At 42.5% G+C, this 137,236-nt stretch overlaps 2 protein-coding genes, 1 long non-coding RNA gene and 1 other non-coding gene across 4 annotated transcripts; 2 read left to right on the forward strand and 2 right to left on the reverse strand.

Annotated features, from left to right (window-relative positions):
• Positions 1-6,156: 6,156 nt before the first annotated feature.
• Positions 6,157-6,284, reverse strand: LOC116482805 (small nucleolar RNA SNORA11). Its single transcript, XR_004252068.1, has one exon. It is a non-coding gene; the product is annotated as a small nucleolar RNA SNORA11 (small nucleolar RNA).
• Positions 6,285-51,717: 45,433 nt separating this feature from the next.
• SLC28A2 (solute carrier family 28 member 2) lies at positions 51,718-74,358 on the forward strand. The gene is made up of 18 exons (XM_032174662.2): positions 51,718-51,745; positions 52,667-52,763; positions 52,900-52,988; positions 61,490-61,581; positions 62,533-62,716; positions 63,346-63,487; positions 64,116-64,229; positions 64,546-64,623; positions 65,060-65,140; positions 65,557-65,637; positions 66,926-67,051; positions 67,137-67,267; positions 67,681-67,849; positions 68,056-68,253; positions 68,913-68,994; positions 71,045-71,143; positions 71,422-71,533; positions 74,194-74,358. The coding sequence occupies exons 2-18, from the start codon at positions 52,683-52,685 to the stop codon at positions 74,309-74,311; spliced, it is 1,977 nt and encodes a 658-aa protein (XP_032030553.1). The 5' UTR covers positions 51,718-51,745; positions 52,667-52,682; the 3' UTR covers positions 74,312-74,358.
• Positions 74,359-77,266: 2,908 nt separating this feature from the next.
• Positions 77,267-113,053, forward strand: LOC131381158 (uncharacterized). Its single transcript, XR_009209660.1, has 3 exons — positions 77,267-77,485; positions 93,998-94,083; positions 111,743-113,053. It is a non-coding gene; the product is annotated as an uncharacterized LOC131381158 (long non-coding RNA).
• A 4,031-nt stretch (positions 113,054-117,084) lies between these two features.
• Positions 117,085-121,606, reverse strand: LOC116481603 (non-histone chromosomal protein HMG-17). The gene is made up of 2 exons (XM_032753421.2): positions 121,594-121,606; positions 117,085-118,066 (listed from the first exon to the last, which is right to left on the reverse strand). The coding sequence occupies exons 1-2, from the start codon at positions 121,604-121,606 to the stop codon at positions 117,696-117,698; spliced, it is 384 nt and encodes a 127-aa protein (XP_032609312.2). The 3' UTR covers positions 117,085-117,695.
• Positions 121,607-137,236: the final 15,630 nt, after the last annotated feature.

Genomic DNA, 137,236 nt, shown 5'->3' on the forward strand with positions numbered 1-137,236 from the left:
CCCCGTCTCTACTAAAAATACAAAAAAATTAGTCAGGTGTGGCACCTGTGTCCAGCTGCTCCAGAGACTGAGGCAGTAGAATGGTGTGAACCTGGGAGGCGGAACTTGCAGTGAGCTGAGATCGTGCCACTGCGCTCCAGCCTGGCGACAGAGTGAGACTCCGTCTCCAAAAAAAAAAAAACAAAAATTAGCCAGGTGTAGTGGCGCGCACCTGTAATCCCAGCTACTAGGGAAGCTGAGGCAGGAGAATCGCTTGAACCCAGGGGGTGGAGGTTGCAGTGAGCCGAGATTGCACCATTGCACTCCAGCCTGGGCAACAGAGAGAGACTCTGTCTCAAAAATAAAAAAATTTCAAAAAGTCAAACTATTTCTGTGTCATGACTACTCTGGTTCACTGGCCTCGTCCTGAGTCTAGATAAATTATTTTTAACCACATAATCCAAGCTGCAAATAACTTCTTTTTTCTCTAATTCTCTTTGGCCAAATGCTCCAAGAAAACTCACAGTAATTCACAAGTTCATATGTTCACAAATTCTTTGATACTCCTCCCTTTAAGAAGTAGAGCTTAGCCAGGCTTGATGACACAAGCCTATAGTCCAGCCACTTGGGAGGCTGAAGTGGGAGGATCACCTGAGCCCAGGAGTTTGAAGCCACAGTGCACTATGATCGTGCCTGTGAATAGCAACTGCACTCCAGCCTGGACAACATAGCTAGACCCCATCTCTAAAAAAATTTTTTTTAAAAAGAAGTAGAGGCCGTGCATGGTGGCTCACACCTGTAATCCCAGCACTTTGGGAGGCCGAGGCAGGCAGGTCACCAGAGGTCAGGAGTTCAAGACAAGCCTGGCCACCATGGTGAAACTCTGTCCCCACTAAAAATACAAAAATTAGCTGGGCGTGGTGGTGAGCACCTGTAATCCTAGCTACTCCGGAGGCTGAGGCAGAATTGCTTGAACCCAGGAGGCAGAGGTTGCAGTGAGCTGAGATCACGCCATTGCTCTCCAGCCTGGGTGACAAAAGCGAGACTCCAGTCTCAAAATAAAAAAGAAGTAGAGCTTAATTTCTCTTCCTGAAGTGAAGGTGGGCTGAATGAGTTATTCTTTGAATGAATAGAATAATTTGGAAGTTATGGTGTGTCACATCTGACAGGTCTGACAGGAGGTTATAAATGGCATTGTAGATTCTTCTTTGTTCTCTCTTGGATCACTAGCTCTGAAGGAAGCCAGCTGCAAGGTCACAAGGAGACTCAAGTGACCTCATGGGATTGAGATCCACGTGGTGAGAAACTGAGCACTCCTGCCAATGGTCATCAAGGAAATGGGATATTTGGCCAATAGTTATGTGAGCAAACCATCTTTGAAGCAGATCGTCTGGCCTCAGATCAAACCTTCAGGTGACTGTGGCCTTAGCCAACATCTTGACAACGACCTCACGGGAGACCCTGAACAAGAATCACTCAGCTAAGTCACTTCCAAATTCCTGGGTTAAGACATTGTGAGATAATCATGGCCAGGCTTGGTAGCTCATGCCTGTAATCCCAGCACTTTGGGAGGCCCAGGTGGGCGGATCACTTGAGATCAGGAGTTCGAGACCAGCCTGACCAACATGGTGAAACCCCGTCTCTACTAAAAATACAAAAAAAATTAGCCAGGTGTCATGGCGTATGCCTGTAATCCCAGCTACTCGGGAGGCTGAGGCAGGAGAATCGCTTGAACCCAGGAAGTGGAGGTTGCAGTGAGCCAAGATCACGCCACTGTACTCCAGCTTGGGTAACAGAGCAAGACTCCATTTTGAAAAAAAAAAAAAAAAGAATTGTGAGATAATCAGCTGGGCGCGGTGGCTCACGACTGTAATCCCAGCACTTTGGGAGGCTGAGGCAAGGTGGGTGGATCACTTCAGGTCAGGAGTTCAAGACCAGCCTGGCCAACATGGTGAAACCCTGTCTCTACAAAAATACAAAAAAATTTAGCTGGGTGTTGTGGCCCATGCCTGTAGTCCCAGCTACTCAGGAGGCTGAGGCAGGAGAATTGCTTGAAACTGGGAAGTGGAGGTTGCAGTGAGCTGAGATCGCACCACTGCACTCCAGCCTGGGTGACAAAGCAAAACTCTATCTAAAAAAAAAAAAAATTGTGAGATAATCAATGTCTGTTTTTTAAAGCTGCTAAGTTTTCAGGTAATTTGTTACACTGTGATAAGTAACTAACACAGATTTTGTTACCTAGAAGTGAGGGCACTTCCATAACAAAACCCTAAAATGTGAAAGTGCCTTTGGAATCGGGCAGCCTTGGAGGAAAGTGTTAGTGAAAAGTCTGAATACCTTGAAGAAGCCTCAGAGCCCTTGAGGAGATTGTAAGTGAGAGCATAAAGGAGGAAAGTGAGGAAAATCTTGCTGTCAATTGGAGGAAAGGGGTCATTATTATACAGCAGCAAAAAGTTTAGCAACACTGTCACCTGGGGTAATGTAGAAAGTAAAAATGTACCAAATGAACCACATGATCTAGCAAAAAGATTTCCAGGCAACCTGTTGAAAGCATCTCCTGGTTTCTTCTTATTGTTCATAGTAAAATGCAAGAGGAGAGAGATAAGCCAAGAACTATTAAACATGAAGGACACGAAGGAACCGGAATTTGAGGGTTTTGAAAATTTTCAGCCTCTCTAACTGGCTAAATGTAAGAGATAGATTAGGTTTCGGGGGTTTTGTTTTTGTTTTTTTTTAGAGACAGGGTGTCGCTCTGAGGTCCAGGCTGGAGCGTAGTGGAATGATCATAGCTCACTGTACCCTCAAACTCCTGGGCTGAAGCAATCCCCCTGCCTTGGCTTCCTGAAGCTCTGAGGTTATAGACATGAGCCACCATGCCTGGCCAAGAAGTGAATTCTGAGCAAAGATCAAATCTAGGGCACTACTGGGAAAACACAGTCTAAAGACAAAGTAAAATTCTTTGTCATAATGATCCAAGGTAGAGCCTCAGAGTATCATTCAGTAAGACAAAAGGCCCTTTAAAGAGTTTAAGGGGGCCGGGCGCGGTGGCTCACGCTTGTAATCCCAGCACTTTGGGAGGCCGAGGCGGGCGGATCACGAGGTCAGGAGATCGAGACCACGGTGAAACCCCGTCTCTACTAAAAAATACAAAAAATTAGCCGGGCGTGGTTGCGGGCGTCTGTAGTCCCAGCTACTCGGAGAGGCTGAGGCAGGAGAATGGCTTGAACCCGGGAGGCGGAGCTTGCAGTGAGCCGAGATTGAGCCACTGCACTCCAGCCTGGGCGACAGAGCGAGACTCCGTCTCAAAAAAAAAAAAAAAAAAAAGAGTTTAAGGGTAAGCTTTATAGATACTCTCCATTAAACAGTGGGGCTTTTCAAAAGCTTAAGAGCATTGCACCTCAGCAGAAACCCAATATTGAGAAGGGCTTATTGCAAAAAGGTTTATGGCTGCGATCTCAGACTTACGGAATGAACCACAATAAGATTCACAGAAGACCCACAACATTTAAGAATCATATTGGCAGAAACAGCTTGGAATGAAAGCGACAAAGATAGTACATGAATGAAGAGACTTTTGAATTCCCAAAATTTCACCTGCTGTAATCAGACTGAGAAATAAGTTTTTTTAGCTTTGAAAAAATACACTGCTGTTCAATTGTTCAAGCACTCTTTGTTGAAAAGATTATTCATTCCCCATTTTATTTCACGACTTATATCTCATGGAAAAGGAAGGATGACTTAGCAGAACCAAGAGCTCCAAGGTAGGGGCCAAGAGTCATGGGAATGAGTAGGAATGAATTCTAATAAAAGAATCTCCAAACTTTGCCTAGCTGGGTCTCACAACCACTATGGACCAGTCCTATTTTTCCCCTTTTTGCACAGGACTGTTTACAGTGTTTATCGTATGCCCGTCCCACCATTGTGTGGTGTGTGGGTGTGTATGTTGGGGAAGATAATTTATCTCCAGTTCACAGGTGTTCAGATTGAGAGCTGCTGTCTTTAAGGACATACACCTGAAAAGCATTGTCTGCACCTGGACCTGATTTATATGCTGTGTCTCTGGATCTTGAACTGATACTAAAATAAGAAGAGACTTTTGGGGCCCTTAGGAAAGGGGTGAATATATTTTGTGTAGGGAATCGCAAATAAGTGATTTGTGGCCAGATGGTGGTTTAAAAATATATCCACAAATTCCTTGATACACTTCCAAGTATCTTCTTCAAGATGTAGACCTTAATTTCTCCCCATTAGAGAGAAATTTGGATTTAGTGACCTTTCTAACAAATAGAATATGGCAGATGTGACAGTGTGTCACTTTCCAAGTGAGGTCATACAAGGCATTGCACCTTTCTTCTTGCTGTCTCTGTTGGGTCACTAAAGCCAGATGCCATGATGTGAGGACACTCAAGCAGCCCTGTGGAGAGAGCTGAGGCTTCTTGGCAACAAATATCTGAGTTTGATAACTTTCATTTAAGCCTATGACTTTTTTTTTTTTTTTTTTTTTGAGACGGAGTTTCACTCTTGTTGCTCAGGCTGGAGTGCAATGGCGTGATCTCGGCTCACTGCAATCTCCACCTCCCAGGTTCAAGCGATTCTCCTGCTTCAGCCTCCCAAGTAGCTGGGATTACAGGCATGTGCCACCACGCCTAGCTAATTTTGTATTTTTAGTAGAGAAGGCGTTTCTCCATGTTGGTCAGGCTGATCTCGAACTCTCGACCTCAGGTGATCCACCCGCCTCGGCCTCCCAAAGTGCTGGGATTACAGGCGTGAGCCACCATGCCCAAACCTCCTATGGTCCATTTTGAGTTAATTTTTGTATATTCTGTAAGTTAAGAGGTAAGTTTTTTTCTTTTAGCTTTTAAAAAATACACTGCTATTCAATTGTTCAAGCACTCTTTGTTGAAAAGATTATTCATTCTCCATTTTATTGTCTTGGGACCTTTGTCAAATATCAATTGATGGCTGGGTGCGGTGGCTCACACCTGTAATCTCAGCACTTTGGGAGGCCGAGGCAAAAAGAGGCCGAGGTGAAAAGAGGCCGACGTGAAAGGATCGTTTGAGCTCTGGAGTTTGAGACCAGCCTGGGCAACATGGTGAAACCCTGTCTGTACCAAAAATACAAAAAATTAGCAGGGCATGGTGGTGGGTACCTGCGTCCCAGCTACTCGGGAGGCTGAGGTGGGAGGATCGCTTGAGCTGGGGAGGTGGAGTTTGCAGTGAGCCGAGATCACCCCACTGTACTCTGGCCTGGGTGACAGAGTGAGACTCCATCTTAAAAAAATAAAAATAAAAAATAAAAAAAATCAATTGACTATGTATGTGTGAGTCTATTTCTGGACTCTCTTTTTGTTCCATTGATCTAAATGTTTATTTTTATGCCAAAACAACATTGTCTTAGTTTCTGTAGATTTATATTGGTAATCAAATTAGGTAGTAATATCTCTCCAACTTTATTTTTTATTTAAAAAATTATTTGGCCTTTTAAAAAATCTCCACATACCTTTTAGAATCAGCTTGTCAATTTTTACGAGAAAACTTGCTGAGATTTTGATTGGAATGGCATTGCATGACTAAACCAACGTGTGGAGGAATTGACATGCAACAATACTGAGTCTGGCAATCCATGCAAATGGCACATCTTTCTATTTACTTGGATCTTCTTTAATTTGACATCTTTTTCCAAATTTATCCCTAAGTGTTCAATATTTTTATGCTACTATAAATGGCGTTTTTAGATAATTTCCAGATATCTTTCTGTTCTTGATTTCTAAATTAATTCTGTTGCTATTAGAGAACATTGTATAATCTCAATCTTTTATCCAGACTTGTTTTATGACTCGGAATACAGGTTATCTTGGTAAATGTTCTGAGGGGACTTGAAAAACATATGTATTCTGCTGTTGTTGGATGAAATGTCTATAAATGTCAATTAGGTCAAGATGTTTTACAGTGTTATTCAAGTTTTCTAAATCCTTACTGATTTTCTTTCTACCTGATCTATCGATGATTGAGACGTCGAAAAATCTAATTGTGGTGGTTTTGTCTATCTCTCAACTTTGTCAGTTTTTGCTTCCATGTATTTTGGAGCTCTGATGTTAGATGTATACAATTTAAAACTGTCGCATTGTCTAATGAATTGACGTTATTATTATTATTTTATTATTATTCTTTCCCTTCACATGTAGAGTTTGTTCATAGGAAGCCTACAAGTTCTGGTACCTCTCGTCACAATGATCCCAGGTTCCTGTTGGGTGTGTTGTAAACAGAGGAGCCATTCCTCAGGCCCCCTGCTCTGAGCACATCCCTGACCTCTTTACTATTAAGAAATTATCGCGGCCAGGCGCGGTGGCTCACGCCTGTAATCCCAGCACTTCGGGAGGCCGAGGCGGGCGGATCATGATGTCAGAAGATCGAGACCATCCTGGCCAACATGGTGAAACCCCCGTCTCTACTACTACAAAAAAAAAATTACCTGGGTGTGGTGGCGAGCGCCTGTAGTCCCAGCTACTTGCGAGGCTGAGGCAGGAGAATCGCTTGAACCTGGGAGGTGGAGGCAGAGGTTGCAGTGAGCCGCGATCGCGCCACTGCACTCCAGCCTGGTGACAGGGCAAGACACCGTCTCAAAAAAGAAAAAAGAAATTATCGAGTTGTGTTTGCGGCCGCCGTCGCCGCTGCGCCGCCGTCGCTCTCCAACGCCAGCGCCGCCTGTCCCGCCTCTCCCTCGCCGAGCTCCAGTCGAAGGAGAAGGGAGTAAGTAAGGAAGTCTCTATACCTTGGCTCGTACAAAGCCAACTGCCCGCAAACGGGACGGTGGTAAAGCACCAGGAAGCAACTGGCTACAAAAGCCGCTCGCAAGACTGCGCCCTCTACTGGAGGGGTGAAGAAACCTCATCGTTATAGGCCTGGTACTGTGGCACTCCGTGAAATTAGGTGTTACCAGAAGTCCACTGAACTAATTCGCAAACTCCCCTTCCCGCGTCTGGTGAGAGAAACTGCTCAGGACTTTAAAACAGATCTGTGCTTCCAGAGCTATCGGTGCTTTGCAGGAGGCAAGTGAGGCCTACCTTGTTGGCATTTTTGAAAACACCAACCTGTGTGCTATCCATGCCAAGCATGTAACAATTATGCCAAAAGATATACAGCTAGCACTCCGCACACGTGGAGAAGGTGCTTAAGAATCCACTATGATGGGAAACATTTCATTCTCAAAACAAAAAAAATCTTCTCTCGTTATTGGTAGTTCTGAACGTTAGATTTTTTTTCCCCCATGGGGTCAAAAGGTACCTAAGTATATGATTACAAGTGCAAAAATAGGGGACAGAAATCAGGTATTGGCAGTTTCTCCATTTTCGTTTGTGTGTGAATTTTTAATATAAATGCAGGGAGGTAAAGCATTAATGCAAGTTAAAATGTTTCAGTGAATAAGTTTCAGTGGTTCAACTTTATAATAATTATAAATAAAACTGTTAAATTTTTCTGGATAATGCCAGCATTTGGATTTTTTTTAAACAAGTAAATTTCTTACTGACAGCAACTAAATAGTGTTGGTAGCATTTTTATCATATAGTAGATTCTATCCATTCTTATCGTATAGTAGATTCTATCCATTCACTATTCTTTTCTGAGTTGTCCTACATGCAAGCACATGTGTTTAATGTTGTCTGTCTTCTGTGCTGTTCCTGTAAGTTTGCTATTAAAATACATTAAACTATAAAAGAAATTATCATTTTTATCCCTGGAAATATTTCTTGCTCTGAAATCTACTTTGTTTGATAGTCTTTTTTTCTTTTTTTGCAGGGTGGGGAGCGAAGTCTCACTCTTGTCCCCCAGGCTGGAGTGCAATGGCACGATCTTGGCTGACTGCAACCTCCGCCTCCCAGGTTCAAGCGATTCTCCTGCCTCAGCCACCTGAGTAGCTGGGATTACAGGCACACACCACCACACCTGGCTAATTTTTGTATTTTTAGTAGAGATGGGGTTTCACCATGTTGGCCAGGTTGGTCTAGAACTCCTGACCTCAGGTGATCGACCTGTCTCAGCCTCCCAAAGTGCTGGGATTACAGGCGTGAGCCACTGCACCCGGACTTTTTTTAAGACAAGGTCTCGCTCTGTCACCCAAGCTGGAGTGCAATGATGTGATCTTGGCTTATTATAGCCTTGACTTCCTGGGCTCAAGCGATCCTCCCACCTCAGCCTCCCAAGTAGCTGGGACTACAGGCACATCCTAATTTTTGTATTTTTTGTAAAGACGAGGTCTCGCTATGTTGCCCAGGCTGGTCTTGAACTCCTGAGCTCAAGCAATCCACCTGCCTCAGCCTCCCGAAGTGCTGGGATTACCAGTGTGGGCCACTGTGCCTGGCCTGTTTGATATTTTTATAGCCATTCCAGCTTTCTTTTGATTAGTGTTTTTATGGCATGTCTTTTTCCGTCCTTTTTCTTTAATTTATCTGTATCTTTTTTTTTTTTTTTTTTTTTTTTTTTTTTGCGACAGGGTCTCGGTGTGTCACCCAGGCTGGAGTGAAGTGGCTCCATCATGGTTCACTGCAGCCTCAACCTCCTGGGCTCAAGTGATCCTCCCATCTCAGCCTCCTGAATGGCTGGGACTACAAGTAGGCACAACCATGCCCAGCTAATTTTTGTAGTTTTTGTGGAGAAGGGGTCCCAGTGTGTTGCCCAGGATCGTCTTGACCTCCTGGGCTCAAGTGATCTGCCTGCCTTGGCCTCTCAAAGTGCTGAGATTACAGGCATGAGCCACCACACCCGGCCTTGCCTTTGTTTTTGAAAAATATTTTTCCTGTAAACAGAATTCCAGGCTGTGTATGGTGGCTCATGTCTGTAATCCCAGCACTTTGGGAGGCCGAGGTGGGTGGATCACCTGAGGTCAGGAGTTTGAGACCTACCTGGCCAACATGGCAAAACCCTGTCTCTACTAAAAATACAAAAATTAGCTGGGCATGATGACACGTGGCTGTAATTCCAGCTACTCGAGAGGCTGAGGCAGGAGAATCACTTAAACTTGGGAGGTGGGGGTTGCAGTGAGCTGAGCTCGTACCACTGCACTCTAGCCTGGGTGACAAGGCAAAACTCTGTCACACACACACACACACACACACACACACACACACACACTAGAATTCTAGGTTGATAGGTTTTCCTTTCAATACTTTAAAAGATGTTGCTCTGCTGTCTTCTGCTTGCATTGTTTCTGATGAGAAGTCTGCTGTAGTTATCTTTTTTCCTCTGGCTGTTTTGAACATTTTCTTTTTAATCCCTTATTTCCTGCAATTTGATTGATTGTTCTTCTGTGTGTTTTCATTATGTTTATTCTGCTTGAGGTTAGCTGAGTTTTGTTTGTTCTGGCTTTGTCACCCAGTCTGGAGTGCAGTGGTGTCACTGCAGCCTCAACCTCCTGGGCTAATGTGATCCTCCTGCCTCAGCCCCCTAAGCCCCCGGTAGCTGGGACTACAGGTGCTTGATACCACACCTAGCTAATTTTTGTATATATATAAATTTTGTGTATATATATATATAAATTTTGTGTATATATATATATAAATTTTGTGTGTGTATATATATGTGTATATATATATGTGTGTGTATATATATATCTTTTTTGTAGAAATGGGGTTTTGCTATGTTGCCCAGGCTATAATTTTTTTTAATCATTCAAGGTCTATTTTATCTTTATAATGAAATTAAGTCTATATAGACCAAAGAAAGAAAACAAGGGATGAAATGATAACAATAATTTACGGCTGGGCGCGATGGCTCACGCTTGTAATCCCAGCACTTTGGGAGGCCAAGGCGGGCGGATCACGACGTCAGGAGATTGAGACCACGGTGAAACCCCATCTCCACTAAAAATACAAAAAAATCAGCCGGGCGTGGTGGTGGGCGCCTGTAGTCCCAGCTACTCGGAGAGGCTGAGGCAGGAGAATGGCGTGAACCCGGGAGGCAGAGCTTGCAGTGAGCCGAGATTGCGCCACTGCACTCCAGCCTGGGCGACAGAGCGAGACTCAGTCTCAAAAAAAAATAAATAAATAAATAATTTACATTTTGAGGTGTTTACTATTTGCCAAGCCTGGTGTTGGGGATTTTACATTCATTACTTCCATTCATGGGCAACAACTGAGTACTCAGCATTGGGCCAAGAGCTTTACATCTATCACAAGCACTTATCAGATAGGCATTATATTAAAGATCAGAAAACAGGCCCAGGGAAGCTAAACGCAAAGCAGATCTTGCTAAAGAAAGATCATATATCTCCTCTGTGACTTTCTTTGTGTGTGGGGGGGAAATTGTATACTGTTATTTGTTAAAGTAATTTTTTTTTTTGAGATGAAGTGATCTTGGCTCACTGCAACCTCAGCCTCCCAGGCTTAAGCGATTCTCCTGCTTCAGCCTCCAGAAGTAGCTGGGACTACAGGCTTGCACCACCATGCCCAGCTAATTTTTATATTTTTAGTAGAGACGGAGTTTTGCCATGTTGGCCAGGGTAGTCTTGAACTCCTGACCTCAGGTGATCCACCTGCCTCGGCCTCCCAAAGTGCTGGGATTACAGGCATAAGCCACCATGCCCGGCTGTCCTGCAGGTTAAGATTTGTTTTTATTTTTATTTTTTTATTTTTTATGTTTTAAAATATTTTTTCTTTTCAGAAATAAAAGAAAAGGTCTCACTGTGTTGTCCAGGCTCATCTCAAATTCCTGGGCTCAAGTGATCCACCCACCTTGGCCTCCCAAAGTGCTGGGATTATAGGCATGAGCCGCTGTGCCTGGCTGGTTGTTGAGGTTTGATTCATTTTCCTTTTTCTCTCTATGCTGTATTTTGGATAGTTTATATTGCTGTATCTTCAAGTTCACGGTTAATCCCACCCAGTCTAATTTTTTTATATTGGATATTATATTTTTAATCTCTAGAAGTTCCATTTATATCTTTTTATATTGTGTTTCTCTCCTTATTATGTTTATGTTTTCTTTTACATTTTTTTTTTTCTTTTTGACACAAGGGCTCACTCTGTCACCCAGGCTGGGAGTAATGGTGTGTTCAGGGCTCACTACAGCCTCAACCTCCTGGGCTCAAGTGATCCTCCCCACTCAATCTCCCAAGTAGCTGGAACTACAGGCACATGTCACTGTGCCCAGCTAATTTAAAAATTTTTGGTAGAAATGGAGTCTCATTATGTTGCCCAGGCTAGTCTCAAACTCCTGGGCTCAAGCAATCTTCCCGCCTTGATCTCCCAAAGTGCTGAGATTACAGGCATGAGCCACCGTGTCTGGCCGCCTTTTACCTTCTTAAGAATATTTATAATATTTATGTTAGCTGTCTTAAAGTTCTTGTCTGCTAATTCCATCTTCCCATAGTTTTGAGATTTATACTGATTGATTTTCCTTATACTGATTGATTTTCCTTTTGATTATGGGTTATATTTTTCTACTTCTTTACATATTTGGTAATTATTTTCTTGTATGCCAGACTCCATGAGTTTTACATCATTGGGTGTTGATATTGTGGTATTTCTTTAGAGTGTTGGCATTATTTGGCATGTGGTTAAAATTACTTGGTGTTGCTGGGCGTGTGGCTCACGCCTGTAATCTCAGCATTTTGGGAGGCTGAGGCAGGTGGATCACGAGGTCAGAAGTTCGAGACCAGCCTGGCCAAAATGGTGAAACCCCGTCTCTACTAAAAATACAAAAATTAGCGTGGCATGGTGGTGCACACCTGTAATCTCAGCCACTGGGGAGACTGAGGCAGGAGACTTGCTTGAACCCGGAGGCAGAGGTTGCAGTGAGCCAAGACATGCCACTGCACTCCAACCTGGGCGACAGAGTGAGACTCTGGTTCAAAAAAAAAAATTACTTGGGGTTAGTTTTAAACTTTCAGGGCTTACTAACTAAAGCATGATCCTTCTGGCTAGTAGTAACACAAACTACTCAAAGCTCTGTGTGAGCTCCAGAAATTGTTTAGTTTACTACATTCTGGTAGTCCTTTACCTGGCTTCATGGTGTTTCACTGGATGCATACATAAGTTACTTCTCAGCCAAAGATTCAAAAAGATTCCTCCGCAGATTTCTGGTGTTCTCTGTCTTTGTAAACTGGCCAATCCCAGGGCTCACCTCATTTGTTCTCTTTCTCTCAGAGATCATAGTTATATGTTGCCTGTTGTCCAATGTCTGAAAGCCATTGTTTTATATATTTTATCCAGTTTTCTAATATTCCAGAAAGAGAATTATTATAAGTTAATTTTTCACAGGTGAAAACATAAGTCTATTGACAGATTTTTCATGACTTTTTCAATTTAATTAACAGTAATAGGATTTGGGGGACTTTCAATTCCTTCTTGAGCCAGATGTAGTAAGATATTTTCCTAGAAATTGGTCTTTTTCTTCAAGTTTTTAAATGCTGTTGATATAATTATCTTATTAACTTTTAAACCTCTGTCTTATTTATAGCTGTGCCCCTAGTTTCGTTTGTATCTGCTGAAGTGTATATATCTGTCCACTGCTACCGGGGGGAAAATAATAATACTCTGTCTCTCTTCCATTCTCCAAATCCCATAGAAGTACCTCTCATTTATGGCATCTAGCGTGGAAAATGGTTAGCAAAAGATACTAAGAAATGCTCTTAGTATCTAACTCTTGGGGGATCACAGAAGAGAGATCCTGCATTGCTAGTGGATAGTCTGGTGCAGTTCACTGCTTCAGGTGCTCAGCATCCATACATAGCCTTTTACCCACATTTATTTTCAAACAATGAGAATGACAGCATAATGCTTTCACCTCAGTTCTGTGACTATCTCTCATGCAAATGAAGATGCCCTCAGTATCTTCCTTGGAAGGCGAGACCCAAAGTCCTACCAGTCATTTGTCTTCTGTTTACGATGGTCCTTCTTTTTCCTTCTCAGTCACAATCTTCCTTTGATATCCTGTCACCGAAAAACTAAATTATGAGGTTAGCTACCATCAACTCACCCTAAATGAAAGAGTAGAGGACAGAGAAGGAGAAGAAAGTCTATATATGAGTTGTACATATATAAAACAAACCAAGGGAAAAATATGTTTAGCTACTAAATTTTTTTTTTTTTGAGATGGACTCCTGCTCTTGTCACCCAGACTGGAGTGCAATGGCACAATCTCAGCTCAGCTCACTGCAACCTCTGCCTCCCGGGTTCAAGCAATTCTCCTGCCTCAGCCTCCCGAGTAGCTGGGATTACAGGCGCCTGCCACCGTGCACGGCTGATTTTTGTATTTTTAGTAGAGACAGGGTTTTGCCATGTTGGCCAGGGTGGTCTCAAACTCCTGACCTCGTGATCTGCCTGCTTTGGGCTCCCAAAGTGCTGGGATTACAGGCATGAGCCACTATGCCTGGCCAAAATCTCATTTCTTAATTGGTGATGAGGCGGTAGTTGGTGTTAATAATTTCCTTCTTCCCCTATCCATTTCACATTCCCTATTCCCTCAGTCAGCCCTTCAACTACTCATTGTTCTTTATCATATAGCATGACTTACACCTTCACTCTTAAGTTTGTGAACTATTAATAGTTCTGATTGAGCTGTGTTGCTATAGTCTTCCTTTACTTTTTGATATAGGACATTAAAGTATTAAGAGGCATCATATCCAGAATGAGTCAAGTCCACTGAGGAACTGCTGCCTCCTTCCTCCATTAGGGGGCCGTGTAATCAACCTGCCATCAGGTGACTGTCTGGTGCTGCTGAGAAAGGGTGCCATACTAGGGACTCATCGTTGACCTTTGCTATTGGTAGACTCAGCAATCACCAGTGGGAGCAGCCAGATTAGCCTTGGTGAGAAATCCTTATGGCAGAGCCTGTGCATAACTCCTAACCCTGCTACATGGCCATGTTATTTATGAGTCCATTGAGCAAGCCCTGGGGTAGCTGGGGAAATAGGCTGAAAGGCATTCAACCTCCTGCCAGTGCTTCCCATTGGCTAAACCCAAGCAGAAGCGAGAGGGCAAGGCAGCCTAGTGACACAGTCCACACAGGTCAGAGCAAGATGTCTCCCTTGCTCCCACACAAGGGAGAAGGGATCTGGAGAAAGAAACAAAAGTTACACAGTGTACTCTCTGTTGTGGTGCCTCAAGTAAGATTTCTGCTCACCAGACCTATACTTTTTTTCAATTAGGACTTCGTAGGCGCTCATTGTTTCAATTCTGGGGAGACCATGAGCAATTAGCCAATGACAAGGATGCCTGCAGCTCAAACCATTGATTACCATACAGGCCTTGTGTCCCATTTCCATAACCATAACCATACTGTCTGGCATTTATTTGCTGCCAGTGGCAGAGGCTAAATGCATATAAATGAGATCCCATTATTCCCACTGAGATCAAGGAGCCTGGATGAATGTCTGGCATCTATAGTGTGTGCTCAATAAATACTTGTTTATTGCATAAACACTTTGTGAGGTAGACATTATTATCTGCTTTCTGTGTATTTTGTTAGAGTCAATTGGCTAACCTTTCTGGCTATTTTTTTTTATCAGTTTCCCTCTTCCAGATCTCAGCATGATTCCCTAAAGCTTAATACCACAGTCAAATCTATTACTTCCAAGCTCAGAAAGCTTAGTTGTTGGATGGGCTAAACATCAACTCATGGAAACAGCAGCATCTGCAATGTTCTTCATTGCCTTCATTTCAGAAGTTGCGTTCTTAACAGCAAGGAGTGTGAATGCTTTTTACATCTTTGACAAGATCAGAACTCAGAGCATGTGAAATGGAGGAAGGGAAACACAAGACTGAGGGAGTCCAGAGGTTTGGGTTCTAGCCTGGTTCTATCTTTTGTGCATTGTGTTAGTTTCCTAGGGTGGCTGTAACAAATTACCATAAACACGTAGCTTAAAACAAAAGAAATTTGTTCTCTCATCGTTCTGGAAGCTAGAAGTCGGATATCAAGATGTTGGTAGAGTCACACTCCCTCCAAAGTTTCCCTCCTTTTTGCCTCTTTCAGCTTCTGGCGGCTCTAGGCATTCCTTGCCTTGCAGCTTACCTAATTCCATCTGTACTTCCATCTTCACATCACTTTTTCTCTTCTGTGTCTCTGTGTGTTCAATATCCCTCTGCCTTTCTCTTACAAGGACACCTGCCATTGGATGTAGTTTGCCCTAAATCTAGGATAATCTTATCATGAAACCCTTAGCTTAATTATATCTACTAAGACCTTTTTTCCAAATAAGATGATGTTTAAGGTTCCAGGGATTCGAACTTGGACATCTCTTTTAGGGGGCCATTATTCAACCCACTACAGGCACATCAAATCACATCCTTCTCTGGGCCTCAGTTTCCCCATCTGTAAATTAAAGGGGTTGGATTGGATGAATCTCTAAACATTTTTTAGTTCTGTTAATCTTTACTTCATGTAATCAAGGTTATATAAATAATGTCACCCTAAACAATGTGGTTACAGGAGACAACCAACAATTGACCACTGAAAAATTCTTCACAGCATAGCACCACAACATAGGCAAGAGGTCCTACTTTTGTGTTGTGTTTGTAAACCTGGCCCCAGCCTTGGCTCTATGCTCAAGAAGGTGAAATTGGCTCTAACTATTAAGCTTCTCATTTCTGCTTCAACAGCTCACAACCACATGCCCAAAAAGAAGGAGGGATTTCTGACTCTTTAACAGAGGCTTCTGCAACCTCTGTCCTTGCACATATCGCCAGTGTCATCTTCTATTACCTTTAGCTTGCTGCCCTGTGGCTCAGAAAGCCACAAGGCAGATTTCGTGACTCTTAGAGAATAAAAAAATGTATTGAAGTACTTTATTTAAATATAAACCACCGTCATAAGTTATTCAGATATATATGAATAGCTATTTTTGGCAGAGGAAACCCCAGCAATCTTCAATGGGCTCTAGAGAAAAAGCCGTGGAGACTACGCTGAGTGATTTGGGGGCCTGCCTTCCTGGAAATCACCAAGGTAATAAAGGTGGAGCCACTAGACAATAGAGCCATCTTGTAATTCTACAGAACAGATGGTGACCCTAAAACATTTCCAAAGGTTCAACATTTTAATGAGGCAGAAGGTTAAGATTGGATAATACACTGAACGCAAATCTGATAACACTTCATGAGAATTTCCAAGAAAGACCCTTTTGTTTCCAGTGGTCTCTTTCTAGCCCCCTCTCCTAAGCAGTTGGTTATATACCACTTTGGAAAGGGCAGCAATCTTTGTGATTAACATCCAGCACTGTGGCTACCCCAAGGCATGACACTGATATAGTTACAGCTGTCAGTCAACAGAGTCCTCCAGCCTCTTTTGTCTGCTCACTCCCCTCTGCCCCCACCCTCTTCTGCCCAACCATTTCTAATAGGGCACCCTCCTGTGACCACTTCTTTCTGCACCTCTCCCCACCCTGGCCCCAGCTCACACGTACATAACTAATCAGGTGTCATATCCCTGGGGCCTTGCTCCTTAAATTCCAAGATAACCAGTTAATAATTTAAGGTTTTATCTTAACTACTTTACAATTGTTTATTAACCTTTGCCAAGGCTTGTGCTGTACCAGCATCAAGTACTTCATTGTCGTTTTCTGTTTTCTGGAAGATACAAAAAGAAAAAACCGTCAAGTCAGCCATTCTGGTTTGTTGATCTCAGCTTCACAGTCTATGGGTAGAGGTCAACTCTGGTCCCTAAACTTTCCTACCCAGGGTTTGTGAATCTTCTTTCCCCTCATTAAATATAATCTCTTTATCTAAATCTCCTCAGAAGGAGCCAGCTAACCTGTTAATTTGTAGAAGGGTGTTAAAAACTATTATCCTTCCACCCCAAAATAACATGATCATTTTAATGGAGCTCCCTCAAGCTAACCTCCTTTATGATGAGACCCTGAGACCAAGACAGGTCACAAAAGAAGATTTTCTGCTACTACCAGGGCCCCATGGTGTACCTGGATCTTCCAAGTATTCTTGTCACACAGAATCTGTCTTCTCTGTGATATAATATCCAAATCATGGCAAAGGAGCAATGGCACATGGGAGAAAGCAGTGTTGTGTCCATTTGTGTAGAATAAAAGATATATAACAGGAAGAAAGGTGGTGTGAGCACGAGTGGGCCTAGGGTGTGTCCATTCAGTTGAACCCTCCAAATATAAACGTTGAGGCATTAGAGAGTAGGCAGATGACTTAGTCGACTTGGGCTGCTGTAAAAAGATACCACAGACCCGGTGAGTTAAATAACAGACGTGTTTTCTCACAGTTCTGGAGGCTGGAAGTCCAAGATAAAGGGGCCAGCCAATTCAGTTTCTGGTGAGGGCTCTCATCTTGGCTTGCAGACTATCACCTTCTCCCTGTGTCCTCAAAGGACAGAGGGTGCTAAAGTGAGCAAGCTCTCTGGGGTTTCTTCTTATAAGGAGACTAATCCTATCTGATTAGGGTTCTATCCTATGACCTCATGTAACATTAATTACCTTCTTATTCCAAATAAAGTCACATTGGGGGTTAGGACTTCAACATATGAATTTTTTGGGAGAAAGGGACACATATCAGTTCACAGCAGCAGGGAAAGCTTAATCTAGACGTCTTGCTCTGTGGCCCAGAAAGGTGAGTCATGCCTTCCAATTGGTAGAGCCAGTAATCTACTGTTCTGGGACCTGGGTTGGAGGTTTATAAATGAGGCTTATAAATCACTGCTAGGGGCCGGGCGTGGTGGCTCATGCCTGTAATCCCAGCACTTTGGGAGGCCGAGGAAGGCTGATCATGAGGTCAGGTGTTTGAGACCAGCCCGACCAACATGGTGAAACCCTGTCTCTACTAAAAATACAAAAATCAGCCGGGTGTGGTGGTGGGCACCTGTAATCCCAGCTACTCAAGAGGCTGAGGCAGGAGAATCGCTTGAACCCGGGAGGTGGAGGTTGCAGTGAGCCGAGATTGCACCACTGCACTCCAGCCTGGGCGACAGAGCAAGACTCCATCTCAAAAAAAAAAAAAAAAAAATCACTGGTAGGAGCAGGGAAGGAGCCCCTGGGAACATGGCACAGTGTTTAGTGTTAGCTTCACACATTCTGTAGCCTAGGGCCTACGCGGGTGTCGATGAAAAGAGTGAAACTCTGTAAAATATTTGAAGATATTTATTCTGAGCCAAAAATGAGTGACCATGGCCCATGACACAGCCCTCAGGAGGTCCTGAGAACATGTGCTCAAGGTGGTCAGGTATAGGTTGGTTTTATATATTTTAGGAAGGCATGAGACATCAGTCAAATACATTTCTGAATACAATGGTTTGGTTCAGAAAGGCAGGACAACTCAATGGGGGTGGCTTCCAGGCTATAGGTAAATTTAAACATTTTCTGGTTGATAATTGGTTGAGTTTATCTGAAGATCTGGGATCAATGGAAAGGATTGTTCAGGTTAAGATAAAGAATTGTGGAGACCAAATTTCATTGTGCAGAAGAATACGTCAGATAGCAGACTTCAGAGAGAGAGAGAGAGAGAGAGAGAGAGTACCTTGTAAAATGTTTCTTATCAGACATAAAAGGGCACCTGGCTCTTAGCTAATTATCTCCTGGATCTGGAAAGAAAGGAAGAAAAACAAAGGGGAAAGGGATCTCCATAGGATGTGTATTTTTCCCACAAGAGACTTTGTAGGGCAATTTCAAGGTATGGCAAGGAAATACATTTTGGGGTTAAATATCTTTTCCTTGTTTCATAATGTTATGCCAGAGTCAGGCTGAAAAGTAAGTCACAATATATAGGGTCAAATAAAACCCATCTGATGAGATTATATGGTTTGTAGGGCATGATTCCCTAGACCCCTTAGGTAGGAATTTGGGCAAGATAAAAAAATCAGGGCTTAATCCTCACAGGCCTGATTTTTTTTTTTTTTTTTGAGGCAGAGTCTCACTGTGTTCCCCAGGCTGGAGTGCAGTGGCACAGTCACAACTCACTGCAGCCTCAAACTCCCAGGCTCAAGTGATCCTCTCACCTCAGCTTCCAAGTAGCTGGGACCACAGATGTGCGCCGCCATGCCCGATTTTTAAAATTTTTGGTAGAGACAGGGTCTCCCTATGTTGCCCAAGCTGGTCTTGAACTCCTGGGCTCAAGCAATCCTCCCGCCTTTGCCTCCCAAAGTGCTGAGATTATAGGTATGAGCCACCATGCCAGGCCAGGCCTGAAATCTTTCAGCGCCTGAAGACCCTTTGCTCAGAAGTTCTAACTCACTGTGGCCCACTGGCCCACAGCCTGGGCCAACAGTGGGTGCCGTTTTAGAGTCCTGGGGATGACTTGCTGGCCTCCAAAATTTATTTATTTTACACATTTTTAGGAGTCAGGAAACAATCCTGAACAAGATGCTTTATTTCCCTTCACTTGCTCACTGATTCTTAAAAGTTCTTTAATACAGGGGTCCCCAAACCGCAGGCCATGGACCAGTACTGGTTAGGAACTGGCCACACAGCAGGTGGTGAGGGGCAGGTGAGTGAGTGAAGCTACATCCTTCTTGCTTGCTTTACCGCCTGAGCTAAGCCTCTGGTCAGATCAGCAGCAGCATTAGATTTTCACAGGAGTGTGAACCCTATTGTGAACTGCACATGACAGGGATCCAGATCGCAAGCTCCTTATGAGAATCTAATGCCTGATGATCTGTCACTGTCTCCCATCACCCCTAGATGGGATTGTTTAGTTGCAGGAAAACAAGCTTAGGGCTCCCAGTGATTCTACATTATGGTGAATTGTATAATTATTTCATTATATATGACAATGTGATAATAGAAATAAAGTGCACAATAAATATAATGTGCTTGAATCACCCCAAAACCATGCAAAAAAATTGTCTTCCACAAAACCAATCTCTGGTGCCAAAAAGGTTGGGGACTGCTGCTTTTAACAGAGTACAGGACCCACATGGGCTACTTTCTGGTTTTTTTTTGTTGTTGTTGTTGTTGTTGTTCATTTTTGTTTGTTTGTTTTTTAAATGGAGGAGTCTTGCTCTGTTGCCCAGGCTGGAGTGCCGTGGCACAATCTCTGCTCACTGCAACCTCCACCTCCCAGGTTCAAGCAATTCTCCTGTCTCAGCCTCTTGAGTAGCTGGGACTACAGGTGCACACCACTACGCCCGGCTAATTTTTGTATTTTTAGTAGAGATGGGATTTCACCATGTTGGCCAGGCTGGTCTCGAACTCCTGACCTCAGGCGATCCGCCTGCCTTGGCCTCCCAAAGTACTGGTATTACAGGTGTGAGCCACCATGTCTGGCCCCATGTGGGCTACTTTCTGACTTTAGTTTACAGGGAGGCAGCTGATTCAATTCTTATTTTTTTATTTTTTGGTGCTCCAGGTGAGGCTTGAATTAGGTTTCTTAAGGATAGGTTTTGATCAGGCTGGAGAGAGGAAAACTGGAGGACAGAGCCAAGGGAAAAGAGGTGGGGCTTTGGCTCTGAAGACGCTCTCTGCTGCCTTCCTATTCATCTGTGCTGTTCTCCCTCAGGACGGAGCCTGCCTCTATCATGGCCCCTCCTCCCCATGCCCCCATTTCACCAGGTTGGGCCCCTCCTCCTCCCCATGCCCCCATTTCACCAGGTTGGGCCCCATTCCCTCGTTCACTCTGGACAGTGATTTCTTGTGGAAAGGTTTGGGTTGAAACTGCTTGCTGAGGTGGAGGGGAAAAGAGTGAAGCAAGGAGGTGACTGTACCATTGCATTCCATCTCGCAGGCCGCCTTCCAGTTTTTAATGCCACAGTCAGCAGACCCGCCACTTGGAAAGGTTCTTGAGAACTCAGCCCGTGGACTGAATCCTGGGCGGATTCGGTAACTTCAAAGCTGGCGCCAGCCTGGCGGCCCTTCCCTGCTATTAGAGTTATCTTAATTTATTTCAGGAGAACTTCGAATTACAATACACTTGTCTTCATTGCAGCACTGTTAATGGAAGACATTTTCAGGAACTGGAGCAGCCTCTTGAGATGTGACTTTGGGGACTTTGGGGACTGACTCAGTCCCGCAGTTGCAATGCCTCTGCCAGTGTCTTCTGGGGTTTTAGGAGGGCCTGGGGCAAGTCTAGAACCTACCTACTTTATTGTGACCCTAATTGAGAAAATACCTAACTGTCTGGATTCACATCTAAGATTTCTACTCAACAGCAGTTGGGCAAGTTGCTTTACCTCTCTACGGCCCCATTTTTGTAAATAGGGTTTTTAAAAAGCCGTAACTACTTCACAGAGGTTTGAGAGGACTCAGTGAGATAATTCATGGAAGGCCCTTGGCTCAGAGATTGGCACTTAGTAAACTCTCAATAAAGGTTAACTGATATTAATAAAAACTGAGGCCAGGCATGGTAGCTCATGCCTGTAATCTCAGCACTTTGGGAGATCGAGGCGAGGAGGATCACTTCTGGCCAGGAGTTCGAGACCAGCCTGGTCAACATAGTGAGACCTTGTCTCTATTTGTTTATTTATTAACATTTTTTTTTTTGAGATGGGGTCTCACTCTGTCACCTAGGCTGGAGTGCAGTGGCATGATCTCAGCTCACTGCAACCTCTGCCTCCTGAGTTCAAACAATTCTCCCACTTCGGTCTCTCGAGTAGCTGGAACTACAAGTGTGCACCACCATGGCTAATGTTTGTATTTTTAGTAGGGGTGGGGTTTCGCCATGTTGGCCAGGCTGGTCTCGAGCTCCTGAGCTCAAGTGACCCTCCTGCCTCAGCCACCCAAGTGCGGGGATTACAGGTGTGAGCCACCACTCCCAGCTGACCCCATCTCTGTTAAAAGAAAAAAAAATTACCTGGGCATAGTGGTATGCACCTGTATTCCTAGCTACTCAGGAGGCTGAGGTGGGAGGATCGCTTGAGCCCAGGAGTTTGAGGCTGCAGTGAGCTATGATTGCACCACTGCACTCCAGCCTGGGTGACAGAGCAAGACCTTGTCTCAAAAAATAGTAATAATAATTGAGTTTTCTGATATTAGAGCATAGAGCGTATTAGAGCACAGTTTCTATGAGCATTTTCTCTCTCCCCTGTAAACCTTTGTCAAATTCCACTGACCCTATTCAGTGCTCTGACACAGAGCTTGACACCATCTCACTGATGCATCAGCATTCTTGACTGGGCTCCATGGTGCCATGTTCCTGTGCTGGCCTCTCAGGCAGGTAGCATCCAGCTGGCCATGCACATATTTACAAAAATATTACTCCTCAGAGTACTATTTGTTTTTATTAATTTAATTTTATTTTAGATTCAGGGGGTACCTGTGCATGTTTGTTACATGGGTGTATTGCATACTAGTGGTGACTGGGCTTCTAGCATACCTATTGCCCAAATAGCGAACATAGTACCCAATAGGTAATTTTTCAACCCTCTTTCCCCTTCAGCCCTCCCCTCCAGAGTGCTATTCTTTGTCTAGTATTTCTTTCTTATCTCCAGCAGTGTTCCTAAAAGATGATAATAATAATAGTAGTAATAATATCTAACACTTATTAAGAGCTCCTACGTGCTGCAGACCTTTTTGAAGATAAGGGATACTGAAGTAGGGTGTGGTGGCTCACACCTATAATCCCAGCACTTTGGGAGGTGGAAGTAAGAGGATTACTTGAGGCCAAGAGTTTGAAACCAGTCTGGGCAACATAGTGAAATTCCCATCTCTACAAAAAATTTAAAAAATTAGCAAAGTGTGGCAGTGCGTGCCTGACTCCCAGCTACTCAGGAGGCTGAGGCAGGAGAATCGGTTGAGCCCAGGAGTTCAAGCCTGCAGTAAACTATGATCATGCCCCTGCACTCCAGTCTGGGCAACAGAGTGAGACCCTGTCTATAAAATAAATAAGTTAATTAATTAATTAAATATAGGTAAGAGATATTTAGAAGATCAATTAAAAAAAGATAATACCTTAAATGGAGAAAATGTATTTATCATTTAATTTGGCTATATAATTATTAATGAATAAATTAATAATTTTTTTGTTGGGAGGCTGAGGCAGGCGGATCACAAGGTCAGGAGATCGAGACCATCTTGGCTAACACAGTGAAACCCTGTCTCTACTAAAAATACTAAAAATACAAAAAATTAGCCGGGCGCGGTGGCAGGTGCCTGTAGTCCCCTCTACTCTGGAGGCTGAGGCAGGAGAATGGCATGAATCCGGGAGGCGGAGCTTGCAGTGAGCCGAGATAGCGCCACTGCAGTCCGGCCTGGGCGAGAGAGCCAGACTCCATCTCAAAAATAAATAAATAAATAAAATAATTTTTTTGGTTTGAACTGTAGTTATTTGGCAAAAAGGCTTACTTACCTACTTATAGTCAGTAAATTTGCCTCCAACGACCCCTATTAACTTATTATGTAATATATAACTTATTGTATGCAATATACATATAATGTATTATATGCAATAGACCTGAACAGCAATTTTCCTTGGAAAATGGGCTATATCATCCTGTGAGTTTTGTTAATCACAAAGAGATCTCCTTTTGACAAAAAATTCAAACTTGGGACTTTTCATTTGGGAAAAGGGGCTCCTTCTAATTTCTCTTTATAAGACAATCAATGTCACAGACATCATGTTCATTTCCCTTGAGGAAAAAACAGCTCTTGACAAGAAGAAATATGGTATCAGCAAAGAACCTGCTGCTCCAAATTTGTTAAAAACCAGACTAAATATTCTGTTTCAATTTCTAAATCAAATACATAGGATACACAGGAATCTATAAATTCATGAGTCAAGTATCCTTGAGCCTTGTCTCAAGTAAATTTTGTGTTTTTTGTGAAGTATACATATATTTCACTTGCTTAGAAACAAAGTTGAGTTTCTAAGAGATCTTTCCTTTTTTTAACTTTTATTTTATTTTTTTTTAGACAAGGTACAACTCTGTCACCCAAGGTGGAGTGCAGCGATGTGATCTCAGCTCACTGCAACCTCCGCTTCCTGGGTTCAAGCGATTCTCATGCCTCAGTCTCCTGAGTAACTGGGATTACAGGTGGGCGCCACTATGCCTGGTTCATTTTTAAAAAATTTTTATTTTTAGTAGAGATGGGGTTTCACCATGTTGGCCAGGCTGGTCTTGAACTCCTGACCTCAAATGATCCACCCGCCTAGGCCTCCCAAAATGCTGGGATTATAGGGGTGAGCCACCCTGCCCAGCCTTCCTTTTTTTAAATTTTATTTTAAGGTCAGGAGAACATGTGCAGGTTTGTTACATTAGTTATTTTTCGTGATCCTCTCCCTCCTCCCACCCTCCTACAGGCCCCAGTGTGTGTTGTTCTCCTCTATGTATCCATGTGTTTTCATCAGTTAGCTCCCATTTATAAGTGAGAACATGTGGTATTTAGTTTTCTGTTTCTGCCTTAGTTTGTTAAGGATAATGAATGGTCTCCAGCTCCATCCATGTCCCTGCAAAGGACATAATCTCATTCTTTTATTTATGACTGCATAGTATTCCATGGTGTATATGTACCACCTGATCTTTATCCAATCTGTCATTGATTCCATGTCTTTGCTATTGTGAGTAGTGCTGCAATGAACATACACATGCATGTGTCTTTTTTGTGTGTGTGTGAAACAGAGTTTTGCTCTGTCGCCCAGGCTGGAGTGCAGTGGCGTGGTCTTGGCTCACTGCAACCTCCATCCCCTGGGTTCAAGCAATTCTCCTGCCTCAGCCTCCCTAGTAGCTGGGATTTACAGGGGTGCACCATCATGCCCCGTTAATTTTTGTATTTTTAGTAGAGACAGAGTTTTGCTATGTTGGCCAGGCTGATCTCGACCTCCTGACCTCAAGTAATCCACCTGCCTCAGCCTCTCAAAATGCTGGGATTACAGGCGTGAGCCACCATGCCCTCGTGCATGTGTTTTTATTATAGAATGATTCATATTCCTTTGGTTACACACCCAGTAATGGGATTGCTGGTTCGAATGGTATTTTTGTCTTCAGATCTTGGAGGAATTGCCACACTGTCTTCCACAATGTTTGCACTAATTTACACTCCCACCAACAGTGTATAAGCATTCCTTTTTCTCCACAGACTCACCAGCTTCTGCTATTTTTTGACCTTTTAATAATAGCCATTCTGACTGGGGTAATATGGTAAAAAGATCTTTTATTAATGGTCAAATTTGCACAGATTAAAGTAAAATAAAAACTGTGTTGTAGTTGCGAATTAAGTACTGAATATTTGCATCCCGCCAAAATACATATTTTGGAGCCCTAACCCCCAGTGTGATGGTATTTGGAGATGGGGGCCTTTCGGGGGTAATTAGGTTTAGATGAGGTCACCAGGGTGAGGTGTTAATGATGGGATTCTATGACCTTACCACATGGCTGGGCACCATGGCTCACATCTGTAATCCCAGCACTTTGGGAGGCTGAGGCAAGAGGATCAAGGCCAGGAGTTTGAGAACAGCCTGGCCAACATAGTGAGACTCCATTTCTATAAAAAAATAAAAAACGAAGAGAGATACCAGAAAGCTTACTCTTCCTCTCCACCATATGAGGACACAGAGGAAGCACTGTCTAAAACCCAAAGAGAGCCCTTACCAGAACCTAACCATGGTGGCAGCCTGATCTTGGATTTCCAGCCTCCAGAACTGTGAGAAAAAATGTTTTGTTGTTTAAACCATTCAGTCTATGGTCTTTTGTTATGGCAGCTAATATACCAATAAACTTTCCAAACCATGTTTCTCTTTTGTTGGATGTTTTCACATTCAATTAGTGTTCATGCTGAAACTCTATGACCTGGCTGCCCATTTGTTTCTGGCCTCTAGGACCTGAGAACAGATTTGACTTCACCAGTCTGGACCTCTGTTCTCATGCCTTAAATATGGCCTCGGGCAGGGGTGTCTAATTTTTTGGCTTCCCTGGGCCGCATTACAAGAAGAATTGTCTTAGGCCATGTATAAAACACACTAACACTAATGACAGCTGATGAGCTAAAAAAAAAAAAAAAATCACAAAAAAATCTCTTAATGTTTTAAGAAAATTTAGGAATTTGTGTTGGGCCACATTCAAAGCCGTCCTGGGCTGCAGGTGGCCTGTGGACACAGGTTGGATAAGCTTTGCCTAGGGGTTCCTGTCTGGCTCCCTCAGCCCAAACTCAACCCCAGCCAGCCCCTGGTCCCACCCTGATGAGCTTACCTCTGGCCTCCAGGTAAAGGATCAGAAGATGAGATTGCATCAGGAACCTAGAAGTTACAAAGAAACAGGGAACACGGCATGGTAGGATAAACATTGAATCTAAATTTAGGAAAAGAAAAAGAGGGGAGAGCCACAGGAAGGAGGAGAGACAAGAGAGAAAGAATATTTATTTATTTATTTATTTATTTATTTATTTATTTATTTATTTATTTATTTTTCCGAGACACACTCCCAGGCTGGAGTGCTGTGGTGTGATCTCGGCTCACTGCAACCTCTGCCTCCCAGGTTGAAGTGATTCTTCTGCCTCAGCCTCCCAAGTAGGGGTGATTACAGGCACCCACCACCATGCCCGGATAATTTTTGTATTTTTAGTAGACACGGGGTTTCACCATGTTGGCTAGGCTGGTCTCGAACTCCTGACCTTGTGATCCACCCACCTCGACCTCCCAAAGTGCTGGGATTACAGGCTTGAGCCACCATGCCCTGCCAGAAAGAACTTTTATTAAACATGCACCAGGCAGTGTGTCAAAGGCTTTCATTTAATTATTTCATTTAATGAATGACTTAATTTCATTTAGTTCCACAGCTCTGTGAAAATGCCATTGTCATTTTCCTTTTAAATGTTAAATAGTTTGTCCAAAGGTTTTGCCCTAGGTGGTAAATGTGAGATTCCTTGGGGTAAAACAAACACCTCCGTGGGGCTACAGAAGACGTGGACATGGCAAGCTAGATTTCACCTTGATGATGAAGAACTTGTGTATCCAGGTTCTTTCCACTGCCCCAGGCTGCTGTGGCTCATCGTTAGCTCTGCAGCCTGGGGAACACGACTTCACCACCCTGAGGCTGCATTTCTATATCTTGAAAATGAGGGAATTGCTAGATATTGTGGCTCATGTCTGTAATCTCAGCACTTTTGGAGGCTGAGGTGGGAGGATTGCTTGAGCCCAGGAGTTTGAGACCAGCCTGGGCAGCAAAGTGGGATCCTGCCTCTACGAAAGCGATAAAAAGTCTGTCAAGTGTGGTGGCACATGCCTGTAGTCCCAGCTACACAGAGGCTGATATGGGAGAATCCCTTGAGCCAGAGAGGTTGAGGTTGCAGTGAGCTGAGATTGTGCCACTGTACTCCAGCCGGGGCAACAAAATGAGACCTTGTCTCAAAAAAAAAAAAAAAGAAAAGAAAAGAAGAAAGAAGGCTGGGCGTGGTGGCTCACACCTGTAATCCTAGCACTTTGGGAGGCCAAGGCGGGCGGATCACGAGGTCAAGAGATGGAGACCATCCTGGCCAACATGGTGAAACCCCGTCTCTACTAAAAATACAAAAATTAGCTGGGTGTGGTGGCACACGCCTGTAGTCCCAGCTACTCGGGAGGCTGAGGCAGGAGAATCACTTGAACTCGGGAGGCGGAGGTTGCAGTGAGCTGAGATTGTGCCACTGCACTCTAGCCTTGCGACAGAGTGAGACTTTGTCAAAAAAAAAGGAAAATGGAGGAACACAAAAATATTTGCCACACTACTTCAGAAGGCTAGTGTGAAGATCTGCTGTGTCAGTGTAAAGGAATGAAATGCATGGGAGGCAAAAAAAACCCATACAGATTCACTTCAACATCTGGTCATACTTTCCATTCCAGCGAGGTTGCCGTACAGCTTGGGGAACATAACATAAATCAAGTGATAAGAATACATATGTGACTGAGGTATTAGCCATCTGGATGTGACCAAAGTCCTCTGGCCTTCTGGGGGTACCTCATCCTTCAATATTTAAATAAAATCATTTTGAACTCACATATTCTGTATGAGAAAAATCACCATCACTCCCAGTATTTCTGAGAATTCTTTATCTTTTCAGTAAATAACCTTTACACACTTTTGGTGTGCTAGGTCCCAGGGTCTCTGCTGTCATGGAGCTTCATAGCCAAAGAACCAATCAAGGTAATTTGCTAAACACAATTCTCGATGAGGAATTCTACTGTCACTTTTTTTTTTTTTTTTGAGACGGAGTTTGGCTCTTGTTGCCCAGGCTGGAGTGCAATGGCTCAATCTTGACTCACTGCAACCTCTGCCTCCCAGGTTCAAGTGATTCTCCTGCCTCAGCCTCCCAAGTAGCTGGGATTACAGGTGTGTGCCGCCACACCCAGCTAATTTTGTGTTTTTAGTAGAGACCACATTTCGCCATGTTGGCTAGGCTGGTCTCGAACTCCTGACCTCAGGGGATCCACCCGCCTTGGCCTCCCAAAGTGCTGGGATTACAGGCATGAGCCACTGCGCCTGGCCCTCTACTGTCACCTTTATACACACTTCCCCCACCCCAGGCTACTTTAAAAGACAGCAGTATGACAAACAGTAATCTTAGAGAGGAATACAGAAGATGCCATATCATTGACACATGAATAGCTCAAGCAATAAAAGAGGACAGTGAGTTCACAGGGGGGTTGAACTGGAGTCCAGAGGCTTTCAGGAAAAGGAAGGTCCTGAGTTGAATTTTAAAGGATGGGTGGTACAGAAACAGGAATAGAGGGGGAAGGCACAGGAGGCTGGGGGAGGAGTAGTAAAGAGTCATGATTAACAGCAAGGACTTTGGACACAAACCCAGCTCTGTCACTTGCTCACTTGGTGATTTTAGCAAATCACTTCATTTCTCTAAGCCTGACTTTCCTTATCTGGAAAACAGACAGTAATGGTACCTACCTTAAAAGTTTGTGGTCAGAGTTAAATGAGAAAATGCATGTAAAAGTGCCTGAAATAGAAGAGAACAATCTAGCTTAAGGGAAAATAAGAAGTGAAGGATCTATATTAGGATCGTTACACTTTAATTAGTAATATATACATATATATATATTTCTTTGAGACAGGGTCTCGCTCCATCACCCAAGCTGGAGTGCAGTGGCAGGATTTCGGCTTACTGCAACCTCTGCCCCCGGGCTTAAGCAATCCTCCTACCTCAGCCTCCTGAGTAGCTGGGACTACAGACATGCACCAACACACCCAGCTATTTTTTTGTATTTTTAGTAGAGATAGGGTCTTACCATGTTGCTCAGGCTGGTCTCGAACTCCTGAGCTCAAGTGATCTGCCCGCCTCAGCCTCCCAAGGTGCTGGGATTACAGGCATGAGCCACCATGCCCAGCCATTAGCTAATTATTAAAATAATACTTTTGGATCACCTGATACAAGCTACTTTTCCCCTGTACTTTTGTTCTAGTTTAACGTTTCCACCAATATTGTAGGCAGATATGATGATCATAAATAAAATCATTTTGAATGCACGTCTTCTGTATAATGAGAAAAATCATTCTCACTCCTAATATTTCTGAGAATTTTTTTTTTTTTTTGAGACGGAGTTGCTGCTCTTGTTGCCCAGGCTGGGGTGCAATGGTGCCATCTCAGCTCACGGCAACTTCTGCCTCCCAGGTTCAAGTGATTTTCCTGTCTCGGCCTCCTGAGTACCTGCGATTACAGGCACCTGCCACCACACCCAGCTAATTTTTGTATTTTTAATAGAGATGGGGTTTCACCACGTTGGCCAGGCTGGTCTTGAACTCCTGACCTCAAGTGATCCACCCACCTCGGCCTCCCAAAGTTCTAGGATTACAGGCCTGAGCCACTGCGCCCAGCCGCTCTAGAATTCTTTATCTTTTCCACTTACCATCTTGCCTTCTTATACCTTGCAGGGCCCTCCCTGACAAGCTGTGCCACAGGGACCTCTGGGAGGAAAGACCGCCTCCAGAACACCTGTGAGGCCACCTCAGTCCTTGCTGAGCTAAACTGGTGACCCAGACAGCACTATGGGCAGAGAGCACTGGTCATGTGCTCAGTTCTAGAGCTTCAGTATCAACAACAAACTCCTACAATTGTAGCCTTACCAGTCTGTGGAGCTGAATCTTCATTCTCTATTTGCTGAACTTCCTGGGAGGCTTCTGCGAAAGGCAGATGACAACTCCTTTTGCAGAAGTGAAAATTGAGGCTCAAGGGAGCTAAATACTTCCCCAAAGTCTCTAGGTCCCTTTGCCCACAGAACCTCTGACTCCAAGTTTTTCCACTCCTTCTGTAAAAGTAAAACAAAACAAAACAAAAAACTCCAAGAGGGATTAAACCCTGAAATGCTTAATAACAAATAGTTTGGTGGTGGGTTACTTCCTTATAACTTGTTTTCCAAACGAGGGTAGACCATCACCAATGGGATAGAATGAGAGTGTCTAGAGGGAGGATCAGGAGTGGGAGACCAACACCAGCTTTCTTAGACTTTGTCCACTTCACATTTAGCCGTGGAAAATAATTAGCCAACTATAAATCAATAAAGGATACTAGATGCCAGACTTTTCTAATCAGAACCCAACCCAAAAGTCTCCGAGGAAGTTCAGCAAATAGAGAATGAAGAGTCAGCTCCACAGACTGTTAAGGCTATAATTGTAGGAGGTCATTGTTGATACTGAAGCTCTAGAACTGAGGACATGACCAGTGCTCTCTGCCCTTAGTGCTGTCTTGGTCACCAGTTCAGCTCAGCGAGGACTGAGGTGGCCTCACAGGTGTTCTGGAGGTGGTCTTTCCTCCCAGAGATCCCTGTGGCACAGCTTGTCAGGGAGGGTTCTGCAAGGTATAAGAGAGATGGTAAGTAGAAAGAGATGAAGGAAGGCCAGGTGCGGTGGCTCACACCTGTAATCCCAGCACTTTGGGAGGCCAAGGCAGGTGGATTACCTGAGGTCAGGAGTTTGAGACCAGCCTGGCCAACATGATGAAACCTCGTCTCTACTAAAAATACAAAAATTAGCTGGGCATGGTGGCAGGCGCCTGCAATGCCAGCTACTTGGGAGACTAAGGCAGGAGAATCACTTGAACCTGGGAGGTGGAGGTTGCAGTGAGTCGAGATCGCACCATCGCACTCCAGCCTGGGCAACAAGAGCAAAACTCAGTCTCAAAAAAAAAAAAGAAAAGAAAAGAAAGAGAAGAAGTAGAGTGAGGGAGAGACAGAGAGGAGAGAGGGAAGGAAGGAGGTGGAGAAAAGGAGAATCAGATAGAGAAAGAAATTAGTAGCAGGATACAAAAGCAAAGGACAGGGCTGATGTGGTAGCATGCCCCTGTAATCCCAGCGAATCAGGAGGCTAAAGTGGGAGGATATGGGGGATGGCTTGAGCTTGGGAGTTGAAGGCTGCAGTGAGCTATGGTTCTACCGCTGCACTCCAGCCTGAGCAACAGAACAAGATCCTATCTCCAATAAATAAATAAATAAATAAATAACAATAAAAAAGTAAACAGAGGGCAGGAAAGAAAATAGAATCCCCAATACCAGGACAGAGCACTTGTAGCTCCTTAGGATTTGCCATATTCTCTCTCATTTTGCTTTCTGTGGCTAGATAAATTATATTTAGTTGATCTTTCAGTGAGGTGTCTAGAAATGCTTTGCTGAAAAAGCAGGCTCTCTAGCACCTGATGGTGGAATTGGCCAAGACCAGTGCTGCAGTGTTGCGGGCTATTTATAACTTCCCTCCTCTGTTTCCAGACCCTTCATTCAGTGTCATCTGTCGGAAAGGAGCCTGCTATGGGAGACAAAGCTAGAGAGAAAAATATCTTACTTTTCTTTTTTTTTTTTTTTTTTGAGACGGAGTCTCGCTCTTTCACCCACGCCAGACTGCAGTGGCGCGCTCTGGGCTCACTGCAAGCTCCGCCTCCCGGGTTCACGCCATTCTCCTGCCTCAGCCTCTCCGAGTAGCTGGGACTACAGGCGCCCACCACCACGCCCGGCTAATTTTTTGTATTTTTAGTAGAGGCGGGGTTTCACCGTGGTCTCGATCTCCTGACCTCGTGATCCGCCTGCCTTGGCCTCCCAAAGTGCTGGGATTACAAGCGTGAGCCACCGCGCCCGGCCAATATCTTACTTTTCACAGGCAAATGTCAAAAAGCACAGAATTCCATGAGAAATGAGAAGCATTTCAAAAAAATAAACTGTAATTGGAAATATGACATTAATATAAAAATAAATAATAGGGTCCCTTGGAAAACACTTGTTATCACCATCCCTTTAAACCTACTGTTTTAACTGCCCCCAGTAATTCAGATGGCCTGGTATTCAAGGCCACCTCTATCCAAAATTGTGAAGTTGAAGAAATGTCTTTTTTTTTTTTTTTTTTGACAGGGTCTCGCTCTGTTGCCCAGGCTGGAGCCTAATGGCACAATCAGAGCTCACTGCAGCCTTGACCTCCCGGGCTCAAACAATCCTTCCACCTCAGCCTCTGTAGTAGCTGGGACCACAGGTGTGTGCCACTATGCCCAGCTAATTTTTCCTTTTTTGTAGAGACAGGGTCTCACTATGTTGCCCAGCCTACACAGTTGAATCTTGAACTCCTGGACTCAAGTGATCCTCTTGCCTTGGCCTCCCAAAGTGCTAGAAGGATTACAGGTATGACCCACTGCAGGGGGCAGAAATGTGTCTGAAAATGCTTCCTGTCACATGCTACTCCATGCTTCTTTCTTTCCTTCACAAGCTCCTCCCTGAAGGAACCTCCTCTCTGGTGAGAGGGCACAAAGGCTCAATACCTAGCTAACACAAGAACAGAGAATGAAAGGGTTAGTAGGAAACAGAAGTGTAGGGAATGCTTTACTCAGCCTGGAGGTGAAGGAAGGGGATTTGGGCAGAGGTGACCTCTGAGATGGCCTCTGAGAAGATAATAGTAGTTTGAGTTTAGGACAAATTGACTCTGAGATATCAGTGGATCCTCCAGGCAGAAATAACCTTCAGGTTTTTGCAGACAGGAGTGTGCGTGAGAGGTTAGGATTGGAGAGAGGGACTGGGTGTCTTCTCCATGAAGTGGGAAGTGTGTGATGGGCTGTCATCATCACTGAAGCCTGAGTGCATGACAAGCAGAGCAGAGGGTCCCCATTATGACATGCCCCCCAGGCAGTTCCTGCAGCTTCATGCAGCCAATGCAGTTGGGGTTAGTGGGGAGATCCTAAGGTCCGTTGTGCTATAAGAATCTAAATGATTTGAAGAGGTAACCTTCTCCACACCTCTAGATAACAGCTATTTTTTTACCCTGGCTGGCTCCAAGGCCAGATGGAACCGAACAAGGAAGGGGCAGGTGGACCTCCAAGCAATCATTCTTTGATTTCTTCAATCATCCTCTTGGAAGCAGGAAAATTTCCAAGTCTATTCTCTTCCTTAGCTGATAACAAAATAATTCATCCTCTTAACAGTAGCTCAATGAAAAGAAACTTGGAATTTTCAATTCGTTGGTTCTCTCCCTTTCCTCTAAATATAATTCCTCCATTTTAAATAAATTTTCTGGATTTTCTCCAAAGGTCACTAAATGACAGTATAGCAGTGCATTAACGTGGGCTGACCTAAACTTAGAGATAAAGAAGGGGTCACCCATGTGGGACAATCTCAGGGGTACTAGGAAGGTCCTGATGTTCAAAGCTATCTATCTAGCTCCTTTCCTTAGGTTACAGCATTATTCCTTCTGTTTTATTATTTATTATCCAACAAGTATTTATTAATAGTTGCTATGCCTGCTTTGAAGGAGCCTAGAAAGGACTGTACACTTGAGCTGTTGGCGATGAGTTTTTTAATTGGTTGGTTTGTTGTTTGTAGAAACTTTTTTTTTTTTTTAGACACGAAGTCTCACTTTGTTGTTGTTGTTGTTGTTTGTTTTTTGAGATGGAGTCTTGCTCTGTCACCCAGGCTGGAGTGCAGTAGTGTGATCTCGGCTAACTGCGATCTCTGCCTCCCAGGTTCAAGCAATCCTCCTGCCTCAGCCTCCTCAGTAGCTGGGATTACAAGCACCCGCCACCATGCCTGGCTAATTTTTGTATTTTTAGTAGAAACGGGGGTTTCACCATATTGGTCAGGCTGGTCTCTGTTGGGGAAACCAGCCCCACACCACTCAGTGGGTAGCCCGAGTCTGGCAGAGACAAAGGAGTCAGAAAGAGACAGAATAAGCATTTAAAAGGCGGGTCCAGGGAACCGGAGCATCGGAGGCTTGCTCACGGCCCAGAGCTCTTGGGCTTCACCCAATTTATTGGTTTACAAGCCCTTTGTTCTTAGGGTAGATGGGAGGGGGAGGAAGGGATGAGGAAAAGGATTAATTAGTGAAGGAGAACTCATGAGTCATTCGATAAGATGTATAGCAGTGGTGGTTTCTGTGAATTTCCTTGAACAAAGGTGTGTGTCTAAACTACTTAAGATCTTGAACTTACCAGGACTGAAACAGGTGGTAGCAGGTTTCAGGAGGAGCCAAGATGTTTGATTATACTCCACTGCTTCACGGGAGTGTTACCTCCCTGAGCAACCTGTGGAATGCCGCTGAGCGGTTATACTCTCAGGGCATAAAGATGTGAAGGCAATAAGGAGACTTTTCTCCTCAGAGGCCACCCATGGCTTCCCATGGGAGTCACACACAGGGGAGACCAACTCAACTGGCACCCCACAAACTCTCTTTCCCACATGTCCCCCTTTTTGTCTTTATTAATTTTTTTTTTATTAATAACCACTACTGCTATCATGGCTCATTCACGGTCTCTGGCTTCTCTCCCAAGGTGCTGTCCACATCTGTAGACTAAAAACAAACAGCATAAACAGACACAAACCAAAATAAAATCTGCAATTGTTGATCCACCTATGGTTTTAATCCACTTTAAAGGATTGGTATTAGAAAGGCCATCAGCAGCTCCAGCAAGAATATCAGCTCCAGGCAACATGGTGAGCTGAGCCTGAGATGACTCAAAAACTTGTTTTTTCAGTTTAATTTAATATTGTCTTCTTTTCCTTGTGGGTGCCATCTAATCATCTCCCAATGGTGTTCAGTGGCATTATAAGAGCTAGGAGTAATATAAAAATCAGAAGTATTCCAATCATGTTGCATATGAATTCTATGCTCCAAGCTTATAATCTGATCTCCCATCCAAATTGCTGTTTGATGGAGATCATTAATTTGATTTGCCAGTTTTTGATCTACTTGGCTTTGGGAATTCCAAAGCTTAGAAGAATTTTCCTGCCAACTATCCACAAAGCCCACAGTTTGAATAGAAAAGTACAAAGCAACACCAGCAGGAGCAGCAGTAGCTGTGACAGCTATAAGGCCCACGATCACAGCTATTGAAGTAAGTATGAATCTCTTTGATTTATTAAGTATTCCTTTTAGTACTTCAGTGATAATACGTATGGAGGGAGAGGCCTCCCAAGGTCTATTGAGGGAAACAGGTATCCAAACTCCTTCTTGGGCCCTAACCAGTAAAACACTATTATCTTTATTAAAGGTAGAATTAATGCAGGTACAAAGATGACAGTTGAGGCATGATATGATTTAAGAGTCAGGTAGGATATTAATTTTTCCCACTGCCAACATAAAACGAGGTCTAACACAACTCTGCAATGGGACCGACTGATTAGAGGTCATGGCTACAACAAATCGAAGTTTTTTACTATGGGTCTCTGTTTTATATTCTCCTTTCCAAATCCAAATTGGGGTTTGAGCCATCATTAATTTCTACAATTCTAGATGTTCTGGACTTATAATTGGATCAATCATTTTTGGGCTTGGAGGAGCCATACCGTTTTCCTTCCACTTAATAGGGTAATTTGTTTCAATTATTCTATATAATTTTGGTGCATTATCTGGGTAGTCGTTTGCAAAAGGAGTCTCTCTACAACCTTCATGCTGTCCAGTACAATTTACTGCAAAGTGTCCCCTAGGGGCCCAATCAATGATGATTCCATAGGAATTATTCTGCAGTACAGCAGCGCTGTTTGCAATACAATCTTCCCAGGTTAGCACCTTTAGCTTTCCAGACCATTTAGTGGCCTGCCTAGGGCAGGGCTTCTTATTAGGTTTAAATTTATTAATCTGGTGATGTGTCAAAACATAGCCATGCTCAAGGTATTTAATAGCGTCCAAAGATTGAAATGTTCTTCCACTGATTGCATGAATAGAGGCTTTTGATCCATTATGTGCAGGCACATAAACCATCCAAATTTGTTTATCATAATTTAAACATCCTGCTGCCGGCCCCAGGCAGATGGGAGGAAAGCGATAACCAATGGAAATGTTCATTAACTTTCCTTCCTCCTCTGGATGAGTAGGACCTCAGTTATCTGTTGGTCCATGCATCCAGACACTTCATTAATATAAATCTCCACCAAGGGGTCTAACCATGTAACAGGCCTAATCAGTGGGGGAATGGAATGTAGGCCCAATAAATGTAATTTTGATCTGCCTCAGCTACGGGGAGACTCACCGCCATGGAGATTACTGCCATCATAGCTACCATTATGTTACTGGTGGTCAGCAGCTTGTTCTGAGACCTCAGGTTCTCGTCTGCAATGTGAGCTAGTCTCTTCATCTGCTCCCAGGTTGGTGGAGTTGCTTGGCGAGTTTTACTGGTTTCCATCTGCTCAACAGAGATGTTCATCTGAGACATCTGATGAACTAGGGGTGCAGGGACGTTCCGAGGTCTTTTCCTCTTCCTTGGATTCTGGCTCATGGCACAGCTTAAGATGTCTTGTGGGTACCCAGACAGGAAGCTGATTCTCTCCTGGTGACATACAAGCAAACCCTCGATCCCATGTAATGATTTTGCCCTTTTCCCAAGTTTGGTTCTGACGTCCTTCCACTACACGTTTTCCTTCATGAAGATTTATTTTTGCCCTGTCAAATGCTGCTCTGCTGCCGTTGTAACCTGATCTCTAGACAAATTCAAAAAAATTTAAAGTGATAAGAGCCAATCACAGCTGCATATGCGGAGTAGAGTATTCTCTGGTTCCCCCCTCTGTCTTTTGTTTTTGTAATTGAGGTTTTAAGGTTCGATTAGCCTGTTCAACAATGTCTTGGCCTTCAGAATTATAGGGTATTCCAGTACTGTGCTCAATGTGCCATTGTTGAAGAAATGCTTGTGAAGATTTACTACAGTAGCCTGGGCCACTGTCTGCTTTAATCTTTTGTGGGATGTCCATGGCAGTGAAACAAGAAAGTAAATGTCTTTTAATATGAGCAGCTGCCTCACCTGTTTGGCAAGCTTCCCATACAAAATGAGAAAAGGTATCTATAGTAACATGGACGTATGAAAGTTTCCTGAATGAAGGGACATGGGTTATGTCCATTTGCCACAACGTATTGGGGGTTAATCCCCATGGGTTAACACCAGTCCCTTCATGTGGCAGTTGTAGTACCTGGCACTGAGGGCAATGTTGCACAATGTCCTTTGCCTGTCTCCAAGTAATCTGATATTTTTGTTTAAGTCCTGCTGCATTAACACGTGTTAGGGAGTGAAAATCTTGGGCATTAGTAAGCACAGTGGAAACTAGCAAATCAGCTTGATAGTTAGCCCTTACAAGTGGCCCTGGAAGATTAAAGTGTCCTCGAATGTGCGTAATACAGAAAGGAAAACAGCAATCATGCACTGCCTTTTGTAAAGAAGAAAACAGCTGATAGAGTTGTTCATCCACAAGATATTTAATGAGCACAGTTTCTATGTATTGAGTGGCTTGAACAACATAAGCTGAATCAGAGACAATATTTACAGGTTGCTTAAAGTCTTCTAACACAGCTATAACTGCCTGTAATTCAGTCCTCTTTGCTGATTGAAAGTCAGTTTGAATAATTCTGTTTTTAGGTCCAACATAAGCTGCTTTTCCATTGCTAGAGCCATCTGTAAAAACAGTCACTGCTCCTTTCAATGGAGCACTACGGGTACTTTTTGGAAGGACCCATGTTGTTAGCTTTAAAAACTGACAAACTTTGTTTTTTGGATAATGATTGTCAAAACTTCAATGAAGCCAGCTAAATTTATTTGCCAGTTGACTGAATTAACAAAGGCTTGCCAAATCTGATTTTTATTCATTGAAACTACATAATCTTATCTGGATCTGAGCCACAAAGTTTAACAACTCTAAGGCGAGCTTGCCCAATCAAGATTGCAATCTGGTCCAAGTATACTGTGAGTGTTCTAACAGTATTGTGAGGCAGAAAAGAACATTCAACTAAGTCCTCACTCTGAACTATAACCCCTGTAGGAGAATGGAGAGTAGGGAACACAATGAACTGTAAAGGTAAACTTGAGTCTATTCTATTAACCCGGGCCTGTTGTATTTTTTCTTCAATCATTTGTAATTCTTTGGCAGCCTCAGGAGTCAGTTCTTGTTTACTATTGAGAGCAGGGTCTCCTCTTAAAATAGAGAACAGATTAGACATAGCATAGGTAGGGATTCCCAAAGTAGGTCGAATCCAATTGATATCCCCTAATAATTTTTGAAAATCATTTAAAGTCTTCAGAGAGTCTTTTCGAATTTGAACCTTTTGGGGTTTAATTGCCCTTTCCTGAACCTGCATTCCCAAATATTGGAAAGGAGTGACCATTTGAATTTTATCTGGTGCTATGAACAATCCAGCATTGGCTACCACCTCCTGTAAATATGAATAACACTGGATAAGTTGGTCTTGATTTTTAGCTGCACACAATATGTCATCCATATAATGAATGATATGCAAATCAGGAAACTTCCCCACAAAAGTTTGACAAATAGTAGGACTATTCAACATACCCTGCAGCAGGACTTTCCAGTGATATCTGGCTGCTGGTTCCTTGTTGTTTGTTCATAGCAGGAATAGTAAAAGCAAATTTCTTAAAATTAGACTCTGCTAGAGGAATATTAAAAAAGCAATACTTCAAATCTATAATTATTAATGGCCAGTCTCTAGGAATCATGCTGAAGGATAGAAGCCCTGGCTGCAGGGCCCCCATTGGCTAGATGACTGCACTGACCACTTGTAAGTCGGTTAGCATGTGGCATCTGCTGGATTTTTTTCTTTATAACAAAACTGGTGAATTCCATGGAGAAAATGTGGGCTCAATGTTTCCTTTGTTTAATTGCTCTTTGACTAATTCCTGTAAGGCCCCCAATTCTTCCTGAGAAAGCAGCCACTGCTCGACCCAAACAGGATTTTGGGTCTTCCATTTTAAGGGAATATGATTTGGAGGCTCAACAGTGACTGCCCCTAAAAATGGTAACCTAATCCTGTTCAGTCATTTTTTACAGTAACCTGTATGGGTTCAATAATGCCCATCTCCTGTTTTCCTAGGCCTTTTCCAGGAACATAGCCCATGTTTGACATTATTTTTTGACTAGCTTGACCATACTGGGGAGAAGGGGTTGAAATTTCTTTGCCCCATTTGTGAAGCAGATCTCTCCCCTATAAGTTAACAGGAATGGATGTAATTAGAGGTTGTATTGTGCCTTCCTGTTCTTCTGGACCAAGACATAGTAAGATAAAAGTACTCTGGAAAACTTCTGAAGCAGTTCTGACCCCAACAAGACTCACTGGGGCCTTTTGTTTTTTGGCCATTAATAAAGAGCTATGATCGACACATCTGCTCCTGTGTCGACCAGACCCTCAAATTGTTTTCCTTGAATAGTGACCATACAAATAGGACTATTGTCAGAGACTTGATTTACCCAATAGGCAGCCTTGCCTGCTGAATTTGTGCTTCCAAATCCTCTTGTTCTTTTTTCTGAGCTTTCTCCTAACTTAATATATGGTAAAAGCAACGGTTGAGCTATTCTGTCACCTGGATTAGCACTCCAGGGAACAGTGGAGGGGATAACAATTTGAATTTCTCCCTGGCAATCAGAGTCCACTACTCCAGTATGTACTTGAATTCCCTTTAAGCTGGAGCTTCCCAGTATAAGTCCCACTGTGCCATTTGGCGATGGGCCATAAACTCCTGTTGAGACCTTCCTAGGAGGCTCCCCAGGAAGGAGGGATACAGCTTCAGTACAGCATAAATCTACTGCCCTGCTTTTAGCTGTGGAGGGGGACAATTGCTGTACATTTGTACAGGGATAGACTGGGCCAGGAACACTCTGTTTGGAGTCAGGGATTTCCCATCCTGAATTGGGAATGCCCCATTTTGAATCGGGGCCCGGGGCTGGCCCCTCTTGTCTGTTTCCTGGCAAGGGCTGTCCTCTGTTATCAAACTTTGAATGACATTGATTAGCCCAGTTTTCCTTTTTTACATCTAGGACAGGTACCTGGTTCCCTGCTTTTTCCTCCTGAGTTTTGCCTTTTTTGGCTCTTTGTACATTCTCTTTTTGTATGTCCTATCTGTCCACAATTATAGCAAGATCCAGGGAACACTCATGTGTTTTTTGTTACCCTTAGTCCAGCCATTGCCTGAGCAAGGAGGATGGCCTTATATAAGTGCTCCCTAATGCCATTGCAGGCTTTAATGTATTCACTTAAAGTTTTTTCCTCATTTAGATCTGCCTTTCCCTTAATAGGTCTAATTGTTGCCTGACATTCTGTATTAGCATTTTCATAAGCAAGCAGTTGAACTTTCCTGGCATGAGAATCCAAAACAGCCTTTGAGCTGTGTCTTGCAAACAGGTGATAAAATCTGGATAAGTCTCCCTTGGACCCTGTTGAACTGAGTTAAAAGAAGGATAAGTAGTACCAGGGTCATGAATTTTTTCCCAGGCTCTTAGGCATATACTTTTGAGCTGATCAACAGCCTCATCACCCATTACCATCTGTTGATTTATAGTACCTCATGCCTGTCCGATTCCAAGCAATTGATCAGATGTGATATTAACGGGAGGTTGAGCTTGAGCATTTCTGCATGCCTGATTTGTTGCTTCATCTGTCCACCGGGCTTTAAATTGGAGAAATTGAGAGGGGGACAGGGTGGATTGGGCTAATGACTCCCAATCCATAGGTATTACACACCTGTTATAAGCCACAGATTGTAACAAGGAATGAACATAAGGAGAATTTGGTCCATATTGTCCTAATGCTTGCTTTAAGTCTTTTAATATTTTAAAAGGAAATGGCTCCTAGGATGCTTGAGCATGTTCTCTGGGCTCCTTAGCTGGCGAAATAATTACCGGAAACTGCCAAGCATCCAAATCCCCGATTTCTTGTGCCTGGCGAATGGATGCCTGCATTGTCCCTGTGCCATAATTTGTATTTGGGCTGGCTTGCAGCATTCCTCTACTATAATTAACAGGTGGACAAGCCTGGATCATTCCCTCACTATAATTGGCTGTTGGGCCAGCCTGAAGCTTCCCTTTGCCATAGTTAATGGTGAGGCATCCAACAATGGGAGCGGCAAGCCACGTCTCAGGCTCTCATTTCAAAAATTCGTAAGGCTGAGGCAGGAGTGGCCATTCCGGACCTTCCCCTAAAGGCGCAGTAGGTGGCACTATTTCTGCAGTAGGTGGAACTGTTTCTTTCGTAAGTTTTTGGAGGTTAGCATATATAGCTTCCCGTTTCTCCTCCTTTTTAAAACTACACTGTGATGGTTCACTTTGCTGATCATCAGACTCCTGATTATTAAACTTTTCTATGTCATCCTGAAACTCCTCCTCCTCCTCCTCAGTGTGGAAGGGCTCTAGTGCTGTTTTAATTGCTGACCACACAGACCAAGCGAAGAAAGGAATATAGTGGCCCTCTTGTTGTGCTCGTTTTAAGTCTGATCCAACCTTGTCCCAATCTTTTACATTCATGGTTCCATATTCCAGGAACCAAGGAGAAAACTTTTCTACGAGATGGAATAAAGATGTGAGATTTTGGGTACTCACAATTACCTCCCACCGCAGCACAATAACTGCCGCACCAGGCTTAAGTAATTAACAAACTAACCTTCAGCCTGACCCATATTTTCCTGAGGTTACCCTGGAATTCTCCAAGTGCCCTACTTACCCATAGAGCCTGAAGTAAAAACGTACTCAGGCATCCTTCATCAGTCGTCCCCCACTTTCCACACTCTGGCGTTTCTTCACTGGATTATTTGTAGAGATTATGGGGAGCCCCACATTGGGTGCCAGATGTTGGGGAAACCAGCCCCACACCACCCAGCAGGTACCCCAAGTCTGGAGGAAACAAAGGAGTTATAAAGAGACAGAATAAGCATTTAAAAGGTGGGTCCAGGGGACTGGAGCATCGGAGGCTTGCTCACAGACCAGAGCTTTCGGGCTCTGCCCCAATTTATTGGTTTACAAGCTCTTTGTTCTTAGGGCAGATGGGAAGGGGAAGAAAGGATGAGGAAAAGGATTAATCAGTGAAGGAGAACTCATGAGTCATTCAATAAGATGTATAGCAGTGGCGGTTTCCTTAAGATCTTTAACTTATTGGGACTGAAATGGGTTGAAGCGGGTTTCAGGAGGAGCCAAGATGTTTGATTATACTCCACTGCTTCAAGGGAGTGTTATCTCCCTGAGCAACCTGTGGAATGCCACTGAGCAGTTATGCTCTTGGGACATAAAGACATGAAGGCAATAAGGAGACTTTTCTCCTCAGAGGCCTCCCATGGCTTCCAGTGGGTGTCTCACACAGGGGAGACCAACTCAACTGGCACCCCAGAAACTCTCTTTCTCACAGGTCTCAAACTCTTGACCTAAGGTGATCCACCTTCCTTGGCCTCCCAAAGTGTTGGGATTACAGGCGTGAGCCACCGCGCCCAGCTAAAACAGGTATTTTAATACATCCCTTAAACATTAAATTATGTTAAAGAAGGTAGAGGAAGTAATGAGCTTGATGCAGAGATAAATGAAAGACATAAAAAGAGATTTGAAATAGAACTCTGGGCCGGGCGTGGTGGCTCACACCTACAATTCTAGCACTTTGAGAGGCTGAGGTGCGTGGATTGTCTCAGCTCAGGAGTCCGAGTCCAGCCTGGGCAACAGAGTGAAACCCCATCTCTAAAAATACAAAAAATTAGCTGGTCGTGGCAGTGTGTGCCTGTAATCCTAGCTACTTGGGAGGCTGAGACAAGAGAATCACTTGAATCCGCGGGCAAAGGTTGCAGTGAGCCGAGATCATGCCATTACACTCTAGCCTGGCCAATAGAGTGAGACTCCACCTCAAAAAGAAAGAAAGAAAGGAAAGAAAGAAAGAAAGAAGGAAAGAAAGAAAGAAAGAAAGAAAGAAAGAAAGAAAGAAAGAAAGAAAGGAAGAGAGAGAAAGAGAGAGAGAGAGAAAGAAAGAAAGAAAGAAATAGAACCTCTGAATATGAAAAATACAACATCTGAAATGAAAAGTACACTGGATAGGATTAATAGCAGCTTAGACACTGTAGAAGAAAAGATTAGTGAACTTGAAGACATAGCAATAGAAACTATCAAACTGAAAGATACAGAGACAAAAAGACTGGAAGAAAAAGAGAGAACACCATATTAGAGATTCATGAAATATCATTAAGTGGCCTGGTGTACGTTTAATTTGAGTCCCAGAAAGAAGAGATAAAAGGGGAAGATAGAACTCCTAGGGTCAAGCAATCCTCCCACCTCAGCCTCCCAAGTAGCTGAGAATATAGATGTGCACCATGACACTAGGATTTGACTTGTTTTTAAGTTCACTGATTCTCTTCTTAGTTAAACTGAGTCTATTAATGAGCCTGTCAGAGCCATTCTTCATATCTGTTACCATGTTTTTTTATTTTTAGCACTTTCATTTGGTCCTTTCTTATAGTTTTCTTCTCTCCTGAGAGTCTTTTTTTTTTTTTTTTTTTTGAGATGGAGTCTCACTGTGTTGCCCAGGCTGGAGTGCAGTGGCACAATCCCAACTCACTGCAACCTCCACCTCCCAGGTTCAAGTGATTTTCCTGCCTCAGCCTCTTGAGTAGCTGAGGCTATAGGTACATGCCACCATGCCTGGCTAATTTTTGTGTAGTTTTAGTAGAGGTGAGCTTTCACCATGTTGGCCAGGCTGATCTCAAACTCCTGACCTCTAGTGATCTGCCTGCCTCAGCCTCCTAAAGTATTGGGATTACAGGCATGAGCCATGTCACCCAGTCAGTTCTCATCTCTTTATGCACGTTTTCCTCCTTTTCCACTAGAGCCTTTAACATGTTAATTTTAATTATTTTAAATTCTCCATATAATAAGTGGATTATTTTAAAGGTCTTCATCCTCACTGTCTTCATATCAAATAGGCTGAGGAGGAGAAGGAAGGGGAGGGGTTGGTCTTGCTATCTGAGGAGCGGCAGAGGCAGAAGAAAAACTGCATGTAAGCAGACCCACACAATTCAAATCTGTGCTGTTTAAGGGTCAACTGTAGTTGGAAGCTATGATGATGGTTTTAGTGTATACTTTTAGTAGAATCATGTAGTTAATTTTGTATAATTAACTGCATTTGTGAGTCTTTAAACTTAAAAATGATAAGGAAAACTATCTCCTTAGTTTTAAAGTTGCTTTAACAGGCGGGGCAAGGTGGCTTACACCTGCAATCCCAGCACTTTGGGAGGCCAAGGTGGGTGTTCAGGAGTTCAAGACCAGCCTTGAGGTCAGGAGTTCAAGAGCAGCCTGGCCAACATGGCGAAACCCCATCTCTACTAAAAATACAAAAATTAGCTGGGTGTGGTGGTGGGTGCCTATAATCCCAGCTACTGGGAGGCTGAGGCAGGAGAATCGCTTGAACCTGGGAGGCAGAGGTTGCAGTGAGCCAAGGCTGCACCACTGCATTCCAGCCTGGATGAGAGAGTGAGATGCCATCTCAAAATAAATAAATAAAAATAAATAAATAAAGTTGCTTTAACAGTTTATAAAATAAAAAACACCTACTTTTTCAGTTAAAAATAAATAATCATAACGTATGGATTATATCTGATTCTGGTAGGTCACTGCATTATCTCTTGATAGTGTGGTTTTTTGTTTGTTTGTTTTTCCTTTTTTGTCATAAGTATTTTGGTTGTAGGCCAGACATCTTGTGTAGAACAGTACAGACTGGGATAAATTGCTTTTATGCCTGAAAATGGGCATGTGCTTTTGTGTTAGTCCATTCTTGCATTGCTATGGAGAAATATGAGAGTGGGTAATTTATAAAGAGAAGAGGTTTAATTGGCTCATGGTTCCAAAGCTTGTACAGGAAGCATGATGTTAGCCATCTGCTCAGCTTCTAAGGAGGCCTCAGGAAACTTACAATCATGGCAGAAGGCAAAGGGGAAGCAGGCTCATCTTACATGGCCAGAGCAGGAGAAAGAGAGAGAGGGGGAGGTGCCGCACACCAGATCGCATGAGAATTCACTCACATACAGTACCAAGGGAAGATGGTGCTAAACCATTCATGAGAACTCTGTCCTCACGAGCCAATCACCCCCAACCAGGCCCCACCTCTAGCTTTGAGGATTATATATATATTTTTTGAGACAGAGTTTCACTCTGTCACCCAGGCTGGAGTTCAGTGGCTCAATCTTGGCTTACTGCAACCTCTGCCTCCTGGGTTCAAGCAATTCTCCTGCCTCAGCCACCATGCCCAGCTAATTTTTGTATTTTTAGTAGAGACGGGTTTTGCTATGTTGGCCAGACTGGTCTCGAACTCCTGACCTCAAGTGATCCTCCCGCCTCAGCCTCCCAAAGTGTTGGGATTACAGGTGTGAGCCACTGAGCCTGGCCTGGGGATAACATTTCCACGTGAGATTTGGGTGGGGACACAGATCGAAATCATATCTTTTTTTTTTTTTTTTTTTTTTAGACAGGGTCTTGCTCTGTCACCCAGTCTGGAGTGCAGTGGTACAATCCTGGCTCACTGCAGCCTGGAATTCCTGGGCTCAAAGGATCTTCCTGCTTCAACCCCCTGAGTAGCTAGTACTACAGGCATATGGCACCATGCCTGGCAAATGTTAGCCTTTTTTTTTTTTTTTTTTTTTTTTGTAGAAACAGGGTCTCACTATATTGCCCAGGTTGGTCTCAAACTCCTGCCCTCGAGTGATACTCCTGCCTCAGTTTCCCAAAGCACTAAGATCACAGGTTTGAGCTACCATGCTCAGCTAGGCGTGTGCTTTCTTTAGCTAAATCCTTAGTGTTTGGGATTGAGTCGATCTAGTGAAAAGTTGAGCTGGATTTGTTGAATTGAGTTGGTGGCTTGTATGAAGATTTTTCTCAATAACTGCTTGAGCTTCAGCTTTAAGTCTTTTCTTTGCACCTATGCCTTAGAGAAGGCCCTCTCCACACATTCCCCCGCCTGCTTTACAGAAGTAAATGCCTGTTACTTTCCACTCAACTCTTGCTATCCTGGTGTGGAGAAGGAGAGTGCCCTCTGTTTTACAGGCTCATCCTCAATCTTACACAGGTATTATGTCCCTGGGTCTTGAAGGTGGGGCATTATCAGCAATCTTCCCTCCATCAGCAATAGGAAATCTCTAATGGCCTTGGTCCAGGACAGTTTTCTGCCTCTCTCTCAGAGGTAGAAATTTTTTTTTCTGGTCACTTCTCTCAGCAATGAGTCTTCACCTGTGGCCCAAGGGTGGCAAGTTTTTTCCCCTCTCCCAGTGATTCAAGGCAGTTTTGCAGGGGAGATAGATGAGAACAATCCAGATAGAGCTTTGTGTCTTTCCTGCAGTGATAGCTGCTCACCTTTCCCAGGCCTGCACCATGAGGGGAACTTTCCCAAGTCTCCTATTTTGCCCATGGTCTTTCTTCTTCTTTTCTTTTTTTTTTTCAACTTGCATTGTCTCTGACCCAAGTCAGTAGCAACCTTTATTACTTATAACGATTTTTAAACATTTCCATTGTATTTATAACACAAATTTCAGGCAACACACTCCTATGAATGTGATGGTTTTAATGGTTAATACCTATCCAAGTAAAAAAATTATGCTTTAATGTGGAAAGAATTTTAGCCTGGGCAACAAACATAGTGAGACCCCATCTCTGCTAAAAAAAAAAAAAAAAAATTAAAAAATTAGCCAGGCATGGTGGCACACACCTGTAGTCTCACCTACTTGGGAGGCTGAGGTGGGAGGATTGCTTGAGCCCAGAAGATCGAGGCTGCAGTGAGCCAAGATTGTGCACTGTACTCCAGCCTGGGCAACAGAGTGAGACCCTGTCTCAAAAAAAAAAAAAAAAAAAAGAATAAGGTAGAGGGATTTGAGAAGTGTGTATTTCTGTATTCTGGCTTTTTTTTTTTTTAATTTTTGAGACAGGGTCTCACTCTGTCACCCAGGCTGGAGTGCAGTGGCAGTTTTGGCTCACTGGAACCTCCACCTCCCGGGTTCAAGTGATTCTCCTGCCTCAGCCTCCTGAGTAGCTGGGATTACAAGCATGCACCACTGTGCCCAGCTAATTTTGTATTTTTAGTAGAGACAAGGTTTTCCCATGTTGGCCAGGCTGGTCTTTAACCCCTGACCTCAGGTGATCCGCCTGCCTCGGCCTCCCAAAGTGCTGGGATTATAGGCATGAGCCACTGCGCCTGGCCCGTCTTTTGTTGTTGTTTTTAATTCTTTTTTTTTTTTTTTGGAGACAGAGTCTCGCTCTGTTGCCCAGGCTGCAGTGCAGTGGCATGATCTCAACTCACTGCAACTTCTGCCTCCCGGGTTCAAGTGATCCTCCCACCCCAGCCTCCCAAGTAGTTGGGACTACAGGTGTGCATCACCACAGCTGGCTAATTTTTTTGTATTTTTAGTAGAGGTGGGGTTTCACCATGTTGGCCAGGCTGGTCTTGAACTCCTGACCTCAGGTGATCCACCCACCTTGGCCTCTCAAACTTCTGGGAGTACAGGCATGAGCCACCACACCCAGCTCGTGGGTCTTTTCTTTTTATTATTCTCCCAAAAAGTGCAGCCATTTTGGCTGTCCCAAATATTATTTGTCTGCATTCTGATTTGAAAAATAAAATGTCCTCAAAATAGGAGCTAGGATGAATGTGGAGCTGGAGCACAAATCCTTTTTTTTTTGTTGTTGTTGTTTTGACAGGGTCTCCCTCTGTTGCCAAGGCTGGAGTGCAGTGGCATGATCACAACTCACTGCAGCCTTGAACTCCTGGGCTCAAGTGAGCCTCCTGCCTCAGCCTCCTGAGTAGCTGGGACTACAGGCATGCACCACCACCCCCAGTCATGTTTCCCAGGCTGGTCTCAAATTCCTGGACTCAAGAGATCCTTGTGCCTCGGCCTCCCAAAATGCTGGGGTTACAGGCCTGAGCCAACCCTACCAGAGCTCAACTCTCTTGGGCTTCTCTCAAGGATTGTAGACTTCTCAAGTCCTGCTGCTATTGGTTGCTGTGCAATGCCTTCAAACTGTTATTTTGTATATTTTGTCCAGTCTTTTTAGTTGTTTTCAACAGGAGGGTGAGTTAAATGCCAGCTACTCTATTAAGACCAAAATTTTAAGTCCCTATACTCTCCCTAGTTCTGCCTGCTTCTACCAGTAATTGAAGGAGATATAAAAGCAGGAAGGATAAAACCATCTATTACTTACATCGTATTTATTTCCCAGATGGCTTTTGGCAGGCCACCTCGTTTTCCAGGAGTAACCTCTAGGCTTTAGGAGAGTTACAACCTTTAGGACAGTTATAAGTTTCAACTTCCACAGAAATGACCAGAGCTAGCCTCTCATCCTGGCTCTCCCCTAACTAACTGTATGACTTTAGGCAAATTCCTCATCTTCTTTGAGTCTTTTTTTTTTTCTTTTGATCTAAAATAGGATTAGTAGCTGACTTGCTTACCTTACAGGAATATTACAAGCATAGTGAAAGTATAGAAAAATCTTTTGAAAGACTATAAAATGCTGTAGAAACAGAGGATCTCTTATTTATGTTTAATCCTGCAGCCCAGAAATAGCTTAGAACTGGGAGTAAGGGACTCAGGATATAGAATTGGCTTAGTCACTAACTAGCTTTTGACTCTGGGTAAATCACTTTATTCTTCCTGATCTGTAATATGAGAAAGTTTATCCATCAAACTATATGTGATAAGGCAAAAAACAAACAATGGGGCCCAAGTCAGTTAATCAAGGGGAGGTACCTGCTAGGTTAAATCTCTTCCTCTTGGCAGCTGGGTTATGCCAATATTTGTGTTTAAAAGAAATGTGGATCCCTCGGGAAAGTGAGAGGAGTACTATGGCCTGCGCTTAGAAGATGAAGACATGGGTTTTTACATCTTCTATAAGGAAAGAAAAAGGGAAGAGAGAGGGTGAGAGAAGACAGAGGTGTGATCGCTGGCATCATTTCACCTGAACAGAATACTAGGATCTGTGCCTATCATTATGCTTGGACTTAGCCCTGGAAGTGGCAATTATTTAAGGTAAAAACTGTTGGGGCGTGGTGGCTGGAGCCTGTATCCCAACACTTTGGGAGGCCAAGGTGGGAAGATTGCTTGAGGCCAGGAGTTCGAAACCAGCCTGGGCAACATAGTGAGAATCCTGGGTCTACTGAATAAAAATTTAAAAATTAGCTGGACGTGGTGGCACACACCTATAGTCCTAGCTCCTCAGGAGGCTGAGGCGGAAGGATCACTTGAGCCCAGGAGGTTAAGGCTGCAGTAAGCTATGATCTCACCACTGAACTCCGGCCTGGATGACAAAGCAAGACTCTGTCTTTAAAATAAATACATACATATGTACATAAATAAGGTAAAAATAAGAAAAGATATAAGATATATATCCTTTTGTAATCTTACGTATTTTTGTATACATTCTATCTTATACATATATCTTATATATATAAGATTTACATGTATATATGTATTTAAAAATATACAAAAAGATAAAGATATATGTATAAGATAGAATGAGCAAGAGACACTTCACAGTCATATTGACATATAGGACAATAGCTTGAAAATATCTATAAACAGGTTTACTTTCAACACTGGTGTCTTATTTTCCTGAATTAATATAAGATCTTACAACAGTGCTCCACAATTGCAAAGTCATGTAATATTTTTCCAAGTTCTTTCTTCTGTATTAAATTACTTAATTTTCATGATAATCTTATGAGATAGGATTAGGCAGGGTGGGAAAGACTGAAGAGGCCCAGAGAGGTAAAGTGAGTTGCTTTCGATCCAGAATACAACACACATCTACTCTGTGAGGGATTCTGTGTACGTGTGTGCACACATACACACGCAGAACTGGGGAAATAGAAATGTGTCCTTACTTTAGTGACTGGAATCCGCATCTACATACCAAATAATCTAAGCCAGCATCTGTGGTGGTGATGTTGTTTTCACATATTTTACAAATATTTATTGATTGCCTAATAATATTGTGGCGGGCCTTGAGCCTGGGGATACAGTGAAGAACAAGATAGAGAACCTGGCCAGCAGCAGTGGCTCACACCCATAATCCCAGTACTTTGGGAGGCCAAGGCAGGAGGATGGCTTGAGCCCAGGAGTTTGAGACCAGACTGGGCAACATATTGAGACCTCTATCCCCACAGAAAATTTAAAAAAGACTTAGCCAGGTGTGGTGGTACACACCTGTGGTCCCAGCTACTCCAGAGGCTGAGATGGGAGGATCACCTGAGCCCAGAAGTTAGAGGCTGCAATGAGCCATGACAGTGCCATTGCACTCTAGTCTGGGTGACAGAGCAAGACCTTGTCTAAGGAAAAAAAAAAAAAAAAGACAGAGAGCTTGTGCTTGAGGAGATCACCGTCTAATAGGAGATGGTATGTGCTCTACAGGGTTCAGCAACAACATGGTGCAATCAGAGTGCAGGGAGGGGTCCTAAGTCTTATCCAGAGGGGGTCATAGAAAGCTTTCTTTCTTCCTCTCTTTCCAGGCCAGGATAAGTGTTACCGGCTCTGCAAAGCCTTTCTCTCCCCCTCTCTCTCTCTTTTTTTTTTTTTTGAGATGGAATCTCGCTCACCCAGGCTGGAGTGCAGTGGCATGATCATGGCTCACTGCAACCTCTGCCTCCTGGGTTCAAATGATTCTCCTGCCTCAGCCTCCTGAGTAGCTGAGATTACAAGCCCGCACCACCATGCCCGGATAATTTTTGTATTTTTAGTAGAGATGGAGTTTCGCCATGTTGGCCAGGGTGGTCTCGAACTCCTGACCTCAAGTTATCCGCCCGCCTTGGCCTCCCAGTGTGCTGGGATTACAAGCGTGATCCACCGCACTCGGCCTGCAAAGCCTTTCTTGACACATCTGTCTTTCCTCACTGATCTGTTCGTTTTTTGATGGCAGAGACCTTGTCTCACTCATTTTTGTGTCTTCACATGGAAAACGGTGGCTGGCTAATAGTGGTTACTCAATAAATATTTGTTGAATGGATTAATAAAATAATTCCTAGCGGTCATTTGGCATCCAATCATGTACAGTCGTGCTGTCTATTGTTTTCTAGGGCATGTCTTTCCAGCACAAAATGATAGTAAATTTTCTGGGTGCAGAGACGGCTCTTACTGTATTTTACAGGCTACCCAGTGCCTAGTCCAGTGGTGGATAATGCTTACAGGGATGTACCTGTTAGGTGTTCTTGCAGAATTCTTTTGTTTTGTTTTGTTTTGTTTTCTGACAGGGTCTCACTCTGTCGCCCACGCTGGAGTGCAGTGGCGCAGTCACAGCTCACTGCAACCTCTATCTCCAGAGGCTCAAGGGATCCTTCCACCTCTGCCTCCTGAGTAACTGGGACCACAGTCGTGTGCCACCGCGCCCAGCTAATTTTTGTATTTGTTGTAGAGATGGGGTTTCGCCATGTTGCCCTGGCTGGTCTCAAACTCCTGGGCTCAAGCGATCCGCCCGTCTCGGCCTCCCGAAGTGCTGGGATTACGGGCGGGCGCCACCTCTGCAGAAGTCTTAGGCCTGCAAAACAGTCTTAAAAACATATAATATTTAACTTGAGAGGTGCAGTCCTCCTCTACAGTGAGGGCAGGCTCAGCGAAGGAGGGCCCAAGACATAAAACTAACCAATGGCAGGAAAGCCCCCATGCCCCACCCAAGCTGCCCCTCCTCCCTCGCAGCTGAGCTTTTCTTTCAGTCCTTCACTGAGGAGCCAGAGGGTATCAGTTCCACAAGCTGGGGTAAGCAAAGGTGTTTGGGGAGGGCAGGTGCCTAATTTACAAATTTTTAAAGAGATCATATTTAAACTAAATGCAGGTAGTTTTGTGCCTAGTCAGGAAGGCCCTAATTTACACAATATAAGTTGGTTATGTGTGTTTAATGAAATTATACTTCAAATGCTTGAAGAGATCACATTTTTAAAAGCAATTCCATGGGGAAGGGAATTTTCTGCAAAGTAAAGAAATATCTCAGGATGAACTTATATTCTAATTGTGAATGTCCATGTATTAAATTTGCTTATTTTGAGGCCCAAATGTTTGCTTATTTTCTTTAAAAACTTTACTTGAGATCATTAACATTCATACTAATTATTTTAAATGTAAGTTTTGTTAACTTCACTGATGAGGCGTTCTCTCTGGGGCATAAAAAACAATTCTTATGCTACATTATAGTCAGGAATTTGAAGACCTGTTAATTGTTGTCTGTTCAGCAATACTTTAGGGTCTGGGTCTTCCCAACTGCCTTCCTCCCTGTTTCCTTCTTACTCAGCAAGCTCAGTGGGGCCTCCCCAGGGCTAAAAGGAGTAGTTACCCTATGACTCTTCCTTTGAGGGTCCAAGTAGGAACTTTTACAGCCCAGATCCTGGGGCCCTGGGCGGCCCACTGATTCATTTCAATTCCACTGCCTTTCATTTCTTTTCTCCTATCTTACTGCCCCTTCTTTGGCTATTCACAAGAGGAAATAGGATTTTATTTTTCATTATTTATTATATAAAAATTACACATCCAATCTTCTCAATTCTCAGTTCTTAAAGAAATCAACTAAGCCTTCAAAGACTTTTAGTTTTGCGTTTTCCATGGGTAACTGGTCCTAAAAATTCTCCCCATTCCCACGGACAGAATAACCAATCTTTCAGGCTTGGCCCTGAATTTGTTTTTCAGTTGAGGAGAACAGGAGATGGAGAAAGCAAGTGGAAGACAGTCCATTGCTCTGTCAACAGTGGAGACTGGCACAGAGAACCCGGGGCTGGAGCTCACGGTAATTCACCAGTTTAGTTTCTCTCTGCAGAGCTGTGGGCTGCTGCATGGTCTCCTGTAGGGTATTTGGCTGCTCTCAATCCCCATCATCCCTGGCAGGGCTCCGTGACTGATCCCAACGCTCCCTGTGCTTGTAGGAAAAAGAAGTAGAGCCTGAGGGAAGCAAGAGGACTGACGCACAAGGACACAGCCTGGGGGATGGACTGGGCCCTTCCCCTCACCAGAGGTACTGGTGTTTTGGAATCTTGTTCAGTTAGGAAAGGACCTAGGGTGGGCTGCCCCTTCAGACAGCTTGTGGTCTTATCACAACCGCTCCACCTTACCATGTGTACATATATGTATGTATCTTACATAATTAATTAACTTAAACATGTGCCATAAACAACAGGAGTTCAGCAGTATCACTGTTGGTTGGACTGAAAATAAAAATAATAACAATGATAATAATAATGGCTAACAGATTTTGAGTGTATACTTACTATTTTGCAGATTGCTTTATGTTATACATTTATTTTCATAACAATAGGTAGGTATTCATTTTAATCCCTTTAGAAATTAATTTACCATATCACTATAAAAAAAATAGCTCTTCTGGAATACTCAGATTTGGGAATGGTGGAGAGGAAGGGAAACCTGGGGGAGAAAACACAGAAGGACTTATTATAAGGATAATAAAGAAAGTAAAAAAGGTCTTAGAAGTCAAAAGAGAAGAGTCTCAAGAATGAAGAAGGTACAGTCCACAGTGCTATGTGTACAGGGGTCTAGGAAGGAGGAGTGAGAAAAATCTTTGAATTTGTTCATGGATCTGGTCCCAGAAATAATGTCAAAGAAAATTGTTTGAGTAAAATGGATCATATGGAAGGAAGCAATGTTCCATGGTCTGGAAGAGAGTGGGTATTTATAAAAAAGTGCAGAAGTCATACACTAAAAGCTGAGAAGAGGATATTAGATAGCTTCTAAAGGGAATATGGTCATGAGCCACATAACAATATTTCAGTCAATGATGAACCGCATTATACAATGGTGTATAATCATGTATATCAACAGTGTATATCATTACACAATGGTGGTCCCATAAAATTATAATACTGTATTTTTACTGTACCTTTTCTATGTTTAGATATGTTTAGATACACAAATACTTACCATTGTGCTATAGTTGCCTACAGTATTAAGTACAGAAACATGCTGAACAGATTTGCAGCCTAAGAATAATAGGATCCACCATGTAGCCTGGATGTGTCGTAAGCTATACCATCGAGGTTTGCATAAGTACACTCTAAAATGTTCGCATAATTATGAAATTGACTAATGGTGAATTTATCAGAATGTATCCCTGTTGTTAAGTAACACATGACTATATATGGAGATGATTCAGAGCAGCTTCCAAACAAAAGGTTATTTTTATTTGTTTTCTTCTCTTTATTTTTCAAAGTTACCTCAGTGACTTCTTAAAATTTTTAATTGTTTTATTCACAATTTGCTTCTCTCTAAAAATTTTTATATTATCATGTTTTATATATACTGAATTGACAGTAAACTCTTTGTAAGTTTTTCATGCTTACATGATATTTCATATTTTACGTAGCAGTGTGGTCGTTAATCATGTGAGTCACACTGCTTCGGTCTATATTTGAACAGTGGTATGCTACTAAATGTTTAAGAATTGACTCTCCACCAGGCTAGTGGCTCATGCCTGTAATCCCAGCACTTCGTGAGGCTGAGGTGAGAGGATCACTTGAGCCCAGGAATTCAAGACCAGCCTGAGCAACATAGTGAGACCCGCCTCTACAAAAATTTTAAAAAATTAGCAGGGCGTGGTGGTGCATGCCTGTAGTCCCAGCTACTCCAGGAGGCCGAGGTGGGAGGATCACTTGAGCCCAGGAGGTTAAGGCTGCAGTGAGCCATGATCGTGCCACTGTACTCCAGCCTAGGGGACAGAGTGAGACCCTGTCTTGAAAAAAAAAAAAAAAGAAGAAGAAAGAACCGGCTCTCCAGGTGTAGTTTTGCAATGAATGTTGGTTAATATTTTTGCTCACCTTAATGATGAGTAAGATCAGGGGTTGGCAAACTTTTCCTGTAAAAGACAAGGTAGTAAATATTATTGGTTTTGTGGTTGATGTGGTCTCTGTTGCAATTATTAAACTCTACCATTTTCATAGGAAAGCAGCCATAGGTGATACTAAACAAATGAGCATGGCTGTGTTTTGATAAAACTTAATTTTTAAAAAGAAGGTGAGATGAACTTGGCCCACAGACCACAGCTTGCTAATCTTTAGTCTAGATGAAATAATAAATTAAGACCTTATTTATAGTATTTGCCTATAATGTAAAAACTCTCAACATGGCTGATTTCAAGTAACCAACGGGTTACTTGAACAAGGAGTTGGGAAGAGATGTATCAGAGCACATCATTATATAAAATTTCTACCATACACATACAGCAGACATGAATAACTTCGTGAGCTCACATAACAGAAAAATGTAGCAAAATAATTAGAAAATGATGAGTTTTTAGTATTTATTATCTTTGTCTTTAATGTAATTTAATTATACGTTTATATAGTTTTAATTTTTAGTAATGGCTTGCACAATTCCTGAAAATGTTAACAATCACTTCTCTCAAGCCAGCGCAGGCCAGCTTCCCCTGCACCACTGACTCTAGCAGTTACCAGATTTTGGGCAAGTTATTTACCCTCTCTAAGCCTCAGTTTTCACCCTATAAAACAAGAATAATATTAGTACTTAGCTGAAAGGATCTTGGTTTTTTTTTTTTTTTTTTTGCCAGACTGTTGCTGGCACCTTAAACTGCTCTGATACATAACATGTCCAGTTCCCTTCAAGTCTCATCGACTTTATATTTTCTCATATAAACCACGTTAACTAGTTACATAGATATAAAATCATGCCTTAAAGTTCTAACTTGCATTTATTTTTATTTTTTGAGAAATGAGGTCTTACTTCGTTACCCAGGCTGGTCTTGAATTCCTGGGCCCAAACAATCCTCACATCTCAGCCTCCCAAAGTGCTGAGATTACAGGTGTGAACCATGTGCCTGACCTTAACTTGCATTTCTTTAAATTCTTGTAAAGCTACACATTCTCCTCCATTTGCCTTACTTTCCATATTTCTATGTGTGATTTTCTTTTCTTTTGGAAGCGGAGTCTCACTCTGTCATCCAGGCTGGAGTGCAGTGGTGTGATCACTGCAACCTCCACCTCCCGGGTTCAAGAGATTCTCCTGTCTCAGCCTCCCGAGTAGCTGGGATTACACGTGCTACCACACCCAGCTAAAATTTTTTTTGTATTTTTAGTAGAGATGGTGTTTCACCATGTTGGCCAGGCTGGTCTTGAACTCTTGACCTCAGGTGATCTCCCCACCTTGGCCTCCCAAAGTGCTGGGATTATAGGTGTGAACCACTGTGGCCGGCCTACTTTTCTTTATCAACTAAGGTAAGTTCTGGATTTTGAACCTCATTTCTTTTCTCCTGACCAAGTCTAATAGAAGCACACAGATTTCTTGTTTCCAGTTCTCCCCACCTCCTGCCAATCTATCCTATATAGCTTCCACCAAAACTACCTAAAGTATGTTTGAACTCCCTTATATCACAACCCCCTGTAGCTCCCCAGTTGCTCCTGAACAAAGCCAAACTCCACAGCCTAGTATTCAATTCTCCCCAAAACCTCTTCCCCACAACCAGGATCTGTATCCAACTTGACTTTCCAAAATTAACTCTTGCAATTCCCTTTCTAATACCACCCTATGCTCTAGTGAAAGTCAACTATCAACCGTCCCTTATATGTAATCCCCAATTTCCTGCCTCCATGTCATGCATGTCATTACATCATTGCTTCTGAGTGTACTGTCTTCATTTTATGTCTTTGTGCCCAAATACAACACATATTTTAAGGCTCAACTCAAGAGCAATGATGTCCATGAAACTTTCCCTGATGCTGCCTCTCCTCACCTCAACCTCACTGGCCCCAGTCCTAAGAGGTCCCTTCTTTCTCCAAACTTCCATAACATTCTATCTGACCCTCTCTTATAACACTTTAAGCTTTTGACATTTCGTTATAGACTTACATGTACATTATATCCCCTATACTGGACTGTAAATACATTGAGGGCAAGATCAATGTCTATTTCATCCTTTTGTCTCCTATAACACTGGGAACAATGCTTTACCCATAGTTTATACTTAAAATTCCAAAACATTCAAAATTCAATAAATACATGTCAATAAGTTATGTATATAATCTAGATAATAGACTTTGTAATTTCTTCATGTGTACATTTTTCAATTCTGTTTTGTTTCTGTATTGATTTTTAAGTATTTGTTTCTTTTTCTTCTTGTTCTTTTGTTTAATTAACTCTGATGATCTGGGATTCTTTGTAGGTAGCAATCTGGCATGCAGCTTTAAGTTGATGCTTTTCCATACTGATACCCACTTTTCCAGCAATAGTTATTAAATTGTGAGTTCTTTCTCTATTCTGATGTTGCTTCGACTTTATTAAGTTAATGTGATGATTTGGATTTATTTTTAAATCTTTTGTTTCATTGACACAGTTCTGAGTACTTAACACAATATCATTGTTTACAATGTACATTAAAACTTGATGGCTCATGTATTTGCATTAGTTTTTCCTTTAAAAAATATTCCTTGGGGCTGGGCATGGTGGCTCATGCCTGTAATCCCAGCATTTTGGGAGGCCAAGGCAGGTGGATCACTTGAGGTCAGGAGTTTGAGACCAGCCTGGACAACATGGTGAAACCCAGTCTCTACTAAAAATACAAAAATCATGGTGGTGGGCACCTGTTCTCCCAGCTACTCGGGAGGCTGAGGCAGGAGAATTTCTTGAACCTGGGAGGCGGAGGTTGCAATGAGCCAAGATCATGTCATTGCACTCCAGCCTGGGCAACAGTGAGACTCCGTCTCAAAAATATATATACTATATATATTTTTTTGTCAAATTTTCTTTTATTATTATTATTAATTTATTTTTTTGGGACTGCATGCCATAGTTTAAATGGTACAGTTTTTTTTTTTTGCCTTTTTAGTGTAATGTTTAATAAAGCATAGCATGCATACAGAAAAATAAACATAAGCCTTAATGAATTTTCACAAAGTGAATACACCCATATGACCATCGCCCAGATGAAGAACCAAAACATTATCAGTACCCAAGAACCATTTTATGTTTCCTTTCAGTCAGCGTCCCTAAGGGTAATCATTATCCTGACTTTTAGCATCATAGATTAATTTTGCCTGTGTTTAGACTTTATATGGGAAGTCTAATTTATACTTTAAATGAAAATATACCATATATATATACTCTTGTGTTTGGCTTCTTTTGCTTTACATTGTGTTTTGGAGATTCTTCCATATTATTGCATATATTGTACTTTGTACATTTTTAATTGCTGTATAGTATTTCATTGTAAGAATCTACCACAGTTTATCTGCTCATTTTACTGTGGGTCTGAATTTTAGTAGTTTCTATGCTTTTGCTATTATAGTGCAGCTGTGAACATTTTTGTGCATGTCTTTTAGTAAAGATAAATACACCTTTCTATTGGGTATATACTTTGGAGTGGAATTGCCATGCTATAGGGTATGTGTAGGTTTATGTAGCTTTAACAGATGCTAAACATATTTTTACCAAATTTCACTCCCCTGGCAGTGTTATGAGAGTGTGTCTTTTTTCATTGTCTCCATTGTATGTGTGTAGTATTATCACATTGTAGCTTTGCTTTGTATTTCCCTAATGGCTAAGGAACTTGTGCACTTTTTCAGCTTTTTCTGGCCACTGAATATTCTCTTTTGTGAAGTGCCTGTTCAGGTCTTTAATTGGCAATGTTTTTCTTTCTTAGTGTATAGAAATAGTAGTACATTTTATAAATGATGAAATACAAACGAGTACATTTTAAGTACTTGCCATTAAAAAAATTGGTATGTAAGGTAATGCATGTGTTAATTAGCTTGATGTAGCCATTCCACAATGTATATATATTTTAAGGCATCATGTTGTATACCATAAACATATACAATTTTTGTCAATTTTATTTTATTTTAATTTTTTTTTAGAGATGGGGTCTCACAATATTGCCCATGCTGATCTTGAACTACTGGGCTCAAGTGATCCTCCCTCCTTGACCTCCCAAAGTGCTAGGATTACAGGTGTGAGCCACTGCACCCAGCCAATTGTTGTCAATTTTAAAAAGAAGTACAAAATTAATACCCTGAATGATGTTGCTACCACTGTAAATGATATTCTTTCATACTTTCTAGCTATCTGTCACAATATAGGCAAATCATTTTTGTGAGTTTATCTATCTACCTATTCTTTTATTCAGCAAACACTTATTGAACATCTATTATGGGCCGGGCACTTGTTAGCGACCTAAAGCAATAATAGTATGTGCTAGGTACTAACTTAGGCACCAAGAATACAAAGATAAAAACGGCAATGCACCTTTCCTTGATATGCTCACAACCTAAGAAAGGTAAACAGAAAAGTGACAATATCATGCTATATGGTAAGTGCTATATGGTGAGTTGTGGTAAGGAGGTGATGGAAGAAATCTTTTCTAGGCATGCAATTTATATCTACTCTTGGACTAGTCCATGCCCGCCTCTTATTTTGCAGGAGTCTTACTCAACTGGCATTTGACTGTATATAATTTTAAACTAGCTTTATCTAGTACATCGGTTTAGGTCCCAACAGGAAATAGATGGCATACTTAAATTAAGATAATTATAGGAGAATTTATTTACAAAGAGACCATTACAAAGATATGTATGAGCTATGGTAACACCATAAGAAAGGATAATTCAAGAAGCAAAAGTCTTGAAGCAGTGAGCAGTTACTATTCATAGGCCTGAAGGAATAAGTTGTAAGAGCACCTGGCAGGAAAGTCAGATAAAAAGACCTCCTTAACACACTGACCTGTCTTTTCATACACTCTGATCTTCTGTGGAGGTCCCAGTAGCAGAACCTAACCTGATAAGCCAGAGGACATGGGAGTACATTGAAGTAGTTTACATGAGTTAAATTTCCAGGGCACAGAGTGGGGTGGAGAGTGGTGCTGGAGGAGCACACCAAAGATATCTGGCACACATGGGAAGGCCAGGATTGAAATTAAATTCATTCCTTGATATACTTTGCAAATAATGTTCCAAAGATAATGATGTCCTCAGGTATGCTGCCCCTTTTACTCACTACTTTCTCTATTAAGCATGGAAAAATGAGGAAGGATCACTTGAGCCCAGGAGTTTGAGACCAGCCTGGGGAACTAGCAAGACCTCATCTCTACAAAAATTTAAAAAAGAAAATTAGCTGGGCATGGTGGTGCACACCTGTAGTCCCAGCTACTCGGGAGGGTGAGGCAGGAGGATCAGTTGAGCCTGGGAGTTCAAGGTTGCAGTGAGCCATGATCACGCCATGCCACTGCACTCTAGCCTAGGCAAGAGAGTGAGACCTTGTCTCTTAAAGAGAAGCAAAGCAAAGCAGAGTTCTTGAAATCCTAAAGAATTATCTTGAGTTGACCCAGTCAGATGGTGACAAGCATTGTTTTCTCCTTTCTCAGCTTACCTGTATCTCATAGTATACACTCTGCTCAGCTAACACAGGGTTGGGCTCCCTGCAGAAGGGGCAGGAGGGGATGGGGGCAGGAATGAAAAGGAAGACTAGGAACTGGGAGTGTGTTAGATGGGAGGGGCAGCCATGGAACTCCATGGGCCAAAGGCCCAGGGCATTAGGAGTTAATGGCTGGTCTTAACCCTGGCTAAGCTGCCCTGCCTCAGCATGACTGCCAGACTGGGACCTTCTTGCTGGGATCACCTTCTTTGGAGCTTCCAAGATTTTGGAAATTAGAGCTTTTGGCTCAGATGGCTGCAGCATGCTGAGCATACTTAGGAGTGGCAAAGACAGGCAACCCTGGAATCTAGGGAAGACGTGGCATAGAATGATGGTTAAGAGCTCAGATGCTGAAGCCAGAGTGTATATTCTGTGTTTGCTCCTTACAGCCTCTATGACTTTGGGAAAGTTATTTAACTTCTCTGTTTTTCAGTTCCCACATCTGTAAAATGGGAATGCTAATAGTAACAGCTCCAGGGGTCTTAAGAGGAGTCAATGAGTTAGTATTTGCTAAGTTCTTAGAAAGAGCTCAGCATAGAGAAAGCGCTACATACATGTTTGTTAAATCAAACTTGAATATCCCTACTTGCTGGGCCTCTTCTCTCAGGCCTGCCCATCCAGAGCAATTCTTGAGGTTGGTAAGATTTTCCTTCCTGTCTGCCAATGCACATTTGGCTGACTGTTCAAGGCCATAGGTTTGTTTGGTTTTTAGGGAGGGATGGCAAAATTGCCTCTAAGAAGAATAGGCCCTCTTGTGAATATGGAAGCTTAGCAATCCCGTCCTTTCAGGATGGGAAAGGAAAGTAGTAGACCCCTGACATGAGCAGTACCCACTTCTATGGCAGGAGACTACCAAGGATATTGCTAGTTCAGGCTGAGTAGGGTATTCTGACCTGCTGCCCACCAGCAAGGTTTGATTTGCCCTTTTTGGCATTGCAGGACACTACCTAACTTCCTCCTGGCTGAAGAATATTCTTCATTGACTAAGAGCTAAGTCTGCCTTGTGTTAGGTAAACTGAATTCTGAGAGTTGAATTAATAGAAATGGGATGGAGTAATTCTTGTATCTTAACTTTTGGGTTCTTATTAGGAGGAGTCAGTGGCCTTTCGGCAAAGCAAGAAGTTTCTGCAAAACACACGCCGGCTTGTTCAAGAAGATCCTGTTGGGCCTGTTGTGTTTGGGTGAGATATTGAGAATTCATGAAAGTGAGAAACACAGTTATTTTAGAAATTTGCCTTGTGTCAAGGTAATTACCAGGTGGAAGGCATTTTTATTCAAAACTGATCTAAAAAGCTATTTGATGTATCAATCTTAACTACTTGTAGGTGAACCATAATGTATTGAATTGCACTTGTAGGAAAAAGTGAAATCTGAGAATAAACTATTTTTCAAAAGTGTACTATTTGATGGATTTAAAATATTTCAGAGAATGGGGGCCTATCCTTTTTTTAGTGGCTTGATTTGGTGGAGTGCATGATTCTTACAGCCTTTATGACAGAAGCCTGTATTATACCTTACTTATTTGCTGGTTTACTAGTAAGATCAATGATATAAAATATTCTTAAAAGACAGCAGAGCTCTGTTTAAAACATACTATCAGTGGTATATGGGGCTTTGATGTCAAAATAAGAGGCAGCTGCGATGGTGGGAGCAAAAATCGTATTTTGGGATGAGTAAGAGAGCCATGGGATGAGGTCCACATGGCTGCACTTCCTAGTGGTAGCTTTGTTTACATGGTTTGTTCCAGAGGCAAGGTTAAAGTGACTGGGGTAATAAAGTTTCAAGGGGAGATGACTGACATTTAAAGAGTCTAATGGTGAACACTGATCAAATCTACTCCAAGGGACAGAGAGAGGATATTAGATAAAATAGAAGGGAATGAGATTTCATTAGGGACCAGTGAAAATACGCAGTCTTTGCATTAAGTCAGACTGCCCTTGGGAATCCTCAAGAAGAGGACAGTTAGACATCTATCCTGGCCTCAAGAAGTGCAGCGTCTGACAGTAGAGCTGGGTGGCAAGGTCTCTGGAGGGTTTTTCTTGCTGTAAGTCCCAGGCATTCATGACTGGAGTTTCATTTGCCCATTGGAAGCACTGCGTTGCTGATCGTTAGTCTGCTTCTTCTCTTTTTAGCCTATGCTGCCTATTTCCTGGCAGCTTGCATCTTGAATTTCCAGAGGGCACTGGCCTTGTTTGTCATCACCGGCTTGGTGATCTTTGTCCTGGTTCACTCATTTCTGAAAAAGCTCCTGGGCAAAAAATTAACAAGATGTCTGAAGCCCTTTGAAAACTCCCGCCTGAGGCTTTGGATGAAATGGTAAGATAAGAATCTCAATACCTGGCCTCACAGCTTATCCCAGTCCACCTCCTTTTTTCTCTTTTGATAGTTCCTGAGCAGTCTCTCAGACCCACACATATGCTTTTCAGAACCAAAGCACAGAGAAAAATAACAACAGGTCCCTGAGCACAGGACCTCAGTCCAGATTCTTGTACCCTTGGGTCTCAACATTGCTGGGGGGCAGGAGGAGTTTAGTTTCAGAGAAGAGTTTTAGTCTGATTGTCATCAAGGCCAGTGTCAGAAATGAGAAAAATCATACTCCTCTTCAGTGAAGTAATCAGAACACAGAGCCTTGCAGCTGCATTAAGCGATCAAATTGATTTGGTGGTCATTGGTGTCTCCCTTAGTTCCCTGATACTTTTTATGCTTTTTCCTCTCTGGTCTCCTAGACTTCCTGCACCCACTGGTGCCTTTTAAAATTCCTTAAAGAGGAAAACTTACAGTTGTGTATATTCTGAACTGGAGTCTACAGCAGCCACAGCTCTAAATGGCACATGCATGGTCTTTGATCACAGGCCAGGAGTAAGAGAATAACTTTCAGACTCTCTATAAGTTATTTGTTTTTCATTCACTGGGTTGATGACATGGTCTTGGCATTCCTTCTTCAGGGTGTTTGCAGGAGTCTCCTTGGTTGGCCTTATACTGTGGTTGGCTTTAGACACAGCCCAAAGGCCAGAGCAGCTGATCCCCTTTGCAGGAATCTGCATGTTCATCCTCATCCTCTTTGCCTGCTCCAAACACCACAGTGCAGTGAGTTTTGGGTATTTGAGTTGGGTATAGCAACACATGGCCAAGGGCCAAGTGCTAATCATTAAGCATATGCATCAAGTATTAATTACAAGGGCATAGAACTAAGTTTGTAACAACCCCTAGAATTTGCCTCTTTGATAATTTTGTTTCTAAGTTTAAAAAATTCTCAGAGGCCCTAGACCACTTATTTTCAAACTATAGATTGTGATCCATTAATGAATCTTGATACCAATTTTGTGAATCTAGACAAGTGTTAAAGAAAGAACAAAAGAAAAAAAATAAGGAAGGAACGAAAAATAGAATGCAGTAGAAAATCAGTTCGCATTGCAGATAGTACTGTTAAAATATTGATTTATAAAACTTTTATTTGTATGTATGCATGCATATATGTGTGTATAAGTGTCATCTAACCTCTAGACACATTTTTTAAAAACCTTATGAACATATGTGGCTTTTTATATATTACTGCCCTGTTTCTCCCTACCATTGCCCCTGTTCCCTATGCCATCAGACCCTAGACTTACTGTTAATATTCTAGGTTGGTTCCACCCAGAGTACATGTTTAAAACTCCAACCAGGTAATGGACTAGCAGAACTCACATTGGAATAATTTTCTTATTGATCCTAGGTGTCCTGGAGGACAGTGTTTTGGGGCCTAGGTCTTCAGTTCGTCTTTGGGATCTTGGTCATCAGAACTGATCTTGGATATAGTGCATTTCAGTGGCTGGGACAGCAGGTCCAGGTATGAGAAATTAAATGCGAGGGCTTTTCTCTTTTAGAACCCTAGAGAAAGGAAATTTGAGGGGAGCATGAGAAGATTAGGCTGTATCTTGTTAATGATGTGGTGGAAGATCTGGTTGGGAAAGGAGAGAGTGTACTAGGATACAGCTAAGAATATGAATAAAGAGCTCATGGGGACATAGCCTGCCCCTGGGCTGTCAAAGGGAGGCCAACCTCAGTAGCAACAGTAAGTCCTCAGGACACATGGGGCTGGTCTCGTCTTCATGTGTGTCCTTTTGGGTTTCATTCTTATTCTCTTTTTCTTTTTTTCCCTTCAGATTTTCCTGAACTACACTGTGGCCGGCTCCAGTTTTGTCTTTGGGGATACACTGGTCAAGGATGTCTTCGCTTTTCAGGTGATACCTATTTTATGGGCAGGAATGATGGTCTATGGAGGGGTAGAGGAATAAAGCAGAGGATGAAAGTGTGTGTCCAAGAGATCAGCTCCCCTGTATACCAATTTGACCCTAAGAAGAGGGTTTAACCCCATCAGTAAAGGAAATGGCATCTATCTCCTTCCCTTTGGTCATTGCCATCATAAAATTAGATGAAATGAGAATTGGGGGAAAAGGGTCAGAAAACAGCTTGTGGTTTAGTACTGGTGGGACAATGGATTTAATACATTTTAAATGTATCCCTAAACTAGTTTGTGTAGGTACTGAATACCTACACTGTATGAGATACCCTTGGAATGCTAAGAGCTTAACTTAGAAGCCTAAAACACAGTCCATTTACAGCCTACACAGAGTATGCAATGTAACATCTCACCGCCTGCTACCATTCTCATTACAGTCCTTACCAATCATCATTTTCTTTGGATGTGTGATGTCCATTCTCTACTACCTGGGCCTTGTGCAATGGGTAGTTCAGAAGGTGAGTTGCTCTCTTACACCAGTCAGGAGACAGGCCTTCATGTTGTCATCGTCAGCTTTGGAAAAATGCCCGTAGCTAGGGTCTAGAGTGTTAGAAACAATGGGAAAAGGCAGGCCCTCTCAAGCATGCCTGATAGCAAACTGTCACTCCAGACCCTAGGTAGGCTGAGGGCAGAGCAGAGAGAAGATGAGCTGGACTGCCTTTGATACTGAGTTTTAATGTACTTGTTCTAAAGGCAACGAGTCCTGAGTTCTGGTCAAGGCTCTGTTTGTAAGTTGGTTTTTGGCCCTGGGCTTGCTGCTCTACTTCTCTAGGCCTCAATTTCGTTATCAGTAAAGTGGAGGAGGAGGAGTTTTGCCAGACATTCTCCAAGATTCCTGCTAACATTAGTGGTTTAGGTTTCTGTATTCTCCTAGGTCGCCTGGTTTTTACAAATCACTATGGGCACCACCGCTACAGAGACCCTGGCTGTGGCAGGAAACATCTTTGTGGGTATGGTAAGCACCTTGAGGCCTTTTGGTCTTCTTCCCTCTGAGGAACTGAGAATTTGGCACAAAACAAGAGTATGCTTTCCTTCTGAAAAGTCAAATAAATGAAGACTGTGGGGCAGCCAATCTCGGATGAGAGATAACTCAGCAGCTCAAAGAAGACTCTGCTCATTGCGTTCACCCTTTGCACCTAATAATACTTCCCTGGTAATACTTAATCTGGAGGGATAGCCTTCACCACTTCTAACAAACACTTCCTATATAGGAATGTAGGGAATGTCCTGGTCCAATTTGTATCCCCTTTCGGAGGCTATGAAGGGTGTTTGATCCTCATTCTGGTTTCTCCCTGTGACTCCCTGCAGTACTTGCTTTCCAGGGTCTCTAAGGAGGAAATCACTTGTCTTGTTCATGGCTAATGCCCAGGCTCTTCCCCATAATTCTTGCTTGGTACATTCATCTGTATGGAGTAGGTGCTCCATATGTGCTACTGACTGATCAGCTCAATGTTGGGGACAATGACTTTTCACATTCGCAGGGAGTTAGTACTGACGTCTTTCTCTCCCAAGGCTCTAGGCTGCTTCTGAAATGTTCTCAGAGTACTTCTGGATACTTTACCATAGCACTCCACATTTTGCTGAAATTATCCATAATCAGCCTAGTTTCCTATGTGAGACTATAAGCTTCTAAGAGTAAGGACTTTGCCTTATTTAATGTCCTTAGCATCTAGTATAGTGCTAGGCACATAGTTGGCACTTGTTAAATAATAGATACCATTATCTTAGGTCAGTGCTGGATATGGCTTACATAGATGGCCCTTCATAATTTCATAACATTTTCACAAACATTATTTCTTTTGATCCATAAACAGGGGGTTTGGATCATCTATTTGTATTTCATTTAATGAGTACTGTTTAAGCATCTAATATGTTCTCATTAAGTGCACTGCATTCCATAAGCTCAGTAAGTGTGTGGTTTTAGACATTGAGAATATACAAACAAAATATACCATTTCCCTTCTCTAACATTTTAACATGTCAATAGATGAAACAAGCATGTATAGAAACAGGTGAGAACTATGCCAGCCAGGACATGATTGGGTGCCAGAGGAAGTAAGGCAGAAGCTGGATGGGCCTGACAGCCAGGCTCCGTGCTCACTTAGTGAAGCTGTGGCTCACTGAACAGTGCTCACACTGGACGGATGTGTGTCTAGTGGGTCCAGCCCCTGGGGCTGGGGTGGGCACTCTGGCGTGGGGAGTTGCACCTTCTTGGAATCTGACTGTTTTCTCCGTGTTTGTAGACAGAGGCACCTCTGCTCATCCGTCCCTACCTTGGGGACATGACACTCTCTGAAATCCATGCGGTGATGACTGGAGGGTTTGCCACCATTTCTGGCACTGTGCTGGGAGCCTTCATATCCTTTGGGGTAGGCATAGTCTGCTTGATCACTCCTGGGTGAGCTCGAGTTGGGTTTGATAGAAACACTGATGCCTAAGTCTGGCACCTCACAGGTTGATGCATCATCCCTGATTTCCGCCTCTGTGATGGCCGCCCCTTGTGCTCTCGCCTTATCAAAGCTAGCATATCCGGAAGTGGAGGAGTCCAAGTTCGAGAGTGAGGAGGGGGTAAAGCTGCCCCGTGGGTGAGTCCAAGGAAGCATATACTTTGGGAGATGGTGAGCTGTAGTTAAGAGTGGCACTGTGGTGGCAGAGATTTCAAGTCTCCCTGAGGGGGAATAATGTGATTCCATATTCCTTCTTGCCTATCTCTGCTGCTTGCTAATCATGCTGGTTTTCTTCATTTAACCCTCCCACCTGGTACTAGCTTCTGCATGCCAGTACCCTCTGTCCTTGCCATCCATGCAATTACATGACAATTATATCTGATATTGCTTCAGAGTAATTTCCACTAACAGGGTCACTGAGGAACCCCTGTCACCTTCTACATTGGCCTTGCACCCTCCTCCCGCATGATAGGGACAGTGGGATTTCTTTTCTCTGAGGGGCTGAGACTGCTGTAGACACCCTACTCTTGCCCTCTGCCCAATAACCACAGGAAGGAGAGGAATGTCCTGGAAGCTGCCAGCAACGGAGCCACAGATGCCATAAGCCTTGCTACTAATGTAGCAGCCAACCTGATTGCCTTTTTGGCTGTGTTGGCCTTCATCAATGCTGCCCTCTCCTGGCTGGGGGAATTGGTGGACATACACGGGCTCACCTTCCAGGTAAAGGGTTACGTTTGTTGGGCTGTCCCTCTGGGATGTGGTTAGGTAGCCCTTCAACCATGCATATCCTTCTGACCCACAGTAAGCCAAGAGAGAGCATGAATAGAAGGGTGGAGGAAATTGGGCCAAGGCTCCAGAGAAGGTCCTTGGCACCTGACCTTTGTTATTAGTCCTTACTTTTCCTGCGATATCTCTCTTTCACTCAGGTCATCTGCTCCTATCTCCTAAGGCCCATGGTTTTCATGATGGGTGTAGAGTGGACAGATTGTCCAATGGTGGCTGAGATGGTGGGAATCAAGTTCTTCATAAATGAGTTTGTGGCTTATCAGCAACTGTCTCAATACAAGAACAAACGTCTCTCTGGAGTGGAGGAGTGGATTGAGGGAGAGAAACAGTGGATTTCTGTAAGTGACAATCCAAAAAGCATAAACACCATGAGGTCTCAGCCATGGTTATCTGAGGGTAGACAGAAAGTGCCAAACAGGTTTGTTGCAGACCTGCACATGCCTTTCTGGGGTCGCAGGCCTAACTACAAAGCAAGCAGAACAGCATACCTAGCAGCCTCATCTGCAGCGCCTGAGCTATTACGTGTCTGCATGCTATTTTCCCCCTCCCACCCCCACCACTGCCCCAACTCTGACCCAACTTCTCTCTATAATGTAATTGCTGGGTCTTTACAGCTGGGGCAGTCCAGGGCAGACACTATCTTCCAATGGTCTAAGGTCCTCTTCTCCATTTGTAAGTTTAAATTGCTCCAAATTAATATCCTTTTTCTTTCCCTTTGCCTCTCTCCTCCTCCTTCACAATCCTTCTCATTCCCAGGCCTTCTCCTTATTCATAGCCTTCAACAAGAAAAGCGTTGGGCAATGAGGCCCATGGTGGTTTCCATGTCATTATCCCTATAGTAACTCAGGGAACAGTTGTTTTCTGAGCATCCTTTCATGTTCCTTGGGAAACCATGGAAAAGATTGGGGGCCGTCAGTACTCTGGAACTTCTATTGTGATTATAAGACCGCACGCATGGGACTGAATTTATTTGCTTATTTATTTTTGTTTTCCCTAGGTGAGAGCTGAAATCATTACAACATTTTCACTCTGTGGATTTGCCAATCTTAGTTCCATAGGAATCACACTTGGAGGCTTGAGTGAGTTCATCCATTTTCCCAGCTCCCCAGTAAGACAGCCAGATCCCAGCTTCTGTAGTGGGCAGTCCTGGTGCTTCAGTACAAGCTGGGATCAGATAGAGAAGCCACTGTGAAATGGGCCCATTTCTTAGGCTGCAGTTAACTTGGACCTAAGGCAGTCATGCCCACCTGGGTATGCATAGAGCCCTTTATAATCTCAATTTCAGTTACTTTTTTTCCTTTGGATTGGAGGCCCCAAAAACTAATTTTATTTTAATTTTCTCTATGAGGGAGAAAATATGATATTATTTCAATTTTGCCATTAAATTGGAGTAGTGCATGTATAAATAAAGATATTTATTTATTTAATTAATTTTTTTTTTTGAAACAGAGTCTCACTCTGTTGCGCAGGCTGGAGTGCAGTGGTGTGATCTCAGCTCACTTAAACCTCCACCTCCTGGGTTTAAGCGATTCTCATGCCTCAGCCTCCCGAGCTGGGACTACGAGTGTGTGCCACTATGCCCATTAATTTTTTTTTTGTTTTTTTGTATTTTTAGAAGAGACGGGGTTTCACCATGTTGGCCAAGCTGGTCTTGAATTCCTGGCCTCAAGTGATCTGCTGCCTTGGCCTCTCAAAATGTTGGGATAACAGGCGTAAGCCACCGTGCCTGGTCTTGTATTTTATTCAGTAGTGAAGACACTTTTTGAAATTAGGCTGCTCACTAGTCGTCCTCATGGAAACACAAAGAATTAAAACAAATAAAAGCAGCAGGCACATAAGGCAGATAGACAGTAAGAGAGAGTGGTGTAAAGTGTTGGATTTAAATCTGCAAGTACCAAATGTTAAAGGAGTGGGTCTTTGAAGCAGACACAGATATATTCAGACTGTTGGAGATACTGCTGCATGGGGATGATGGTTGGAGGAATAACATGAGGAAAGTGGAATTGTCCTTGAGTGCAGGGGCACAGGGATGACTAGCAGATCCCAAGTTTGGAAGATCCAACTTAGAAATGGATCTTAGGCCTTTGGAAGGCCAAGGCAGGAAGATTGCTTGCTATAGGAGTTTGAGAGCAGCCTGGGGCAACATGGTGATATTCTGTCTCTACGAAGAATTTGAAAGTTAGCTGGGCATATTTGCACATATACCTGTAGTCCTAGCTACTCGGGAGGCTGAGGTGGGAGGATTGCTTGAACTCAGATCGAGGCTCCAGTAAGCTGTGATTTGCACCACTGCACTCCGGCATGGGTGACACACGGAGGTCCTGTAGAAAGAAAAAAAGAGAAGGAAGGAAGGAAAGGAAGGAAGGAAGGAAGGAAGGAAGGAAGGAAGGAAGGAAGGAAGGAAGGAAGGAAGGAAGGAAGGAAGGAAGGAAGGAAGGAAGGAAGGAAGGAAGGAATCTTAGAAGGAGTAGATTATAATAAGAAATATAGCTCAGTGTGTCCCTTTTTATAGGCAATTATATTCTGGGGTAGAGTCATTTAATTCATGTATTTGGTAGCCAATTTAATTGAAAGGTGAAATAATTCCCTTTCAGTTTACCTTTTCCCCTTCTGTTAAACACCTGACTGTATTGTGCTAGTCTTGATGCCTGATTACTGTCTGATTATGAGATTGCCCTCTAGTAGTGGGATATGCATTGTGTGGCTAAGTCTTAGGCCACACAATGAATATTGCTTTCCTTAGCCCTGTCTCAAAATAGTCCATCTAATTCTGGTCCAGGCTTAAGAGTGCATATCTCAAGCAGTGAACACCAGGCATTTGTACCTGTCTGGAGAAACTCAGAGCCTTGCTTGATCCAGATACTTCTTGGGTATGTTCACAGAACCATTAAAGTGAGGGTCAGACACTCAATCCTTGATCTGAGGAAAGTCTAAGTTAGTGATCCCTCAGGACTAATGTATACACACACTTCTTAGGGCAACACTGACCAGTCTCAGGTGGATGATAATAAGGACGCTCTTCATCGGCTGTGTTTTGTTTCTCTGCGTTCTTCTAAGTGGGGGCTCATGGGATATACCTGATTGCCTTGGTGGGGAAAAGGTGAAGTTATTTTATTTTATTGTCTGCAGCATCAATAGTACCTCACCGGAAGAGTGACTTGTCCAAGGTTGTGGTCAGGGCCCTCTTCACAGGGGCCTGTGTATCCCTTATCAGTGCCTGTATGGCAGGTAGGTGCCTCAGTTCTGATGGAGATACTGCTGCATGAGGGTGATGGTTGGAGGAATAATATGAGGAAGGTAGAACGTCCTTGAGTACAGGGGCAATAGAGATTACTTCCCTAGATCATGACAGGATGTCTTTCAGAATATTGATTTACCCATCCATTCCACAGATACATGGCAAAGGCACCTAATCAACAGTGTCCACAATTTGTGCCAAAAGAATAAAGAGCCTTGAGAAGCATGTGTCAGATCATCCCCTTAGTACCTCTGTCTCCTTTATCCAGGAATCCTCTATGTCCCCAGGGGGGCTGAAGCTGACTGTGTCTCCTTCCTAAACACAAGTTTCACCAATAGAACCTATGAGACCTACATGTGCTGCAGAGGGCTCTTTCAGAGGTGAGCACCAGGACCCCATTCCCTTCTCTCACACACGGCCCTCAGGTCTCCAGGGTAATGCTGTTGAGGTTGAATAGAGTGTATGAGAAGGGCTGTGAGTATTAGTAATGGCCTAGATCAGTGTTCTTTTCTCTTATTGGGTGCATCTTCATTATTAGCTTAGTATGCTCCAGCGACAGGGTCTACCTGTGTTAGTGGGCTACTGTGAAGTAGAGCAGCAAGGGAAGAAGAAAAATGGTTTCCCTGATAAGAAATTACTCTACTGGCTGGGCACGGTGGCTCACACCCACAATCCCACACTTTGGGAGGCCGAAGCGGGAGGATGGCTTGAGCCCAGGAGTTCGAGACAAGCCTGGGCAACATAGAGAGACCCTGTCTCTATTTTATATTAATTTAAAAAAAGAAATTACTCTACTTATTGTGACTGGAATACAGGTAGGTTATAGGTAGACTTAGCAATGGCTATAAGTGGCTAAAATATTATAGGCTTCTTCAGACAGAAATGAAGAAAACTGAGAGATGATAAAGTTGAATTTATAAAATCATGATGAGTTCAGGTAGTGTAAAAATGAACTTGTTTACCAAAATCTAGAATATGAAAAGAAGAGGATATGTCATTAAGCTAAAAGAACTAGTTTTGGAACACACAAAAGGAAAGATTTGAGGAACTAGAATGTTTGGTGCCTTAAAATCAAAAGGTGTGTGTGTATTGGTGGTGATATATGCGTGAGTGAAGGGAGTTGTGGGAAAAAAGGCTGAGAGATCATAAGAAGCCTTGTATGAAATACTAAAGAATTTAGGTTTTGACCTGCTGAATTCTGAACACTGGCATGATCAACTATGCTGTTTTAAAATATCATTTCGGTAGCCAATTGGATGGCAAGGAGACTAACAAACACCCTGCTGTAATAGTTCTAGTGAGAGATGGTAAGAATTGACACTAAGTGGTTGTGAGGTTGGAGATACACTAGATCCAGTAGAATCAATGGGATTGATCATTGGCTAGATAGGAGGAAGAGGTGGGGTGAAGAAGAGGAAGGAGTCTCAAATGACTCTTTCCTGGCATGAGCAAGTGGGTCTAAGGAGTGCCATTCATTCACAGAAGAGGAGGACTAGTTTCAGGAATGGGAGTAAAAGGGAGAGATTATGGCTTAATTCAGTTTTTGTTTTTTATATTTATTGATTTATTGTATTGAGATGGGGTCTCACTATGTTGCTCAGGCTGGTCTTGAACTCCTGGACTCAAGGGATCCTCCCATCTTGGCTTCCCAAAATGCTGGAATTACAGGCCTCAGCCACCATGCCCAGCCTTAATTCAGTTTTTGATGTGTTAACTTGGAGGTAGTTGCAGGACCACCCTGTGAAGGTACTCAAAAGCCACCTCAGGTCTGGGCTTCAAGAGAGAAATCAGAGCTGGAGATAGATTTAAAAGTTATGGGCTAGACACAGTGGCTCACATCTGTAATCCCAGCACTTTGGGAGGCCAAGGCAGGAAGATCGCTTGAGCTCGGAGTTCAAGACCAGCCTGGGCAACATGGCGAAACCCCATCTCTACTTGAACAAAACAAAACAAAACAAAACAAAAACTAGCCAGGCATGGTGGTGTGTGCCTGTAGTCCCAGCTACCTGGGGAGGCTGAGGTGGCAGGATCACTTCAGCCCCGGAATTAGAGACTGCAGTAAGCCGTGATCCATACCACTGGAGTCCAGTCTGGGTGACAGGGTGAGACCCTGTCTCAAACAAACAAACAAACAAACAAACAAACAAACAAAGATTTGGAAGTTATTAAGTGGTCTGTCCACTATATAGGTAGATATTCAGGTGCTGGCTGCTTAACAGGTTACTGGGCCAAGTTAATGAATGTTGCCCTTCCTGTGTTTGGAGGTTATCATCAGAGAAGGCAACTAACATATTTTTAAAAAAATTCTTTTGATGCACTATTAAAGATGAGGTATGAGCTGGATTCATCATTGCTCTGGCATCGTTTTGATTTTTTTTTTTTTTTTTTTTTTGAGACACAGGCTCGCTCTGTTGCCCCGGCTGGAGTGCGGTGGCACAATCTTGGCCCAGGCTCAAGCAATCCTCTCACCTCAGCCTCCTGAGTAGCTGGGACCACAGGCCAGGCATGTGTCACCACGCCTGGTTAATTTTTACTTTTTGTAGACACGGGAGTTCATCATGTTGCCTGATTCTTATGTTCTTGTGGCATTTTGGTGGATTTTCTAAAGCCACATACTAAAGATCATTAGCATCTAGAATATGAAAGACAACGTTTTTGTCCAATAAATTTATACTAATTAAGTGTAAGCTGTTTTCAAGAGGAAGGTGGCCTTGGAATACCACCTTACTTTTCAGAATCAATTCAATACTAAATCATTATAAGCCATACATTTTGACTCACGGATATCTGGAAATTTCCAAATGGACTACGGTTAGGAGTTGGACAAAGGAGCAGACGCACATAGTTTATGGTTTCTTGCTAGTATTATCTTGGGAATGAATGAGAAAAGAAATATAATTGGGTTCTATTTGGTCATGGCTGATGGATCAATTTACAGGTTTTTGTTTTTGTTTTCAGCTGCTTAGTATAACTTATTGATATGTTTTGTTGCTTTATTCCTGTCTGACCCCTTATGTACCTCCCTGGTTTTTCATTGCAGTACTTCTCTGAATGGCACCAACCCTCCTTCTTTTTCTGGTCCCTGGGAAGACAAGGAGTTCAGTGCTATGGCCCTTACTAACTGCTGTGGATTCTACAACAATACCATCTGTGCCTAAGGCTGCTTGATCTATTTCCATAACAGTTTTGATCTTAAGAACTTTGTGATTGCAAAGGTGTTTATGTACTCAGGGTGCCCACAACTCACTCACCAAGATCTTTAACAGTAAATAACAGTAAATGTAAAAGATTCATTTTGGGCCGGGCTCGGTGGCTTATGGCTGTAATCCCAGCACTTTGGGAGGCTGAGGCGGGCGGATCACAAGGTCAGGAGATTGAGACCATCCTGGCTAACACGGTGAAACCCCGTCTCTACTAAAAATACAAAAAATTAGCCGGGCTTGGTGTCGGGCGACTGTAGTCCCAGCTAATCGCGAGGCTGAGGCAGGAGAATGGCGTGAATCCGGGAGGCGGAGCTTGCAGCCAGCCAAGATCGCGCCACTGCACTCCAGCCTGAGTGACAGAGCGAGACTCCCTCTCAGAAAAAAAAAAAAAAAAAAAAAAGATTCATTTTGGTTCGCTGTATCCCAATAATGAAAAATAGCTTTTGTTTTTCCGTTATTTGGCTGAACCAAAAAATAACATTCCTCATGGGCCCTGCCCGAACTTTTATTTGAAAAAATAAGTATTACTATGTCAAAAGAGTCTTACAAATCATGCTTCTAGTTGCCATCTTAAAAATTATGTGATGCATTGTGCTAGAAATGTGATTTAGTATGTAATTGGCCTGGGACGGGGGAGAAGCTATATTTATTGGCGTTGTGGATGAAATGGATTTATATTACTGATGTTACCTTTGAAAGGTATATGAATTTTTTTTTTTTTTTTTTTTTTTTTTTTTTTTTTTGAGACGGAGTCTTTCTCTGTCCCCCAGGCTGGAGTGCAGTGGCGCGATCTCGGCTCACCGCAACCTCCACCTCCTGGGTTCACGCCATTCTCCTGCCTCAGCCTCCCGAGTAGCTGGGACTACAGGCGCCCGCCAACACGCCCGGCTAATTTTTTGTGTTTTTAGTAGAGACGGGGTTTCACCGTGTTAGCCAGGATGGTCTCGATCTCCTGACCTCGTGATCCGCCCGCCTCAGCCTCCCAAAGTGCTGGGATTACAGGCTTGAGCCACCGCGCCCGGCTGGTATATGAATATTTAATGATAAGATTTTTCTGGTTGTCAAACATTTGTAAATCTGCAAACTTCTTAACAACATCACACAGTAAACAAAAAATACTTCCTGTATACTAAGGAAGACTTCTAAGAAATATCCATTTCTTAAAGGCCATTACTTTGTTGTAGTATTCTGCTTTAGTGCTAGCCACATTTGCTCCAAGTTTATGGGGAAGCCTTTAAAACAGTAATTTTCAGTGGGAAGGGGGCCAATTTTGCTTTTCAGAGGACATCTGACAGTGTCTCCAGACATTATTGGTGATTAAAGTGGGAGGATGCTACTGACATCTAGTGAGTAGAGGCCAATATTGCTACTAAAATTCCTATAACCAAAGGTCAGCTCTCCCACAACGAAGAATTACCTGGTCCCAAACGTCAATTGTGCTGAGACTCAGAAACTCTGATTCAAAATAGTTTAGATATTTATTATATCTAATATTATTTATTATATTAATATTATAGCCTTAAGGAAGGGTTTCAAAAGGATACAGGAGTTCCTCAAAAAGTTAAACACAGAATTACCATAGAGCCCCACAATTCCACTCCTACGTATATATTCAAAAGAATCGAAACTAAGTTCTCAAACAAGTACATGTACATGCATGTTCACAGTAGCACTATTCACAATAGCCAAAAATTGGAAACAGTCTAAATGTCCATCAATGGATAAATTGTGTTACGTACACACAATGGAATTTTATTCACCCATTAAAAAAAGAAGTACTGATTTATGCTACGTAGAGGAACCCCGAAAACATGCTAAGCGAAAGAAGCTAGACACAAAAGTCTTATTATTGTATGATTCCATTTAGATGAAATATTCAGAATATATAAATCCACAGAGACAGAAGGGAGATTGGTGGTTGCCAGGGCCTGGGGAAGGAGGGATTAGAGAGTGACTCCTTAACGAGTTTGGGGTTTTCCTTTGGGGTGATGGGAATGTTTTTGAACTAGATAGAGGTGGTGGTTGTGGGACTCTGCGGAGTGCAGGGGCAGTATAGGGCATCGCATGGTGAGGGGGCTCAGTGTGCTAGCTCAGGTCTCCTCTTCTTATAAAGCCACCAGTCCCTCTCCGTGATAACCCATTAACTCATGAATGGATTGGTCCATTCGGGACGGCAGAGCCCTCATGACCCAATCACCTCTTCAAGATCCCATTCTCAATATTGCCACAATGGGGATTAGATTTCAACACGAGTTTCCGAGGCGGCATTCAAACTACAGCAGGGAACAAAACAGTGATTGCTCGCTCCAAGTCTAATGTAAGGTTAGCTATTACTATTAGCTGTTACTAATAGCTATTACTATACTTACTATAATACCATAGTAATAGTATTACAGATTATAGTAGTAATAATACCATTACTACTATTTAGGAACCTGAGTTCATGGCTATCGATTTGTTGAGTAATGTATGAAATTCAGTTCACACAAGGAAGCATGAGAGAAGGGGGCTCTTTATCTCCCTCCAGGGCGGGGGCCAACTTTTTAATTCGGTTTTTAATTCTCAGGTTCCTAAAGTAAACCTGGCCTAAACTCTCCCTCTTAGAGGGCTTCGCTGTAAATGCGGGAAGCACGCCAATCTCAATACCAGTGTCTGCAGAACACTGTCAAATGCGGGAGGGAACAGGAAAAACAAGAACTCACTGTATCCTCGGTAAACACGACCGGGCAAGAGGCGCTCCCAGGCGAGGGCGGAAATGATGTAAGCGGGTGTGGACCGCCCTGGTTGGGTGGAAGGGCCAGTCAATCCTGGGAGGCCCAAAACGGGGACCAATCGCTCTTGGGCTCCGCCCTAGAGGCGGGGAAAACACGCCCACCACGCGTTCTGCGCGGTGCCACGGCGCACGCGCATTCCTCCCACAGCTAGTCTACCCGGGTCCTGATCCGGGACCCTGAGAGGAAGAGCTGTAGGAGCGGGAGAGTCCTGAGAGAAAAAGACGCAATATCGTGGAAAGGCGCTGTGTTGGGGGAGAAGTAGTGTGGAAAGGAGACCGCGGGGATGAGGAGAGGAGAGAGGCAGGCTGCATCACCGAATGGGCAGTCTGTCTTACAGTACACTGTTTGTCTTAAGGTACACCGTAAAGCCTCTCTTGTGCCTGTTGTTTAGAGCCTGCCCTTTTTGCTTAATGTGTATGGACATCTTTCTAGGCCAGTACTTATAGAGCTACCTCATTCATTTTATTTATTTATTTGTTTGTTTGTTTGAAACAGAGTCTGGCTCTGTTGCCTAGGCTGGAGTGCAGTAGCGCGATCTGGGTTCACTGCAGCCTCCACATCCCAGGCTCAAGCAATCCCCCTGCCTTAGCCTCCCGAGTTGCTGGGACCACAGGCATGTGCTAATTTTTTTATGTTTTGTAGAGACAGGGTCTCGCTATGAACGTTTGTGTCTCCTGAAATTCATATGTTGAAATTCTACTCCCCCAGGGAGATATTAGGAGGTGGAACAAGAGGGTGAAGCTCTTATGGGAGGGATTAGGTTATTAGGGTGAAACCCTCATGAGTGGAATTAGTGCTCTTATTAAAAAGGCCTGAGAGAGGTCCCTTGCCCCTTCTGCCATGTGAGGTTACAGTGAGATGATGGCTGTGAGATGATGATGAGGAACTGGCCCTCATCAAACACCAGATTTTCTAGTGCCTTGATCTTGGACTTCCTATATCCACAACTGTGAGAAATGAATTTCTTTTGTTTAAAAGACGCCTAGTCAAAGGTATTTTATCACAGTAGCCTGTGCAGACTAAGACAAATAGTTTCTCCATATCTCTACCATAAATTTCTTATATTTCTTTTTAGTGGCACCTGGCTCCATGTCCTGTGTATGTCTGACTCCTGGAGGCCAGAGGTAGGCTCAGAAGGGTGGGGTTAGGGGATGGGTTAGGTCCAGCTGGTAGTTGATGAGGGTGGCCTGAGGGATCCAGACAGGAAGCTTCATGCCATGTTTCTGGTATAAGGCCAACGATCAGAACTGATGGAGCCAAATCTGTTCTCAGGTAATGAGAGTGAGGTAAATCCAGGAACGGGGGGAACTAGGTAATCAAATCGTTTTGTTTTTGTTTTTGAGATGGGGTCTCACTCTGTCACCCAGGCTGGAGTGCAGTGATGCCATCTCAGCTCACTGCAAACTCCACCTTCCAGGCTCAAGTGATCCTCCCACCTCAGCTTCCTGAGTAGCTGGGACCACAGGTGCATGCCACCATGCCTGGCTAATTTTTGTATTTTTGGTAGAGATGGAATTTCGCCATGTTGCCCAGGCTGGTCTTGAACTCCTCAGCTCAAGCAATCCATCTGCCTTGGCCTTCCAAGGCCACCGCGCCTGGCCAGGTCATCAAATAGTTTCAACACAGTTGCCAGACACTCATGATAAATATCTGTCATCAACAGGAAAGCATAGTTTAGGAAATTGATTCAGAATTACATAAATAAGATGTTAACCGCTTATATTTTCATTAGACTGATTAACTTTGATCAGTTTCTATTTTTAAAAACTCAGCTCTTGCTTCCAGACAAGCAAATGGTGTATTTCTTTAAAGCCCCAAATTTACTTTGTCACTGTCTGAAGGTTCATGCCTCTCACATTCATCAGTAGACTTCCCTTGACTATAAAAATCCTTTCCATAAATTCGAAGCAGGAATCAAAACATAATATTGAAGCAGTTTAACAAATATAGAGTGGAAACTTTTTTTGCTGAAATCATATTTCCATTTGTCAAGAGCTGTTGTTCCCGGAAGGGAGGTAAACATTACAACTGTGGCATTGAGTGCCTCATTAAGAAAAATGGGAGGAGAGAGCCCTGTTTTCCATGGCGACAAGACTCAGATTTGAATTATTCATTAAATGAAGAATATTTCTTTATGATTAACCAAACTCAGAGGACAGTGTCACGGATTTCTCACAGAAAAGATATTCTTCAGACACTTGACAGTTGAGGGCTCTTGTATTCATGGTTTCGGAAGCAAATGTATGACTCTGTGAATAGGCAAACTGTCTTTGAACTATGTGACTATAATTTATAGAACAAAAACCAGTATCAGTTTATTTCCTTGGTAGATTTCAGAGACAAGCTAAATATTTAAAAGAATGTTTTAGGGTGGCTAGAGAATGGAAGACATTATCACTAGTCATATTTTTATAAAAGCAAAACACTCCGTTGCATAACTCTTTGCTGCCTAGATGGTGGTTGCCATTCTTGTGGACTAACTGCAAAGCCATTTGCTGCCTGGCTGCCCCGTGCTACTGCAGACCACAACTCACGGCACTGTTGAGCCGCTTAGATTTGGCTGACTGTGTCAGCGTGTGTGACTGAGCACATGGCGCTTAACAAAGGCTTAGAAGGGGTGGGGAACATGCTCCTACCAGCCATATCGTGTAAGAATCACGCACAAAAAAATTCACTCAATTACTGTTCATAATAATAGCTAACATTTAGTTAGTGAGTGCCTACTAACTGCCAGGCATTGGATATTACTTGACCAAATTCTCACAAAAACTCTATGAGGTATCTCACAGTCATAAAGCCACAGCCACAGCCCCTGGTGCTAACATGCCCCCATACACCAAGGGGCCCCCATGTGGTACTGACTCAGGAGGAAAGACTGAAGCACATTGGCCAAAATGGGCTGCAGAGGCTCTGTCTTCCTGAGAAGCTGGCTGGAGGAGTGGGTACTACCACCCAGAAGTGTGAGAGACTTCATGTCTAGGGTAGGGTAAACCTTGACCACTGAGAGACAGGAGGCAAAAAGAAGCCAGCATTGTTCACCCTTCCTCCCGTGAGAGGCAGTGGCTTCATATGTACTCCGTGGAGATGCCTTGGAAGGCCAGGCAAACATCTCTGTTTGCAGTGAGGCTATGGCCATCTTGGTAGCACATCTCTTTGTTTTTACATCTTCCCTACCTCACTTCTTTTTTCTCATCATACTTTCCTCCCTGCAATTTCACCAATCAATAAAGCATCCATCACAAAATGTGCATACTTTTGCTTTAAGCTCCTCTTGAGACTGTAGGCTCAAAAATGCTAGTACCAGGAGTAGTTTTTAAAAGCAGACCCTTAAAAGTGGGATTTTAGAGACTAGCCCACCTATCTAAAGGCAATCAGAACTGTTTCCCCAGTGGTAAACAGGATAGTATAACCCTGCCATGCAGGGGCATGCGTGACAATTACTAAAGCTTTCACCTCCAGTTGACTGGGATGAGGTGCAGATAGAAGATAAGGAATTAGGATATTATGTGGCTGCTGTATTTGATCAGTATGGGAGCAATAATAATGGCACAGAGTGGGGAATAGACTGGCTGCTCTTGAGAGCATTGGAAGTCTTGGAAAAAGAAAATGATAGTTCAAAGCAGCATATTGCCAATTAAGTAACAATATGAAAGCCAGAGGAGTTCTACGGCAGCCATGAAGGAGACTCATCTCTTGCAGCAGTAGGTTAGACACTGTTGAAAACAATGAGAACACTTGGACACAGGTTGGGGAACATCACACACCGGGGCCTGTAGTGGGGTTGGGGGAGAGGGGAGGGATAGCATTAGGAGATATACCTAATATAAATGATGAGTTAATGGGTGCAGCACACCAACATGGCATGTGTATGCATATGTAACAAACCTGCACATTGTGCACATGTACCCTAGAACTTAAAGTATAATTTAAAAAAATTTAAAAAAATTAGGTTCAGGGCTGGGTGCAGTGGCTCACACCTGTAATCCCAGCACTTTGGGAGGCCGAGGTGGGTGGATCACCTGAGGTCAGGAGTTTAAGAGCAACCTGGCCAACATGGCAAAACCCTGTCTCTACTAAAAATACAAAACTAGCTGACCCATGGTGGTGCACACCTGTAATCCCAGCTGTTCGGGAGGCTGAGGCAGGAGAATCACCTGAACCGGGAGGCAGAGGTTGCAGTGAGCCGAGATCGTGCCATTGCACCCCAGCCTGGGCTACAAGAGGGAAACTCTGACTAAAAAAAAAATAAATAAAAAGAAAAAAGAAAAGAAATTAGGTTCAGGATCCAGAATGGCAAAGCTGCTAAAGGTATTGAATACATAGCTTCAACAGCTTTCCCATGTGAAGGTATTTTCCAGAAAGGAAAAATGTGGGGCGTTAAGACCTGAATAAGAAATATGTGAGCAGATGAGCCTCAAAATCTTGAGCTCCTAATTGTCCCTAAATCTTCCTGGCCAGCAGAAGCGGTCCCTTTTCTCTCTTATTTATTTATTTATAATGCTGTCAGCAAAACCCTTTTCTCTTGACTAAGGAAAACAGCCTCCCCTTGCCCATCTGAAATAGGTCATTGCAGAATAACTTTCGTTCTCCCCAAGATAAGCCTCCATTCTCTGCCTTTTTTGCCTCCAGTCTGGTAATCTGTGCCAGAGCTCAGCACAGCCTGAGCAGGGAAGTACAGGTCCTGCTCCAGAAGGCGTTAGCCTGCATTCCAAAGGAGCTGTAGGACCTGGAGAATATGTAAGAACTGAGGACTAAACTCTAATGTTTTTATCTGCCCAAATTCCTACCTAAGGGGTCTAGGGAGTCATGTCCTACAAACCATAAATTCTCATCAGATGGGTTTTATTTGACCCTATATATCGTGACTTACTTTTCAATCACTCTGGCATAACATTGAGACAAGGAAGAAATATTTATCCCCAAAATATATTTCCTTATTATACCTTGAAATTGCCCTACAAAGTCTCTTGTGGGAAAAATACGTATCTTGTAGAGAATCCCCTTCCCCCTTTGTTTTCCTTCCTTTCTTTCCAGATCCAGGAGATAATCAACTAAGAGCCAGACACCCTTTTAGGTCTAATAAGAAACATTTTATAACCTGCTCTCTCTCTGAAGTCTGCTATCTGCACAATAAAACTTGGTCTCTCCATAATCCTCTTTCTTAACCTGAACATTCCTTTCCATTGATCCCAGGTCTTCAGATAAAGTCAACCAATTGTCAACCAGAAAATGTTTAAATCTACCTATACCCTGAAGCCCCTGGTTTGAGTTGTCCCACCTTTCTGAACCAAACCAATGTATTTTATTTTATTTTCCTTCTTTCTTTCTATATATATATATTTTTTTTTTTTTTGAGATGGAGTTTTGCTCTGTCACCTAGGCTGGAGTGCAGTAGCATGATCACGGCTCACTGCAACCTCTGCCTCCTGGGTTCAAGCGATTCTCCTGCCTCAGCCTCCCGAGTAGCTGGGATTACAGGTGCACGCCACCAAGCGTGGCTAATTTTTGTATATTTAGTAGAGATGGGGTTTTGCCATGTTGGTCAGGCTGGTCTCGAACTCCTGACCTCAGGTGTTCTGCCTGCCTCAGCCTCCCATAGTGCTGGGATTACAGGCATGAGCCACCATGCCAGGTCCAATATATTTCTTAAATGTATTTGATTGATGTATCATGCCCCCCTAAAACTATATAAAACCAAGCTGTACCCCACCTTGGGTATGTGTTCTTAGGACCTCCTGAGGGCTGTGTCACAGGCCATGATAACTCATATTTGGCTCAGAATAAATCTCTTAAAATATTTTACAGAGTTTGACTCTTTGTCAACAGAATCAGGGTAATGCAGGTAGGAGTAGATCTTGAAAATGTAAGACTGGGGAGAGAGAGAAAGTGAGTGCATAAAATAAGGTTTTATAAGAGAGAATTCATTACATGAGGGCATACACTCATGAGTGGTTATCCAGTGTTTTGGCAAGAGCACTTGAGGCCACTATAAATAGTTTGTTGTGCTGTTTCCTTGAAGCTTGGACACACCAGAAATAATCTTGGCATTGTACTGGAGAAGGGATCAAAAGTCATAGGAAAGTGAGAACATTGGAATATATTTACTATGTATTAAGACCTGCTAACCCGCCACCTGTCTATATGCTCCAAGAGCCCAGGGAACTTCCTTATACTAAGGAATAAGAAATACATTGGTGAAAGGAGCCCTGTCAAGGCCAAGAGTGGGGGATACTGCCATGGAACATGGATCTCTAGTATCAAAAGGGATGATGGAATTCCAGAATACCAGAAGCCAAATAATAACAACTAACAGAGCAAAGGTAAATACAATTACCATAATGGGCAGCAATGCCAGTATGACAATCAAGGTGCCTTGACCCATAAATATTTTTGGCAACAATTAGTAGATTTGAGTATTCCTAGGGTTGAGACAGATGGGCAGCCATGTAGGATATTACTTAATTTATAAAATAAATGCACGAATTGGTAAGCAGAAGGCTGACATCAGCCATCACAATGGAACATTGGTTTCCCTCAGCTAGTTTCCAAATCTAAGTCAGTTTACAAACCCAGAGCCCATTGATTGAAGGGAAGGCTGAGTCCCCTTGAGAAGGAAACTCCAAAACTACCATAAGGATATACATTAATATTTTTAGAATCCCTCTCTAAAAGGACAAGTGACATTTTCCAAAGACAACTACACTGGGTAAAGGAGAATACCTAGATGTTCCGAGAGCTGGTATTGGGGACCTGAAATGTTATCATGCCCTGTAGTTAGATTGGTGGTTTCCTGAGTCCAGGTGATGAATAGACCCCCTGGCTCAAGATTATATCACAATGTATCCAGAGGTTTTGCAAACTGGCCTTAAGTTTATGTCCCTGGTTTCTGAAAGTATAATTGAGACAGATATACTTAGAATCTGGAAAATTGTCACTTTGGTTTTCTGACCTGTGAAATAAACTTCTTTATGGTAGGAAAGGCCAAATAGAAGCCCCCAAGCCACCTCCTGCCTCTGGTTAAGATACTAAATCAGAAGTATTACCATATCCCAAGAGGAAGTGCAGGGATTAGCACCAACATCAAAGACTTAAAGTGGGCTCATGGCTGTAATCCTAGCACTTTGGGAGGCCAAGGTGGGAGGAGTGCTTGAGCCCAGGGGTTCGAGACCAACGTGGACAACATAGGGAGACCTCATCTCTACAAAAATTAAAAAATTAATCAGGCGTGATGGCACGCACCTGTGGTCCCAGCTACTTGGGAGGCTGAGGTGGAAGGATCACTTGAGCCCAGGAGGTTGAGGCTGCAGCAAGCCGTGATTATGCCACTGAACCCCAGCCTGGACAACAGAATGAGACCCTGTCAAAAAAAAAAAAAAAAAAAAAAGACATAAAAGTGTCCAGTGTTCGTCTTCCAGTCACATTCCCATTCAGTTAAGATAGACAGTGCAGCGGAAGTGTGCTGGGCACAGATTCCCATTCAATTCAATTATTTTTAAAAGCACAGATAAATAATGGAAGATGGTAACAGACTACCATAAACTTAACTGAGTCATTGCCTCAGTTGCAGTTCCTATAATATCTTTATTAGAGCACATCAACACACCTTCTGGTATTTGATATGTGGCTGTTGATTTGATAAATGCTTTATTTTCAATCATGGGTTGGCTAACTTTTCCTATAAAAGGCAAGACAGTAAATATTTTAGGCTTTGCATGCCATCTGATCTCTGTTGCACCTACTCAATTTAGCTTGATTTTGTGTCAAAGCAGCAATAATACAACATGTAAATGAATGAGCATGGCTGTGTTCCAGTAAAATTTTATTTACAGAAACAGTTGGAGTGTCATATTTGGCCTGGAGGTTGTAGTTTGCCAGTCCCTGTTAGAGAGCCCCATCAATTGGGAGAAGCAAAAGCATTACTTGACAAGAAGAGCAGTACACTTGACTGTCTTGCCTACGGCCTATGTTAACTCTCCTGATCTCTGTCAAAGTACAGTTGATGGGGATTTTGATCGTCTTGGTAGCTCACAGCACAATATGGTAGTTTCATCATTCTGATTACATTATGCTAATTGGATCTGAGAAGCAAGATGTATCAAGCACTTTACATGCTTCTGACACATTTGCTTCTGAGGTTGTGGTTGTGTTTTCTTCTCTGCTTTTTTTTTTTTTTTGAGACATAGTCTCGCTCTGTTGCCCAGGCTGGAGTGCAGTGCTGCATTCTCAGCTCACTGCAACTTCCACCTCCTGAGTTAAAACGATTCTCCTGCGTCAGCCTCTTGAGTAGCTGGGATTACAGGCGCATGTCACAATGCCTGGCTAATTTTTGTATTTTTAGTAGAGATGGGTTTCACCATGTTGGCCAGGCTGGTCTCAAACTCCTGATCTCAAGTGATCCACCTGCCTCGGCCTCCCAAAGCGCTGAGATTACAGGTGTGAGCCACTGTGCCCAGCCTCTTCTCTGCTTTCAATTGCTAAAAATGACAATTTTGTACTGACAGGGATAGGAATTGGAAGTTACAACTTTTATAGCCAATTACTGCTTTAGCTTTAAGTCTCAGCCAAAATTCCTTAGAAAACAAGGCCTGCAGCAAATGCTTATGTGCTAATGCTTTATGAGGAGTACCATGCCAGAGAAGCAAGGGAAAATAGAAGTATGGCAAGGAAGCAGGGAAAACAAAAAGTGTCAGATCCCGTGTACACACACTTACCAGTCCTCATTTCATCTGGCATCTCTGCAGCATGACCCTTCCTGCAACCCCTTCCTTCTTGAAATGTATGTCTGTTTCCTTTACACACACTTTCTTACCTGTCACCTCTCTGGCTGCCTGTTTTCTGCTTGCTTCATTAGCTCATTTTTCTCCACTTGCTCCTTACATGCTGAGTATTTACAGGGATTTTGTCCATGGCCTTTTCTCACGGTAGAGAAACCCCATCTCTACTAAAAATACAAAACTTAGCTGGTCTTGATTCACAAAGAAACTCAGAAGGCTTACATTGTTCTCTTAAGCTCCTGACCCATAGTTCCAATAGTTTACTAAACATTTCCACCTGCATGTTCCAGTGATATTTCAAACTAAGTGTGTCCATAATCAAATTCAAATAAACATACACTGAGCACTAGCCTATGCTGTCAGCTCTAAGTTATGTTGGAGGAATACAAAGACAAATAACTTCACACTTCCTCCCCAGAGATGTTCCTCCTTCTGCATGCCCTGTGTTTTTTGTTTCTTTGTTTTCAGAGACAGGTCTCCTTCTGTCACCAGGCTGGAGTGCAGTGGAAAGACTGAAGATCACTGTAGCCTCAAACTCAAGCAATTCTCCTGATGCTGCTTCCCACCACGCTGGCCAATTTTTTCTTTATCATATGTAGAGACGGGGTCCTACTACATTGCCTAGGATTGGCCTTACACAATCTTTCCACCTTGGCCTCCCAGTGTGGGTGTGGGCCACTGTCCCAGCATACCCTATGTTTTGTAAATATTATCAGCATTCCCAGTGACCCTGGAAAAGTACTTTTGATCATCCCACCTCTCTTTTTCCCCTGGAATCCTATTGATTCTTTCTCTTAACATCTATTCCCTCCGCCTCCTCTCCTCATCCTTTTGCCTCTGGATCATCACAGGTGCTTCCTAATTGGCCTTCAGTCCATGTCTCACACCACGGCCACCAGCTTGACCCTTCTAAGAACAAATCTGGTTATCTCAATGCCTTGCTTAAAACTCTTCAATGACATCCCATTGCCTATAGGATAATTCTAATCTCTTAGGCTTGACAGATAAGGTTCTTTATGACGTGGCATCTGTAGATCTTTCCAGGACTTCCTTTTACCATCCCTATATTCTCCCTGCTTTCTAAAAACATTGTGTTATGCTACTGTGTTCAAAATGCTAGGCTGTTTCCTTTGCCAGAGATGCTCTGAAGCTCTCTGCCATTCTTCTCTCACATGTCTTCTTAGCAAACTTTTCCTCCTTTTCAGCTCCCTCGTCTCAGCTCGCAGGAGTCACAGCTCCAGCCACAACTTCTCTGGAGTTCTGGTTCTAGTTCTTTACTTGGAGACAGTGTGGAATAGTGGAAAGAAGCCCTGACTTTAATCTGGTGGCATGGGACTTAAAATCCTAACTCTGCCACCAGTCTGGTGGCCTTACTTTTCTCCATTAGAAAACTGTGCTGATGGCCTGGTGTGGTGGCTCACACCTGTAATCCCAGCACTCTGGGAGGCCGAGGTGGGTGGATGACGAGGTCAAGAGATGCAGACCATCCCGGCCAATATGGTGAAACCCCATCTCTACTAAAAATACAAAAATTAGCGGGGTGTGGTGGTGCGCACCTGTAGTCCCAGCTACTCGGGAGGCTGAGGCAGGAGAATCACTTGAACCTGGTAGGTGGAGGTTGCAGTGAGCCGAGATCATGCCACTGCACTTCAGCCTGGCAATAGAGCAAGACTCCATCTCAAAAAAAAAGAAAAGAAAAGGAAAGAAAACTGGTGGTAACACTTTCCTGGCAGGGAGGCTGTGAGGATGAGTAGCATCCTATGGTGAAGCACCTGGTAGAAGGTGCTGTAGAAAAAGTAACTTTTTTTTTTCTGTTGTGAAACTCACTTAGACTTGTGAGCATCATCTCAAAGTCAATTTTTCTTTCTTCCCAAAGCAATTTCTCCTCTAGACATGTCTCTTTCCATCAGTAGCTCTGTCATTCTTTCAGCCATCCCTGCTGAAAACCTGCCATATTGGATTCTTTTTTAACCAGCTAGATCCTTTCCTTTTTCTTTCCTTTTGCCACCCTCTAATCTTTTTTTTTTTTTTTTTTTTTTTTGAGACGGGCTTTCTCTCTTGTTGCCCAGGCTGGCGTGCAATGCTGCTATCTCGGCTCACTGCAATCTCCACCTCCTGGGTTCAAGCAATTCTCCTGCCTCAGCCTCCTGAGTAGCTGGAACAACAGGCATGCATCACCCTGCCTGGGTAATTTTTGCATTTTTAGTAGAGATGGGGTTTCACCATGTTAGCCAGGCTGGTCTTGAACTCCTGACTTCAGGTGATCCACCCCCCTCAGCCTCCCAAAGTGCTGGGATTACAGATGTGAGCCACCATGCCTGGCCCACCACTCTAGTCTTATTTTTCAGAATGTGTGTGTGTGTGTGTGTGTGTATGTGTGATGGAGTTTCGCTCTTGTTGCCCAGGCTGGAGTGCAATGGCACTATCTCGGCTCACCGCAATCCCTTCCTCGCAGGTTCAAGCAATTCTCCTGCCTCAGCCTCCCAAGTAGTTGGGATTACAGGCATGCACCACCACACCCAGCTAACTTTTTGTATTTTTAGTAGAGACGGGGTTTCTCCATGTTGGTCGAGCTGGTCTCAAACTCCCAACCTCAGGTGATCCGCCCGCCTCGGCCTCCCAAAGTGCTGGGATTACAGGTGTGAGCCACTGTGCCCAGCCTTTTCAGAATTTTATACTGGACAATTGCCAGTGTCTTCTGGCTAGTCTGAAACACCATTTTATTAATGTCACTCCCTGGTGCCAAAATCCTCAATGAGTCCTTATTAACCATGGAATAAAGTCTAAATTCCTTAGCATATGTTAAAAACCTCCACAATCCACAACCTAAGTAGCCAGATTTAGCAAATAAAAATACAGAATTTCCAGTTAATTTTGAATTTTAGATAAAGAAATACATAGTTTTTAGTATGTTACATGCAATATTTGGGACATACTTAAACTAATACATTATTTGCTGTTTATCTGAAATTCAAATTTAACTGGGCATCCTGTATTTCATCTGGCAAACCCATTTGACATTAACCTCTCTCTCTGGTCCTATAACTCAATACTCTCCATGGACCTCAGCTACTCTTGGTCTATCCTGAGGTCTCATGTTTCTTGTTGCATGTATTTTTGCTGCGGATGCCCAAGGAGAAAAAGCACAGCCTTTGGGAACAGAAAGATCTGAGTTTGAACCTCAGCTCTCTAGCTTACTAACCCTATGACTTGGGCAAGTAATTTAACTCTTCTAATCTCAGTTTTCTCTTCTGTAAAATGTGAACCCTGACATAAGAGACATAAGAGAAAGTGGTTGTGAGGATCAGATGAGCTATTCAAAACCCAGGACTTGAGGTCTAGTGTATATATTCAACATGTGAGTTCACTGTCATCATCGCTAGCATTTTTGAAAAGCAGACCTATGTCACCTCTTTCAGTCCTTGGTGATACAGTTGACCGTGATTTGCCAAGAAGCAATGTGGTCTGGGTTAAATTTAGAAGTCCTGAAGGCTGGAATGGAGGTCATCTCTCCTGGGTGTGCTAGCCTTACCAGGTCAAGCTTTCTGGCAGCAGGAGTGAAACAAGCTGTGCAGCAGGGAGGATCCAGGAACAAGGAGCCAAGGGGGTCTCCCAACACTGGGAGCCATCCTGCCTCCACTGGCCAAGGTTCCTCTACCCTACAAAACCTTTTCTTTTTACCTAACTCCTCTCAAGCCATAGCCCCTCACTCTCTTTGTTTGCTTAAGGCCAAATGTCTTTAGAAAGTGGTTACACCCTTGCTGTTTCCATTTCTACATGTGAAGCTCAGTTTACGCCCCAGTAACTCTTTGAAACCGTGCTTTCAACCCTCTTTAGTCACCTCCTGGTTTTCCGATTCAGTGTATTCTTTACTGATGTAGTTGGAAATGCTGACTGCCCATCTTCATATGTAGACCTTATGGCATTGTCCTCTTCTGGTTCTCCTCCTACTTCTCCGACTGCTCCTTTTAAGTGTCTTCTGGCTGCCCCTTCCATATGACTCTCCTGAGCAGGATGGTCGTAGAGTATGGAAGCCTAGCTCCTCTTGCCCAAAAGTCCATTGAAATAATGAATAAAATACACATATAGAGGAAAATAATTTATTGCTACAGGAAACCAAGGTTGAAATCATATATAAACTAGAAATCTGGGGGGCATTTCTTCAAGCAGTAATGATGGGCCAGGATTGAAAAGAGCCAGTGAGGGCTGTGTACCACCCTCTTTCTTGAGCAAGGACAATTTATCTAGAAAGTAAGTGGCAAAACTCCCTGGCCGACCCCACTGCCACTCTAACCACAGAGAGGCAAAGACAGTGTTACTCTGGCAGAGAGGAGGGTGAGGTGTGTTGAGGGGCCTGCTGAGAGGCCCACCACCAGAAGTACCTTCTGATCTTTGTCTTATACTATTGTACTATTATAAGACACTGCTAGCTTGCAGACTAAGGTATGCTATAATTTGAAACAGGCATTAAGCTGATAGCCGAGTGCTGTGTGTATGTGTGTAGAGGCCCGGGAGTTCTTCTGCAGAGAATCAGTGTGGTATACAGACAAAACTCCCTGCTGCAGCTGTACTCAGCACTCAGAGCTCCTGGCTGGTGGCCTCAGCACTCATTACCTCTAGCTTCCCTCCTCTTCCCTTCCCTCCCCAAGCCATTCCTCATCCACCCTTGCTGAGGCAGGGAGGCAGGAAGGGCTGAGCTGCACAGGGGTGATTTGGAAGCTTGAGGTTTGGATGTAGTTTGTCCCATCCAAAACTCACGTTGAAATTTGATTCCTAATTTGGCAGTGTTGGGAGATGGGGCTTTGTGAGAGGTGTCTGGGTCATGCGGGCTGATCCCTCATAAATAGATTAACGCCTTCTCTCCAGAGTGAGTTCTCTCTCCAGGGACTGGATTAGTTACTGCGAGAGTAGATTGTTTGGTCTCTGCACAAGCCCTCTTCCCACTCTGCTTTCTATCATCAGTTAAAGCAAGCTGCCTGATCTTGGACTTTCTAGTCACCAGAATGTGAGCCAAATAAACTTATTTTCTTTGTAAATTGCCCAGTCTTTGGTATTCTGTTAGGGCAGCAGAAAACAAAGTCCCAGCTATACCCAAGGACAGAGAACGCAGAACACTAAAGTGGAGAGGAAGGAGCCGTGCAGAAGCACACTGCTGTTGCCCACTGGTGCCTGAGAACACAGAGATGGCATACATAGGTGTTGGACAGAGGATGCCACCAACAGGGCAACGAGACTGTTTACATTGAGCAAATAAGAAAATTGATTGAACAAATAATTCAATATATTTAAGGTATTAGAGATTTCTCACCATCAGAGAAGGTGAAATACAGAAAGAAGCTAAGTTTGAAGGAGCCCTGAGATGTTGGATTGGAATTAGAAGTATTGGTATACATTCATGGAAAAGTACATGGAGAACTGCAGAACTCTAGGCACATAATGACTCCACCCAAACTCTGGCACTGAGTGACTGACTGTTGCAGGGGGCAGAGGAGGGTAAAAAAGGCTGGTCCCCTTGCCTCAAGTGGGAGACAGCCCTGCTGTGTGGTTAATACTTCAGATCCCTCACCTGTGGATCAGGCCATGATGGACTTTACCTGAGATCACACATCCTGGCTAGGCTCTTTCCCTTTCCCTGTTCATCTTCTCTCCTTCCCTTATAGGTTCTTCGAGGAATTCAGTGCCTTGATAGATCATGTGTACCCCACACCTGCTTTCAAATTCTGTTTTTAGGGAACCCAACCTAAGAACATCAGTAGTAACCATTTATTCAAGTGGCTGATAACTGGAACCAAGTGGAGTCAGTATGGCTGACCACTAATTAGGAGTAAAAAGGGAGGGCAGCGCGGGGAGCAAGGGATTTGGAATGTTCTCTAATTTGCCTTGGGTCTAAGCGGGTACTATTCATTCACTGAAAACTGAAGGAGTAGTTCTGGGATGGAGTGAGGGAGGAGACAAGTTAATTCCATTTTGGACATGTTGAGTTGGAGATGCCTGTGGGACACCAGGGCAGCCAGGCAGGCAGACATGAAGAAGGCAGTTGGAGTTTAGAGTTTGGGATAGGAAATCTGAGCTGGAGATCTAGATTTGGGAATTAAAAGCAAATAAATGGCAGTTACAATAGGGGTATTATGTTCATAATCATGGCTCCATACGGGAAGAGTTGCAGGGTGCTGTGTTGAATTTTTAGGTTAACATGAAGGAAGGCAATCTAGTTCTCCAATCTAGTCCCTTTGGCTCATTGATAGAATTCTTTAGCTGGATAATCTTTGACCTAACCTTAAAAAAAAAAATTCTCATGTTCCTGTTGCAGCTCCGTGTCATCATTAGGATCAAATATAATAAGAATAATATGAAAATAATTAACTTTTGTTCACAATGTGTTGTAGTCACAATAATGATGTATATTATTATTATGCCAAAATGAACAAAGCACTCTTACTCACTTCCTCTTCCAGAGCCAGAATTAACTGTTTGCCTAAGGCCCCATAATGAAGACTGTTAGCATGTAGAATCTGAAAGAACTCTTTTTACCCAATTAATTAATTTTGGACATTAAGCCCGGGTCTCTGTCCTCTTTTCCTCAAGAGCAATGAGTCTCACAAGATCTGGTGATTTAAAAATAAGGAAAAAACAAAAGTAATGAGACCTGAGGATAGCTAACTCAATTTTTAAGATGAAAGCCCATGAAATAAATAAAACTGCAAAGCATAAACTTGATTTTGACAAAGCCTGGGGAGTGATTCCCCGACAGGGAGTGATTCCCCGACAGGGGTAGAATTGAAGGAAGTGGTTTTTACTGCACACTTTACAGAGCTTCTTATTGGTGTAATCTGGGGTATGGAAGGGAAAATAAATTTTTGTTCATGAAGTCATTGCTGAAGGCTTTCCCTAGCTGCTCAGCTTACTAATACAGTCTCATTGCTTTGTATCAGTCTGAACCACCATGCATTACGTTCTCTTTTCACTGTAGCACTTCTCTAGAGGGCACCATCTTTTGCCAGTCCCTAGGTGGAAAAGACTTTGGAGTTTAAGCAGACCACCATGCGTAAGACTGGTCCATTTCCTCAGCATTCCTCATTCAGGCTACCTTTTTGTTGGCAGAGCTGGTGACTTCCCGTTCTACAATCAATTCACCAAGATCTCTAATAGAAAATGTTAATGTTTGGTTTTGGTTCACTGTATCCTAATAATGAAAACTTCCTCAACAATATTTAAAATTGTCTGTGGATCCTACCTGAATTAGGTTTGAAATAATAAAAATTACCATATCAAATAAAATCTTAACATTTTAATTCCTCATGGTCATTCTATAAATTGTATGACGTAATGTGGTATAGCAAAGAATAGCACTTGTGGGGAAAAACTCTATTTCTAGACATTTTGAGGGTGAGCTGAAATTCATGTAACTACAGAATCATTTGAAAGAAGTGTATAAACTTAATGGGCAGTCCCCCCACTCCCACATTTACACAGCTGTTACATATCTCTTTAACTATTAATATAGAAACAAAAATACTTTCTATTTACAAACTTCTGGGGTATGCTGCTCTTTAAAATTCTTCACTATGGTTTAGTATTAAAGAGTCATGTCTTTTTCCTTGTTTATTTTTTATTTTTTCGAGATGGAGTTTTGCTCTTGTTACTCAGGCACGATCTTGGCTCACCACAGCCTCCGCCTCCCAGGTTCAAGCGATTCTCCTGCTTCAGCCTCCCGAGTAGCTGGGATTACAGGCATGTGCCACCATGCCTGGCTAATTTTGTATTTTTACTAGCGATGGTGTTTCTCCTTGTTGGTCAGGCTGGTCTTGAACTCCCGACCTCAGGTGATCCACCCGCCTTGGCCTCCCAAAGTGCTGGGATTACAGGCGTGAGCCACCATGCCTGGCCATCTTTTTCCATTTTAATAAGAGATCATTTAATAATTTTCCTATTAATATTTTAGCAAGTAAGTTTTAAAGAATGATTTCAAAAGAATACTCACATCCTGTATGTTTACTCAGTGAACCCACCTGTCTGAGTCTGTTTTGCATTACTGTAAAGGAATACCTGAGGTAATTTATAAGAAGAGGTTTATTTGGTCCACTGTTCTGCAGGCTGTACAAGAAGCATGGTACCAGCATCTACTTCTGGTCAGGACCTCAGGAGGCTTCCAACCATGCTGGAGGTGAAAGGGGAGCAGGTGAGTCACATGGTGAGGGAGGGAACAAGAGAGGGGACAGGAGTGCCGTGCTCTTTTAAATAATCAGCTCTCCTGTGAGCTAATAGAGAACTCACTCATTACAGTGAGGATGACACCAAGTCCCTCATGAGGAATCCACCTTCCTGACTCAAATGTCTCCCACCAGGCCCCACGTCTAACACTGGAGATCAATTTCAATATGAGATTTGGAGAGAACAAATATCCAAACTATATCACCACTTCATCATTCAACCCACCAAGCTCAGAGAACACAGCACCAAAACAAAAAAAAACCTTTGATCCCCTTCCTCATCCTTCTCCCCCATCTCCCATGTCTTTGAAACTTGACTCAAAGAAAGAGGGAAGCCTCAGTAATTTGCTTCTTGATTTATAGCCATGTTCATACTAGGCTTCCAGAGACAGTGGTTGTAGTGGGTTTGGAGCATGCTCACTGGAGCCAGACTGATATGGTTTGGATCTGTTCCCCACCCAAATCTCATCTTGAATTGTATTCCCATAATTCCCACATGTCATGGGAGGGACCCAGTGGGAGATAAGTGGAGTCATGGGGGCAGTTTCTCCCATACTGTTCTCATGGTAGTGAATAAGTCTCATGAGATCTGATGGTTTTATCAGGGGTTTCTGCTTTTGTATCTTCCTCATTTTCTCTTGCCACCACCATGTAAGAAGTGCCTTTCGCCTCCCACAATGATTCTGAGGCCTTGCCAACCTTGTGGAAATGTAAGTCCAATTAAACCTCTTTTTCTTCCCAGTCTTGGGTATGTCTTTATCAGCAGCATGAAAATGGACTAATACAGTAAATTGGTACCAGTTGAGTGGGGTGTTGCTGAAAAGATACCTGAAAATGTGGAAGCAACTTTGGAACGGGGTAACAGGCAGAGGTTGGAACAGTTTGGAGGGCTGAAAGAAGACAGGAAAATGTGAGAAAGTTTGGAACGTCCTAGAGATGTGTTGAATGACTTTGACAAAAATGCTGGTAGTGATATGAACAATAAGGTCCAGGCTAAGGTGGTCTCAGATAGAGATGAGGAACTTGTTGGGAACTGGAGCAAATGTGACTTTTGTTATGTTTTAGCAAAGGGACTGGCGGCATTTTGCCCCTGCCCTAGGGATTTGTGGAACTTTGAACTTGAGAGAGATGATTTAGGGCATCTGGCGGAAGAAATTTCTAAGCAGCAAAGCATTCAAGAGGTGACTTGGGTGCTGTTAAAGGCATTCAGTTTTAAAAGGGAAGCAGAGCATAAAAGTTCAGAAAATGTGCAGCCTGACAGTGCGATAGAAAAGAATCCTAGCTGGGCGCAGCAACTCATGCCTGTAATCCCAGCACTTTGGGAGGCTGAGGTGGGCAGATCCCTTGAGGTCAGGAATTCTAGACTACCCTGGCCAACATGGTGAAACCCCATCTCTACTAAAAATACAAAAATTAGCCAGGCATGGTGGCTCACACCTGTAATCCCAGCTACTCGGGAGGCTGAGGCAAGAGAATCACTTGAACCCAGGAGATGGAGGTGGCAGTAAGCCAAGATTACACCATTGCACTCCAGCATGGGCAACAGAGTGAGACTCCATCAGAAAAAAAAAAGAAAGAAAATCTCATTTTCTGAGGAGGAATTCAAGCAGGTATTTGTAAATTCAAGCAGATATTTGCATAAGTAACAAGGAGCCAAATGTTAATCCCCAAGATGATGGAGAAAATGTCTCCAGAGCATGTCAGAGACCTTTGCAGCAGGCTCTCCCATCAAAGACCCAGAGGTCTAGGAAGAAAAAATGGTTTTGTGGGCAGGGCCCAGGGTCCCTGTGCTGTGTGCAGTCTAGGGACTTGGTGCCCTGCATCCCAGCTGCTCCAGCCATGGCTGAAAAGGGCCAACATGGAGCTCAGGCCATGGCTTCAGAGGGTGCAAGCCCCAAGCCTTGGCAGCTTCCATGTGGTGTTGAGCCTGCAGGTGCACAGAAGTGAAGAATTGGGGTTTGGGAACCTCTGACTAGATTTCAGAAGATGTATGGAAATGACTGGATGCCCAGGCAGAAGTTTGCTGCAGGGGCAGGGCCCTCATGGAGAACCTCTGCTAGGGCAGCCAGAAGGGAAATGTGGGGTTGAAGCCCCCACAGAGTCCCTACTGGGTCACCACCTAGTGGAGCTGTGAGAAGAGGTCCACCATCCTCCAGACCCCAGAATAGTAGATCCACTGACAGCTTGCACTGTGCTCCTGGAAAAACCACAGACACTCAATGCTGGCCCATGAAATCAGCCAGGAGGGAGGCTATACCCTGCAAAGTCACAGGGATGGAGCTGTCCAAAACCATGGGAACCCACCTCTTACATCAGCGTGACCTGGATGTGAGACCTGGAGTCAAAGGAGATCATTTTGGAGCTTTATTTTTAATTAATTAATTAATTAATTAATTTGTTCATTTATTTATTTTTTGAGACAGAGTTTCACTCTTGTTGCCCAGGCTGTAGTACAATGGCGTGATCTCAGCTCACTGCAACCTCCGCCTCCTAGGTTCAAGCAATTCTCCTGCCTCAGCCTCCTGAGTAGGCACCCACCACCATGTCTGGCTAATTTTTGAATTTTTAGTAGAGATAGGGTTTCACCATGTTGGCCAGGCTGGTCTTGAACTCCTGACCTCAGGTGATCCACCCGCCTCGGCCTTCCAAAGTGCTGAAATTATAGGCCTGAACCACTGTTCCTGGCTATTTTGGAGCTTTAAAATTTGACTGCCCTGCTGGATTTCCAACTTGCATGAGCCCTGTAACTCCTTTGTTTTGGCCAATTTATCCCATTTGGAATGGCTGTATTTACCCAATACCTGTACCCCCGTTGTATCTAGGAAGTAACTAGCTTGCTTTTGATTTACAAACTCATAGGCAGAAGGGACTTGCCTTGTTTCAGATGAGACTTTGGACTGTGGACTTTTGGGTTAGTGCTGAAATCCGTTAAGACCTTGGGGGACTGTTGGGAAGGCATGATTGGTTTTGAAAAGTGAGGACACAAGATTTGGAGGGGCCAGGGGCAGAATGATATGGTTTTGCTCTGTGTTCTCACACAAATGTCAACTTGAACTGTGCTCCCATAATTCTCATATACTTATGGGAGGGACCCAGTGGGAGATCATTGGAATCATGGGGGCAGTTTTCTCCATACTGTTCTCATGGTAGTGAATAAGTCTTATGAGATCTAATGATTTTATCAGGGGTTTCTGCTTTTGCATCTTTCTCATCTTCTCTTGCTGCTGCCATGTAAGAAGTGCCTTTCACCTCCCACCATGATTCTGAGGCCTCCCCAGCCATGTGGAACTTTAAGTCCACTTAAACCTCTTTTTCTTCCCAGTCTTGGGTAAGTCTTTATAAGCAGCATGAAAATGGACTAATACACAGACTACCTGGATTCTAACCCTAACTGCTATTTAATAGCCGTTATCAATAGCTGATATTAGGCAAGATACTTAGCCTCTCTGTAACTCAGTTTTCTCATCTGTAAAACGGGGATAATATGTACCCACCCCACAGGGTCATTATAAAAAATCAGTCTATAATAGTGGCTGTCACACAGTTAGTTTGGAGTGTTAGCCACTGCCATTATTACCATGGAGCTCAGTCTTTGGCTACAAATCAATTTGTTGGGCTTCTTTAAAAGTTTGGCCCACACACATGAACAAAGAGGAAATTTGGAGAGGAAGGGCTGAATTTCTAATTCTGCCTCAGTCTTCTATTTATTTAATTTTTAATTTTTTTTCTTTTTTGAGACAGGGTCTTGCTCTGTAGCCAAGGCTGGAGTACAGTGGAATGATCTCAGCTCACTGCAGCCTCAACCTCCTGGGCTCAAGCAACCTCCTGTCTCAGTCTCCTGAGTAGCTGAGATTACATGCCTGTGCCACCATGCCTGGTTAATTTTTTATATTTGTAGAGATAGATCTCGCTCTGTCACCCAAGCTGGAGTGGAGTGGCATGATCATTGCTCACTGCAGCCTCAACCTCCTGGGCTCAAATGATCCTCCCACCTTGGCCTCCTGAGTAGCTGGGATAGACTACAGGCATGCACCACGACCTCCAGCTAATTGTTTGAAAATATGTTTTAGACATGGGGACTGACTATGTTGCCCAGGCTGGCTTCCAACTCCTGGACTCAAGTTATCCTCCCCCCTCAGCCTCCCAAAGTGCTGCGATTACAGATGTGAACCACCATGTCCAGCTCAGTCTCCTATTTAAAGCAAATCTGGGAGCAGCTCTCCTCAACGGGAAACAGAATGATCAGAAAAGTGAAAGTAACATGTGTTGAGACCTTAGCAAGTACCAGATGCCATGCATATCTTACATACAGTCTTCAAAAACCTAAGCTTTACATACTGTTATTATCTACTTCTTGCAAATGAGGAAACAAGCGAAGAGTGATGAAGTTGCTAATAAATGGTGGAGTTGGCATTTGATCCCAGGAGCTCTGGCTTTAAAACCCACCTGTTTAACCAAGAGTGGCAGGGATTTTTTTTTTTTTTAATTAAACACACCACAGTTCCTATTTCTTAAGTCTAAGGCTCTTTATATTTTTTGGAAATTCAAATATCTATACTCCTTATGAATGGCACGTAAATCTACTTCCCCACCTTAAGCTCATCCCCTCTGGCTGGTCCAATAGAGTACTTTAGTTTCAAGAAAAATTTATATTTTGAGCTTCCCTGCTAAACTAGGAGTTAAAGAATGCTGACCTTAAAGCCCTGGCTGTAGCAGTAGATTTTGCCATGACTGTTGTGGAATAGGCTATTAGGCAGGGATGGGAAGAATTTGGGATGTAAAGCTGGAAATTACTGGGATATCAATTGCTGGCACTTCTGGGTTTTATATGTTGTATTCCCTACTACTCAAGGCCCCCAAGCTTTAGTCTATCTTAGGCATTCACTGTCTTCCTTCCCATCTCTTACTATAATGTCTTATCTGTAGGTCCTGATCCTTAGGATGATTTTTCTCTTTTAGTCTATGCTGTATCCATTTCAAGCCAGGATATCACTTAACTTTCTAGGTTCTCAGGAAAGCAGGGTTCTTCCCTATCTCTATTTTGCCTAGGTTTCCTGCCCTTTAGCATGGCAGTGAAATTTTTAAAATAACAGTTACGTGTTTCATCTATTCAGCCGGCATTCCCAGAGTACTGCTCACAGAAAATTTTTTGATTTGCTTTTTTTGTGATTGTGTATACTCTATCTTTTTTACTTGTTAGTGTCCATATCCATTTTTATTTTCAGGGTGAAATTATCAGTGTTATACACGCTTGTTTTGTTTTGGCTTTGTATTTGAATTTGCTTCACTCCATTTTTCTCCACTTTTAAGGCTTTAAAAACATAGGTCCGTCGGCATCTTCTTCACTCTTTTTTTTTTTTTTAATTGACATGACATCCATAGCATAACATTAATCATTTTATTTTTTGAGGCAAGGTCTCTCTCTGTTACTCAGGCTGGAGTGTAGTGGGGCCATAGCTCATTATAGCCTCAACCTCCCAGGCTCAAGCAATCCTCCTGCCTCAGCCCTAGAGTAGCTGGCACCACAGTTGTGTGCCACTATGTGCTAACTTTTGTATTTTCTGTAGAGACAGGGTTTCGCCACATTGCCCAGGCTGGTCTTGGACTCCTGATCTCAAGGGATCCTCCTACCTTGGCTTCCCAAAGTGCTGGGATTGTAGATGTGAGCCACCGCACCTGGCCATATTAATCATTTTAAAGTATACAATTCAGTGCCGTTTAGAACATTCACAATGTGTACCACCTCTATATAGTTTCAAAACATTTTCATTAGCCCAAAAGAAAACCCTTTACCCATTAAGCAGTCACTCCTCATTCTACCCTCTTTTAGCCCCTGGAACAACCAATCTGCTTTCTATCCGTAATGATTTTTCTATTCTGAATATTACATATAAATGAAACCCATATATGACCTTCGTGTCTGATTTATTCTACTTAGCATAATGTTTTCAAGGTACCTCCATGTTGTAGCATGTATCAGTCCTTTGTTCCTTTTTTATGGCTGAATAATATTCTATTATATGCATATGTCACATTTTATTTATTCATTCATTCTTTTATGGACATGTGGTTTGTTTCCATCTTTTGGCTATTGTGAATAGTCTTGCTGTGAACATCCATGTACATGTATTTGTTTAAGTATCTGTTGTCAATTCTTTGCAGTATGTACCTTGAAGTACAATTGCTGGGTCATAGGGTAATTCCATGTTTTATTTTTTGAGAAACCACCAAATGGTTTTTAACCATGGTTGCACCATTTTATATTCCATCAGCAATGTACAAGAGTTCCAATTTCTCTAACTCCTTAGCAATACTTACTGTTTTCTGGGGTTTTTGTTGTTGTTGTTGTTGTTGTTTGGTTTTGGTTTTTTAATTATAGCAATCCTAGTGGGTTTGAAGTGGTATCTCATTGTGGTTTTGATTTACATTTCCCTAATGACTAATGATGTTGAGCATCTTTTTATGTGGCTGTTGCCCACTGGTATATCTTCTTTGAAGAAATATCTGCTTAAGCACTCTGCCCATTTTTAAACTGAGTTGCTTGTCTTTTTTGTTGAGCTGTAAGAGTTTTTAAAAGTACATTTTTGATACCAGGCACTTAGCAGATATATGAGTTGCAAATGTCCCATTCTTTAGGTTGTCTTTTCACTTTCTTGGTAATGTCCTGACGTAAAAGTTTCAAATTTAGACACAGTCCATTTTACCTGTGTTTTTCTCTTATTGCTTGTGCTTTTGGTGCCATATCTAAGAATTCATTGCCAAATCCAAACTGATAAAAATTTACCTTGATCCTTTTTTCTAAGAGTTTAGCAGTTTTTGTTTCTACATTTAGGTTTTTTTTTTGAGACAGAGTCTCACTCTGGCTCTGTTGCCCAGGATAGAGCATGATGGCATGATCTCAGCTCACTGCAACCTCTCTGCCTCCTGAGTTCAAGCCATTCTCCTGCCTCAGCCTCCCAAGTAGCTGGGATTACAGGCATTTACCAGCACGCCGGCTAATTTTTGTATTTTTAGTAGAGACAGTGTTTCAGCATGTTGGCCAGACTGGTCTTGAACTCCTGACCTCAGGTGATCCACCTGCCTCAGCCTCCCAAAGTGCTGGATTTACAGGTGTGAGCCACTACATCCGGTCTTTTTTTTTTTTTTTTAATCCATTTTGAGTTACTTTTTGTATATGGTGTGAGGTAGGGGTCCAAAAAGTGTCATTCTTTTGGATGTGGATATCCAGTTTTCCCAGAACCATTTGTTGAAAAGATTACTTCTTCCCCATCAAATGGTCTTGTCACCCTTGTTGAAAATCAATTGTCCATAGATGTATGGGTTTACTTCTGGACTCTCAATTCTATTCCATTGATGTTTATCTCTGTCCTTATGCCAATACCACACACTCTTTTGATTACTGTAGCTATGTAGTAAGTTTTGCAATTGGAAACTATGAGTCTTCCAACTGTGTTATTTTTTTGATATTATTTTAGATAATCAGGGCCCCTTGCAATTCCCTATGAATTTGACAGGATCAACTTTTCCATTTCTGCAAAAAAAAAGGCATTGGAATTTTTATAGGAATTGCATTGAATATGTAGATCACTTTGGGTAGCATTGCTGTCTTAACAATATTAAATATTCCAATTTCCAATAGATGAATATGAGATATCTTTTCATTTATTGATGTCTTCTTAACTTTCTTCCAGCAATGTATTGTAGTTTTCAGTGCACAAGGCTTTCACCTCCTTGGTTAAATTTATTCCTAGATATTTTATTCTTTTGGATGCTATTATAAATGAGACTGTTTTCCTAAGTTCCTTTTTGAATCATTCTTGCATGTCCACTATTAATTTGTACTGAAATCTTCTAAGCTTTTCATTAACTTGTCACTTTGTAATTGTTCTCAAGTCATAAATTACCCAACAATATTGAAAATATTTATTATTTAAGAATATCACCAACTTCTGAGCACAATTCTTTTTTCTCTTTCTTATTACATCTAGTACAGTGTACTCTTTACTTATAATATAGGTATTCAGTAAATTTATTAATTTACCAATTTTTATTCATTATTTATTTTTATGTATTTTTAAATTTTAGAGTCAGGGTCTTGCTCTGTCGCCTAGGCGAGAGGGCAGCAGCACAGTCATAGCTCATTGCAGACTCAAACTCCTGGGCTCAAGCAAGCCTTCCCCCTCAACTTCCCAAGTAGCTAGGACTACAGGCATGCACCACCATGTCCAGTGAATTTTTAAGTTTTTTGTGGAGATGGAGTCTCTATATGTCACCCAGGCTGGTCTTGAACTCTGGGCCTCAAGTGATCCTCTGCCTCAGCCTCCCAAAGCTCTGGGATTACAGGTGTGAGCTACCACGCCCAGCCCTTGATTCATTACTTTAAAAAATGCAAAATCATGTCCTGTAAGTATCTATCCATGCTTTCTTTCTATTCCTATTAGCATTGCCTTAGTCAGGCACATGCAGTTTCTCCCTATGGGATTTTCAGGTTTTTTAAAATATTGTCTCTTCTTCCTTCCTAAATCTTGATGGTAATTTGTTTTTGCAGTCTGGATCAAGATCAAAATTGCTGCTGGCTACCTCAACTTCTCTTTGGTTCATCCATGCTGCTCTTAAGGGAGAAAGAGAGAAAGGGTTCAGGTTCAGTTATTAAAATACCTCTTCCATGAAGCTTCCCCTAGACTGATTATTGAAAAGCTAAAGCTAATTACCTCTATTTTTCCATCTCATTTGCATGAAATCGTAATCTCTCCAGCTTTGTATCTAATTATGTACTCACTCTTGCCTTAATTAAAATGTATTTAAAATCACAGAATTAGAAGTTGGAGGCGAACTTAGGAATATAATGCAGACTCCTGGTTAAATGTGGTCGAATGAGCACATTCACTTGTCGCTGATGCCTAGCCAAAGCCTTCTTAAATGTCAATATATTCAAAATGCATAAACCAACAAGGACAAAGAAACTGGGTAAGAAGATGACAGTGACTACACTTCAAGAGTTGTAAAGCCCATGGAAAGGTGGAAACTGACCTAGCAGAGTGATAACCCATTAAACTATTAATGAAAGACTCAGAGCAAGCCAATTCCCAGAACTCCAGAAAAGCTTGGGTATTAGAGGTGCTAGATATCTCTGAAAGGGGAAAAGTGACTGAAAAAAAAGCCATAGTTGAGGGCAGGGATACTTTACAGAAAATGGGACTTAAACGAAAGCCAATATTAGACAGTGACAACCTAGCTCCCTTCTCCAACTCAGCTCTGAGAATTCTGCAACCAGCTTACCCTCTTCAACCCACAGGAAACTGGAAAATTCCTCTTTGGGAAAATGTTCCACCCCAAGAGCAGGGAAAACATTCCAAGCTTAATAAGATCATTCTACACTGATCAACCCAACCTCCTACTCTGCCTCACCTCTGGTATTGGTCTCACTGTTCCTTTTTTTAGTTTAATTTATTGTGGTAAAAACACTGAACATGAAATCTACCCTGTTAACACATTGTTAGGTGTACGACATGTTTTTCTTGCCTATAGGCACATTGTCATGCTGCAGATCTCTAGAGCTTATTCATCTTGTTTAACTGATACTTTATGCCTATGATTAGTCACTGTCTTATAAAGGATCACCTTCAGACAATAAAGGAATTTCTCCAGCATGAAGGACAGAATGAACAAAATGGAACTCAGAGGAAATCAAAGCAATGGAGTTGGCAGGAAAATGTGTTTAAAAAATACCTACTGTCTGTTCTTGTTGCTAGGAAAAGATATCATATCTCCACTCTCCCCAAAGAAAGGAGGCTTTAAAAAGGAGCATTGAGAAGAAAAGAGACCCTTGTAAGTGGAAAATGCTATAGTAGAAAAAAAAATTCAACAGAAAGGAAGGAAAATAAGACAAGGAAAATAAAGTGGTTTCTGAGGACTGAAACCATAGTTTACTGTTTAAATTTACAAGACATTACTCTTTCAGTCTCTTCACAAATAAAACTTTATTATAAAAGGGACCTCTTTCATGAGGCAATAAAAGAAGCAAATAACCTTGTTTATTCTGGGATTTATTTCCCCCAGAACCTGTTAAAATAAACATCAAACTGTCCGATTTACCAATAGAGATCATCTAGTGACAGTTTACTCCCCAAGAATCGTTTTTTTCTTTTTCTTTCTCTCTCTCTCTCTTTTTCTTTTTTTTTTTTTTTTTTTGAGACAGGGTCTCGTTCTATTGCCCAGGCTGGAGTGCAGTGGCATGATCATAGTTCACTGCAGCCTCCAACTCCTTGACTCAAGTGATCCTCCCTCCTTAGTCTCCTGAGTAGCTGGGACTACAGGCATGCATCACCACACTCAGCTAATTTTTTTATTTTTTGGTAGAGTCAAGGGTCTCACTATGTAATCTACGCTGGTCTCAAACTCCTGGGCTCAAGTGATCCCCCCTCAGCAGCCTCTCAAAGTGCTGGGATTACAGGCATGAGCCACTAAGACTGGCACCAACACTCTTTGAATCTGTCACCTCAAAATCCTTGCTGTGTCCACCAACTCTAAACTATTATCCTTATCCAATTCTGATCAAGCCCTAGCATTGGAAGGCCTGCCTTAAACCAGACTTCAAAACTTCATAAATGTCAACTTTTCCCTGCCCCTTCTGAGAGGCTACTAAGACTCTGTCAAGTTAGTGTTCTTCCTTACTGCCATAGGAATAAAGTTGTCTTTGTTTAATCAATGGGCTGTTTTAGTGATATTTTGGTGGAGCCAAAATTATTACCTTTCAAAAATTAGTACAAAAAGACATAATGGGAGATAGAAGAAAAAAGAAAAGCAAGTTAAAAGATCAGAGATCTAACATCTGAATAATATAATAGAAATTTCAACAAGAGAAAGAAAAAATACTTGGAAGAAAAATACTAAAAGAAATAATTTGAGAAAATTTCCCAGAACTGAAGGCCATAAATTTCTAGAATACAGGGCATGATGAAGTCAAAGGAGACCCACACCAAAGTTAAAATCATTGTGCAATTTCAGAAATGTTGAGACATTATAGAAAGCCGAGGAAAAGTGCTTGGTTGCCTGCAGATTAATATTATTACCACCAGATGGCAAGAATTCCTCAAAGGCTCTAAGTCTAAGATTTTTGTTTCATTTTCTTCTTCAGATCTTTCCAACGCATTAGAAAGAGAATTCTCATTTGGCTTCTCTCCATCTAGTCTGGCTCCGTCAGAGATCTGACTCTTTTCTTCCTAAATGGCTCTGCTAGAAGGTCACTATATAATCAGCTTAGAGGAGTAAGTACATTCTCTTTGAGAAATTGACTCATGTGGCTTTGAGGTTAAAAGAAAGACTTTTAAGAGAATGGACTCTGGACTACAGTTGTCTATTGTGAACAGAAGGACTTCTGTCATGCAGGGATTCCACAAAGCATTCGTTCATTCATTCATTCATTCATTCTTCCAGCAAGTTTTATTGATGCTGACTATATGCTGGGTACTGTGTTAGGCACTAGGAATAATACTTCAGTAAAAGAAAATCAGGCCGGGCGCGGTGGCTCACGCCTGTAATCCCAGCACTTTGGGAGGCCGAGGTGGGCGGATCACCTGAGGTCGGGAGTTGAAGACCAGCCTGACCAATATGGAGAAACCCCGTCTCTACTAAAAATACAAAATTAGCCAGGCATGGTGGTACATGCCTGTAATCCCAGCTACTTGGGAGGCTGAGGCAGGAGAAGCGCTTGAACCTGGGAGGCGGAGGTTGCGGTGAGCCAAGATAGTGCCATTGCACTCCAGCCTGGGCAACAAGAGTGAACTCCGTCTCAAAAAAAAAAAAAAAAAAAAAAAAAAAGAAAGAAAATCAGACATGGACTTTGTCTTCATGGAGATTAAATTCTGAGGAGAGAAACATTCCATAAACATATATACACACACATACATAAACAAATATACGTCACTATATACATACATATATATTTAAATAAATTGTGATGAGTGCTATGATGAGCTAGGTATGTGGAGAAAAAGAGACCTATTAGGTCTCTGAGGAATCTGATGGATTCCTGTAAGAGTGGAAGTAAGCAGATCAGCTAGGAAGCCATTGCAGTTTTCTTTCTTTATTATTATTATTATTATTTTTTTATTATTATACTTTAGGTTTTAGGGTACATGTGCACAACGGGCAGGTTTGTTACATATGTATCCATGTGCCATGTTGGTTTGCTGCACCCATTAACTCATCATTTAGCATTAGGTATATCTCCTAATGCTGTCCCTCCCCCCTGCCCCCAACCCACAACAGTCCCCGGAGTGTGATGTTCCCCTTCCTGTGTCCATGAGTTCTCATTGTTCAATTCCCACCTATCAGTGAGAACATGCGGTGTTTGGTTTTTTGTCCTTGTGATAGTTTACTGAGAATGATGTTTTCCAGTTTCGTCCATGTCCCTACAAAGGACACAAACTCATCATTTTTTATGGCTGCATAGTATTCCATGGTGTATATGTGCCACATTTTTTTTTTTTAAATTATACTTTAGGTTTTAGGGTACATGTGCACAATGTGCAGGTTTGTTACATATATATCCATGTGCCATGTTGGTGTGCTGCACCCATTAACTCGTCATTTAGCATTAGGTATATCTCCTAATGCTGTCCCTCCCCTCTCCCCCCACCCCACAACAGTCCCCGGAGTGTGATGTTCCCCTTCCTGTGTCCATGAGTTCTCAATGTTCAATTCCCACCTATGAGTGAGAACATGTGGTGCTTGGTTTTTTGTCCTTGAGATAGTTTACTGAGAATGATGCCATTGCAGTTTTCTAAGAGGGAGATAAAGATGACTTGGATCAGGGTGATGCCAGAGGAAAGAGAAGTAGATGAATTCAAGAGAAATTGGAGGTAGAATTGACAGGATGTGGTCACTAGATCTGGGAAGTTAGAAAGTAGATGCATTAAAGAAGACTCCCAAGTCTCTGGATGAAGCAAGTGGCTGGATGATGGGGTTGCCATTTTCTGAGGTGGAGAAGGCTTGGGGAGGAAGAGGTTTTGGAGGAGGGGATGGTGGATAGAATCAAGAGTTCAGGGGCCTGGCACTATGGCTCACACCTGTAATCCCAGCACTTTGGGAGGCCGAGGCGGGCGGATCACTTGAGGTCAGGAGTTCAAGACCGAGCCTGGCCAACATGGTGAAACCCTGTCTCTACTAAATATACAAAAAAGCAGCCGGGCATGGTGGCATGCACCTGTAGCCCCAGCTACTCAGGAGGCTGAGGTAGGAGAATTGTTTGAACCCAGGAGGCAGAGGTTTCAGTGAGCCGAGGTCACACCACTGCACTCCATCCTGGGTGATACAGTGAGACTCCGTCTCAAAAAAAAAAAAAAAAGAGTTCAGGGTGGAATGTTAATTAACTTGGCCTTTCTCCCCAGGCATTTAGGTTATCATTTGGATGCCAGTGGTCCAGGCTAGAATGGGTTTTGCTGTGATCTACTGCGTAATAGAATGACTTGGCCTGGTTTATTTGGTTTAAATTGGCTCACAGTTGGCATTCATTAGGTTAAAAATTGTTGTCAACACAGTGCCCCTACAGAGAAATAGGAAAATCAGCTTACATTTGTACTGTCTTTTCTGATGTGGGCATTTGAGAGTTAAAGAGAACTGTCCAGGCTCATGCCTGTAATCTTACCACTTTGGGAGGCTGAGGTGGAGGGATTGCTTGACGCCAGGAGTCTGAGACAAGCCTGAGCATCACAGGGAGACCCCATCTCTACAAAAAATTATAAAATTAGCCAGGCGTGGTGGCACACACCTGTGGTCTCAGCTACTCAGGAGGCTGGGAGGTGGGAGGATTGCTTGAGCCCTAGAGGTCGAGGCTGCAGTGAGCCATGTTTGCACCACTACACTCCAGCCTGGGCTGCAGTGATGCCCTGTCTCTAGAAAATAATAATAATAATAATAATAATGGGCTGAGCATCTTCTACATTTTTTGTTGCATTTGTTTGCACTCTATTCATAAGGGGCACACAGTCTCGAGGATAAGAAGCTTCTGGAAAATGCAAGCCCAGTTGTTTTGGTGGATCCTTCTGAATGATTATGCACAAGTAAGATCCCGAGTGTGATTGTGAGGTGGCAGAGAGGAAAACTTCTTCCACTGCAAACCATATCTCTGAAGATAGAGAACATACATATTTGTCCTATTTTATCCCCCATATGGTGCTTAATAACATATTTACACAGTAAGTGCTGAATGAAGCTGCTCCACCCGGGTTGTTTTCAGTCTCCAGACCTGTGTTGAACTCTCTGGAGGATTTGAAACCCCTCTTCCCAAAGAGCTGCTACATAATTAGCTGTGTGCTGGAACGAGGTGCCTCTCTGGACTCAACAGGGCTTAGGACCTCATTTCCGGGGGTGCTAGGAAAAAGACACTTCTCCTTCCTTCTTCCTACACCCCCTTCCATGGAGGTCTTTTGCCACCATCAACACAGTGTTGAGTCAGAATTTAAAACCAACTTAGCCTTCAACATTGATGTTTTCATTTGCAACCTCAAGGTGGAACAGTTGGCTATGTACTGTGCCCATAATCAGCAGTTACCTCAGTCTTTTTCTTTGATTCATGCTTTGCCTTCTCTTTGTGCCCTACCCTTTTGTTTAGACTATATGCTATTTTGAGGGCAAGAATTGTATCTTTTTAAGCTTTATATTTCCATATGATTTATTTTTGTCTCTTTTTTGTAATAAAAGTGTATATTTTAAGTAGTATATACATAAACACAATGAAACAATTACTACAGTCAAGCAAATTAACATATCCATCTCCTCACGTTACCTTTGTGTGTGTGTGTGTGTTTGCATGTGTGTATTGTGATAGCACTTGAAATCTTCTCTCCATCAATTTAGAACAGTTCTTTATAGCACTGGCAAGGGGAAGGAATGGCCTGGGAGAGCCTTAGCTCCCCCCACCAACCAATTTTCATAAACCCCACAACCCCCCTCCAGAATCGTAATTAATACATAAACAAAAGTTTATAATTATAGACAAAAGCATATTTTTGGTCTGGCGCAGTGGCTCATGCCTGTAATCGCAGCACTTTGGGAGACAGAGGTGGGCGGATGACTTGAGGCCAGGCGTTTGAGACCAGCCTGACCAACATGGCAAAACCCTGTCTCTACTAAAAATACAACAAACAAAGAAACAAAAAACCCCACGGGTGTGGTGGCATGCATCTGTGGGCCTAGCTACTCTGGAGGTTGAGGCAGGAAAATCGCTTGAACCTGGGAGGAGGAGGCTGCAGTGAGCTAAGATTGCACCACTGCACTCCAGCCTGGGCAACAGAGTGAGACCCTGTTTCAAAAAAAAAAAAAAAAAGCATATTTAGAACACACATTATTTACTATGCAGAAGTAGCCTTGAGACAAGTCCTGTAGCTTCCCCTTCCCTCCAGATTGCTACCCCAGTTTCCCTTGTGAAAAACGTGCCACTCCCACTGCTCAAGAAAGTGTTAAGAAACTGTTAAAGGACAGGAACCAATGCCTGGCGAAGGCTGCAGCATTCCTCTGAAAGCTGGGGTAATGTTGTTTTTGTGCTGGTGGCCTGTCCTCTAGATTCGCAGAAGACTCACCCTTATATAACTTGGGGTTCTTGTTTTCCTGATCCAAAGCTCTTTATTTAATAAATTCTTTGGGATAATGATATGTCTGAAGCCCTCTGAAAAGTTCCCTTTGAACTTTTATCTGAAATGATAAGAAAAAAGTCAGGCTGCACCTGAAATTCATACTTTGTTTCAAGTTCTTTCAAAGCAATGCAGATATGGAATATTTAAACAAACTACAATTCTGGAAAGCTTTTTAAGTGGAAAGTTTTGGTTCTAAGCTTTTGGAGGGGTATTTTGGAAATATCATACCACATTTAAGCCTCAATCTAAATAATAAAATGTGTAAAATAGTTTTCCTATATACTATTTTCCCCAGTTTGAAAGATTTTGTCTTAGTCCAAGCTTTTTTCATAAAAATTATAATTGTTTGATAGTATAGTCTGCTAAAAAACCAAAATATGAGGTTTAAACATTGAAAAGGAGGTGATAAAATTGTCATTATTTGCAAATGACATTATCATATATACCTGGGAAGCCAAAGGGCATCAACTTAAAAGTTATTAGAAATAGGCCAGGCGTGGTGGCTCACGCCTGTAATCCCAGCCCTTTGGGAGGCTGAGGTGGGTGGATCACAAGGTCAGGAGATTGAGACTATTCTAGCTAACACGGTGAAACCCCGTCTCTACTAAAAATACAGAAAAAAAAAAAAAAAAAGCCTGGCATGGTGACAGGCACCTGTAATCCCAGCTACTTGGGAGACTGAGGCAGGAGAATCGCTCGAACCCAGGAGGTGGAGGTTACAGTGAGCCGAGATCACACCACTGCACTCCAGCCTGGGTGACAGAGCAAGACTCCATCTCTATTAAAAAAAAAAAAAAAAAAAAAAAAAAAAAAAAAAAAAAAAAAAAAAAAAAAAAAAAAAAGAAGTAATAGGAGCATTCACTAAGGCAGTCATTGCAAACAATACATAAAAATTAATAGTATTCTTATATTGCAACCAAAACCAGTTCAAAAATATCACGAGTAAAATTTTTTTGATCACAAATCAAAACAACAACAACAAACCCTAACAGGAAGTAAGCAAGACCTAGATGAATAAAAATATAAAACTTAACAGAGGACATAAAAGGATTGATCTCATGTCAAATTGTAATCCCCAGTGTTGGAGGAGGGACCTGGTGGGAGGTGACTGGATCATGGGGATGGGCATCACCCTTGCTGTTCTTGTGATAGTGAGTGAGTTCTCATGAGATCTGGTTGTTTAAAAGTGTGTAGCACCAAAATCAATTGCAACAAAAGCCAAAATTGACAAACGAGGTCTAATTAAGCCAAAGCACTTCTGCACAGCAAAAGAAACTATCATCAGAGTGAACAGGCAACCTACAGAATGGGAGAAAATTTTTGCAATCTACTAATCTGACAAAGGTCTAATATCCAGAATCTACACAAGAGAAAAACAACCCATCAAAGTGTCTCTCTTTGTCCTATCACTCTGGAGGAAGCAAGCTGCCATGTTGTGAGCAGCCCTTATGGAGAGGTCTACAAGGCAAGGAATCGAAACCTCTGGCCAACATCAAATGAGGAAATGATGCCTGCCAACAGCAACAGGAATGAGTTAGGAGTGAATCTTTCAGCCCCAGTCAAGCCTTGAGATGCCTGCAACCCCTACCAACACGTTAACTGCAACTCCATAAGAAACCCTGAATCAAGACCACCTAGCTAAGCTGCTCCTAGATTCCTGGCCCTCACAAATTGTGTGAGATAATAAATGTTGCTTTAAGATGCTGAATTTGGGGGGTAACTTGTTATGCAGCAATAGATAACCAATACACTGACCTAATTAGATATTTAATCACAAAGTTACAGTGATTAAAACAGTTTGGTATATTATGCAGAAACCTATACTTGAAGGGAACAGTATTGAGAGTCTAAGAATGTATATACGAGAGTTTTATATATTACTCAGGCATCATTTTAAATCAATATGGAAAAGATTAGTAAATAAATGATATTCTGATAATCACCTAGCTATTTATTTTAGTTTATTTTTTATTTTATTTTGTTTTGTTTTTAGACGGAGTCTCCCTCTGTCACCCAGGCTGGAGTGCAATGGTGCATCTCGGCTCACTGCAACCTCCACCTCCCAGGTTCAAGCGCTTCTCCTGCCTCTGCTTCCAAAGTAGCTGGGATTACAGTTGCCTGCCACTATGCCTGGCTAATTTTGTATTTTTAGTAGAGACAGGGTTTCACCATGTTGGCCAGGCTGGTCTTGAACTCCTGACCTCAGATAATCCGCCTGCCTTGGCCTCCCAAAGTGCTGGGATTACAGTTGTGAGCCACCGCGCCTGGCCCTAGCCATTTATTTTTAAAATAAATTTTATTGTGTATTTTGAGGTTTATAACAATATTATGGGATACACATGGATAGGAAAATGGCTACTATTGTGAAACAGATTAACGTATCTATAATCTCACATAGTTACTTTTTTGTGTGCGATAAGTGCAGCTAAAATCTGCTTATTTAACAAAAATTCCTAATAGAATACAATTTTATTTAGTCCTTATGCTGCACATTAGATCACTAGACTTGTTCATCCTACACACCTGCTACTTTGTAACCTTTGACTTATGTGTTCCCATTTCTTCTCCTCCCCCGCAACCCCTTGTAACCACTGTTTTACTCTCTATCTCTATATATTTCACTTTAAGAAAAAAAGATTCTACATATAAATGAGATCAGGCAATATTTTTCTTTCTGTGTCTGGCTTATTTCATTTACATAATGTCCTCTGAAGTCCATCCATGTTGTGGCAAATGACAGGATCTCCTTCTTTTCAGTGGCTGAATAGTATTGCATTTTATATATATATACAGTTTCTTTTTCCATTTATCTCTTGATGACATTTAGATGTTTCCATATCTTGGCTATTGTGAATGAGCATGTGAGTACAGATATCTTTATGAGATGGTGAATTCATCTTCTTTGGGAATGTAACCCAGAAGAGGGATTGCTACATCGTATGGTAGTTTTGTTTTTTGAGACAGGGTCTCACTTTGGCTGCCCAGGCTGGAGTGCAGTGGTGCAGTCTTGGCTTACTGCAGCCTCAACCTCTGGGGCTCAGGTGATTCTCCCACCTCAGCCTCCTGAGTAGCTGTGAGTACAGGCACGCACCACCATGCTTGGCTAATTTTTTGTATTTTTAGTAGAGACGGGGTTTTGCCATGTTGCCTAGGCTGGTCTCAGACTCCTGGACCCAAGCAATCAGCCAGCTTTAGCTTCCCGTGGTGCTGGGATTGCAGGCATGAGCCACCATGCCTGGCCTTATTTTTAATTTCTTTAGGAACCTCCATACTGTTTTTCATAATGGCTGTACCAATGTACATTTCTACCAACAGTGTACTAGGATTCCCTTTTCCTAACATCACTTAGCCATTTAGAACCTTGCCAAAAATAAAGAGAATCTGCTGTCTCTGGACTAGGCTTTCAAATGAAATGAAATGGAAATTTTAGAACACCAAAAGGCAAAAACCAGTTGAAAGACTTTTATTGTTCCTTTATTCCCTATGTAAGACAATGCTATGCAATATTTATATATTACCCACATTGCTTTTTTTTTAACCTGTCAAAGTTGAGAATATCTCAAGTATATGTGTAGTCCAGGCTCCCCAGGCTGATATGGCTTACATGGTCTTACAGCTGAATAGAGTTTGCATACAACCCATAGCCATACTTCCCTGGCAGTACCAAGTGATTGCTTGAAGGAAGGGGGAGATGGGTTCTGATCTCTCTTAACACTTCCACCAAGCAAATATTGTATGCATTTGGTCATATTGCATCATAACTCTCTTAACCCCATGTAAGGCAATTTCAGTAGTGACATTCACACACAATTTTATTTCTTCAGTGAAACCACTAAGGAGCTAAGCATTAAGTCCATCTCAGCTTTCTTTTCTTTTCTTTTTTTTTTTTTTTTGAAACAGAGTCTCACTCTGTCATCCAGGCTGGAGTGAAATGGCGTGATCTCGGCTCATTGCAACCTCCCGGGTTCAAGGGATTCTCCTGCCTCAGCCTCTTGAGTAGCTGGGATTACAGGTGCGCACCACCACACCCAGCTATTTTTTGTATTTTTAGTAGAGGTGGGGTTTTGCCGTGTTGGCCAAGCTGGTCTCAAATTCCTGACCTCAAGTGATCCGCCCACCTTGGCCTCCCAAAGTCCTGGGATTACAGGTGTGAGCCACTGCGCCTGGCCTCCATCTCAGTTTTCTAACAGAATCATTAAATAGCAAGTAAGCATTAACGAAGAAGAGTGTGACTTCTTACATGTGTTCTGCAAACATTGCACATACTCTTTCCCTATTGTAGTACAAACACACACGGAGCCTGGGAAGGATCACACAAATCCTATCAAAAATTTCTTAATAATCATTATTTGTTAGCTCCATTGTCCTACTAAAAGAAAATGAAAACAAATCATTACATGTTAATAACAGAAATTTGCCTAGGGTTTCCCATAACAATCTCCTAAAAAATTTAAAATATAGTTTTAAAAAATATATAGTGAAGAACAAAGAAGAACACAAAATGACCCATAATCTCACTACCCAGATAAGCTCATTGACATTAAAAAAAAATAAAGTAATACATTAATGGAAATTCAAATATTCCAATAGCTTTTTAGAAAAAAAGGACACTACATTTAATGCATTGGTGTACGATGTGACCCAATTTTAGAGAATGTGTGTGATGGTGGAAAATGCATCTTTAGAATTGATGAATTATGTTATTTCTTTCCAGACTTTTTCTTTGTGTATTTTTAATATAGTTGATATATACATATGTAAAATGTATATACTGTTTCTGCCCTTTTTCACTTAATATTATATAAACATTACATTAGTGCTTTTTAAAATTAGTGATTATCTTTTTAATGTAATTTATTTAATTAAATAAGATTTAAATATTACATTGTAATTAGCTTAGCCATTTTCCTTTAGTTGTTTCCAGTGTTTGCTCTTGTAATTAATATTTTTTCCTAAGTCAAACTGCATCCAGCTTTATTAAAGATACTCTTCATAAACAATTATGATATTCCAGGCAGGACATGGGCAGACAATTGTTAACAGTATACAACGTTCAAACTTCCTCCTTCAGTGGACCATTAAAATCAGAAAGCCACTATAAAAACCAATGAAATCTGACTAAAACACCAAAAGCAATGGCAAGAAAAGCCAAAATAGACAAATGGGATCTAATTAAACTAAAGAGCTTCTGCACAGCAAAAGAAACTACCATCAGAGTGAACAGGCAACCTACAGAATGGGAGAACATTTTTGCAATCTACCCATCTGACAAAGGGCTAAGATCCAGAATCTACAAAGAACTCAAACAAATTTACAAGAAAAATACAAACAACCCCATCAAAAAGCGGGCGAAGGATATGAACAGACACTTCTCAAAAGAAGACATTTATGCATCCAACACACACATGAAAAAATACTCATCATCACTGGTCATCAGAGAAATTCAAATCAAAAATAAAATGAGATACCATCTCACGCCAGTTAGAATGGCGATCACTAAAAAGTCAGGAAACAACAGATGCTGGAGAGGAATGTGGAGAAATAGGAACACTTTTACACTGTTGGTGGGAGTGTAAATTAGTTCAACCATTGTGGAAGACAGTGTGGTGATTCCTCAAGGATCTAGAACTAGAAATACCATTTGACCCAGCCATCCCATTACTCGGTATATACCCAAAGGATTATAAATCATTCTACTATAAAGACACATGCACACATATGTTTATTACAGCATTATTCACCATAGCAAAGACTTGGAACCAACCCAAATGTCCATCAATGTTAGACTGGATTAAGGAAATGTGGCACATATACACCATGGAATACTATGCAGCCATGAAAAAGGATGAGTTCATGTTCTTTGCCGGGACATGGATGAAGCTGGAAACCATCATTCTCAGCAAACTATCACAAGGACAGAAAAATAAACACCACATGTTCTCACTCATAGGTGGGAATTGAACAATGAGAACACATGGACACAGGATGGAGAACATCACACACCAGGGCCTGTTGGGGGCTGGGGGGCTGGGGGAGGGATAGCATTAGGAGAAATACCTAATGTAAATGATGAGTTGATGGGTGCAGCAAACCAACATGGCACATGTATACCTATGTAACAAACCTGCATGTTGTGCACATGAACCCTAGAACTTAAAGTATATATATATAAAAAAACTATTGAAATCTTTATCTGATGTTCTGAATAGGGAAAGTTTCAAGTGACGGTTGACATTCCACATTTAGCATGTTATTTAACACATTTTTACAAGCGGACCCTGACTTTCAGGAAATGAAGTTAAAATGGCAGAATTTATCTGAAGATTCACAATGTACAAATGGAATTGCCACTTTTTCAAGGGGTACCATCTCAGTGGCATCATTGGAAAGTCCAGATTGCCTGACACACTGGTAACCAACTATTGGAGGTCAGGTCCCAACAGGTGTCTGGGTTTAAAGGAGTTAAGTCAATGCTGAAGGCAGAAAGAGAGAAAAGGACATAAAAGTTAATTTAGTTTTTCCACACCTACAGGGTGTTTGTGCTACGGTGGCTATGTGTGTCAACATCAATAAATCCCTTCTCCTAGGAGCTGAGAGGAAGTCTCTCAAAACTAGAAGGGAAAGGTGTTTTCCCAATGTTAATCAATCCAGATTCAGAGACATTCTATTAGTGACATATGCCCCTCCCACCTGCAAAAAAAAAAAGCGTTTTGTTTACTAACAACATAACTTTAAAAAAAGTAAAATAGGATTCTGTATTTTTATAAAACAATAAAAAAGTAGCATTGAAACTTCCTTTGCAAAAATTGTAACAGTGAGAGAAATCTCACCTGACTTCATCTTGCTTCTAACCTCACATTCCTGGGCATAGGCCAAGCTAACTATGGGAGGAATTTAGTTTATAGTTTTGTTTTGTTTTGTTGTTGTTGTTGTTTAGACAGAGTCTCATTCTGTCACCCAGTCTGGAGTGCAGTGGCGCCATCACAGCTCACTGCAGCCTCAAGTTCCTGGGCTCAAGTGATCTTGCCACCTCAGTCTTCCAAGTAGCTGAGACTCAGGCATGTGCCAACACACCCAGCTAATTTTTAAATTTTTTGTAGAGATGAGATCTCACTATGTTGTCTAGGCTGGTCTTGAACTCCTGGGCTTAAGTGATCTACCCACCTCGATCTCCCAAAGTTCTGGGATTACAGACATGAACTACTCCACCCAGCCAGCGTGTAGTTTAACTTTGAAGCAAGGATGATAATCGTCCCTCTCCAAACTGACCCCGTCTGGGGAGTTAAACTGCCTTTGTAAGGCTAATGAAAGCCCACAAGGTTAAGATTATGGGAAGGACCTGAATTCTGCTAAAATGTGGGCATAGTTAAACAATAACTAGCTGTTGTTCCCTGCTTTGGTTTTTCTATAATTCTTTACTCCTCAGAGGTGATGAAGCTAGAGATCACAAGATTTGTGACTTCCTCAGTTGCTCCTATAGATAATTTACTATTGTGGAACCTGGAATTGGTCTTTGAGATGTTTTTCAGACTTTTGCATTCTGGCAACTAACTGAGTCCACCTGGACCCATGACTCATACCAAGGAACTAACTGAACCAGTCCTGTGACTCCCCACCCAGAGATTGACTCAACCAATAAAGACTGTTTTGGACACTCCTGTGATTACATCTTCAACAAATCAGCAGCACTCATTCCCTAGCCCCCCGTCTGCCAAATTATCCTTAAAAACCCTAGCTTCTGAGCTTTCAGGGAGATGGATTTGAGAAATGTCTTCTGTCCGCCCACTCGGCTGCCTTGCAATAATTGAACTCTTTCTCTACTGCAACAATGCTGTTTCAGCGTATGGGCTTTTCTGTGCAGCAGGCAAGAATAATCCATTGGGATGTAACAGTATTTCAAACTGTACAGTCACCAGAAGTACAGATTTATCAAAAATGCGTACACTTCACTTGGCATCTCCAGCACCTTCAGCTTTCTGTGCCTTCTCTGTTCTGGCATCTCCATTTTCTGCAGGGTTATTCACCTCTTTGTCAGAGTTGGCTCTTCCTTTTTCCCCTTTGGATACTTTCTCTCTCTTCTTTGTAGGGGCCTTTTTAGGCTTCAGCTGTGGCTTTGGCAGAGCAGGCTTACCAGACAATCTTGTGGATCTTCCCTGTAGTTTGTCCTTTATCTTGGCCTTATCTTCTTTAGCATCCCCTTCAGCCTTTCTCTTGGGTATGGTGGCAATGGTGGCTGCACACAGGTGCTGGCTGCAGGGATGCAGCAGTGCATGGGGATATGGTGGCACACGGGCTTTGGTCAGCCTAGGGGGTCGTTCTCACCTCTTCTTCTTCACACTGCTCCTATAATTAATGCTTTTTGCTTTTGAGGTGGAGTCTCACTCTGTTGCCCAGGCTGGAGTGCAGTGGTGTGATCTCGGCTCACTGCAACCTCCACCTCCTGGGTTTGAGCAATTCTCCTGCCTCAGCCTCCCCAGTAGCTGGGACTACAGGCATGCACCACCATGCTCAGCTAATTTGTATTTTTTTAGTAGAAATGGGATTTTACCATGTTGGCCAGGCTGGTTTTGAACTTCTGACCTCATGTAATCCACCCACCTCAGCCTCCCAAAGTGTTGGGATTACAGGCGTGAGCCACTGCACCTGGCCTCATGGTCTTCTTAATTTCGACTAAACAATTATATTCACAAGACAATTGTAAGGGAGAAAAAAAATGCTTCTTTCTACCCTTCCAGGTTCTGTGACTGCCTGAGAATTAAATTGAGAGGCAGATTAACAGGAGAAAAACAGTTTTAATTACATACATATTCATGGGAGTTTCACAAAAATATGAAACTCAAGGAAGCAGCCAGATGATTGAGACTTACATATCATCCTGAGCTACAGAAAGAAATAGGGGTTTAGAGGCTTCTGTTGAGAGGGAGGCAAATCATGGGAAAGGGAGAGGAGGAAATTTGTGGTAAATAAAGTTTGCCTTATGCAGATAAGTCTCTCAGGTACAGAGAGTAGCTCTCTTCCTTGTATAGACATTTTTACTAATGAAAATTTCCTGTATAAATGTAAATTTCCTTTACAAAAGGGGAAATTTAGACTTTATTTTGGATAGTTGAGGTGGAGGTAAATAGCTTTCCTGGAGTCGGTGGGTTCTCAGTTGCCTTTAGCTCAGAATAATCAATATGCCAAAATGGCATATTTGGTGCTGGCGTATTCTTAACTTCTTCACTACCATAGGCTTCACTTGGCATCAGGTTCTCTTAGAAGGATATAGAATAGGAACCACAGCTTGCCAGAAGGCAGTGTCAGCTGTGGCTCAGCCAAGACAGTAGTCCTAGCAGCTTTCCATGTAGCTGTCCACATAGCCATCCAGCAGAGTTGTCAAGTACAATACAGATGTCCAGTTCAATTTGAATTTTAAATAAAATATATAGACTATATATACATATATACACTATATAGTGTATGTGTATATTATACTGTCTTTCTCTCTGTATGTCTTTCTCTCTCTCTCTCCCCCACCCCATATAACACATATATATACACACTATATATATGCATATAATATTTATATACACGTAATCCCAGCTACTTGGGAGGCAGTATATAGTATATATATACACTTCCTATAGTATATATACTTCCTATACATATGCTCCCTATATATATATAGAACTATAGGGAGTACATATACACATACACACACACACACACACACACACACACACACACACACACACACACTATACACTCCCTCTCAAGTAGCTGGGGCTACAGGTATATGAATGCCATATACATATTTATAGTGTGTGTGTGTGTGTGTGTGTGTGTGTGTGTGTGTGTGTGTGTTTGTGTGTGTGTTATATGGGATGGGAGAGAGAGAAAGAGAGACAGGGTCTTGCTCAATTGCTCAGGCTGGAATGCAGTGGCAGGATCATGGCTCACTGCTGCCTCGAACTGCTGGATTCAAGCAATTCTCCCACTTCAGCCTTCCGAGTAACTTGTAATACAAGTGTGCACCACCAAACCCAGTTAATTTTTAAAAAATTTTTTGGAGATGGGATCTGGCTATGTTGGTGGTCTTGAATTCCTGGCCTCAAACAATCTTCCCACCTTGGCCCCTCAAAGTGTTGGGATTACAGGTTTGAGCCACAGCACTTAGCCAAATATTTTTTTCAGTGTGAGTATGTTCCAGATATTGCATGGGACCTGTGTTATTTATTTATTTATTGAGAGACAGTGACTATGTTGGCCAGGCTGGGGTGCAGTGGCTATTCACGGGTTTGAACGTAGCTCACTGCAACTTCAAACTCCTGGGCGCAAGTGATCCTCCCATCTCAGCCTCCAGACTAGCTGGAACTTGTGAAGGGAAATTAAATTTTGGGACCCCAAACTCATTTAGCCAAAGGGAAAAGTCAAACTGGGAACTGGGTCACACAAACCTGCCTCCCCCTTTTGGTTCCTAAATAAGATGGCTACAAGATGAAAAGCTACACGCCTCCCCTACATTTTGTCCACAAGGAAATTTCTGGTGAGCTGTTAAAACGTCACCCTGACAATGCAAATTGATAGCTTATCTTTACAGGTGCAGTCACCCAGCCTGCCAGACATAAATGCATATCTGATTATTCCCCTACCCCATTTTGTCTGTGTTATCTTATGTAAAATGCAGATTCCTCACATTTTTCCTCTGCGCCTTTCGTTTATGTGAAAACTGTGTGCTTCTCAATATTCCGCCCTTTCTCCTTTAAATTTAGAGCCATCAAAATCATCTTCAGAAAAAGGCATAGACCTGTCTCCGGGCCCGTCCTTAACTTTGGCAAATAAATCTCCTAAAATGATTGAGACTTGTCTTGTCATTGTCCTAGACTGATAGACTACAGGCATGCGTCACCCCATCCGGCTGGACCTTTATTCACTAAATCTGGCATTTCTAAATCAGAAGATACTTTCTTTGGCTTCCAAGTGACATCTCAGATGCAAGAAGACAAGATCTACATTGAATGGGTGTGGGACTACCCATTTAAAAATTTAATGCCTGGGCCAGGCACGATGGCTCACACCTGTAATCCTAGCACTTTGTGAGGCCAAGGCAGGTGGATCACGAGGTCAGGAGATTGAGACCATCCTGGCTAACATGGTGAAACCCCGTCTCTACTAAAAATACAAAACATTAGCCGGGCGTGGTGGCAGGTGCCTGTAGTCCCAGGTACTCGGGAGGCTGAGGCAGGAGAATGGCATAAGTAAACCCGGAAGGCAGAGCTTGCAGTGAGCCTAGATCATGCCACTGCACTCCAGCCTGGGCGACAGCGAGACTGTCTCAAAACAAAACAAAACAAAACAAAAATCTAATGCCTCACATTAGCTGCTATGTCTCTCTCTCTCTCTCTCTCTCTGTCTCTCTCTCTCTCTGTCTCTCTCTCTCTTTTTTTAAGACAGGGTCTAGCTTCGTCACCCAGGCTGGAGTGTAGCGGCATGATCATGGCTCACTGCAGCATCAACCTCCCGGGCTCAAGTGATCCTCCCACCCCAGCCTCCCAAGTAGCTGGGACTACAGGCACACGCCACCACACCCAGCTAATTTTTGTATTTTTTGTAGAGATAGGGCTTCACCATGCTGCCCAGTCTGGTCTCAAACACCTGGCCTCAAGTGATCCTCCCATCTCAGTCTGCCAAAGTGCTGGGATTACAGGGGTGAGCCACCATGCCTATGTCTTATAAGAACTTCACAGACAGATTTAGAATCCTTCCAAGGGACATATTTGTTACAAGAGACACTGTACTCAGGGAATCTCAAACTAAAACCTCTTAACAGAAATTTATACTTTAACTAGTTCAGATACAGTTTACCGATCAGGGTCATTTTACTATAAGTAGGTTGTCAAGCAACAAAAGTGACATAGCTTCCTTTCTCCTTCTCCTTCTCCTACTGCAACTGAGCCTTGAACAACACAGGTTTGAACTGCATGGGTCCACTTATATATGGACTTTTTTCTGCCTCTGCCACTCCTGAGACAGCAAGACTAACCCCTTCTCTCCCTCTTCTTCCTTGGTCTACTGAACACGAAGATGATGAGGTGAAGACCTTTATAATGATCTACTTCCACTTAATAAAAATATATTTTCTCTTCCTTATGATTTTAATAATGTTTTTCTTTTTTCTGGCTTTCCTTATTGTATAAATATAGTATATAATACATATAACATATAAAATATAACATATAAAATATGTTAATCGACTGTTTATGTTATTGGTAAGGCTTCTCATCAAGTAGTTAAGTTCCTCAGAATTAAAAAATTATACTTAGATTTTCAGCTGTATGGGGAGGTCAGCACCTCTAACCCCCAACTTGTTCAAGGGGCAACTAGTATTACTATGATCTATTTTTTACCCATAGAACATGTCTGACACCAAATATGTGTTTTTTTTTCCCATGTCAACCATCAAATTCTCCTTCTCTCCAGAAACCAACTGGCTGTCCAATAATTCAATTCAATTCAATTCTGACACTACTTACCTGGTGTTAATATCAGATGGCACAGGTGAAAGGGCCCAGTCCCACAAGACTGCCCACAAGACTCCAGATGCCAATCTCAAGTCTGAGCCTCCCATACTTCTGCCTTAATGGCTATAAACTAGGGGTTTCCACAACCCTCTCCTCAGGTTCAATAATTTGCTAGAATGGCTTGTAGAACTCAGAAAATCATTAAGCAGTTTATTTATAAAGGAAATTATAAAGGATACAGATGAACAGGCAGAGGACAAGGTGTGAAACAGGGGAGATGTGTAGAGCTCCAGTGCCCACCCTCTCGGTGTAACTGTAGCAGATCCGTTGTCCCATGTGCACAACAAGTCAGTAGGCAGAGACACCAGGGTGCAGCAGAGAAAGAGTTTTAATTGTAGGGTCTCTGAACTAGGAGATGGGAGGAAACCTCAACTCCATCTCCCCAAGCAATCTGGGGCTAGAGATTTTGTGGGCTTTTTTTTTTTTTTTTTTTTTTGCAATGGAGTTTTGCTTGTGTTGCCCAGGGTGGAGTGCAATGGCGCCATCTCGGCTCATTGCAACCTCTGCCTCCCAGGTTCGAGCGATTCTCCCACCTCAGCCTCCAGAGTAGCTGGGATTACAGACTCCCGCCACCATGCCCAGCTAATTTTTGTATTTTTAGTAGAGACAGGGGTTTCACCATATTGGCCAGGCTGGTCTTGAACTCCTGACTTCAGGTGATCCACTCGCCTGGACCTCCCAAAGTTTACAGGCGTGAGCCACCGTGCCCGGCCTGGGGCTACAGATTTTAAGGGTTTTGGAGTGGGCTGAAGTGTGAAGATCATTGATTGGTTGAAGAGTGCAGGGTAAAGTCATGGGACAGAAAGATGAAGAAGCTGTATTCTTATGCTGATTCCATTTCTCTGTGGGGGTCTTCATACTGGTTGGTGTCAGCTCTTTCACTGGAGTTTGGGATCTGAAAACATCTTAAGCAACCTTCAAACAAAAGCCATATGATTCTAACGGCAGTGATCCTGTCTATAGGAATAATGGGGGTGCAAATGGACAGTATCTAGTGCTATTGACTTTCAGCAACAAGGAAATGAGCCAAAGTGCAGCCTGATTAAGGCTTAATTATAATAAAATTTCTGCCCAGAACTCAGCATGAAATCCTTGTCAACCCTGTGGGGATGCCTTCATCAGCCGCTCAATGTGTTTGCCAACTCAGAAGCTCTCTGAAGCCCTTTGTTTAGGGTTTTTATGGAGGTTCTATTACATAGGCATGATTGCTTAAATCACGAGCCATTGGTGATTTACTCAATCCAGGTTTTCTCTCCCTCCCTCAGGGGTGAGTAGGGCTGAAAGTTCCAATCCTCTATAATCACATGTTTGGTTCCTCTGGCAACCAGTGCCCATCCTGAAGCTATCTATGGGCTTCCAGCCACCAGTCATCTAATTAGCATAATTCATGTACACTCGAAAAGAGCTTGTTGAAAATAACAAAAGATGCTCCTGTCACCTCGATTGCTCAGAAAATTCAAAGAGTTTTTAGAAGCTCTGTGCCTGGAACCAGGGATAAAAACCAATGATTTTAACAAAAGATGCTCCTGTCACTCCTATCACTCGGGAAGTTACAAGAATTTTAGAATCTCTGTATCAGAAACTGGGGCTGAAGACCAAATATGTATTTCTTATTATATCACAGTATCACAGTCCTTATCAGGTTGCCAGTGGAAAAGATGTAGAAAGTTAACCAAAAGTCAAATTTTCATGTAGGAGAGAAAAGCTTTTGCTAACACTTCACCCACAAGTTTCTTTATCAACAAAGTAACTCATCATTGAAACCTGTATGCTCTATTTATATTTTCAGTATACATTAGTTGGCCAAAATTTAGGTATAAAAGTAGGGATAGCAACAAAAAGAGAAATCATTTCTTTTTTTTTTGAGATGGAGTCTCGCTCTGTTGCCCAGGCTGGAGTGCAGTGGTGCAATCTCGGCTCACTGCAACCTCCGTCTCCTGGGTTCAAGCAATTCTTCTGCCTCAGCCTCCCAAGTAGCTGAGATTACAGGCACGTGCCACCACGCCTGGCTAATTTTTGTATTTTTAGTAGAAATGGGGTTTCACCATGTTGGCCAGGCTGGTCTCGAACTCCTGACCTTGTGATCCGCCTGCCTTGGCCTCCCAAAGTGCAGGGATTACAGGCATGAGCCACCACGCCTGGCCAAGAAATCACTTCTGTACCAGAGCAGTTTAAATGAGTGCGCCTGGCAACCTACTGTAAACCAAAAATAAAATTCTAAGCCCCCTCAACCATCTGAATGGACTCCTCTTCTTGGCCAAGGGCATTCCAAAGTTGACCTGAAAAACTATTCCGGCCATAATGGGAAGTGGGTGTTGGACATGCCTCATTCTACCCTCCTCCCTTTTGGAATTACTGATAGAATGGACTCTTTAAGTCTGATAAGAAACATTTACAATCTATTCTCTCTGACGCCTGCTACCTGGAGGCTTCACCTACATGATAAAGCCTTGGTCTCCACAACCCCTTATCTTAACCCAGATATTTCTTTCTATTGATTCTAAGTCTTTAGACAATAACTAAACTCTTTCAGAGAAAGAAAAGAAAAAATAAATAATTCAACAATATTACAAAGAAATGAAGGGCATGAATTCCCAATTTCAAGGGACCCACTGAAAACCCACCATAACAGGCAAAATAAAAATAATGCACCAAAGCGCATTATTATTAAATTTCAGAACATTGGAGACAGAAAGAACCTAATAGGAAAATAAAATCCCTGGAAAGGATAAAGAATCGGAATGTTATCTGACTTCTCAACAGCAACTCTGGTCGTAGAGGTCAATAAAGAAATGCTTTTTACAACAAAATGTTTTTAAGTTCACATTTTATTTAGGTTGAAATAAGCTGTACAAAATTGGTATTTCTGACCAAAAATAGCCATATTTTCTATCATATTTATAGATAAACCACAAAACATTTATTGTAGTCAGTTTTTCAGGTTTTGATTTTAATCTAGATAAGGAAGTGGACATAGTTATGAAAAAAGAAGAGAACAGACACATCAGCTGTCTGTATCCAGGGCTTCTGATTCTGTCTTGACCATGAAACTAAAGCGTTCCACATACACCTGATGAAAAGCTTATAACACCGGAGGACATCAGCTCAACAAAGGAATGCAAATAGCAACAAGCAGAAGGAGAACAATGATGCCAGCCTCTTCCATTCAAACTTGTTCTTTTAGGATCACTTAATAAAGATCAGACCTACAATGCCACCCTTGTTGGGTGAGCTCACTGCTTCTCTCACTCTCTAGTAATTCCCATAACTGTGCATTAAAGGGTTTTTTTGTTTTTTTTTTGTTTTTGTTTTTGTTTTGTTTTGTTTTTGAGACACAGTCTCACTCTGTTGCCAGGCTGGAGTGCAGTGGTGTGATCTCAGCTCACTGCAACCTCTGCCTCCTGGGTTCAAGCGATTCTCCTGCCTCAGCCTCCCTGGTAGCTGGGACTACAGGCATGTGCCACCACACCCAGCTAATTTTTGTATTTTTAGCAGAGATGGGGTTTCACCATGTTGGCCAGGATGGTCTCAATGTCTTGACCTTGTGATCGGCCTGCCCCGGCCTCCCAAAGTGCTGGGATTACAGGCGTGAGCCACTGTGCTTGGCCGCGTTAAAGGTTTTTAACAGTATACTTAAAAGTCCTATAGTGAAAGGTGAGTTGTAAGATTTACTGTGACATTTTATGAAATGTATTCTTTTCCTTCTACACCTACCCAAAATTTATTCCTTCAAAGTACTGATAACTAACTTAACTTCAAAGTACTGGATCCACAGTGATACTAAATGCTGTGTCTGAAATGATTTTAAAACAATTCTACCAGCCTGGGCAACAGGGCAAAAACCCATGTCTACAAAATATACAAAAATTAGCCAGGAATGGTGGTGCATGCCTGTAGTCCCAGCTACTCAGGAGGCTGAGGTGGGAGGATCACTTGAGCCTAGGGGATTGAGGCTGCAGTGAGCCCTGACTGTGTCATTGCACTCCAGCCTGGGTGACAGAGCAAGACCCTGTCAAAAAATAAAAAAATAAAATAAATAAATAACAATTCCAGAGTGCCAGCACCAGAGAGTATGCAGAAATGGAATTCGGCACTTGTACATCTTCCATTTTTTCCCATAGAAGAAAACTTATTTAAAACATCCTTTTAGGGCTGGGGGTGGTGGCTCACATCTACAATCCTAGCACTTTGGGAGGCTGAGGCTGGCGGATCACTTGAGGTCAAGAGTTTGGGACCAGTGTGTCCAACGTAGTGAAACTGCATCTCTACTAAAACTACAAAAAACTAGCTGGGCGTGGTGGTGCGGGCCTGTAATCCCAGCTTCTGGGGACGCTGAGGCAGGAGAATCACTTGAACCCCGGAGGCGGAGGCTGCAGTGAGCCGAGATTACGCCACTGCACTCCAGGCTGGGCAAGAGAGACTCTGTCTCAAAACAAACAAACAAAAAATAAAATAAAATAAGCATCCTTTGAGGTATTCTTACTGATTTCTGAATCACTTGCAGGAAGTTCTTACTTGCTGTATAGAGTTTGATATGTGCACCTACGGCTAAATCCAGATCATGTTTTGTATCAAAATTTATGTTAAGTAAAACCAAATTATTTAACCTTTGGTCTGTCAAAGTTTTCCTCAGCTATAATTTGAGATGCTTTCGTTTATTTTCATAGTGCTCATTCTCAATCTTCATTATAGGAAGAATACACAGGACTTTCAACAATGTGTACACATTAGGGAGTTTTACTGATGTCAGGCAGATAGAGGGCTTCAAAAATGCCAATGGAAGCTCTGCCTCTTTCTCTCTGTGTTTCCACTTGATTCTCCAACAATGAAATTGGCTGAGAGCATGTTCAGATTGGCTCAGTCACTTCAGTTAAAGTCAGCTTAGTGTTTCTCCGATGTGTCGAATTTGAGCTGTCCCATGACAGAAGGTGCCAGAGATCAGCATTTGCGAGCTATGAGACCCTGTTCTGAGAATAAATCTTCAAGTTCCAGAGTAATGGGCTGCACTGTTGGAACACACAGAGATTCCTTATAGTAACTCTCAGAGGTTAGTTGAGATTCTAGGTTACGTTGCTGAGCTCTGCAGAATTTCCCAGAGACTTTTATTTGAATATCAAGATTGGTTATCAAATTCATGCCTTCCTCAAATCCATGATAAGTTTTAATATTTTCCAATACTTCCTTAGTGATACGATACCACCATGAAGCTGCTGGCTGCAAAGAAAACATCAGAGATTTTCCCCCTAGAGATTTTTTTCCCAAAGCCTCTTGTAAGAAAAGACATTTTTAAGAACAATTATAAAAATGAAATCAAGGCCGGGAGTGATGGCGCTCACCTGTAATCCTAGCACTTTGGGAGGCCAATGTGGGAGGATCACTTGAGCCCAGGGGTTTGAGAGCAGCCTGGCCAATCATAGTGAGACTCTGTCTCTATTAATTAAAAAAAAAAAGAAATTAAAATACATTAATTCACTGCAGAATACAAATGCTCAGCCAGCTATACAGTTATGTCATCTGAGACTTGTGTCACCATTTATATATTTATATCTCTAAAAATAAAACAAATGCTGGCAGGAGATCCAGTAAAATTTCAAAAGCATCATGTCTATCTGTCCACTGAGAATGAAAAATTGCCTTCAGTTCATTATTCCTTTCTTTGTTGTTCTGAGAAAGGACAGAAATTACATAGTCAAGTTCTAAAAGCAGTTGTGGTAAAGGATGAATAAAAGAACAACCTTCCTCAATCCTTCATAATACAACAGATATCCCCATAATAGGCACTGATTTTGCCAACCACATATTTAATTTTTAATTTTTTAATTTTAATTTTTTATTTTTTGAGACAGTCTCGATCTGTTGCCCAGGCTAGAGTCCAGTGGCACAATCTTGGCTTACAGCAACCTCCGCCTCCCGAGTTCAAGTGGTTCTCCTGTCTCAGCCTCCCCAGTAGCTGGGATTACAGGCAATTGCCACCACACCCAGCTAATTTTTGTATTTTCACGCCCAGTGGGGTTTCACCATGTTCACCAGGTTGGTCTCGGACTTCTGACCTTAAATGATCCTCCCGCCTCGGTCCCCCAAAGTGTGGGATTACAGGCATAAGCCACCATGCCGGGCCTGCCAACCACAAATTTAAGACACAGGAAGAGCAGAATGTGTAGACAGTTTGGGGATATTTCAGTTAAAATCTTGAAGCAGCAACCTCCATTTTTGAAGAAAATCTATTGGCCATAACATATACCTGGCCACAACAGCACTCCACATTTAGCCCCACTTCTCGATTTTTGTAGTGTGAGATCACACAACCAAAATGTCTGCATCAGCTTCACAAGGAAGAAGCTCACATATTTCTCTGTCAGGTAAGAGACTCATCAATAAACCTCTCCGCCCCAGGCTGGTGTTCTTTCTCTGCTATGTCCACCACAGCATCAGTGATCACAGAAAAGAAGTATGATCCCTCACTTCCTGGGGCTTTCTTCCCAAAGGCAGCTCTCACAGATCTCTAGCAGCTGTTCCTGCTGTTTTCCAACATAACAGCTGGAAAGATGCTGTTGCCTCAAAGGGTTTTCTCAGGACCTTGTCACCAGAATTTATCTGGTACCTTAGCAGTGTTTGAAAGATATCAGGAGTAAAGAGATCTTCCCAGATTTAATCAGACTCATGTGCATCCAGAGATAGGTTTTGTTTTCTCAAAAGAATAAACATTTAAATAAAGATTTTTGATATTATTTGTTTTTCTTCTCTTCAAGGGTTAAAAGTAAAATGTTTTCACCTTGTTCCTCAATCTCTTGAGCTTCTGAGTCTTGCTGTCGTGTGTTTCTTTAGTTTTTGTTCCTGTTGAGAAGTCTTATCAATATTTTTTGTTTTAATTTTGTTCCAGTGCCCTCATTTCATCTTCACTTAATTCTTTTTGATTGACTACTACACTGGAGTGTTTGTTTATTCATCTGAACAAGATATTACAAGTTCCTTTAAATAGATGACATTTAAAAAGCATAAATTGGCTTCTCTGCCCACCCTCACCCTTTAACTGTCAGCGTATCCTCATTCTTCTTGGATGCAGGACAAGAGTTGGGGTACGAGCTATAATACAGGTGGGCTGTCTGCTGGGGTGCGCCTGGTCCAGCCTCCTCGGTCTGAGTCGGTATGCAAGCCAGACTCGGCTGGGGCGGACCAAGTGGGTGGGGAGCCTCCAGCAGCAGGTAGCGTGGCCAGCGGAGGTCCAGGCTGGGGAGTGGTACGTTGCTGGCCAGAGATCCCCACTGGCAAAGTGACCAAGAAAAAAATATTGTGTCAATATCATCTGGAGGTAAGAAAATATTACACATTCACAGATGCATAAAAGTATATCCAGACCCAGATAGAAAGCTTACAGTTTTTAATTTTAAAATTTTAGCCAATGTTATATTTCATCCAAGCAGAAATACAAAAATCACTGAAGCAATTCTCCCCCAATTGAGTACAAATTCTTAATAGATTTGATTCAAAAAATACTAAATAGACAAACAGGAAAAAAGGAACAAACTGCTGTTTTTCACCTTCAGAGACAAGATTTAAACCATTTATAGTTTATAAAGCCTATAACTATAAACCATTTAGTTTATAAAGACCACCAAAAAATAAAAATAAAAAATAAAAAGCATAACTTGTTTTTGAAAAAAGGCATAAATATTTTCAATGGAATTATTTGACTCCAACTTTCTTTTCTGAGATTTTTAGCCTTCTTTGTGTGCTCTTAGATTTTTAGTCAGTCCCTGTTCTAGTTATCTATTGCTGCAAAACAAACCACACTTCTATACCTAGCAACATGAAAACAACAATTTTATTATCCTTATGGAATTCAGATAGGCCATGGTGTGGATGTTTTGTCTCTGCTCCATGATGTCCAGGGCCTCAGCTGAGACGACTCAAATGCTGAGGGGTGGCTTGAAAGGCTGGAAATGGAACCATCTTGAGGTTTCTTCACTCACAGATCCAGTGCCTGGGCTGGGATGACACGAAGGCTAGGCTTAGCTGTGGCTTCTGACCACAGAACTTACATATGGCCTCTCTCTATGGCTTGAGCTTCCTGCAGAATGTTGGCCAAGCTCCAAGAGGGAGCGTCCCAAGAGAGAAGGTTCCCAGAGATCCAGGCAAAAGCTGCATGGCCTTTTATAGCCTAGTCTCGGAAGTCACAAAGCATCTCTTCTTCCACACTGTTGCAGGGATCAGCAAACTATGGCCCAATGCCAAATCCATCTGTGATAACTTTTTTTAAAATAAAGTTTTGGCTGGGTGTGATGGCTCACGCCTGTAATCCCAGCACTTTGGGAGGCCGAGGTGGACAGATTACAAGGTTAGGAGTTCGAGACCAGCCTGGCCAACATGGTGAAACCCTGCCTCTACTAAAAATACAAAAATTAGCTGGGCATGGTGGCATGTGCCTGTAATCCCAGCTACTCAGGAGGCTGAGGCAGGAGAATCACTTGAACCTGGGAGGCAGAGGTTGCAGTGAGCCGAGATCGCACCACTGCACTTTAGCCTGGGCAACAGAGTAAGACTCCGTCGCAAAAACAAGAAATAACAATAAAATAAAAAAATAAAGTTTTATAGGAGCATAGTGATGTTTAATCATTTATGTACTTTCACACTACAATGGCAGAGTGAATTAGTTGCAATAGAGATCATATAGTTTGCAGTCTAAAATGTTTGCTGTCTGGCTCTTTACAGAAATGGTTTGCAGAGCCTTGCTCTATTGATTAAAGCAATCACAAGCCTGCTCAGTGCCAAGGGGAAGGAATAGACGCCACCCTTGGTGGGAGGTGTGTCAAAAAAGGTGCAGTCATTAAAAAAAAAAAAAGAATCACCACACTTCCTGTTTGCCTCATATTTTTATTCTTGTTTGGTTTTTTAATTTTGTAAGCTACTTATAAGAGCTCTTCTATTTGAATGCACGCTAAAGTCATTTCCGTTAAGAGAAAGTTAAAAAATGGAAGTCAATTATATTAGTTCAAGTTATAGTCTTTTGAAACTTCCCAATGTCAGCTCTTTTAGGTAAATATTTGGTTAATAATTCTTCCAAAGAAAGGTTAGAAAGGTTAACTTTTGTTCAGAGTTAAAGGACAAAGAAGACCTTTATTTTAGTTCCTTAAAAAAAAAGAAAAGAAAGAAAAAAAGGGCTGGGCACGGTGGCTCACTCCTGTAATCCCAGCACTTTGGGAGGCTGAGATGGGCAGATCACGAGGTCAGGAGTTTGAGACCAGCCTGACAGACACGGTGAAACCCCGTCTCTACTAAAAATAGAAAAATTAGCTGGTCAAGGTGGCACGCTCCTGTAGTCCCAGCTACTCGGGAGGCTGAGGCAGAAGAATCACTTAAACCCGGGAGGCAGAGGTTGTAGTGAGCTGAGATTGAGCCACTGCACTCCAGCCTGGATGACAGAATGAGGTGAGACTCTGTCTCAAAAAAAAAAAAAAAAAAAAAAAACAACCAAGGTAAATGGTAAACACTTGCTGAAACAGTTAAGCCTCTCACTTGGTCAAAAAGTTTCAGGTTATATAAATCATTCCCTATTGATGAATATTTTTATTTAAACATGCTATATTGGTACTATTTTAATTAGATCCCCAATTTCCTCATCTGTACAGTGAAGGAGTTGAGTAGGCAGTGGTTTTTAACCCTGGTTACATATTTAAATCATGGGAACCGAGACCCCTATCCTAGATAATCAAATAGGACCTCTGGAGATGGGGCCACCACAGATTTTAAAACCTCCTCAAATGATTTTAATATACAGCCGGGGCAGAGAAATATGTGGCTAGGTGACTGTAGGCTCTTTCCAGAGGGTAAAATTCTGTGAATGCAAGAGGGATGTGAAAATGGGAAATTTTCCTATATTTGCTGTTTATACTAAGAAAATTATTTGGAATGACCGTTTGTATGTTTTAATACAGTAACCAGCATGACTTCAACATCTCATGGTCATTTGAACTACCTGAGTTAGCCAGAACCTAAGTCAAATGTTTCAATTTTCACATATCTTTTGACCTACTAATTATTTCTATCATTCTATACTATACGTTTACTCTGAAATAGACCTCGTATTTTATTTGTTTGTTAATGAACTGCTACTGTGGCATCCTTTTCGGTATGACATTGACATGTGTCTGTAAATATGTATAACATTGTGTTTCTCGAACAAATGTGCCCTTAAATCACTTGGGGAATCTTGTTAAAATTAAAATTCTTATTCAATAGATCTAGGGTGAGAATCAGGCCTAAGAATCTGCATTCTTTTTTCTCCCTTATCGTTACCTACAAAGGATCTGCATTTCTAACAAGCTCCTAAATTATGTTTATGCTATCTGTCTACCATCCATGCACTACAGCTTGCTCAGCAAGGCATTAGCAGATCCATCCAGACTGATGTAACTCAGAACTGCAAGTTAGCCTCAGTATTAATTGAGGAAAAGAATAGGGTCACAGGAAAAAGAAGGGGTGCTAGTCATTAAAAATTTTTATGCTTTGCATAATGGCACCTCTTTTTTATTTTTTAAAAGAAATAACCCATTGAGAAAACTATAGAACTTTGTCACTGGTTCTTTCCATAGGTTTCACCAATTATTTTCTTCGGCCGTGTGACACCTGTCGTCTACAGTATAGGCTCATGCACTGGATATTTCTAAAGGCAGATTTAGCGGCTGAGAGCCCATTTCATTAGAGATAGATTTCATTAGTATGGTATAGTGGGAAAATGCACTGGACTGGATGTCAGAAGACCTGAGTTCTTGTCTTTATCACTTTTTGATTGTGTGACGTTGGGCAGGTCACTTAATCTCGTTGAGCCTCAGTCTTGTCTTTAAAGCTAGGCTAATAATCCCTGTCTACCATACAGAGTATAAAGAAGAGCAAATAAGATAGCTGTGAAAGTGCTTTGTAAATTACAAAGTAACTTAGACGTGTAAGTTATCATTATTGTCTATGTGGTACTGACTGAAGGCCTACGTGTAAAAACACATTGGCTTTTGATGCTGTTAACCCCCAACTTTCTTTATCAGTAGAAGGGGCATTAGCAAGAATTAGATGATGAATAAGCCACACGGAGTCTTTCTCTGTCTGGGTTCAAAGAATGAAAGAATCAAAGAATGAAAAGATGGAGCCTTAAAAGTCAGAGAAAGGCAGGGCTTGGTGGCTTATGCGTGTAATCCCAGCACTTTGAAGAGGCTGAGGCAGGCAGATCATCTGAGGTCAGGAGTTCGAGACCAGCCTGGCCAACAGGGCGAAACCCTGTCTCTACTAAAAATACAAAAAAATGAACTGGGCATGGTGGCATGAACCTGTAGTCCCAGCTACTCAGGAGGCTGAGGCATAGGAATCGCTTAAACCCAGGAGGTGGACGTTGCAGTGAGCCGAGATTGCACCACTGCGCTCCAGCCTGGGTGACAGAGCAAGACTGTCTCAAAAAAAAAAAAAAAAAAAGAATCCTAGGGAGAAATGGTCAATTCAAATTCCCTTATTCATGTGTATTAGATACTTGACCATTGTTTCCTTTCCAATTCCTTGTCTGGCGTTGGAAAACACCAGTGATGGTGATGGGAAGGTCTATGCAACTGCTTGTGAATAAAAGCCAATTTTGAATTAAAAAAATAGAAGAAAAAACCAGGTTTCTCTGATCCTTTCACATTAACTCAGTGTAGAGGAGTAGTTAATACCATGTCTTTCCTTCACTCTGTAGAATGCTTGCTGTAGACTGGTTATTGAGCAAACAAAGAGGCTTGGCTTTCATTACAATAGAGGAAGAAAAATATTAGTTTAGAAAGAAACATATTTGGCCAGGAGCAGTGACTTATGCCTGTAATTCTAGTACTTTGGGAGTCTGAGGTGGGAGGATCACTTAAGGCCAGGAGTTGGAAACCAACCTGGGCAACATGGTGAAAACCTGAAACCCTGCCTTTACAAAATACTCAAAAAATTAGCTGGGCATTGCGGTGTGCGCCTGTAGTTACAGCTACTCTGGAGGCTAACGCGGGAGGATCACTTGAGCCTAGGAGGTTAAGGCTGCAGTGAGCTGTGATCCCGCCACTGTACTTCAGCCTGGGTGACACAGTGAGACACTGTCTCAGAAAAACAAAAGGAAAGAAAAAAACTGATTTAGCTTTTGTGGTTGTATAAAAAGTCTACATGATGAGATAGCTAAGTGAGTCCATAAATCAGCTCAGGGTGGTAGTCTGCAAGTGGGAAATTGAGTTAACTTTCTTGTGGATGTGGCAAATAGCTTTTTAAATTTTATTTATTTATTTTTTGAGACAGAATCTTGCTCCGACGCCCAGGCTGGAGTGCAGTGGCGCGATCTCAGCTCACTGCAAGCTCCGCCTCCCGGGTTCACACCATTCTCCTGCCTCAGCCTCCGAGTAGCTGCGACTACAGGTGCCCACCACCACGCCCGGCTAAATTTTTTTTGTATTTTTAGTAGAGACAGGGTTTCACCGTGTTAGCCAGGATGGTCTCGATCTCCTGACCTCGAGATCCGCCTGCCTCAGCCTCCCAAAGTGCTGGGATTACAGGTGTGAGCCACCACGCCCGGCTGCTAATTTTTTTATTAGTTAACCTCAGATATTTTCATAAACATGTTTCAGAGTCCCCCAAACTCTGTTCTGGATGAATATAGAAAGTTTTTTGATAAGTTTCTTGTAAGAAATTTCCACAATGGCAGAAATTCATCCCTACTGCGCAGTTCACCTGAGGCCAGTGATCCACTACCTGATTTTCCAAATTCAGGTTTCCACACTAAAATAACTTCCTCCTTCTATCTCTGGGGTTGTTTCATGAGCAGAGCAGCCAGTGTTCTTCAATCTGTGGTTGCCCACATCCTGACCCTGATAATCTTTCTTGTTAGCAGACAGAGATGCCTCTACTGACCTGTGCATACATTGCAGACTGATATTCTCTGAAATCAACCCTTGATGGCTGGTGACTTTGCTATCATTGCAGGAAGTGTGATGGGTGCTTTGTGTATTTTGTGATAAGAACTACTTGTTAAGCTTTGAGTGAAAGCCAGAGCCTCAGACACCGTTCCACTGAGAAGACTTTAGACTTCCAGCCATGTGATACGGTTATTTACCTGTCTGTTCCAGAGTATTGAATCTGGAACATGTATGTAGGAATTTCCTTACTAGTTTTAGTTTTAACAAGCACTTTTTTTTTTTTTTTTTTTTTTTTTAGAGGTAGGGTCTTAACTTTGTTGCCCAGGCTGGAGTGCAGCATTGTAATCATGGCTCACTGCAGCCTCAAATTCCTGGGCTCAGGTGATCCTTCCACCTCAGCCTCCCAAGTAGCTAGGACTGCAGGCATGTGTCACCACATCTGGCTTTTTTCTTTTGTTTTCTTTTCTTTTCTTTTTTTGTAGAGACTTGATATGTTACCTAGGCTGGTCTCTAACTCCTGGCCTCAAGCAATCCTTCAGCTTCTGCTTCCCCAAGTATTAGGATTACAGGTGTGAGCCATGGTGCCCAGCCTTAATAAGCACTTTGACCCTTTGGGGAAGACCATGGTAAAAGCATGAGAACCCCAGGAGAATTTCCTATTGAATTTCTAGAAATAAGTACCCTAATTATGGTGTAATTTTCATCTAATCTAATTTATCCCTGGGAACGTTGCCTGAGTATGACCAGCTATTCTTAAGGAAGCCTAACTTTCTAGTACAGTGTATTCCAGAAGCCACCATCATAAGGATGTTAGAGAACCCCTTCAGTATCCTTGGCCTGCCATTCAGTCCTAATTTTAGGGGGAGGCTGGGGAGTGCTAGTCTGTCCGCAAGCTTGAGGTTGGCTCAGGGATCTCTTAAACCTTCAGAGTAGACCCAGAGGATTGGCCTTTGGTTAAGAGGCCAAGGCGGGCGGATCACGAGGTCAGGAGACCGAGACCACGGTGAAACCCCGTCTCTACTAAAAATACAAAAAAATTAGCCGGGCGTGGTGGCGGGCGCCTGTAGTCCCAGCTACTCGGAGAGGCTGAGGCAGGAGAATGGCGTGAACCCGGGAGGCGGAGCTTGCAGTGAGCCGAGATTGCGCCACTGCACTCCAGCCTGGGCGACAGAGCGAGACTCCTTCTCAAAAGCTAACACAAGACCAAAAAGAGGTTCTTTTTGGTCTTGTGTTAGCTATTAAAGAGAATTTCAGGGTGACAGTATATCAGGTACTCTAGGTTACCCAAGCATTTTTTTCCTTTAAAGAATTCCAGAGCATTCAGTTTGGCTCAGAATATTTGGAGCTTAATTAAAGCAAAAGCAGACCTTTCCTGGGGTAGACGTGGGCTAGAATAGTTTTACCCCATCTCCACCTCTGTCATCCTGCAGTCTCCTGAAGATTCACTGAGGTTCAATGTGGGTTACCCAAGGACTTAATGTACGTTCCAAGGATGACGAAAGATGCAGAGCCAGCGGTAGCAGTGCTTATCTTTAATTCTACTAGTTAAATTTTACTCACGCCGTGGCTCATGCCTGTAATCCCAGTACTTTGGGAAGCCAAGGTGGGTGGATCACCTGAGGTCAGGAGTTCGAGACCAGTCTGGCTAACATGGTGAAACCCCGTTTATTGGGATGGTGGGTGGCCTGTAATCCTGTATGGAGAATTAGGAGAGGCAGAGGTTGCAGTGAGCCCAGATTACGCCATTGCACTCCAGCCTGGGTGACAAGAGTGGAACTCTATCTCAAAAAAAAAAAGTTACTCTACCCAAATGAACAGAATAAACAAGCACCACTATGCACCATTTGTGAGGTCAATATTCCCATTGCCTAAAATAAAACTTCACTCTTGCTTGATATGCTGACACTAGAAGGGATATGACAAGGCTCAGATATGCTGGTAGGGGATACTTCAAGAAAACATATTGAAATAATGTCTTTTAAATTTTATAAAATAAAATAAAGCTTGTCTATTTTTTTCTGTTCT

Source organism: Hylobates moloch, unplaced genomic scaffold (genome assembly GCF_009828535.3).
Source record: "Hylobates moloch isolate HMO894 unplaced genomic scaffold, HMol_V3 SCAFFOLD_14, whole genome shotgun sequence".
Classification (NCBI taxonomy): Eukaryota; Metazoa; Chordata; class Mammalia; order Primates; family Hylobatidae; genus Hylobates; species Hylobates moloch.

Coding starts and splice junctions, on each gene's coding strand:
- SLC28A2 (XM_032174662.2), top strand. CDS start 52,683: ATGGAGAAAGCAAGTGGAAGACAGTCCATTGCTCTGTCAACAGTGGAG. Junction 63,488..64,115: donor GCTCCAAACACCACAGTGCA/GTGAGTTTTGGG, acceptor TATTGATCCTAG/GTGTCCTGGAGGACAGTGTT. Junction 71,144..71,421: donor TATCAGTGCCTGTATGGCAG/GTAGGTGCCTCA, acceptor TCCTTTATCCAG/GAATCCTCTATGTCCCCAGG.